The sequence below is a fragment of the Chinchilla lanigera genome, unplaced genomic scaffold, assembly GCF_000276665.1.
Source record: "Chinchilla lanigera isolate Chin_1 unplaced genomic scaffold, ChiLan1.0 scaffold00014, whole genome shotgun sequence".
Lineage (NCBI taxonomy): Eukaryota > Metazoa > Chordata > Mammalia > Rodentia > Chinchillidae > Chinchilla > Chinchilla lanigera.
This window is the reverse complement of record NW_004955415.1, coordinates 17,999,362-18,125,071: the sequence shown is the minus strand read 5'-3', so window position 1 is coordinate 18,125,071 and position 125,710 is coordinate 17,999,362. Positions and strand designations below refer to the sequence as shown.

The window sequence follows — 125,710 nt, the reverse complement described above, 5'->3', positions numbered from 1 at the left end:
TGCCTGGCAAGTGCAAGGTCGTGAGTTCAGTTCCCGGTACCGGAGAAAAACCAAAAAAAAAAAAATAAATAAATAACACTACCTTCAAAAATATGTGCAATTAGTCCTTCTTACTTATAAGGCAAAAGACATCTTGGTAAAAATTAATAGAAATTTAGAGGAAATTTAATACATAATTAGAAGATAAAATATAATTACCAGCAGAAATGACAAGCTAGGAATAAAAAAATAGAAAAATATTCCATTTTAGGGGGAAAATCTTTAAAATATTTGTGGATAATGTTGAAAAGAAAGGTAAATGACTTATGAGAAAAATTACAAAATCCTACTGAAAGACGTAAAAGTAGTTCATATGATGGAAGAAACATTAAAAGCAGGCAAAAAACTATGAAAGAAAAATAATAACTTCTCAAATACTGGAGCCTATTCTCTAAAGCCAATAATATGAAAATAATATATAGAATATGACATATCAGAAGACTCTCCAAAATATCAAACTGTGTGTAGGAATTTGATGAGCAAAAAGATTCAAAATAGTGGGAAAAGCAAGGGGTGTATGAAAAATGGCCACAGCATATTAATGTACACATCTGAAAGATTGTAAACTGGATACTAACTTCATAATAACCTAGTCAATTTCATTTGGATTAAATGCAGAAATATAAGAAGAAAACAAGAAACAATTAGCATCACAGAAAGTTTAGTAAACAATTTGAAGGAGGGAAGAGGAGGAGGAGCAAGTGGAAGAGGAAGAACAGGAGGTAGTTTTATGGAAATGTGTTTAACTGAGATAAGAATCCAAGAAGCTATACAAGAAAAGATAAACGTATTTGACTACAGACAAATGTAAAACATATGTAGTTAACTATATGATATTAAAAGAATTCTTACGTTAATAAAAATGCATAGGAAAAATAGACTGATGATGAAAGTAGGAAAAGGCAATCTATGTCCAACTAAAAATCAAACAATAAACCTATAGAAAACATGCTCAGTATCTCTAGTGATCAGACAATAGAAATGTAAGTATCAGTGGCAACTGATACTTTTTAACTTGCAGGGTAGAAAATTCATGAACATGTATAAACCTGCTGCTGGTAGGAATGGGGGAAAAAGTGTACCATTTCATTTGATTTAGATGCATATTCCTGGCTAACATCATTTTGGAATGCAATCTATCAAAATTTTAATGAAATTTTAGTAAAATTTTAAAAATACATACTTGTACTTCCTGGAACATTACTTCAAAAACACCTACCTCATTGAAATTAAAAGACCAGTACCTAAACACAAGTGTATTTACTACAAATGTGTTTTGGAGTGCAAAAAGAGTGGAAAAAATCTTATCAGAGGGAAACTAACACACTGAGGTACATTAATGCCATCCAGTGTCCCATGGCTATTAACTCCAACAGGGAACTTCAAGGCATTTTCACAGTATCTTGTTAAATGATCAAAAGCAAAATGAATATCATTGTGTGTATTATCACAGCTTTATAAGTAGTGCTAAACTGTCTGATGTGTACATTTGTACTGTGCATAAATTAGGTGACTTCAAGAAAGGCAAATTCTTTCATAGGGGCTTAAGAATGAAAGAGATTTTTCTAGGGGCTGAACCTGTGAGACCTAAAAAATGGAGGAAGGTGGACAGAATAAAAAAAAACTTTAGATTATAATGAATTTCTCAAGGCTTTGGGCCACTTAATGAGACACAGTAGATCAAAAGGTGCCCACTGCAGGCATCTCACATAGGGCACAAATAGCTCTGCTCAGTCAATAGTTATGGTACAGCATTAACAATCAACTGCATTACTAGCAGCTAAATGGTGAATTCTTTCTTGAAGGGAGATCCAAGCTACAATATATCCACATGGATGTCGCAGAATGGAAAGATGTGCCAGCCATGGTGACGCATACCTGTAATTCCAGTAGTTGAGGGGCTGAGCAGCAGGATCATTGTGAGTTAGAGGCTAGCCTAGGCTACAAAGTGAGCTCAAGGTCAGCCTGAACTGCAGAGCGAAAACTTGTCTCAAAAAGACAAAAAAAAAAAAAATGTATGCAAGGTTTTAGGAAGGAATGAAAATCTGAGCTCATAAAGAAGGGTTAAAAGAGGTAACAATAAAAGAGAAAATTATGGTGCCTTATCACTCTCTTGTTCATTAGTAGATTACTTACATAGCTCTAAACACAGACTAATTTATCTTCATAAAAAAAGGAATTCTATTAGAAATATATTTCACAACTGCTTTCTCTCCTTCAAAAATGTTTCTACGGATCATCTATACCACTGGGTAGTTTATTCATTTTTATCATGTAGAATCACCAACTTGTGACTACATTACAAATGATTTACCTCTGCTTTTGTTGCCAGACAAGTGTGATTTTTCTGTCCTTGGGGTTGTTAGGAACAGTGCTGTGTACATGTATTTATTTATTTATTTATTTATTTATTAGTCCTGTGTAATTCTGCTAGTGAATCTGGCAAGAGTTTCTCCATTGTGTATGTCTAAGATTTGGAATTGCTGGGTTGCTGGATACCTACAAGATCACCTTCACAAGATAATGGAAAATAGTTTTCAAAGTGGTGTTAAAAATTTCCATCATAAATTTTACAAAAAATCGTGTAAATTAATGTGTGTGTATCATGAGATACAGGAGTAAGATTTCAGGGAACTTTTGCTTTTCCCTGTATAACTTGATAAATCTTCTGAAGTTTTTAAAAAGGAAGTATTGCTTTTGTAATTTGTAAAACAACTCAGTTAAGGTAAGTGCATCATAAGAAAAAAATTGAACCTGCAGAGCTCTGATAGCCATGGTGACTATGTGTTATAATCAGAAAAGCAAGCTAGGACATCTCATTAAACACAGCAAAACAAACTAAAATTCTGCCATCTTCTGCCGTCCATTATTGTAGTCCCGAGAAATGTTACAGATAAACAAGAGCTACCAAAATAGATAAGTCGTAATCCTGGAATCTTAACTGCAGCTAATTTAATTTTCTTCTGGCAGAACTCCCGTCCAATTAAAACATGTGCTTTTTGAAAAAGGTGAGCAACTGAACAAGGGTGCAATATCCACAAGGTCTCCGTCATGATAGGCTGTTGTTAAATTGATGGACCTTATCAGAGTCAAATTTCCTTAAAACATCTAATTTTCTTTCACTTTTATGTAGAATACCAGTACATTCAGTTTCAGGGTCAAAGTATCCCGCCTTTTTTGAAATTTTTGAACTTCATTTTCCCAGTGAGTTCAAATAATGCTATTTATAAAAATGATTTTTTGTTCTATAATCAAAGTATATACTTTGAAAAAATTGGTGAAATGTTTGTTAGATCTCCCTTTGTGTTTTTCCTTTCCAGTCATTAGGAGACTCTCTTATTTTAATTTCCAAGTAAAGATACATATGAAGTATGGATTAGTCCACCTTTTGTCTTCTTCAATGAGAAGTTCACCACTATTTAATAGAAAAAATTGGAAGAGCACAACGGAGGAGTCTATTAGTCAGTGTCTCCTCAGGAGATAAAAACCATATCTGCTCAGTGGACAGTGAAGATTTCACATAAACCAGTGCTATACCAGCACTGAAGAGACAACGCACAAAATAAGGTATTTGCTGACTCTGGAACTATAGACAGTAACTATCTCTTCACAATCTGAGGAAACAAAGGCATAGAACTGGACTAATTAAAATGACATAAAGAAGAGAAGGATCTCCACAGAGGACATGTCAGGGTGAGGAGGAACCCAGTAGGGTTTGGAGCCAGACCTATAAGGAGAAGCATTAGCCATGGGATTCAGAGAAGCTCTCCAGAGAACAAGAAGAACTTGGACAAATGTTAAAGTTAATTCCAAAATTCAGGACAGGATTAGAAATGGACTACTCCTTGGAAATGAGAAGACTATACTGAAAATGCATAGTTCTTAACATACTTTACATATCCCTCCCATAGTTAAGCAGTCTTCTTGGTTATATAATAATTGAGTAATGTAAAAGAGGAACTAAGATGTATCATATACAGGCACAAATTCCCTATGATGAATGTGATCATTATGCATATCTAAATTGCACCAATAAACTTAATTATAAAGATTTTTTAAAAGAGAAAGGAAAAGGATTATTGAGTAATGTGACTTTTCCAAGTTAAATGCAAAGTTGCAAGTTCTAAGCAGATGCGAATTTGCTTTCTGTCTTATTCAGTAATCGCGTGATCCATTTCTGCTTCATCTGCTTAGAGGCACTTGAGGAAGTATTGCTTTTTCTCTTCTTTGTGCATTTGGTTACAATGAAGGGAAGTAGTAAAAGTAAGTGTACTAAAGAGGGATATTTTAAAGAAGATTATATCAGAGACTCAATTCAGTGTATTGATTGATTGCATTTGATGCCCTGCTTCAAGTGTCTGATTCAAAAGTCAATCAGCTATAATTTTAAAGAAATAAAGTATTTCTGTTCCCGGTACCGGAGAAAAACCAAAAAAAAAAAAAAAAAAAAAAAAAGAAAGAATTCATTCATTTGACAAGTATTTATTGAGCTCTTGCTGTTTGTTGGGCAAACAAAAAACTGCAAGTCAGAAAGTCATCAAGGTGTGGGATTACCCTTTATTTATACAACAGTGAACACAAGTAGGTATGTTATTGCTTAAAACTCTTTTTATATTACTTTACAGTTTTAAATTTAATGTTTGTATATAGTATATAATTTGTGTATACCTTGTATGTAGCATTTTATACATTGAGGAATTGACTATTAGACAAAAATAGAGAATGTCCATCTTTAGAAATTCATAGTACCTTGCAGTTATTGGAATCACAATTATATTTAAATAATACAGAATAATTTTAAATAAATTACATGCATAAATAATAGAGTACCAAAAACATCCCACAACCTACAAGATTTGATATAGTTGTGAATTCTATCACCATCTAGTGGCAAACACCTTACCAGCCTGAACCAGTGAGGAAGCAAAGCCCACCTGCCTGGGACCCTCTGGCCTCTTTTTAGGAATCAAATGCTATAGAATGGAGCCTCTGTCTTTGGTTTGGGTCAGTGTTCAGAAGACTGGATGGTCTATGGGGAATTAATATACTAGCTATAGGTTTAAGAGTATGGGAGGAAATCATGTCAATAAAACATAAAATATGATTTTTTTTCCTCCATTTCATTTTTCTGAGAAAGAGAACATGAGTATGTTTTATCTGAGAGACCGGAGCTATTTACAAATTTAACAAATTTTGCAACCAAATGACTCGGAGCAAAAATGATTAGCATTCTGATATTCACATTTTTGTGTTATTATAATACAAAGTATTAAATTTTAATATTATAAAGCACCCAAATGTGTATAATTCAAATGCAAATTACTGTTTGTTTTCCATCACTACCGCATTTTTCTCTCCCAGGTACTTTTAGTTATTGTGCCACAATGTCATTTACACACAGAAAAAGATCTTTCTGTCTGCTCTCCTGTAGTTTTTTTCCACTTCTCAAATTCACCATATTTCCTCTGTCATTTGCATTCTCTTTGGTATATTCCTTTCATATTATTCTCCCGCAACATACCAGCTCTCTTCTCTTTAGAGATTAAGTCTTATTTTCCTTTAGAATAATTACTTGGCTTTTGTATATCCTAGTCCTTTTTTATTAACTGCATGAAAATCCTTTTTATTCCCCACTTTAAAATGAGAAGAAAGAAAAGATTCATTTTAAAAATTCAAAACAAGCCTCAAAGCTCCTATGGTGCCAGACAGGAGGGAAATTTTACTCTGGGAAAGGGTGTAGGCATGTCCAAAGGACACGCACCATTGTGAAAAGGCTCCCACTGCTACAGCCAGGACACTTGGAGCAACTAAATAAATAATGATAGTAATGGATTATAACCCAGAGAATAAAAGAAATATCATGGACTCATGCTGAGAAAATAAATGGTTAAATAGTCAAATAAATAAATAAGTAGGGGAAGAAAGGAAAGCTCTACTGGGAGATTATAACTCATAACTGTAAAAGGAAGGAGAGGAATAGAAAATCACCACTAGGCAAACATCCAAGAGATCATTGCTGCAGAAAAGAAGTACTGATAGACGCTAAGGTTGTTAGGCAAAGTTTGAGATAGAAACTTTGTGTACAGTATAGTCTTACAGTGTCTTCCCCAAGAGACTAGTAAAATCCAAAAGGAAAAAGAGTAACTTTATAGTGCTGTAACCTGGAAGATACCTCTTGCCCCACAGGGACAAGAACAACATCCATCATTATAGTAGGACATTTTTCTTTGCAAAGGCTCCTGCAGGACGACTTGAGGAGAGCAGGGTATCACTTCTGTGTTCTTGCCAAGGTGCAGAACCACCGTTTAATCATCAGAACACAGCACATCAACCGAAATCGCCAAGGTCATGAGAAGAAAATAAAGACAAAGACCTGTTGCAGATTGGAAAAGACTAACATGACAACAGGAAGTAAACACTTGGACCATGTCTTGGAACAGGAAAACAAATGATAGCAGAAGGGTGAATTTCAAATGAGCAGGTCTTAAAACAAGTTTCTTATTCTGTATCCAAAATGCTTGGAACAGATATGTTTTGAATTCTGTATTTTATAAAATTTGCACATACATATAAGGATATTTTGGGGATGGAATCCAAATCTAAACATCATCATATAGATGAAATGCTTCATCTATACCTTCTGCACATAGCCTGAAGATGATTTGATACAGCATTTTGGTATTATTAGATGTGCTTGTATCTTACCTGCTATCTGTCAGGTGATGCAAGGAAATTTTCTACTTCTGGTGTCATGTTGATACTCACAGCTTCAGATTTTGGAGAATTTTTACTTTTGATTTAGGGGTGCTCAATTAGGAATATTGTACTAATGCTAATATTCTTGTTTTGGGAGCTTTCTGATTAATAGAACCTAGATTAGAGACATACATGAACTATATATATTATTTTTGCAGTATCTCTATAAATCTAAAATTACTTTTTAAAATGCCTTATATGTATATACATGCTTGAAAATGTATTAAAAATTTGCTCTTTTTTGGAGTTATGTTCTACACTAACAGTAGTTTTTATTATTTTAATTTACCAACAAAGTAAAAGGTGCACATTTTCATGCATGTGAAGCAGAACTCCACTTTAAAAACAAAAGCAGAAGCAGCAACAACCATAAAACACTGAGACATTCCAAGTATGTCTTATATCACCTGTAAATGTGGGGGAGCATAATTCCTCTCCCACACAAGAAAGCTAAGAAGGAGTTTATAAGGTAGGCTTTGTATGGTTGCCTTAATGTCTTATCAACACTTCAGCATTAAAAACAGTATCATAACAAATGTTACCATCTCTCTGAGTAGGACAAACCCCACCCTCCTTTTGACTATGAGTGACTTACTCTGGGTGGTGTCTTGTGTCAGAGGGTCCACTGGGAACATGTGGGGTTAAGGAAGTCAAGCATTAGGTGCACAGAAGACGGATCCCACAGTGTGGAAGAAATTCTTTACCTGGCCACCTCCATTTGGAGGACTAGTTGTCCCTGTGCTTTAGGTCTTCTGATCTCAACTGCTGCCCTTGGAGCAACTTTCTTGCTCTCTAGCACTTAGCATCTCTCACGAAGCATCCCTAGAGGGTGACAATCAAATCAGGTGACAAGGAGAATGGTGCTTATTCACTAACTCAGGTTTAATGTACCATCATCATCATCACCATCACAATAAATGCCCTTGACACGGACTTAAATTATATCAGCTTTTCACATCTATTCCCTCCTTTGAGCCATGGCTTGTGATGCTATTATGGTGAGGTCATTCCTGGTTACAGCACATGAATCCTGTCTGCGAGAAATATGCAAATTCATGTATTGACCAGGTCTTAGCAAAAATCCCAGCCTCCACAGAGGTACCAGAGCACTCATAAGTCAATTCTCACAATCCACCTTCAGATGTCCATTGTCCCCTGAAGAAAATAGATGAACTATTAACGGCCCTGGATTACATACATAATTAAATTTTTGGCAATAAACAAAAGGAAACCAAATTACACTTGGTTGCTACAAAGTGGCACAGCAATGTTCACTCCAAGTTTTCCATTTCAAGAAGTCAAGAATTATGACTGCTGTTTAAAAGGGAGCTATTTTCTGACTGATTTTTTTAGTATAATGTAGTCAAATTTACTAGCCTGGGAGAGGAGTTTAAATTTTCCTAAAACTGTCTCAACTTTTACCATGTTTTTCAGTTACCAGTAAATGCTGGTCTACAAAGCAACATTTTCATTGTTTGGAACTGTCTTACTGATAGCCTGTAACAAGCTCAAATTCAGTGTCATTGAAATCCAACAAATATCTCCCTTTCTCACACAATTCTTTCTCCTATGTGCTCCTCTGGACAGCACAAACAGGCTCAAGATTTATGACACCTGGAGTGCCCATCAATTCTTCCCTTTCATTCCCTTACTAAAATCAATCAAAACATCTCAGTAATTACTTTTTGTTATTTATAATAATTCTAATTTTTGCAAAATAAATATAAAATTTTCCCATCAAAGTTGTTTATTTTGTTGGATTTCTTTTCTGTGGCTCTAGAGATTGACCCACAGGCCTTGTACGTTCTTGGCAGACACTCTACTACTGAGCTATGCCCCTAGTTCAATATTTTCAGTTTTTAAACATATGGCTCAGCACCATGAATTAAATCCATACTGCTGTGCAACCATCACCATTATCTATTTCCAAAACTTTTGCAGCATCTTAAACAAAAACTTTTTACCCATTAAAGAGTAACCCTCCAATTTTATTCCCCAGTCTAGAAACCTCTGATCTTTGTGTCAATTTACCTACTGTAGCTCTTTCATAATCATAGAATCTGATGATAATTGTCCTTTTGAATCTGCTTTGTTTTACTTAGCATAATGTTTTAGAGGCATATCCATATGCTACCATGTATCAGATCCCTGTTGTACATATTCATGTACCTATTAGAATTACTAAAATGCTGAAATAATGCCCAAATACTGGTGAGGACATACAGTAGCTCTAATTCCCATACATTGTGAAGATTTAGGGGTTTTTTGGCAGGTTTTTTTGAAGCTGAACATGTTGACTATTTGATTGAGATCTCAAATAAAATGAAAACCTAAATTCACACCAAAACCAGTATGAAAATACCTGTAGGAACTTCTAAAACAGCTGAAAAACGGAAACAACACCAGTGTCTCTTAGCTGAGGAATACACATACAAACAATGGAATATGTTTAGCAATAGAAAGAAACATACTCAATACATCCAGCATCTTTAATCTCAAATGTATTATATTATGGGAAAGAAGTCAGATTTAAAGGACTATGAGGGGCTGGGGATTTACCTCAGTGGCAAAAGCGCCTGCCTGGCAAGCGCAAGGTCGTGAGTTCGGTTCCCAGTACCGGAGAAAAAAAACAAAAAAAACAAAAAACAAAAAGCAATTAAAGGACTATGAATGATGACTTCACATGTGTGACACCCTGGACAACTAAATTATATTGACCAAGAAAATATCAATAGTTTGCAGGATAACGATGAAGATGGATTTGATTATACCATCCTAATTAAAAATAGGAAACATTTCTTCAAACATAGATTTGATAGAGTACAGATAGTCCCCAACTAATAGTTTTTTGACTACAAGTTTTCCTCTTTATGAAGTAGGGAAGCAATAAAAATTTAATAGAAAGTGAACTTGGAATTTTGATCTTTTTGTGGACTAATGGTATGTACAAAGATAGCCTCTCTGATGATAAGTAGCTCTCAGCCATGTGATTACAAGGGTCAACAACTAATAATCCATAGTGTGCTGTGCTTCTAGGCTATGATGTTCAGCATGTCAGGTGTATTCAAGGCATTTTTTACTTATATCATGGTGCAAGGGAGTGAGTACTCACCTCATGGTGGCCAGGAGCAGAATGTGAGAGAGCCTGCACCCCTTAGGTCCTTCTTCCACTGTAACTATTGGGGGCTCCAGCTCACTGAACGATGCCACCACATTCAGGGTAGGTGTTCACCTTCAGCTTTCTGACCTGCATGCCCATTATCACAGGAGACACCCAAAAACACACTTAAAAGCATGCTTTTTCCCAGGCATTTCTCAGTCTATTCAACTTGTCAACCAAGATTAACCATCATAGTAACCTTTTCAGAAGTGGAGAAGCGTCTGTCATAGGGTAAAGAAGGGGAATCTGTCACTGATGAAAAGAAACATAGAGATGTATCAGCTAATGACCGTGTCTGTAACACCAGCATATCAACAGTCAGAAGACATATTGAAGAAATTAGGGCAATTTGAATATACTGGGTATCAGATAGTATTAAGCGTTCATGCATTCATGCCACATGCACTCTTGTTTCACGAGTGGTAGGAACTCCTTTGTGACCATAATAAAGCACTCAAAGAGATCCATCTGGAGTTCTGACTTCTCCAACCATTTGAAGGCTTCAAAAAGACATCAGACGATAGGACTTGGGATGTGGCATTACAAAAGGTGGCTCAAAAGGCCAAAGTATGCCAGTATGCAGAGTGCAGAGTTAAATTCCACTGAGACAGACTTAGGCCCATGAAAAAGAACAGATGAGGGAAGCTCAGCCAATATAGTCCTCCTTCCTCCCTTGATGTCCTAAGCTGCTGCATGGATTCTATTTAGCAGTTCAGGAAATCCTGAGCCAGTTGGGTAGATATGTGGATGATTATGGCTCTGTAGCTCCCTTTGCTTTCTGTCTTTTCTCTCTATTACTCCCAAAGCTCCAGATTGAGTATTGTGGGTTTCAACTTGGTCTTGGACTTTGTTTTCTTGGGAATCTAGGCTTGGCTAGCATTGATGTCTCCGTGTTACAGAAGAGGAGAGTATTAGTGAAACTTAGGGAACATTGAAATCACATAAATAGTAAATGACAGGCCAAATCCACTCCAAATCTTGAGTCTGTGTGGATCTCTTTATAAAACCACACTATGTCTTTATAAATAAATAAAATATAAAAGTTATGCCTTCCTTAAGGCAATAAAGTGACAAAGACAAGACTAGTTTGCTAATGTCCTCAAACCTAGCTATTAGTTCAGAAAGAACAACAACAACAAATCTAAAAGTGGTAAATCATCAATACATTTGGAAAGCACATAAAATCCACAACCATGTATCATGGGAGGGAGAAAGCTTCTATAAGGCAGGACTCCAAAATCAAATACAAGGATATCTACTGTTCTTAGCCAAAGGACTTTAACCTGGTCACATTCTTCAGTTTGATCACAATCTTTCCTATGCCAAATATTCCATTATAGAAATTAAATTGGCCATGTTTGAGTATTGCACAGGTATGTTTTCTATGAACACGGAATAAGAATCCAGAGATAGCATTTTGAGGTTATAAACCCAATGCTTCAACTTTGGGGTTATACATCTCATGCTTCAACACAAAATAGGAATCCAGAGATAGTGTTTTGGGGGTTATAAGTCCCATGCTTCAACTTTACTTTTGCTAATTGTATTTATTTAATCATTTAAAATTAGGTAATAAATTCACGTGGACTACAAATATATTCAGTTTAAAATTTCCATCTTACCCTGTTCCTAGTTATCTCAATTCTTTATGGTACTGTTGCATATCCTTTTAGAGGGAGGAGTTAGAAGTTGCTGCTCGAGATCTACTCACTTTCTGTATGAGGGATATGGCTGAGGGGAAAGCTCAGGATCTTGTCCAAGGGCCTTGCAGATGTTTGGTACTGTCCTTTAAAGGTCCTTGGGAAACAATCTCTGGCTAAACATAGCTTATAGTCAACAGAATCAGGAACGATGGAATGGGCTCCCCAGGGAACCTCAGGTAGGCTGTACCTGAGTACACAGTGAACATGCTCCACCGTCCTGTGAACCTCACGTATAGAATGCAGCTCGAGGTAGTGCTACCTGGGGAGTCTCCAGTACATCATAAGCTTTCCTCTGCTTCTTTGGAGCATTTTTATTTTTCTTCATAAAAGCTTAGTATGGTGAAATACCTCTCTGATTTATGACATGGGTATTATCTCAACTTCTATGCATATACATAAACACATTTTTTTTTACAACCATGACAGACTATATACAGTATTCTATAATTTGATTTTTGTCCAGTTAATTGGAAAATCTAAAAAAAGTAAAGCAAAGCAAAGCAAAAAAGAAAAAAAAAATCCAACAGCAACAAAAGCAATCAAAATGAAAGGGAATTACTTGTAATACCACCAAAATATTTTCATGTGATTTTTTACATTTTTTGCCTTAAGCACATTTTACAGAGAAAAAAATGAAGAAAATACAAACTATGTTTGCAGAGATATAAAAAGAGGCATTTTCACATGTTGCTTATGGGAGCATAAGATAAGAAAATCTATAGAGGATGATAACTAGAGGGCACCAAGGCTGTCACAATTACAAGTTTATGTTTCCTTCAAATCAGTCATTTGGATTCTAGAAAATTATTCTGCAAACATCTTTACACATATGCAATACAGTGTTATATACAGGATTATTTGTTGCAATATTGTTTATATGAGTAGAATTTTAGAAATAACCTAAATGCTATCAGTAGGAATCTTCATCAACACATTATATATAAAGTATTATACCTAAATACATAGAAGTCATTAAAATGAGGGTGCTCTTTATGTACTTATATAGCATTATCTACAAATTATATTACTTTCATCAAGACACTCATACTTTTTATTAACTACTAGGAAGTTGATGTATGCCCTTCAAGTGCTTTTTTCTTTGAGGTCAAACTCAGTTATATATTTTTCCAATATGTCATGTTAAATGTTGCTTTTATAATCTAACTTATTATGTTTTCCAAAATAATCAGCATTATATCATGTCAATAAACTTCAACAAGATGAAATTTTAAAATTCTTTATATCACATACATGAGAGAAAAGTGTACAAGGCATCTAAGAAATTAAAGTCATGACTTCCCAGTAGCTTTTATATGATTGACACTAGCTACAAATTTTATTACTCGGTTCAATTTCACTAAGAACATCTACATTCACCTTAAAGATGGTGTCTTGAAAAAACCATTTTAAAAAGATGTCTAAATACTAAACGATGCTTTAAAATTAGTAAATTTTGTGAAACTTGCATTTTCTTGGAGACAGTATTGCATAGACAATTGGTAGGTATCCCACTGCAGAAAAAATCAAATATGGGGAAAAATTTTCTTATTAGAAAGCTTTTCAAATATAACTAATGCACAAATATGTATATAGAAGTACTGATGCTGTCATGGTATAACTGCCTTTGTAAATGGAGTGATCAGTGTATGTTGCCCATGAAGGTCAGGGATTATCGACAAGATCCAACCTCTCCTTTGCTTGCTGTAGGGAAGTCAGCTTTGTCTCCTCCAATCTGCTTTCCTCTCCCATTCGTGAAAGAGTTCATCACATTAGGGACTCTCACTGCTGGAAGAGAGCTACTGGAGGCCAAGGCCTAGGAAAAGAGATTCGGGTTTTCAAGTGTGTGTGCGTGTGTGTGTGTGTGTGTGTGTGTTGAATGTGGGCACACATGTGTATGTGTACATATAAGGGGGGGGAGGAAGGGGGAGGGGAGAGGCTTGAGGACAGCTTTGATGCTTGAGATACTGAATGGGAGGAACACAATTTTATGTTTATTTTCTTTTTGTGTAAGATACATTATGTGACTTAAATGTCTCTTTCATGAGACTCGAGAAATACAAGTGGAGTTATATTTTTTCATTACCTTTGAGTGTGGCATTATATTCTTGTTCCATACCTGAACCTAATGGCTTATACTTTTCTAGGAACCATGAGTGAAAACAAATCCGAGATTTAATACCTAACTAGCATTTATTAACAAATAGAAGCATACAAGTTCAATATTTAAATTCAACATATATGTGTCCTTTCATTCAGGATTGATTTACTGTTTATGAAAAATTATACCCAAAGGAATTCCTTTGCATCTCTGAATGAAAGAAGGTTTCAGGTTAAGAAAGTATGCTGTTTCATAAATAAAACTTTTAAAAATGTCCAGTGCTCAGATAAGAGTATGAAGAACTGATTTAGAGTTTCAGTTGACCTCTGCAGCCAGGTTTCCACAATGACAGTCAACCCAGAAAACCAGTTTAGCGAGCTATGTGTGGGTGTTTCTAAGCCCTAGCGTACTCACCTCATTATCCTAACAACCTGTGGACACTATTTTCAAGTGTTCAGTTGTCCTTCCGTTTTAGATATTTTACCACTTATTTCTAACACATATGGGAGGAAAAAAAATCAATCTTACATACTTCTTTCAGAGAATTCATTGAGTGAGACTAGCCTATTATTGATATCAAAACACACACGGAAGAAAAATAAAAGAAAATTAAGTATTATTCCCAGTCATTGACATAGATGCTATAATCTTAGGTCACATATTGGTAAACTGAATCTGAAAATGTCCAATGAATAGAGAATGTCATAGCTAAACTGCTTCTTCCACTTCCCTCCCCCAAAATAAAGGATGGCTTTAATAGCTGAATGCTTCCACATATTGTTCATTTGAAGAAGAAAAAAGTCATAGTTTGGAAATACACAGAGAAGGTGTTTAATGAAAGTCAAGATCCATTCTTAGTAAAAAATTATGACCAAATTAAAGATAGAGAAGAATTGTTCAGTCTGGTTAAAGAGCATTACAGCTGGGCATGATGGCAGACACCCATAATCCCAGCTCTTGGGAGGCTGAGGCAAAAGGATCACCACAAGTTTGAGGCCAGCCTGGGCTACATAGTGATTTCAATGCCAGCCTAAACTACATGGTGAGAGGAGCTCCTGTCTAAAAAACCAAAAAGAAAAAAAGCATTTACAAAAATCCTATTAAAAATCATGCTAAACATGGAAACACTGAAAATTTTCCCTTTTCTTATAAAAATTTTTAAAAACCCAACCAGACAATAACGTCACTACTACCATGTTAAGTCAACTTTGTACTAAAGGTCTTAAATGGGGACAAGAAATAAATGGTATAAAGACAAGAAAGAGAGATATAATACTTTCATTATTCATGATCAATAAATTTGTGTATGTAAACTCTAAGGATAAAGTATGTGTAACAAATTAGCCCAAACTTGGTGGCTTAAAACTTACATTTATTATTCATAGTTTCCATGGGCTGCAACCCAAAGTTAGTAAGGGTCTCTGCTCTTGTTCTCAGTGGACCCAGCCTTCTGTGGAGCTCAGAGCCCTGGCCCAAGCTCATTCAGTTGTCTGAGGAAGTCAGTTTTTTGGGATTGAAGGGCTGAGGTGCTCAGCCGCTGGAATCCAGCCCCTTCTCTAGGACATACCTGTACATCTGCTTGCTTCCTAAGGGCTCTGTGAGTGTCTCCTCCTTCAGAAAGAGCCATATCTTGTCCTTGGTTTTCAAATAATTAGGTCAGGGCCACCTGGAATAAATTTCATTTTGATGGACTTAAAATCCATTAATTGGAGATCTTAAATGACCTCTGCAAAGTCCCTTAACCTTTACTGTGTAACTTCATGAATCTGGAGCAGTGGGGTATCATACTCACAGGCCCTGCCAGACTCCAGGGCAGGGCTCACAGCAAGGCAGGTGGCACAGGAACCAGCGAAGAGCAATTCCCTACACAAAATGCAATTAGTTTTTAGTTAATACATGTTTTGCTGGCTGGGTGTATACAAAATTTATAGACAAAGTCATTTATAATTTTAAGCATTGGAAACAGAAGAAAAATTAAAAGAGGTGATTTAAAATAGCATTTAAAACCAAGTCATTAGTAGTATGACAAAAATTAGATGACCTCTATAGAGAAAATTATAAAAATGTAATAAAAGGTATTAGTGTACCTTTAAATGTGTGCAGCATATCCTGCATAGATTGGAAAACTCTGGGACAGGGATATAGCTCAGCAGCATAAGTGTTGGCCTGGCAAGGGCAAGGTCCTGAGTTCGATTCCCAGTATCCGCCTCCAAAAAGAAGAATTAAGGTTGGAAAACTCTGTACTATAGTGTTAAAATGTCAGTTTTCATAAAATGATTTGTATAATCAGTGTAATACTAAAAAAGTTCCATTAGTGTTGGTTTGTTTTGTTGGTTTTAGGATTGGCTGATATCAGACAATTCTGGAATATGTATGGAAAAACAGAGAAACAAGAATACCTTAGGAATTCATTAAAAAAGATAGACAAAGGGGAGCATGTTATGGTTTGTGTCTAATGTCCCCTTATGCAGTTATAGGGCTTTTTCAGAGGTGGCTGGATCTACAGTATGTGACTCTCGGATTAAGGGTGTGTGCCAGTTCTCTGATTGGTTTGGCACCATCCTAATTTCAGCAGCCTGGGTGGAGTATAAAAGGGGCAGAAAGACACTGGTAAGGTCCCTGTGGCTTTTGCTGTCTTCTGCCTGCTATGAACTGTTCTGCTCTGCAAAGCAACCCTGACTAGGAGCCAGCTGATTATGGACTGAAACTTCTACAAACGGTGAACAAAATAAACCTTTCTTCCCTTAACTTTGAGAGTCGGGTATTTTGTCTCAGTAAAGAGAAAAGTAACTAAGACAGGACATTTTTTCTCCCTCAAATTCCAAAATACTGCAAAATATAGTAATTAAATAGTATGAGATAAATACAGTGAAGAAAAATAGTACAGTGAAACAAAATAGAGACCTCAGAAATCACCTTAAATGTACAAATACTCTGTGACAGACCAGGTAGTACAGCAGGTGACGGGAAAGTTAAGATAGCATCTGACATGTTTGTTGGACAACTGGAGACCTCTATGAGAAAAAAATAATTAAATTAAACACCCTTCACTATATTAAAAAAATTAAGGAGTATAAAGCCTTAAAAATTATAGGCAGAATTGGGTATCTTTTAGAGGATAATAGGAAAACTACATCATGCTCTTACATTAGCAAATTTCTTAAATAACATGATAAAAGTACTAACAAAACAGAAAATGTAAGTAAATATATAAAAATATTTTTTAAAATTTTACCAATTTATTGATAATTTATTAATCAAAATGACATCATGAGGTCAGTGAAGTAACTAACAAAATACTATTTTCAAAATGTACAGAGACACTTGTAATCAATAAGAACATATCATAGATGCCAGCAGAAAAAAATAAATGTGCAAAAGATATGAAATGGTCCTTCATTAAAGAGGAGAAATTGACAAATTAACATTCACAAATATTCTTAATCTTATTAGTGATCAGATGTATTTACATTAAAATCCCAGTAAGAGTCTATTATTCACAGATTAGTACATTTAAAATTCTTAATAGCGAATATTAGAGATGAAGTCATTCAGCATGGATTCTGATGCACTACTGAGACAAGTATAAATGGATACAATTATGTTGGAAAAGAATTTAGTGTTACTTGATAAGGTTGAAAATATACACTCCTTGTGATTTTGTGTTCCCACACCATGAGTGTAACATAAGGCAACTTGTATAAAGATGTCCTGAAGTTTATGGAAGAAAATAGTCATAGCAGCATTTTCTGTGGTTATCTCAACCTAGAAACAATCTAAACATCAATCTACATTAAATTTATATACGTATGTGGGTGTGTATATATATATAATATTTTTTATTCATACAATGCCATAATATGCAACAATTTAAATGAAGATACTACAGCTACATTCACCAAAACGCCCACATCTCATACACAATGTCAGAGAAATAATATGCTAAAGGACACCTGTTGGAAAAATATAACACTTATTTAAAACTCATAAACATAAAATTCAGGACCGGTAGAATTCTTTCCCAGTGTTTAGTGATGCATGCTCTAAACTCAGAAAGCAGGCAAGCAAATATTGTTATGTATACTGACATAGAGAATACCTCTAGTAGGGACAGAGCACCTTGGATTGCTGAGGGCCAGGTGAAGAGCTTCAGCAGTGCTGGTGGTGTTCTGTGTCTTCTTCCATGTGATTTACATGGGTGTAAATGCTTGAGTACAGGTCAAGGTTTCTTGCGACATTTTGGTTTTTTGGTGTGGAGTGCAGTTTGGTCATTGTAGAATATTTAGTAGTATCCTTGGCCTCTATTTGTTAGATAGCCATTATATCCTATACACCTCAAATTTTGACAGTCCAAATGGCTCCAGACATAGCCAAAAGTCCCCTGGCAGAGATGAAGTCACCTCCTACCCTCCATTAAGAACCACTGGTACAGTATTTTCTCATGAAAATCTCTATGAGCACAAGAACAGCTGTTAATCTTGCACAACCGCTAAGATGATTTTGATGTGAACCTCCTATCTTCTAACATAAGTAAAAAGTTTAGGGACATTTGCATACTTTCTCCCAGGAGTATTTTCTGCTGTTCTCTGAAATCTTGGGTGTGATATTACTTCTATTCCCTGTCCAGTGAGAATTTCTGAGGCTCCTGGTTTACAGAAGGAGAACTTTTAATCACCTTGAATGATTTGATGAAATGTCTCTATTTTGCATGGCATAAAATTAGATCAATAGAGAAGGTGTCTACATTTTTAAAGTAAACTTGTTAAAGTTAGCCTATAATTCTTGGCTCTTTGGTAAGAAAAAAGTGTCTTTAAGAGTTAGGTGGGCTGGGCATGGTGGCTCATGCCTGTAATTCCAACACTTGGGAGGCTGAGACAGGAGGATCGCTGTGAGTTCAAGGCCAGTTTTGGCTATCTAGTGAGTTCAAGGCCAGCCAGAACTACACAGTGAGATCCTGTCTCCAAAACAAAAACAAAACAAAACAAAACAAAACAACCAAGAGTTAGTTAAGCTTATTTTAAAGTTGTTAATGTTTTATGAGCTTATACATTTCAGACCATTTCACCCAGTTTAGCTTTGTTTAATAGTTTTGACATTGTGCTACAAATTTCGAGAATCTTTTTATGGCTTCATTATTTCATGTGTAATTGAGAAGTCCTTGCCCACTAGAAAAATATAAAATTAGTCTCCAAAAATTTTCAAAACCATTTTAATTTTGGTCATCAGTGGATCTAGAACTTCTAAAAATATTTTTTAGTGAATCTGGCAACGTACTTGAAGGTACAGAATATATATGTTTATATATTTGTGCTCAAGTGTGAGGATGTTTGTGTGAGTGTGAGTGTGTTTTCTTGGGTCTTTATACTGATCTATTTCTCTACTTGCTTTTTGTTGTAGTACTCTCTCTCTGTTTTATTGTAATTTTATACCTAAGAGATTTTAATACCTAAGAGAATCAAGACTTACAAGATTGCTCTTTTTCAAAATCTTATTGGGTAGTCATAAGCATTAAACTTTTAGATTTTTAGAAATAAAAAAGATCTTGGCTAAATTTTGCACAGCATTGGATTAGATTTATGATGGGAGGATTTCTCTCTCTGACAAAGTCTTATACCTTTTATCCTATGTCTTTCATATATTTTGAAATTTTTAAAGAAATATTTTTTTCCATTGGATGGAATCTTTGTCTATGTTACATGCTAAAATTATTTCCTCTTGGTGGAAGGAAAAATGATTTGTATATCTTTCACTTATATGCAGCTGTTACTTCCCTGGGCACTCTTATTAGTTCCTTAAAAATTAGTCAGTTTTCTTTCATCAAGATGTGGTTCTATGGTTATTTCTTGGAGTTTTGTGAGGCTCTTTTTGGATTTGTTTTCCAATAACAACTCTGGGTACACTTCATTTTATTTCCCTCTGTCATGGCTTTTTCTACCATCTGTTCTAGGACATATTACTGTGTCTTATTTAAATTCTCCCTTCTACCTCTTGTTCCTGTAAGGCATTTAGCAAATCTGTTTGTGTACTTAAATTCCTTCACTATTATTACTTTACAGACTAATTTTACAGCATTTCTTAGCTTACTTAATATGTTCATACCGGTTTAACTATCCTCAACAGGGAAATTGCTATATACTATTATTTCTATATCCTATTATTATAGAAATTTTGTTATCTGAATGCAATCTGCTTATCTCGCCTTCATTAGCCTCTTAACATTGAGTTTTAAATTGCCAATTATATCAAAGTCTTTGGCTGGTAATTATGGATTAAAAGTTTATACCATCAGGATTGGCTCCCCAAGGGCTTAATAACAATTCTCCCCAGTGTCTTTTGCCAAAACAAGCATCTCAGAGGCTAATTGCAAAAGGTGAAAGGGAAGTGGTAGGTGGAAATATCACCTCCTTCATCCTAAGCTACTATTGATTAAGTCATCAGAAAAAGACGGTGTGAGTCAGTCACAACAGGCTGGGCGATGCTTCAGTGACAATTCCAAATTTCAGTGGCTTTGTGTTAGATTGAAGAGGACCTCCATTAGTTTTGCTGCTTGTTAGTCTAGGCTGGGCTTTAAAGATGAGAGATGAGCTCTGGGACAGTAGTACAATAGGGTTTCATAAAAACTTATATTGTTCTTATTTGAAGTCCATTGAGAATACAGGGAACCATCCAGACCACCTGTTTGTAAATTTATTGTAGAACACTCCACCACTTTTGTCATATTCTATTAGTTAGAAGTGAGTCACTGGGCCCAGCCCACACTAAAGAGGAAATAATTCCACGGGGGCTCGAGCACCAGCAGATGGGGATCTTGGAGAATGTTCCAAAAGCTGCCTACCCTACGTTCTGCTATTTGGTGGGTATTCTGTTATGCAAGAGATATAATGATATATAAGGTAAAGATCTTAACCTTGAAGCGTTTCTAGTAAGGGTTGGAGAATTGGAGAGAGAAGGTGATCACTAATGACTTGTGTTAAATATGAAAGGGGTGTGGTAGGGTTATAGAGAGGAGTTATTGGACCTGAGAAGACACAGCAGTAAATTCTGCATGGGCGACTGGAGGTATAGTGAGCTACGTAGTAGAGGTTGCCTAATGACTCACTAGGTAACTATTATAAACAGAATGAAGAAACAAAAAGGCATGCAAGTACACAGTGTGCCTGGGGAATGGGAGTAGCTCTGTGTTACTGGATCGTAGGGAATTGTGGGAAAGGGGGGAAGGCAAAGTGGGTGAAACTGAAGCTGGATTGTGAAGAATATTGTGTGTGATGCTAAGCGAACTTGGCTTTAGGGAAAACAGTTCTGTAAAAGCCTCACAGGATATTGTTGTCTCCAAATAGTAATGACATTTTGAGTCATGGCATTAAACTTGTATCATCTTCACTGCTACTTTTTGCAGCAGGTCCTACCATTTCTTGCATTTAAGCAGAAGCTTGGTGGAAACTAGTATTAGCCCCAGATCACATGGCCCCAAAGTGTCAGGGCCAAGATGACATCGTGATCTGATCTGCTCCCTTTCTCTGTGGTGAACCTTTCCCTGTTCCAATGGCAAAGTGTCTCTCATGTACGCTGCTGCATTGTTTCCCATTATCCTCTGTCCTCCTCCATCTAAAGGCCAAGATGGGCAATCCTTGAACACAATTATGTTAGAGGTGGTAAGTGCTTCAGTGATGATGAGTTTCTTTTGTGACTCAGAGGCTTTCACTCGGTTTTCCTCGTTTTGAAATATTCCAGCACGTAGAAAAGTAGGTAACATAGGAACATGAAGTTAAGTTTAACACTGACCCTTTGTATTTGTGGTGGTCATCTTGTAACCCCCAGCTGAACTGAGTGAGCCTGGTGCTGAATGTGGGAGGCCCACCTGGGGACTGTTGCCAGCAGCATAAGTGGCAGAACTGGAGGAGATGAGGATAGGCTGTTGGGAGCTGGTAGAAGCTCTTGGGAGCCTGTTGGAAGCAGAGAGAAGCTGTAAGGAGCTGCTGGTTTTCTTGGAGGAGCTTGTCATGCTGGCTTTCCTGATGAATTTGGCTGTTTTCATTCTCCAAGGAGTTTGGGACTTTGTTGTCTCTGAGACTGGCTTTGATTCACTTTGGGGGAACTCTGGTCCTCACTCTGAGCATGGCTTCCTGGCTCCAGAGGGGAAGATGGTACCCTACTCAGTCTCCTGGGAAAGCTTGCCATGTTGACTTTCCTGATGGGAATTCAGCTGTCCTCATCATTGGAGGAGCTCAGGACCTCATTGTTGCTGAGGATGACCATAGTACTTTTTGGGGGAGCTCTGGTTCTTACTTTGAGTGTCGCTTCCTGGCTCCAGTTCAGATCCCTCAGCCTGCTAGCACAGATCCTTCATCCCGCTGGCACAGACTTTCTAGATTCCACCACTGACCTTTGGGCCTTCCTAGTGCAGATCCGTGAAACAGGACTGTATTAGATGTTGTTGTGGGCTCTGGGCCTCCAGTTGGACTCATGGGAGGCCTTGTTATGGGCTTTAGGTCTTCAGCTGGACTCATGCAGGACATTATTGCCGGATTCAGGCCCTCAGGTGGATTCATTGGTCCTTAATGTGTAGACAAATTTCCTGCATTCTCCTGTATATGATTCTTTGGGTTTCTATTACAAATAATCTTATAGGGGCTGGGGATTTAGCTCAGCGGCAAAAGTGCCTGCCTGGCAAGCGCAAGGTCGTGAGTTTGGTTCCCAGTAACGGAGAAATAACCAAAAAAAACCAAAAAACGAATAATCTTATAAATAGATATCCTGTATTACATTGTTCACCTTGCAAAAAACCCCAAACCAACAGAGTATCACTTGATGTTTCCTACAGAAACAGATATAAGATATACAAATGTATAACAACTTATAGACTGGCTTATGACGGCCAGCCACAGAGTCAGGTGTGGAAGAGTGCAAAAGGTCTGTTTGTGCACTGGGGACCTGAAAAATCCAGTCAAAGCCCTGGAGCCCCGTGTAGTGTTCTGTGGGAGTGGGGTGGGTGGGCACCAGAAGGCTGAAGGTCGATGCTGGAGGCTGAAGGGTCTGCACTGAAAGGCAGGAGACAATATCCAAGGTGAAAGCAAAGACTGGAGCTCCTGCAAAGCAAACAGAAGCAGTCCTTCCTCATTTCCCTTTTATAACATTCTGGCGATAATCCTCTCCCTACGGCGGGTCTTCCATGCCCAGAACTATGCTGAGCCAATTCAGATGGGTATTTCTTACTCAAGGTGACTCAATAAGTTAATTATCACAACCTTGTATCACTCTTGTTTCATCCATTTTCCCTCTACTCTCCATATTTTATTTCTGGAGCAGTTTAAAGCAAATTCTAAACATCATATTATTTCACCCATAAATATCTTATGATAACCAATGATGACTTAAAATAGGGTCATAACATCATTATCATATTTAACAAAACTGGTAGCAATTATTAATAGCAGATGCTAAGATTATTTGTTTTACTCATCACATACCCTGTACAAAAAAGCTACACTGAAAAGAATGACAGATTTCCTGTTTGTGATTGATTTCTTTTTATAAGCACAGTAAAGTGTTTTCCATTGAATGTGTAGGATTGATGTATAACCATAATAGTCTTCGTGACACTCAAAGACATTTTTCTAATTTACAATAGTTCATAAATTCTTCAGGGCTATATTTCGATGAGAAGAGCTAGGTCTACATAGCTTTTATCTAATACTAATTAGCAGCTAATTGAAGCACGATCTGTTCATGCAAAATTAATCTTTCCTATTTTACTGATTGGAGATTAATCTCACGTACCCTTGGTGTTATCAGTTGTAAAGCTGTCTGTTTCAAGTGCAGGCCAGAAACTACATATTTCCCAGGCTATATTAACCACACAACTGAATTTCAGCTCTGAGCATCTAATAAGTCGTATTAAAGCACACGCTGAAAAAACTTACACACTCTCTCCCGTACATTCAAAATGCGGTGGTCCAAAGCTACAGATTCATCTAATATTCACGTGGAAAGAGATATGGAAGTTATTTAGGGCCACTTTCATTTTAGATCCGACAAAACTCCAGCTGAAAGAAACACGCGGTGGTAATACTATTATTAGCTGGTAATGGTTAATATTATTAACAGTTGGTAATAATATTATTAGCTGCCTCATTTTACCTGTTGTGCTCATGTTTTAAAAATTTCTGTAACATTGACATGTTCTTGTAAGAACATGAGTTGTATGATCGAGTTGTATCATTATGACCGACGAGGTGGGGACGCTTTCTTTGAGGTACACGTTCAATGAACTCTTAAATCTACACATTCACTGCACCCCTCCTCCGCAGTCTCCGGAGTGGTTTGTGACAGCACTGAAGAGGGGATGCATTTTTAAATTACGGGCCACATTTCTTAGGTTAGGCACAAGGGACAGGTTTCATAGCCCACCCCTCTGCCTAGGGCTGAGCGCCTGCAGCGCAGCTCTAATTTAAACCTTGGGTCATCTGTTTATTTTCAGCTTGGCTGTCAGAGGAAAGGGCGGCCGTTGCCGTAGCAACCGGCAGCCCGGGCAACGGCGCAGCGCGAAGGGGCGTGGCCTCGCGGCCCCGGCCGATAAGAGGCTGCGCCGGCCGCCCGCCCTCCCTCCTCACGGCGGGTCGCTGTGCTCGGACAGGCTGGGCTCGGGCGGAGGCGGGGCGGCTCGCCTTCTCGACCGCCTCAGGAGGCCGCGGCTCGGCGTCCGCCCCAGGGCCCTCAGCCGCGGAGCAGCGTCTCCCGCGCCAACAGCATGGCGGGCGGGCGCTGCGGCCCGCTGTGGACGGCGCTCCTGGTCGCCTGGGTCGCGGCGTTGGCGGCCGCTGAGGGCCCCGAGCAGGCCCTGGTGCCGGCGGAGCCCAGCCGGGTGCAGCCCATGACCGCTTCCAACTGGACGCTGGTGATGGAGGGCGAGTGGATGCTGAAATTGTGAGTGTGCCCGTCAGCCCCGCTCGCCGCAGCGCCCTGTTAGACCTCGGGCCCCGGGCCGCCCTAGCCAAAGACCTGCGGCGCCGGGCCCGGCCCGGAACTGCGCATGCGTGCGCGCCCTCTGCAGAGGGAGCTTTAGCATCCTGCACCGCTCGCCCCTTTGCAGTAGGAAGAGCTTTTGGGGGAGGGAGCAGGCAGCTTTACAAGGGGAAGCTGGAGGAGAGGGGAAATCCGCAGTGAAACCCCGTGTGCTGTTCAGGTAGAGGTGTGCGGGAGCTGAAGGCGGTCACTCAGTGACGTGTGCAGTACGCACAGGCTGGGTGAGGGGCCCGCGAGTGAAAAAATGATTGCAGTAGGTGAAGCAGGCCACTTGTCCAAAATACTGTAGTCTTCCTTTTAAAGACCTTGAGATGCCCTTGTGAAAATAAAATAAGCATGGATACCTTTCAGTTTTTAAAACAAGATCACGAATAATGCTTATGTGTGGTACAGTTTTTGGAGGTAGGCCCTTGAGTAGGTGTGATTTGTGCTGATGTCAAAAAGAAAACGTCATTAACAAATTTCCCCTTTGAACAACAGAAGGTAAAAGGTGATTAGTGTCTTTGCGTAAAGGGGAAGGGCTTTTTTATTTTTTAGAGCAAGGTGAGGGATTTGTTGATTGTTGCTGAACATAAACTTAGCATGTGATCATTTGAAAGAAAATTTGAGGTTGACAGGGAACAGTGCCTGAAGAGGCTTTAGGTGTCATAATGGCCTTTTAGGAAAAATGAATTATGCCTTCAAAAATAGTTGCCGAGACCACAAGTTTGTGACCTGTGATTTCAGGCAATCTTATCTATCCACCCATCCATCCATCCATGTTCGATAGTTAATTTTACATTGACATTGTCAAAATTGTATCTTTTTCCAAAACCAAAGATTGCAAGATACCTGTGGAATAAAAACCTAATGTAAGATTAGATCAGAAGATAACAAATTGTATTGCTTAAAAAACATAATACATATTATTCCCTCAAGTATATATTTAGCTTTTGGTTAACAAAGAAGGGGATATTTAGACTTCCACATGGAATGTCCTTGTTATAATAAATCAGTAAAAGTGTTAAAGCCACAGATACAAACGATGCAGTAAAATAAACCATTTAAGTACTTTGGATGGAAATGAGGAATTCCATTTATGGAGAAACTTTTACAGTAAGTGGAGCTTTATACCAGGGCTGCTGTGTTTGTAATAAATTGTGAGAACTTTAGGAGAACTTTGCATTTTATCAAGTGGTACTACACAAAGTCGTTTTATTCAGTAGATCCTTATACAATGTAGTTTTTCTGGACATCAAGTTTCTGGTTAAAACTGGGTTTGTCATGGACTAAAAAAATTGAAAAGGGGTTGGGGAAGGAAAGGGGATTAAAAAAATTAATAGATTAGGTACATGTACTTACTCCATAAGTGAATGTAAACATTATGTACTGCAAACATTTACTAATTAAAAAAAAGTTGAATTTGATTACAGAGCAGAAAGGCCCCCTTAATATTTAATGACATCAACTCCTTATGGTACCTTTTGGAATTGCTTTTTCTTTCATTTCTTTCTCCCTTCCTCCCTCCCTTTTTTCTTTCCTTCCTTCTTTCCTTCTTTCCCTCCTTCCTTCTTTCCTTCTTTCCTTTATTTCTCTTTAGGTTAAAGAACTAAATACTAAAGCTGTGGAGAGTGTGAGCCTTCATAAGCATCTAAATGAGTGGCAGGTAACATCTATGATTGGTTATTCCCATGGTTCAGATGTTACCTTTCTGTAAATGTACAGGCCTAGATAGTAGCAGTCAGTTGCTGTAACCTTGCTGTATTTCCAGTTGTATGGCCTGTGCTGGGCTATAACGCAAGAAGAGGTAGTAACCCGGAAGTAAGCTGTGTAGACAACGGAGATCATTTTCCTAGTTCTCTTTTCACTTCAGAATGGGTGAATAGATGTAAGGCCGCAAAGGAATGGCCTTAACCATTACATCCAATTTCTTTCATCCAGGACCTCCCCTCAAAGGTACTTCTGAAAGAATTGTTTTGTCTCTTGCCCATTATTGATCCATTCTTTGTATTGTTGGAAGATACACTCTTCCCTTCACAAAACATGCAACATTTAAAAAATGAATATTCTTAGTACTACTGTAGTCCTACTGTACTTTTATAATAGTTCAAACAGTTTTTTCTGATGTATATGAGAAAAAGTGTTTGTACTACCTCCTCAGTCAACCCTTTGTTCAGATAAACCAGTCTTATCCTGGGAGATTATCAGGAGTTTGCTAAAGATGTATTTAACTTCTCTAAAGAAGCAAGTTAGAAACATTCTGATAGTAGTAAAATTTTGACATCACTGTGGATGACTGTTATTTGTCCATTTGCTTATATGTTGCCTTTCTCTCTGTTCTTTTATATCATTTGTACAGAGCCCCTGTAATGAAATTCATAGTTATATTGATATTGGTAGTTTATTTTGAACAACCTAGCAGTGTTTGACTGCTCTGAGGTACGGAAAGATCCTATTACAAAATTTAATTTTATTTCATTGTTTTTCAGAGAGTCAAGTTTTGAGATCCTTGCCATTCATTTTTCAATTTGAGAAAACACTTCCTTGTTAGAGAAGTATCAATTAAAAATGTAAAAGATATGAATATGAAATATATTTGCTGTAATTCACTTTTTATTTCCAAACCTTTTAACAAAGCTGCTAAATTATTCCATTGTATTTTCTTTAATGTTATATGCTTATTGCATACTGTTTTGCTCTTGTTTTCGTGTAGTGTTTTATGTTTTCTCTTTTCTGCCATATCACCATAATTGGCTTGCTGTAATTTAAAAAAAAAAATCTTTGGATACTTTTTCTTTTTCCATTGTTTGATATTATCCTTTATTCCATTGCTTTGCAACTTTTTGCTGTTTTAAATACTTGCATAGTTCTCGTTATATCAGTCTTTGAGAATACTACTTTTGTTCATTGGAAACACAAAGTGTACAATATGAAACAATCTTTGTACTGTTCTGATGGCTTTTTTCTTCCATAAGAAAGTTTAATTTACCTTTAAACTAATGTGTAGAGAAAAAGTATATCTTTAATTTTTTACTATAGAACAGATCATCCTTATAAAGCATTACCTTTTCTGACTTTGTTCTTGGGCTGCTCAAATTTTAGAGTTGAGATTAGATATCAGGTGAGGGAGCAAAGCCTATGGCCTCTTGGTTTTGGTATTGTGTTCCAGTATCTTACACCTGGAGGGAATGTGTCGAATGCTATCATCTTAACTTGCCCATGTCAAATAGCTATGCTTTCTTGCAGTTTAATAGATTGCATTGATTTTTTGATTGAATGTTTAGGAGAGAGTCACTAAATGCTTATTTTGTGTCAGGTTCAGGGTTGGGGAATTGGAGAAGATAAACGGGCTGCTTGAAGATAAACTTGATCTAAAGGAACTGGCAGTTTACTCTGCCCTGAAGGAAATAAATAGCACAAGTATCATCCATTTTTTTAGCAAATGTTTTCTAAACACTGCCTCTGTGACACCTTTATCAGTGGTTCTCCATAGGACACTATTGGCATTTTGGGCTGACTGGCTCTTTGATGTATGGGGATGAGCCACGTGTTGCAAACCTGTGGTGTCCTTGGTCCCTGACCATTATATTCTAGTAGTATTCTTAGTTTATGAGGCATCAAAAAAGTATGGTGCCCATCTCCTGTGGATGCTGCCAAGTGAAAACCATTCACTGCCAACTGAAAACCATTGCCCTAGGTATTGTTATGGGTATGTAAACACATGCAGAAGGGGATCTCCTAAGCTAGGATAGAAGTATTGGATTACAGATTGTTTCCACAGAGGGTTTAAAGCTTCATTAGGAGGTGTCATTGGTATCCCCTCCACCCTCCTGCTCTTCTTCATGGTTACAGTCACAGGAAACAGTTACAGTGCTTATATCATGTGTTTCAAATGCTGTCTTATTTGATCCTTCTACCACTCCACTGCAGTGTGGCTATTCTTATTCTTATTGACTACAAAAACTTGAAAAAGTTAAAGCCTTGGCCAAACCTAGGTGTTTAGTAAGTGGTAGGATGCAAGACTCCAGTTTTGCAATCTCAGACACAAGGCCCACAGGGCATTTGGGGAGCCTGGAGGAACCCAGAACCTGGTTCATTTGCTCATGCTCTCAGCTATCCAGTGCCCTGACCCACTCAAGGAGTCCCTGTTCTCTGTGATTCAGAAGCTCATCCATGTTTTACCCTCTGTAGTTTCTGGTCATTCCTAACTCTCTCTGTTTACATAGGTGCCCTGCCTTCCTTATTTCTCAACACCGCCCTCTCACGAAAGTTGCTTCTCATTGTGACTTGTACTTTATATGGTCTTTATCACAACTAGTAATTATATTTGTATGCTTTTGTGCTAGGTTTTTGTCTTTTCACAAGACTGTAAGCTTTTAAGTAGAAGAATGATTTTTCCTCTCCGTTTAGCTCCAGTGCCTGTTAATAGGTGTTCAATAAATACTTTTCTATCCACTGAATGAATAATAGACTTTGTTCCTTTAATCAAGTGCTTTTCAAGTATATTGCCAATGGAAGCATCTTTATATATTTTCTTAGGTATTACAGGTTATCCCCATTGTCCACCATTTCCTCATTGCTGTAGTGGCCTAGGACTAACCTGTGGCACGTGTGTAACAGTGTGCTGTTTGTATCATTGAAAGCCCTTTTATTTTGTTTTTTTGGGACAAGGTCTCACCGTGCAGTTCTTAAAGGTTCGCCATCACTGGCCTATGGCCTGCCAGGCTGTTTGAGGTACAAGGGATGCAGTAGTCTCTGCCTTCAGGGAGTGCTTACACTAGGGAGAGCAATGAATTACACTCTCTCTAGCAAGTGTCCTGATTTTGTATAGCTGTCAGTTTTTATTTTTCCTCTAAATATTGTGATTAAAATGTTTGAAAAATAGATCTCAGCGTAAAGCTTTCAATTCTTGGATCATATAGAAATGTTTCCAGACTTTTCAGAAAGGAAAACACTTGATAATAGTTATGGCCCCATTCATTGATATTTTTTATTTTAAAAATTAGAAAAACTGACAACAACAATGAAGACAAAATCAGAACAACACAAAAACAACAAAAATGATATATGACCTCAAAACAAAATGATAGGAATTTACAATGGTTGCTGTGTTACATACTGTTATCTTCAACAAAGTTGCTCGGTCCACTAGACATAAGAATGTAAGATTGATCAAACAAAGACAGTAACAAGTAAAAATAAATAAATAAATTAATAAATAATTAAACATTGGAAATGATGCAGAGCTTCACCATAAAAGATGGTAGGAGTTCAACAATGGTTCTTATACTGTATATGGTTTTCAGGTCAGTCATTTTGATTACCAAATTCAAGCCTGCAAAATTGGTCAAGAAAAAGGAAAATTTTAAGCATTGACTATTCCTCTCAGTAAACCACAGACATCAGCAATGCATCTATTCCAGCTCTCCTTATATATACATATAAATTTTGTTTTTCATTAAAAAAATCAAAATAACAAAAACCAATACATAAACTAAACAGCATAGAGAACAATAAAAATGATACAAAATTTCAAAACATGGTGATAGGATATTAACAATGGTTGCTATATTACATAATGTCATCTTCAAAATGGTTGCACATATAACCACATGTAGGCATGCAAGATTGATCAAACAATTACACATTAACAGCTCCTTTCAGTAAACCAACAGATATTAGTAGTACAGTTATCCTAGCTATCCTGTGTGTGTATATATATATATATATGTATTTTTTCCTTCTTCTTTCTTTCTTTTTCTTCTCCCATCCTTCATCCCAGTTGCTCCTTCTTATTTGAGCAGTTTCTTTTCCCTTTTATAATATCTGTTGTACCTTTCAGATTTTATTTACTCTTTCAGGTTCTTATAGTAGGGAGGAAATATGTTTACACATGTGAATCTGATTTATTTCACTAATGAGTATGGTCTCTAGTTGCATCTATTTACCTATAAAAGCCTCTAGTTTATCTTTTTTTTATAGCTGAGTAACACTCCATAGTATAAAAATACCACATCTTTTTTATCCATTCCTCAGCCTATGGACATTTGGGTTGTTTCCAAGATTTAGCTCTTATAAATTGCACTGCTGATTGGTTGATATTTTGATTTAGTGCATTTATTAAGTCTTAGAAAAATGAACCTCATATTCCTCTTTCCTTTTCATTTTCATTGGTTCTGCTGAGTGTTTTGATTACAGTAAATTCTAAGTAAAAGTAAGCAGTTAATTTTCCATCTCATTTCTTGAAGGATAAGAAAAAGTCAGAATTAGTAGGAAACACTGATGAGGTTAGAGCCAAGAGGGGGGAATTGTACATTTTTGGTGAATTAAAAAAAAGAATCAAGGTTCTTCAACCACAATACATAGTGGAACACCACTGTACTTTGCACATGAATACCATCACCAGTAGTAGAAGCTTTCTGTTGAGTTTGGTTTCCCAGAAATGGTGAACAATATTAGGCTCATATCTAATGCAACAGAGTGTTTTAGCTATCTGGAATATATTTCAAATGTCTTTGTACCAATTTTATATATCACAATCATCTGCAAAAAGTTTAAATAGAAAAGATGTGGCTTACAGCTCCAGGATTGTAGTGATGCTAATTCCACATGAAGGCTCTTAAGTCAAAGGATTATTTTGTGTGTAAGAGAAGGTTACTGAGGGTCAGATCTGTTAGAGTTCTTAAGAAAAGACTGGCACTATGAATTAATTTTAAATTTAATTTTAATATAAATGAAAAGTGTATTCAATCCTGATGAGTTTTATTAATGTTATGCATATATACATAAGTAAATTATATAGTCATATGTATATGTGGGAGGTGAAGAAGCAGTAGGCCTATCCTTTGTATTCCTTTACCCTGCAACAGAGTGAACCAGTTTGCATACTGAACTGAGAGCTGTCTTTTCTCCACCACGGAAGGAACATGTTGGTGCATTTCAAGCCAGATACCTGGGATGAAATCTTAGAAATAATGGCATTAACAGTGGCAGACCTATGTGTAGCAGCATAGTAGAAAATAGAATAGCTTATTATTTCAATGGCTTATCTGAGGATGTTTCATCATTGTGTATCTGAAAGCCAGTGTCACCAAAATCCTATATAGTAACCTAGCTAGAAATTAGGGAATGGTTTTTTTAAAATTATGAAATTTGGATAATTTAATAATTACTAATGTAGCACATGTATGGAAAGGCAGCATCCTAGGAACTTAAAACAAAAGGCATCAAAAATTAAATTCTTCAAGATTTTCTTCTTATTTTTGGCACATTCTCTTTATACCTTCTCTCTCTTTCCCTGGAAGTGCTGGGGTTGAAGTTAAGTCTTTTTTTTCCCCCGCTCTTAGTCTTTTTATCACATAAATACCTCCATCTGGGTTCTTTGACCTTAAACAAATCTCTAAATCTGCTTTAGCTCCTTGCAGTTAGTTACCTTGTATGTTTCACAGGGAACATAGGTATCACAAAAGTGTCTTGGAAACCAAACAGAATGTTACAAATGTAATTTGCATGAATAATTGTGCTTACTGTGTATTTACTTGGCATGTCAGTCATCCTTCTTGGGCAGTGAGCATTACCATCCCATTTTACATTTAAGGAAGCTGGGGCGTGGAGGTATTATTAACCTGCTGAAAATCATATGGTTAATTTGTGGGTGGTCTTTTTGATTCCTGTGGCAGAAATCTTAGCCAATATCCTGAAATGTCAAAATTTACAGAATAACTTAATTTTTTTTTCTAGTGTTTGTGAATTGCCTAAGTCTCATCTATCATTTGGACATTTAGAAAACGTGTAGAAAAGATGAAATATATTTCTCAACGAAATACATAATTTTCACTAAAGTTTGTGTATTTATCCAGTATATATTTATGGAATACCTACTGTGTAGCAGAAATGTATTTTTCCCTGGAAATATGTAGATATAAGTGTTCAAAAAAATCAAGATTCAAATACATCAGTAAATTGTTCTCTGGACTATGTGTCTCTGATCTCAGGGCATGGACAGTGACTGTTATGGGAAGATTTAACCTAATTTTAGAATGACCCATTGGCTATGGGTGTCTTTTCTAGAAGTGGAGTTAGAGAAATTGAGCGCCTGAGTCTTGCTCTTTTTGTTTCTGGGACCTGGCTAGAGAGAAAACATATGTGTCTTGGCTTTGGGCAGCCCTTTCTATTGTAGGCTCTCCCTAATTATCAGTATTTTTTCCTAAAATATATCCATCTTTTCCTCTGCTTTTGGCTTTTTAACATCTTTTTCCTGTTTCTCTATAATGTGAAAGTTCAAAATCTTGCCTGATTTTAGTTATTTGTGGTGTTTTTCTGTTTTATTCAGCCATGTTAGTTTGTATGCATCATTGCCTTGATTTTTTTTTTTTTTTTTTGGATGATACTTCTATCCATGATTGCACAGTTCACGATCTTCAAAGAACTTGAAAATGGTAATCTGACATTCCCTTTGAGCCTAAACCTTGCTATAGAATTCGATCAGTTCACCACTTTCCTCCCTTATTCTATTTAATTTTTCTTTTCTTTCTTTCTTTCTTTATTTTGAGACAGTATCTTGCTGTGTAGTTCAGGCTGTCCTTGAACTTGTGATCCTGCTGCTTCAGCCTCCAAAATGCTGAGATTAAAGCCATGTACCTGATTATTCTGTTCCCTTTTTAAAGCATGATAAGTGGGTGCCTGTGTGTTTTGGTTTTTTGCTAGGGCTTCTTGCCTTCCTCTCATTCTTCCACACCCCTTTCTTAGAAGTTACAGGGAGCACTTTACAGAAACAATTCAGGAATGAAAATATACATTGAAGGGAATTGACATTTTTATAACGTTCAGCCTTCCCATCTACACCTTGATACACCTCTTTTTTTAATCGCCTCATTTAAAAATATATTTTGGAAACTTTAAATAGGTATAAAAATAGAAGGCATATAGTGGACCCTTGCTATCCATCACTTAGATTCAATAGTTATCAATATATTGCCGATGTTGTTTCATCTGTACACCTACCTTCTACCTTTTTGTGCTGTAATTTATGTAACAGTCACTCATTGTATGTGAACAATTTAGTGATGCCAAGTCTGTGTGTCATTTATTTCCTCAACGTTTTGACTTGTGTTAAAGATTAAAAATATGTGTAATTTTGACAGCATCTTTAAATACTATTCAAAGTGTGCTTGATGTCTTATTTTCCCTGGAGTATCCTATTTTATTTTGTGCACATGGATTTATTGATTTTATTTATTTTTTCTATCTCCTGGGTACTGTTGAGCAAAACCAAATGTTTCTCTGTTTGTACCAATACATTTTTGTGACATTATTCTGTAAATGTTAACTTTCCTTTTAATTGTGCCATATTCATATTTTGAAATGGATTTTCAGCATATGGTATTGTTTGTTCACAATATTTTGTATTAAGCACAGCCCTGCTGGCTCTCTTAAGTCTCTGTAAGACTTATCTGGTCTCCTTCTAATTTCAAATGGTGTCTTCTTTTCTGTAGTAGTTTCCTTGGGCTGCTGTAACAACTACCATAGGGTAGCTTTAAATAACAGAAATTTTAATTCATAATTTTGGGAGTGCCAGAGTTCAAGGTTGGCATGTGGCAGGGCTGGTACCTTCTGGACACCTCATGGGAGTGTGTTCTGTATCTCTCTCCTGCCTTCTTTTGGCTGCTGGCATCTCTTGGTGTCCCTGGCCTGAACTAGTATGACCCAGTGGGCTCCATCTTCACATGGCTTTTGCCATTTGTCTGTGTCAGAGCTCTCTCTTTAGAGGAACTGTTTTTTTTTTTTTTTTTTAAAGATAAAAGGAGGGAAACATTAACAGACATACAACATTGTACAACATATCACAAGCACAATACAGACAATACAGAGTTACAAACAAAGTGGTAGGGAATTAACAATGGTGGTTGTACTACATATTGATATCTTCAAAGTGGCTTCTCATGAAAACAGATATAGACATGCAATACTGGTCAACCAAAGACTCATTGACAGTTTCTTTCAGCATAGAAACAGCAGATAGAACAACCATGTTATCTATCCTGTATATACATACATACAAAATTTCTCCTTCTTTCCCTTCTCTTTTCCCACATCCCAGAAGCCCTTTACTCTTCGGTGGTTTCCTATCATTTCACAGTGTCTATCATACCTCTGAGTTTAAATTAACTCTTTCAAGTTTTACACTAGTGACACAATGCGATGCTTGCACATGTATGTTTGATTTATTTCACTTATGAGTATGGTCTCTAGTTGTGACCATTTAAATATAAAGGCCTCGAGTTTATCTTTCTTTACAGCTGAGTAATATTCCATTATATAAAAGTACCATAATTTTCTTATCCAATCCTCGGTGGATGGACATTTGGGTTGCTTCCACATTTTAGCAATTACAAATTGTGCTGCTATGAACATAGGTGCACATATATCACTGTGATATGATGTTTTTAGATCTTCTGGGAAAATACCCAGCAGGGGGATAGCTGGGTTGAATGGGACCTCTAAACCTAGTTTTCGGAGGAATCTCCAAACTGATTTCCACAGTGGTTTCACCAGTCTGCATTCCCACCAGCAGTGGAGGAACTGTTTTTGGATTTAGGGCCCATCCTAAATCAGGATGGTCTCCTGCCAAGATCCTTGGTTTAATTATCTGTGTAAAGACGTGGTCCTCCACATAAAATCATATTCATAAGGATCATGGCTAGGACTTGGGCCTGTGTTTTTAGGGAGTATCAATCCACTATACTTCCTAAGCAGCAGACTTCTCTGTATTCCCATTTTAACATCTGAAGATTTAGCCCTGAGAAAAGATCAAAGCTTTATGGTCTGACTGAATGAAGTTTTTTCAGGACATGGGATGGCAACATAGGGCCATTAACATACTGCCAGGCTGACTACGTATCCTTCTGGTTGTTCCCTATGATTGTGTATTGCTCTTCATTGATCCACTGTCCACAGAGCTGCCACTTCAGATTTTTAAGAAGTGTAAGCCTGGCCATAATTCTCTTTTCATTTTAGGGCTTGCCATGGAGCCTCAAATAAAGTCCTTATGTAACTTTGAAAAGGTGGCAGGTAATGTCTTCAGTCTTCCCTCTCATCCCCTGAGCCATCACATACACTGTTCGCTCTACATAAGTTGGAGTACTCCATGGCCTTTCCTTGCTGTTATTCTGACTTTAGACCTTAGCGTAGATGTGTCTCTGGAGGCACATATCTCAGCTCCTTGATGTCTCCACAGCAGTGCTACACACTGGGTCACAGCATTTTTCACTTGAATTGTGTTTACTCCTCTGCTTATCTCAGTTCCTTTCTGGCACCAAGCCAGCCCCATTCACTGCTGCTTCAGTTTCAGGCATAGTACTTACTGTTTACTGAATGAAAAATAAATATAAAAAGCAGGGGTCTATGTTGAAATCCTAGGTATTTTTACCTCTTTTATTTAAGAAGGTAATGGGTAGAACTAGTTTAGCCTGTAGCGTCTGCTTTCTTTCTTGGAATGACTCAACTATCACAGATATGCAGGTATTTGAACATGTTTCAGGAACCAATAGAAACAGATCTTTTGGTGTCTGTTCTCAGACTGTAGCGCTGATAGATCTGAAACTGGTTTGGCTATTATAATGGCATCCTAGCGAAAATTGCCCCCCTGTATCAGGGTACTCAAAACATTATTTAACCTCAGAAATGAAAAACTATTTAGAAAATGACAGAATTGATTTAGTGGTAAGCATAACACCAAAAAATGTTGTATATCTGACGATAATGACTAAAACTGTTGTCATACTTAAGGTGATTTTTTTCCCCTTGTGGAGTACATATTCATATAGTAAATCCTAGGGGAGAATTGTACTTGTGTTTCTGTCAAGGACTTTGGAAGGACTTGCTTTTATTATTAGTTTGTGAAAAATGAAAAGGACTTGCTTTTATTATTGCTTTGTGAAAATTATTGCTGTGTGAAAAATATACTTTTTAATTTACATACTCTGTTTCTCTGCTTTGTTTTCCCATGTTTGTGCTGATGAGGTATTTTTCTCTCATAGTTATGCCCCATGGTGTCCATCATGCCAGCAGACTGATTCCGAATGGGAAACTTTCGCAAAGAATGGTGAAACCCTTCAGATCAGTGTGGGGAAGGTGGACGTCATTCAGGAACCAGGTATTGCAAATGGTGAAGGTTGAATGAAAAAGTTTAACAACTTTTTATTTTGAATATTTATTTATTTTAAAATTTTTTTTAAGCATATAGAAAAGTTGGAAGACCAACATGATGATTACACACGAACTAACCACTTGGAATCAACAGGTTATATTTTAGCTTATCTGGGTCTGCCTATGTATGCATGTGGTTACACATATATTTATATGAAAATATATTTGTTTTTATTTTTTTTCCTGAGATATTGGCAATTGGTTACAGACATTGTGATTGTTTACCTTTAGTTCTTTAGTATGGTAAAATCTTCCTGATGATTTTTTTGTAGGTCTTTTCATAGCTGTTGAACCAAGATCCAGTCAAGTTTTACAAGTTATATTTGGCTGTTAGATGTTCTTACTCCATCTTAATCTAGAATTATCCCCCATTTTTTTCATAACATTAATATGTGGAAGGGAATAGGCCAAGATTTTGCTAGGTTTTCCTTTGTTTCCTGATACTTGTGTGAGATAGTACCATGGCTCTAGCCCTCCAGCTGAACCCATGAGGGACATTGCTGTAGGCTCTAGGCCTTTGGCTGTACTTGTGTGGACATTGCTTGGGATCCAGACCTTTAATGCTCTTTTTTCTTCATTTTCTGTAAACTGGAAGTTAGATGTGTATACATGATTTGATTTAGGTTCAAAGTTTATGGCAAGAGTACTTCATAGATGGTGCTGGGACTTCATGTTGCATTGGGCACATATTGACAGTATTAGTAAAGTTAAGTAGGAACAGTTGGTTGATGTGGTAACACTAAATTTCTCAATTAAGAAAATCTCCACTTTTGCATTATCATTTAATCTGTGGGAGGATACATTTGAGTTTTAAGATGAATAATGATCTTGCCTGAACCATATCTCATTGTGCATTTCAGAATGGTGAATTTCTAATTCTGTGATTTAGAGTAAAAGAGAAAAGAACTTAAATTTTGAAAAAGTACACACAGTAAATTTGTATTTGTAATTTAAAAACAGCTGTATTATATGTGAGTTGGGGAAAAAAGCTGGACTTCTGTTATCTAAATTTCTAAAATGTAGCTTTTTTCAAATTTTATTGTTCTTCTATTAAAATTGAATTCCTAGCTTCCTCATATCTGTATTAGGGAAAAAGGCAGTAGGCCTGGAAGAGTACCCATTTACCTTTTGTAATAACTGTGAGTCCATAAACCACGAAGCAGTCAAGTACCAGTTACTTAGACAGCAGAGTGCATGGGATACATTAAAACCCACATATGGACAAGCTCAGGAGAGAGATTTCCATTAGAAGCCAGAGTCTTTGAGACTCAATCTTTTAAGAATCTAAAACAAGTCTTTCTTTGGCCATCCTGTACTTAGAGGCAGAAAGTTATAGTAAGTTCATGGTTTGGGTTGTTCATTATAATGGGTTGTTCTATTTGGAGAGCAAATCATTGTAATTACATTTTTTGCTGAACACTTACTTTTATCTTTTAATAGTTTGAGTCCAAGGAAAACTGGTGTAAGACTTGTTAATCAGTGGGGACTAGCACGTTTCATGATGGCTTTCTTAAAAATATAGCTTCACACTTAAGTCATTTGTTATCCTGCTGTATATTCGTGGCATTATTTAAATTAGAAGAGTTAAAACAGGCTTATGATCAATTCATAAACCTAATGTTTAACCTAATGTAGTCTTTCTCTCTTAGAATGTAGACTACAGCTACTTTTCCATTGTGACTGGATCGAGACTAAAGAAAGAGAAAGATTGATTAATGGTGTAGTCAGGGTTTGTAAGGGAATAGATTTAACACGGGACACATACCTTTATAGGATTATCTTTCATATTCACCCAACAAGTCAAATGCAGACTAGTGCAGGAGATCTGTCCATGCGCGAGAGACCCAAAGAATCTAGTCAAGGGCCTGGATCCCACGGCAGTGTCCCCATGAGTAAGGCCAAAGGCCTAGAGCCCACGGCAGTGTTCCCTGGGAGTCCAGCTGGAGGCCTAGAGCCCTGGCATTGGCTCATACAAGTTTAATCAGGAAGCCTAGGAATCCATGACAGAAGATAGAGTCTATACTGGAAAGCCCAGGGGCCAGTGCTACGGCCTGGGGAATCTGCGCCAACAGCCTTAGGGGTCTGTATGGGATGCTGAGAGATGTGCACTGGAGCCAGGAACCTACGCCCAAGACAAGGGCAGAGGACCAGAGCTCCCCAAAGAGAGCAGCAACTATCACCCGTGACAGTGAGAGTTTTTGTCCAGAAAGTCAGCGCAACAGAGCTTCTGCTGGGAAATCAGCAGCATGCAATCTTCCCCTCCTGATCTCATTCTATGCCGTTCTGGCAGCAATCCTCAGGGGGCTCTTCCATGCCCAGAACCACACTCAGTTCAGCTGGCTGCCCTACGCAAGTTGCCCATTAATTAATCCACCACAGTTAATGAATATCTTAGAAGCATTTATTGTTGATTCATAGTTTTATGTAAATATAACCTAAGTGTGCTCATCAAAGAGAAAAAAGAACCCTCTGTCTCATAGTCTATTGAAATAGTGAAGAAGAAAGGTCTAATACAATTATTATATTATGTATTAGGGAAAATTTTAAGGCAGAAGCTCTAAAATTCTTTTTAAATGATAAAAACTTTAAAATTGCAGCTCATAAATAAATATTAGGAGGCACAATTCTACCTACATGATTATTTTAATAGCCTAGAGAATGTTGTTATGGGCCATATACCAACATTTTGGTTAAGGTCAAATATATGATGGTGAACCATCTTAGTTGGTTGTATAAGTACACCTTGTGGTGTTCACACAACATACCAAACAAGGCAAGTGCAGAACATGTTCCTATCTTTAAGCAGTGCATGACTATATGCTCTTGACTATGCTATTTTTTGTTTAATGAAAATAAAACAAAATTTCATAACAAAATGATAAGAGAATGACAATACTAAATGTAATGGTTTCACTGATCTTTAAGTAGGGCTTAAATAACGTATTTACTCAATGAATTTGTGTTCTACCATGTGCCAGTCCTGTTCAGATACAAATGATGCATAGGTGAATAATGAAATCAGAAGCTTGGCTCATCATTTATATTCTAGTGAAAGAGATGAGTAGTAACAAAAATAAGATGGAAAATAATGCCAGATGGTGGGAGGAACCACTATTTTTATTTTCATAAACAAAAATGTGGAACATAATGGGAGCCTCCTTTTTTTAGACAGGGTGGCCAGGGAAGGACTGTTTAACCAGAGATCTTGATAAATTGAGTCAGTGAACTTCAGCAGGCTTTGAGGGAGGAAATATTTTAGAAGAGGAAAAACCATGTGTAGGTGGGTGTATATTTGGCTGAGTTGAGAAGAAATACTGACAAGTCAGTATGGTATTTGAGATGAAGAGGGACAGGGAGGTAACTGGGGTCTTATTGGTTATGGCAGGGAGTTTACATTTTATAAGAACTGTGATAGGAAGAAAACTGCTGGAAAGATTGAACAGGGGAGTGACATGATTTAAAAGTTTTCCTTGAGTAGGGTGCAAAACATTGACCACAGGGGGTCAGAAATGGAAAGTAGGAGAATGGTTGGGAGGTTAGTGCAGTAACCAGAAGCAGAAGATGGTGCCTTGGGGTAGTAGTCATAGTGCTTAAGTGGTTGGATTTGAGACAGGGATTTCTTTTTTATTTCTTTCTATTTCTTTTTTATTTTTTAAAGAGAATAAAAAATAATAAAATACATTAGAAATGATAAGAATTTCACTAAACAAAATGATAGGAATTCAACAGTGGTTGTTATATTGCATATTGTTGTCTTCAAATTAGTTACTCATATTACCAGATAGGAGCATGTAAAATTGGTAAAAAAAATGAAAAAGAAAAAAATTAAACATTAACTATTCCTTTCAATAAACCGATAGAAATCAGCAGTACAATTATCCCAGCTATTCTTGTATATTTTTTTTTCCCTTCCTTCTTTCTTTTCTCCTTTCGATCATCCCAGTTGTCCCTTCCTTTTGAGCAGTTTGTTTCCCTTTCACAATATCTATTGTAACTTTGGGATTTCATTTACTCAAGACAAGGATTTCTGATGGATCAGTTGGTTGTAGGATGTGGTGGGAAGAGAGGAGATGGAGAGGACTGAAGAGGCGCAAGTTTGAGACAACAGTATTAAATTCAGAAAGTCAACTAGACATCCACATAGAGGTGAACTAGACAGATAAATTTGAAGACTATCAATGTAGATGGTTCAGGCTAGGGGAAGAATTGAGATTACCTAGGGCGGTAGCGGTGAACCTATGGCACTCAGCCAAGTTACCCCAGCCAAGGTTTGATAAATAATCAGCATGCATACACATAATTGTGCAAAAGCATGTCAAATAAAAACTTTTACCTTTCAATACAGAGCTGTTTGTATCATTGAAAGCTCTGTTACTGTGTTTTTCTTTTAAGACAAAAGATGTTAATGTATGAGTTGTTTTTTCAGAACTAAAACCTCAGTATTTGGGTTTAATTATAGTGTTGGCACTTTACCATGGATAAGTGGGTTTGGGTCTCTAAAAAGCTTGCCACCACTGACCTGGGGGGTGGTGCTAGAGAAGCCAGAACAGGGACAGTTGAACATTTGAAGCAAAATGAGCTGCAGCAGTAGAGAAGTAGCCAGTGAGAAAAGACAGAGAAGGGAGCGGGAGGGAGACTCGAAGCTGAGTAAAGAGACAAGGCCTCTCCTGGGCCTTGTCTCTATTCTTAGAAACAATTTAAGTATTTACGTTTACAAAACCTAACATTCTCAGTGAGCAATGGAAACCATCAATAACGTTATTTCCCCCCAAGTTGAGCACTTCCCTGGGTACTTTTGTATATACCTTTCTTTTTGGTTATAGCTCTCTACTGGTACATTCTTTGATCCAGGCTGCCTTGCCGCAAGAGTGCTAGACAGGGAAATTTCTTTTTTTTTTCTCTGTAAGACCGTTTAAAATGAGGGGAGAGCAAGCACTTATCAATTATTGACACATACTTTTTAGTTATGCCTGTAGTACTTCCATCAGCACATCTCATTATAGATTGTTTTATATATTTTAAATACATGTATTTCACAGTGATCAAAACTAGGGGTTTTAGACATGGTGAGTTTTTGTAGCTGAGATGTAGAAGTCAAGGAAAAGACAGACCTTGGTTACATTACACTGCCTGTTTAGTACTCAGTAGATGGCTCAGTTGAGCTGTCTTTACAAAATTAAATTTAATGGGTATATATTTGAACCTTGTGTTCCATGCAGATAAGCTTTGTTGTCAAGGATGGGAAAACAGCAGCTGCTCATATGTCATCACCTGTGGGTGATGGCTCTGCCACTACATTAGAGGAAAGCCAGGCCCCTTCCATTGCCAAGAGTAAATATTGTGCTAAAATACAATTTAATATTGAGCGTGGTGGCACATGCCTGTAATACCAGCACTCAGGAGGCTGAGGCTGGATGACCACTGCAAGTTTGTGGCCAGCCTGAACTACATAGTGAGACCTTGTCTCAAAAAACAACAACAACAACAACAACAACAACAAACAAAGCCAGTTTCATATAGTCCATATATAGTTTAGTACACTTTAGTCAGTGTTACATTTTTAATTTTATAATTATAAAAGCTAATCTGTTTTTTCCCCCAGTACTGGGGACTGAACCCTAGGGTGCTCTATCTTGGGGCTGTATTCTCAGCCTTTTTTATATTTTGAGGACCTAAACTTGTGATTTTCTTGCCTCAGCCCTCTCAGTGGCAGGACTGCAGGTGTGCACTGCTGTGCCCAGCCACTTTCTCTGCTTTCTTAGGAGTGAACTTAATATCTGCTGCATATCAAAATGTAATTTCCTAACATAATTTTTTTTCTCTAAGATTTCTTGATTTTCTTTTTTGTATGTGTATCTTTAAGGTTTATGAGAAATAAAAATATTTTATATATTCTGAATTTATGACTCTTTTACATTACACTGCAGTGTTCATTTTTAAATGGAAGTTACATGCCAGGTGTGGTGGCCCATGACTGTAATACTGGCACTTGGGAAGCTGAGGCAGGAGGATCACTGTGAGTTCATGGCCAGCCTGGTCTACACAGTGAGTTCAAGGTCAGCCTGTGAACTACATGTAACGACCCTGTCTCAAAAAAATAAACAGAAATCAAAAGAACAAAGAAAAGGGAAAAGGAGCTTACCGGAAAGTGAAAAGGAAATTTTGGGAGACTGTGGACGCTCAGGAGTGCACTTGCTACCGTAATTTCTGAAGCTTGCTGTGGTACATCATTTCATTCTGGAACTGGCTGCTGCCATGCTCTTTGCAAAGTCTAAGTCTTGCAAAATCCACACTATACTCTTTCTTAAACCCTCAGGCCATAGCCTCAGGTGCTTGGCTCTTCTGAGGTGGCCCCTTTTTAAAACCTTGTAGCAGCATGCAAGCTACAGCAATACTGGAGCACTAAGAGTGACACCTACGGCTTTTTGATGGCTTTAAGTCTCTCAGAAGTGACATTTACTTGAGGTGAATTTCCTGTGATGTCAGATATACAAGGGCTTAAGGAATGTGTCACAATACTCGGATGATGTCCTCTGTTTAAGATTTTGTTGGTTTTACTGAATATATCATTGATGATGTATTGTTCTCAACAGGAAACTGAGTTCATCTGAGTCAGATGCTGCAACCTTATTAATATTCCATGTGGGTTGTCGTTCAAGGACATACTGGCAAACATAAATGAAAGCAATTTTGAGATAGAATGAACAGTGTTCTTTGTTTTAGATGTATCTTAATTGGTGGCCTTGTAAATTGGTACAGTGGTTACAGAAAACAACACAGGAATTCATATCAGGAGCTATAAAATTCTTGTAGCCTTAATATAGCAATTTTGGAACTAGATGTCCTATTATTATTCTTTCAGCCTGAACTGGAAAGATGTAGAGAAAATTTAAGAGGCCATCTGTCACTTTTTCTCCTTATTTTCTTTTTATTTGTTAATTTTCACCAGTACATTATTTGTGTGTATATAATTTGTTTCCTTAAATAGTATGCAGTTTTTCAAGGACTTGGTTTCTGTCTCCTACATTCTTTTATTTAATCAGAGATTTAAATATAGAAAATTATATCTAGAATGTATTTAGTAATCATCATATGTCAGGCACCGAATTCTGTATGCTTCTTTTAAATATAAATCGTTTAATGCTAAAATACTGTGAGATAGAAAATATGACACCATATATAATAAGAAAACTGAAGCCCAGAGAAATTAACTATTCCAGATTAAAAACTACTACAAGGTAGAAGTAGGGTTTTACTGTAGACCTGCTGCTCCCTGAATCTAGAAATATTCTTTTGTGTATTGTGTGAAAAACATGTCCTATGAAATAATTTTGTACTTTATGTATTTACTTTATATTATCGCTATAGCCAGTGAAGGTTAAGACCATATACAGAATTTTATAGAATAAGTTAAGAAAGTTTCTCTGAGTATAGCTAACATTTATTAGAACTCCTGTTTTATTTTGATAAAAATAAAATCTAAGTAAAAAGCTTTTAAAAATGAGACACATTGTTTTGTTCATTCCATAAATGGTCATATAAAGAAAGCACACTTGCCCAGCTCCGTTACTCTCTTTTGATAAAATTTTAGGTGAGTGTAAATAACCATACCTAGGAAAAAAAATGACATATGGCATTACTTGTAAACCAGAGGCACTTAGTAATTTGTAAGCATTTAGAAATACCTTACTTCTCCTGGCATTTGAAATTGGAATCTCTTCAGAGTGCACTGGTTCCCCATGGTGGAGTTCTAGGCAGGGCTGGATGTGAAGATGCCCTCAGAGAGAGGCGCTTGCTAAAATCTTCAGCTTACCTCTCTTCAGGTCACAAAGGTCCCTTGTGTTTTTGTCACTGATCATGCAACTGTAAAAAAAAGTATACAGTAACAGATATAAATAGTAAATGTTTGTGTGTTTGTCTATTTATGACATTGACCTACTGCTCATAGCACTGTTTCCTCTTAAGTACCTTAGGGATGCTTTAGAGGCCATTTGGTCTGATAGTAGGAAAAAAGAGTCTTTGTTTACAAAGACTCATCATTAATCAAAAACTACTCCACTGAATATGGATTAATTGATAAAATGGGTAAAAGCAAATTTTCCATATTAGTAAAACTGAAGTATTTAAATTTCAGATGACCACAGAGATGTGCAGTTTGAGTAACTTGATTTGAATAGCCATTTGATTTTGTCCATCTTCTTCAGTGGGAAAGGTAAAAATGGTCAGAAATGTTAAAATAATAGCTCCTAGTTTTCTGTGCTGGGTTTTTTCACTTTCTCCTCACTTAATTCTTGGTGCCCTCCAAGATAGATTTTATTAGTGAGTATTGCTTATTTGTAAGCATGTAAAGGGCAGGGATCTGTTCTGTACTTGCAATCTCATTAGGTTTTTTTCCTTTTTTTTTTTTTTTTTTTTGGTTTTTCTCCGGTACCGAGAACCGAACTCAGGACCTTGCGCTTACCAGGCAGGCGCTTTTGCCGCTGAGCTAAATCCCCAGCCCCCTCATTAGGTTTTTGTTGTGTGCCCCTTTGTCTTGTTATCTTTTCTCAGTATAGAGTTGCAATTATGATTATTGGGTGCAACCCTTTTTCTCTGCCACTAGACTTTAATACGAGCACTGAGAACCAAAACTATGCCTGCTTTGTTCATCTAAGTGTCTTGAGCAGTTGCTGAAACAAAAAAGTTCTTAGTAAATATTTGCTGAGTGACTAAGGGATTTATTTTCTTTGCCTTTCCATATACGTAGTATAGCATTTGATACTGTATATACTTAGTGTTCAGTATAGGTTTGCTAAGACAAATTGAAAAAAAATGTGATTCCTGTGTCTATATATTCCCTTTACAGTAATTGTGAATTTTATAAGTGAGCAAAGATTATATGCAACCTTAGATGTGTCTTTTTTTCTACTGTTCTTCAATTGACACTAATAATATCTATGATTTTTTGAGAACATTATTTTTTAGAACATTATTATGTGCCAGGTATCATGCTAACCTCTCAGTGTGCTTAATCTTATCTAACTTCAGAACAATTTAGTTTATTTGAATATACCCATTTTACAGAGGATGTGATTGAGACTCAGAAAGGTCAAATAATTTATCCAAAACCATTAAGTGAGTACAGAGGGAAGTTAGTATTTAACCCAGACTGTATATTTTTATATCCTATCTTTTATCCTTCATACAATCCAAAGTGATACACAAACCAGCAAACTCCAGGGTAACTCATGGAAGGTAAGTTGTATGTCATTGACTGCAAAGTGTTGGGTAAGTAAATAAAAAAAAACAATAGGTGTGATCCAGTAATTGCAGTGATTTTGATAATATGGTTATGAAAGTAGCCTGAGGATGCTTTTTCTTGGAACTTAGGTTATGGGCTTGGTTTACTCTGAATTTTTATTAACTTTTTTTTTTAATACTTCTTTTAGGTTTGAGCGGCCGTTTCTTTGTCACCACCCTCCCAGCCTTTTTTCAGTAAGTTTAAATAATTTTTTGGTCTTGTAAAGATTAAAAATCAGTATATATATATATATATATATATATATGTCCCAGGAATTCTGAAATGTTTTCTGTGACACTCATTTAGCACAGTAGGAGGAGAGAAAAACTGCGCCACTCTGAATGGTACTGGCAAAAGAGGAAATGCCTGGAGTGCTATGGAGAAAGAGGACCTTCATTTCAGGCAGGGAAAATGGGGAGGAGGACCCAGAGACTTTTCTCATGATTTAAAAGGTGGGGAATTATTAATAGGTAAATAGAGATGGATTAAGCTGACAAGGCAGAGACCTTCCTAGATAAAGGAAGTGGCACATTCAAGCACAGGAGAAAAGGACACCTGAGAATTGTAACTTTCTTTATGGCTGGCCTGTAGTGTGTGGTTGGATCGTGCTGGGTGATAAGGCTGCCTGAGTGATAAGGCTAGTGAGGCCCAGATAGTGTTAGTGGGAAGAAAAAGGAAGGGGTGGATTTCCAAAATACTTAGGAGGTAGGATTATTGGGGTTTGGTGACTGATTACCCATGAGAAGGAAGAGTTTTATGATGATTATGAACAAGCCATGTTAGTAATTGCTGTTGTTGGCCTACACGATAAGGAAGCCTTAGGATAAGATGAGGTTTGGGAGGTAAAGCCAGAATGGAGAAGAAGCGTGAAGTGCCTATGTCAATTCCAGATAGAGAAATTTAGGTTACAGTTTGATGTCATAATCTGAAACTCAGAAGAGATATCTAGCCTGGAGATGGATATAGGGAATTTCTCAGCATTAAGGTACAGAGCATTTGAAATATTCCTGTATTTACAGAGAGCACATACAGTGGAGGAGAAACAGGTAAAGGATAGAACCTGGAATTGACCACATTAGAACGTCTATCTTCAGTGAGTGAAGGAACTGGGAAAGGATTGTCAGAGTAGTAGGAAGAAGTACAGAAGACTCAGGACTTAAAAGTCAAACTAATGACTTTTAGTCTCTCAGTGGTGGAGCACTTGCCTAACATGTTCAAGGCCCTGGGGTCTGTCCCCTACATCTGGGAGGAAGGGTCAGGCTAAAAGAAAAAGGCGGCAATGTTCAGTAGTGGACACTGGCCATGAACAGGTGAATGGAAAACACCCCCTAAGTGCTCCATGGATATGGCACTTAGGAATCACTGGAGACCCTCACTCTGAGCAGGTTCACTGGTGTCCTGGGGGCAGAACCCCCAGGCTCACTGAGTAGTGAACAAATGCTGAAGAAGAGAAAGTGGGTGATGCAATCCTTTCCCCTGGGACGCTTTACTGTGGAGATGAGGACAGGGCGGGAGGGGTAAGGGGGATGTGAGATGGAGCAGAATTGGTGTTGATTTTGAGCTGAGGGACTTGAACAATATCAATTTGGAAATGTGGATACAATTTTTAACTTGAAAACAATGGCTATTTTATTATGATACAAAAGTAAAAGTAATTGGTAGCAAATAATAAAAAACAACTTGATAGATTAAGGATCATCGTGAACTTATGTTTACAAATTCTGTAATGATAAAGTGGAATGTTTAATACTTTTCAGCTTTCAAATTTCTTATTTGTAACTAAAATTTCTGCATGCCTTCTGATTTATGCTGAACTATAATTTTCTTCATTTTATCCAATTGAAAATTTTCGTGCCATTCACATATGTGGCCAATAGTTACTTTACTATTTGTCATCTGCAACACCTGTTATTTCAGCTCATTTATTTTCTGCTTTTTGTTTTAATCTGTAGTGCAAAAGATGGAATATTCCGCCGCTACCGAGGCCCAGGAATCTTTGAAGATCTACAGAATTACATCTTAGAGAAGAAATGGCAATCAGTTGAGCCTCTGACTGGTTGGAAGTCCCCAGCTTCTCTAACGTAACTCATTAATTTTTTGACAATACAGTACTATAAATAAAACAGTGGTATCAAGTTAGTCTGTAGAACTTAAGAATCTGCATTTTCTTCTATAATCACTGCTGGTTACCGAACTGGCCCATGTCCATGCTTGGCCTGAGTAGTATTTCTGGTTTTGTGGACTCATGTATGTTTCAGGTAGTTTTTAATCAGCTGAGAGTTAAGTTGCCGGATTTGTGTGGGTAACAAAAAGCTTTTCTTTCAGCGTTTGCTCAAAGTTATAACAAGTTTACAAAACTTGGTATTGAACATCAGTTGCTATTTTCCTTGTGAATGGCTCTTTCTTGAATTATAATCTGTGAGGGAATTGCTATTGTATCTTACATGGAAAATAAAACCTATGATGTTTTTGGCCACCTTGCACAGTATTGTTGGGGTTAGTTTTGGCTATGGTGATAAACTGTAATACCTGGTGTAGTAGATAAAGCTGAACCATAACTTTTTTCTCAGTTGGTTTTAATTTTGAATGGTCATATTTGTAATGAATTTTATTTTAGCCTATTTAGGTGTAAGAACTATCCCTACTAGCATAGGAGCAGCTGGTATGTTTCAGGAATAAATAATCTAATGGCATGTATATTAATACTCAGGAAGCATAGAGTTTACTCTAAAAGCAGCTCACTTCTAGCATTTCATTCCTTAAATAGGTGCACACTGGGGGCTGGGGATTTAGCTCAGCGGCAAAAGCATCTGCCTGGCAAGCACAAGGTCATGAGTTCGGTTCCTGGTACCGGAGAAAAACCAAAAAAAAAAAACAAAACAAAACAAAACAAAAAAAATAGGTGCACACTGATTTTACATCAGATATTTTAGGTGCTAGGCATTTATCAGTGAACAAGACAGTCATGGCCCTTCAACTCCCCTCAGATAAATTTGAGTAAATAAATAATTTGAGTAGCACAGATTAAGAAAAAGTCAAGGACACAAAGAATAATAATCTAGATGGCGCAGTTAAAGATCAATGTACTTTACTAAAAAAGGGAGAAACTGGAGTCTGAGGCCCACCTTAGGTAGGGTTGTAAGGAGAAGTTGCTCTGAGGGGAAGATCAGAAGTGAGACCTGAAGGATAGAAAGAACTGGCCTGGGTAAGGAGTAGGGAGAGAGATGTTTTCCGGAAGAATACGGCATACACGTAAGCCTTAGCTTGGGAAAGAAACAGGTGTGCCTGTGGAGGCCAGTGCCAAGCACAGGGAGTCCAGCGACAGGGAGGAGCAGTGGCACGAATTGCGTGAGAGCCAGATAATATGGACTGTGGCCACAGTGAGGGACTTGACAGTTACCAGCACATGCAGTGAGAAGCTGACTCTTGAGAGAAGCGAGTCAAGAGGGGGAGAATGAATGAGGAGGGAGAGAGGCTTGTGTGGTGTCCCGCTTCCCCATGCTAGAGGAGGGTGGCAGCAGCAGAGGTGGAGAATGAGTGCATTTAAAATACGTTTTACACACCTGCCCGGGATGAAGAGCAGGAGGATGCTCAAGTAAAAACTCTGGGTTTTCATGTTTGAGTACTTGGTGCATCTGCTACTGATTTGGGCAAGAGCAAGTCAGGGATTCTGTTTGGATTTGAGAAGTTTGAGATGCAGACTTTGTAAAGCTATGGAACATGAAGAGTGTGGGTCTTCATGGAGAATTCAGGAGCATTAGGTGGTGCTCAGAGCCTTAGGAGGGAAGGAGGGGAACGCAGAGAAAAAGAGGCATGCTTGGGATTGATCCATGAGCCGCTCCCAGATGACGAAGTTGGGTAGAGAATGAGTCAGCACAAGGAAACCAAAAACAATTACTAATGAGACAGGCAGAAAAGAAGAATGCACCATTTCCTAGAAGCCAGATAAAGGGTGCTCAAGAAAGAAAAAGTAACTACCTGTACCCAGTGTTAACCTGGAGGGGAAAGACCAGGTCTGGACCTGGACATAGGATAAAGCAAGGTGAGGTCATCCTGGCCTTGACTAGCAGTCATAGTGCAGCGGTGAGGGTTGAAGTCAAGTTTGAATGGGTTAAAGATGTGATGCAGAAGAAGAAATGGCAAGTTAGGACCCCTCTTGGGAGAAGTTTGTGCATTGCTCTTTTTAAAAGGTGGAAACCAGCAGAGCATGTTTGCCTGCTGAGGAGACTTAATGCAGCAGAGACAGAGAAATTGCTAATGTAGAGGGAACAAATGACATAAAGAAGCAAGTCATTAACAGAGCAGGAGGATAGGATTCAAGTACGAGTGGAAGAATTGGACTATGGTAGGGCAGATGGACTTTCCTGCTGAAACGAGAAGGTGCATGCGAGTGTGCATGAGGCTTAGATTTGGTGGTGGGATGGCTTCTGATTTCACAGTGATACGTGAAGAGTGTTTGTTGGCTGAGAGTCCTTGGGAAGGAAGGGGTGTATAACATTTAAAGAGAGGGAAAAGGAAATGAACTATATCTCAGAGCCTAAATATGCAAGACTGGGCAATATTGAGCCTTCCCTTGTACTTGGGAGTCAGCTAGGTATGAGATCTTTCCCTAGAGATGTTCAGCTGCTTGGCATTGGGGTTTTGCCCAGTATGGAAAATGAAGGGATAAAGAGCCAACGAATGAGAATGTATTTTCAGCAAAGTGAGTCATGTGATGACCTCAGAATCTAAACTCTGTAAAAGCAGAGATGAGTCTAGGAGAGAACAGTAAACAGCGACAAATAGGAGGATCAGTGGAGGGGAAGTACCACCAACCCAAGTTTTGTTTTGCTTTGTTTTTCATAGCACATATAGCCAGTATTTCCCTTCTTTCTCTGTTTTTTTTAGGATGTCTGGAATGGCTGGCCTTTTTAGCATCTCTGGCAAGATTTGGGTAAGTAATCTTAAATAAAGTCATTATAATTCTATTTGCAGAGGGATCTTTAAGGACAGAAGTATAGCTTTTAGTTATTTATTTATTTATTATTTTTTAATTATTTAAATTTTTTTTTTGTACCAAGAATTGAACTTACAACCTTGCATTTGCCAGGCAGGTATTTGTGCTGCTGAGCTATATATCCCCAGCCCCCAGAAATGTAGCTTTTAAAGAAAAGGAAAATGCACATTTATAAATACTGTCATAATTCCACTTTGATCTTAGGATACACAACTACTCTCAGGCACGGTGAACCACTGGTAATGTGTCTGTGTACAGAAGGGCATAATTTGAGCAGTGCCCTATAGCAAGTATGTTGAAGTCATACTTTGTTACATCAGTACTGGAGTCCTTATCAAAGGAGAAGGGCTTATGTTCCAATGGTAACATAAGATCAAAGATCACCTAAGCCTAAAAGTAGTTCTGTATGTCAGCAGTCAATGAACTACAGCCTGTGGCTGGGCTTCCTATTTTTGTAAACAAAGCTTTATTTGAACACTTCTGTTGCCTATGACTACTTTTGTACTATAGTTGTGTTGAGTAAGTTGTTACAGAGGCACAGAGAGCTGTGACTTGCTAGTTTAGTTAGTTACTATCTAACCTTTAGGAGAAAGTTTGCTGACCCTTGCTATCTGTGACTAGTCATTTTAATATGCTGTTCAAATTAAATGGTGGAGCTATTATATAATCTTGAGTATGTTCTGTGACTTTTTGTTTCTCTTCTCTGTAGAGGGGGTTGAATCCAACAGATTTAGTAAAAGTGCCCTAGAATTAAATACAGCTGAAAACATTTTTAAATAACTCTTTAGACATGAAATCCTGTATATGTCTTTTCTAAGATATCATTATAGGTTATTGTGTCATATTTGGAAATTAAGATTCATGGAGCTCATGAAGAATCTGTTTCTTATGCACGTTGATATAAGGGAAAGTATAAGATCAATCTTTATGTTCCAGGTTCTTAGTTACATGTTCTATCTTGTGACATAGGTATTTTTTTATTTGTGTGTTTGTTTGTTTGTTTTACAACTGATACTAAGTAGAAACTTGGATTCAGTCTTTCATGGTTAAAATTTAACTGGTTTTATTTTTTTTAGCATTTGTTTGTCATATTAAATACTGTAGTAACTCTTATTCCCCTCTCCAGATAGTTTGCTTCATGTGGTTTCATTCTGTCCTTTTATTAGCACTAGTAAGTTGTTTAATCAAGGACTGACAATTAAGATCGAAACTGGGAGTTGAGTGTAGGAGAGTCTGTCTTTTGCAGTGTGTTGACATTAAATGCTAATGAAGTTATATAGTCTGATAACTGTCTGGGCCTTGAAGCACTCTGTTGTCTAATTCTGTATGACAGTTGAAATAGATGGATCTCAGCACTGGCAGCAAGCTCTTAGCCTAGAACCAATGGTAAAAGCAGATGGGAAGGAAAGTTTATCCTGTGGGTTCAGAAAAGCTTAGGTGGAAGTTATCATAGGCATCACAGGTGGTTAAAGGGAAGTTGTACTGTCAAAGACTCTACAGGGAAGAAATATAGCTGATCCATTCTGGAACCTAGTGCTTGACTTCTTATGCAGAGATCCAGTCCTGCTGTCTCATCAGGTCCCTGATTCTTGCTTCTACCTCAAGTATGGGCCTTGCTGCTCATACTCAACACGGCCCAGGTGACTGTCCCAGCTGCTGGGTGAGCTCATTTAACTGGCTCTTCTTTTCCCTCAGAAATCTCATATCAAGATTTAATACATAATTTTGTTGAGTGCAATTTGTTTTTAACTCATGTAAAACTGCAGTGCAACCATATTAGGTAATGAATAGAAGAAATATGGGCCATGGGGAGAGAGCCTGAGACAGTGAGAGACCATAGAGAAGGCTACAACCAGAGAGCGTAGTCTCAGAAAAAGAAGATAAAGCCATGCAAGTGGGAAGGAAGTAGCGTGGCTAGTGCCAGTGAGGTCAGGTTGTTGAAGCGTACTTATAATCTCTGTTATCCTGTTGGGATTTTGTGGGCACAGAGGACACAGAAATTCAACTTTCCTCAGCCATCAACTCTCCCACATGGGTAGCAGATTAGATATAAACAGTTCCTAAGAGAAAGATGCAGGTTATTAATGGGGAGGGGGTAACCAAACAATACAATCGTGTATATAGAAAAATAACTACAGAGAGATCAAGTAGGTATCAACAGTGTTTTTCCTTAATATTGGAATTAGGGCCAGTTTTTACAACCCATCATCCTTTTCTGTAGTTGCTAATGTTTCTGTTGTGAGAAAGAAACAATGAAAGGAACAGCGATATCTAGAAGATCAGAAGCTGCTGCTAGTGATTCCTTAAAGGCCTCAAGTTTCTGCCACAGGAGCGAAGCCAACTCACTCCTCTGGTCTTGGAGGTGTGTGTGGGTTTACCCCCATGGCTGAATTCCTGTGATTTCAGGGCTTTCATTTGGGTTGTATTTTGCCTTTATAACCTTATGCCAGCCTTCTATATTTTCCTGCTTGAATTAACTTTTGAGTGAGGACATCCTATGAAATAGCCTGATCAGACAGTTCCTGTGAACTTCCTGCAGTTACCATGGCTCCCAGGATTTGTTGATAGGTAATTTGTACCACTGTATGAGGAAGAGATAATCTTCAGTGTCCTTTCCATCAGCAAATTCAAATTGTCCTTCTAATCTGACCACGATGGCATTCACATGTGTGCTTTAATCTTTACAGAAACTCACAGAAATAATCGGCAGTCAGCTGCAGTTCTGTCCTCGTGGTTAGTCTTCACACTGTACCTCTTCCCTCACAAAAAGTCACTGAAGCCTAGGAACTGTGTGTCTTGGGTAGTGTCAAAGTACAAACTGATTGATTTTCTATTGTAGTAATACAAAATTTCTTTAAAAATTCTTAGAGATTAAAAACAGTGACTCAAAAAGTTATTACAAAACAGTGACTTACTGGAATGTTAATACTCTAAAGAACAGCACAGGGTAAAGTGAGTGTCATAGACATGATGTGGAGAAGGCTGGATTTCCGGATGCACCACCGCTCTGGTGCATAGAATCAGGTGTCCTGGAGGGCTGAGATTTTGTCCGTGGCTCATGTGTGCAGAGAGACTGCAGTCTTCCTGTCTTCTCATCTCTTCACGGTTAGCTACAGTGCTGCGGCGGGACCTGTCCTCCATTGCAGGAACACAAGCTGTTCCTCCCTACTCTGTGTGCATGGCTGGGAACCCATTTGTTTTCCTGTCACAGACAGTTGTTACCAAAACTGTGCGTGCTTGGTGTGGGACCTGGCACCTGCGATGTACTTGATAACTGCTTTTTGTTATAGTTATTAATCATTGTCTTCGCTGTCTTATGTTTCTCTTCTGACTATAGGTAACACCAAAAACTTGCTATTTTTTAACCAAGGCAAATAATAGGCTCAAGGTATAATTTGATGGCACTTGCATTTTGCTAACTAGATTTAGTACTTAAATATTTATAAAGCATTATTATATCAGCTTTGGTGACTGTCTACTGCTTGCCAAGGTAATATAGGATATAACTTACCTGTCCTATATGTTACTGTTGTTAGGAAAAGATGTGGGTGTAAGTGTGCTGCACCCTTGGGAGGACAGTCTGTGTGATGGATATGGTGTCCTCCTCATTAGAGTGATGTGTAATGGAAGAGTTAAGACTTTCTAAACACCAGATGATAAGTAAAAGCCATGAGTGTTTAGCCTGGAGAATAACACTGTATTTTGAAACTTGAAAATATTTACCAGTAGTTTAGATAACAACATCACTTCTTTTACTGTTTTCCCCCTTATAAAAATGTCTAGGCTGTTTTGTCAAATGTCACAGTGGGGCGGTGCCCATCCACGAGGTAGCTCTCTGAGCCTACAAGCAGCTGTAGGGATGGGTCTTACAGGAGGTGTGGAGGGAGAAGTGCTTCCCGGCTCACCACAGAGGAGTCCTTCCTGGCTGCTCCCAGGCAGGGTGGTATTTGGGGGGATTCTGATTTGTGTATGAAAAGGACCAAGGGCTTGTACTCAGGATACATATCCTATGAAACAGGCAAGCTGTAAATTCAAAGGCTTTCTGCCCTTCAGGGCCAAAGCAACTTTGAATCAGACAGACCATACAACACTGGGGTGCATTCCTGGGTGTGCCAGGATGCCTTCAGTCCACCCTGTAATACTTTAGCCAGAGTGAGTGCTGGCTGTTCTGGGCAAAAGAAGTTTTCCCTCTGGCCGTGGAGGCCTTGGCCTACTCTGTTTCTTATCCACCCAGCCACTGGAACATTCCATTTATTCTGTTAACATGATGTTTTCATTTAGACTTCTCACTTGAGTGTGTGTAGCGAAAAATTAGCTTAGACTTAGTCATCTGCTAAAATATATGGTACAGGGGGTGTCATGTGTCATGCCAATCAGGTGGCATTTTAGTGCGTTTTCAGTAAACAAAGTAGAGCACTTCCTTGTAATGAGCATATGTAATATTGAACAAGAATCAATATTTTGCACAAGTGAAAACTGAAACTGAACAAATTGAACGGAGACATAAATCTAAAACTGACTTAGACCAGATCAATCAGTTATCACCTTGGAAACAGTTATATATGTACAGCAGAATTTTAAGTACATAACACCATGAATCCTGATATTTGTAAGGGTTCTAAGCCATTGTGAGCACAAAGTAAATAAATAAAAGATTTATGTCTGTGGTTTAGAAACCTGTGTTTAATAATAATTACCTAATAGACCACCAGATGGCAGAATTTCATAAGAAGCGCAAATCCTTTCAGGAGTTATTTGATACAAGAAACTAAAGTAGAGCTTATTAAAGTAAGATGTTTTGAAAATACTAAGAAGTGTTGAACTCAAAATACAATAATTAAAAGGCAAATAATTTACTGATACTTAAAAACCCAATTAAGAAAGTTTCCTGAGGAGTTTTTTCATTATTTTTCGGTAAAGGAGTAAAACAGTATCCCAAGACACTCAGAACTGCACAGTATTTATCCCAAACCTTCACTTTATTCATTCCAGCCACATGAGTGAAATAAATCAGTAGGTATTCAGAGAGCAAGTACCAGAATGTGCGCCTGAGTCAGCAGGGAGAGCAGTGCCACTAAACACCTTCTGATTCTTCAGCATTTTTCAGGTTTTACCCTGAGGGTGGCACTGAGTCATCAAGAAAAGTGTAAGTGTTCAATACACAATATTTTCCAAAGTTGAGAACTGTGCAGTTCCTCTTAGAACTTGGAGTGAAAAGAACTTCAAGCTATTCCTTGATATCTCAGATACCTCTTTTGCCTGATGGATTACAGAATGTGGGGCTGCTCTTAATAAACACTTGTCTTGGCTGGACACAAGCTGTTGACCAGTGCCATCAGCAGAGGAGAGATAATGGCTTTACAAATCGAGAGCTTATTTGTATTTCCTGTGAATGGTTCAGGCATTTGATAGACCTTTTCCTTACTCAACAAATGTTGATTGAATACTTTTACTACATGTGTTATTATTTAGAATACTTGCCGTGTCTTTAAATCTATCAGATTATTTTAGATCACTTATTAAACTTTTTGTTTGCTTATCTGTCATTTAGAATTAAGACAGAGTAAAATGTTTTATTGTTTGACATAAGGTAAGAAACCAGTGGAAGTGATTGAGATTTTGAGGAATACGAAACTAAAATAGAAAGTTGGACTCACTGTCAAAAATTCATCTGTGCTTGCAGGTGATACATACACTTAGAGCTATTTAATCCTGTGTCTAGTAATTGTTTAAATTATAGTTAATGACAGTTTTACAAGCTTTATAGGTCAGGACAGATGACTAAATCATCACGGGGAAGCATCTCCCCAGCAAGTGCACATTTAAATGAACTTTGACATTAATGAGCAGGTTCATCTCTATAATTTGTACATAATTTAGCATGTAAACCATTCCTAGTTAAGATTATGTCTCTTCATTCATTTTTAAGTTTATCATCAAGTAGAGCCCCAGAGAACAGTAAGCATGAAAGGATGGACACTGTGCTTGGAGACAAATGAACTTCCACTTGTTCATAATGAATTAACCTGGCTGGAGATAAAGCTCAGAGGCCCAAGTGCCTGCCTGGCAAGCGCAGGGTCCTCAATTAGATTCCTGGTACCAAAAAAACAAAACAACATAATGAATTAACCAGGAAAACCTGTCTACATTTGGTGTTTGGGGTGGGTAGGAGTAGAGGAGTAAGAACTTGCCTACAAAAAATATCGACACATTTGAAATGGTTGGTATTCATTAAGTCTTCATTTGGGCTTATCAAAAGATGATAAAGGCCCATGCATTTCATTTTAATGCACGCCATATTATGATTAAATATTGAAGTGTATATACTTAATAGTTGGGCACTAAAATGGAAGAAAGAACTAGCAAAACAGTTTCACCAGACTCCTATCTCAATCCTAAACTCTAAGGAAGTGTAACTCATATTAGATATAACCTGGAATATTACTCATTATTTCCCGGTGCTGTAAAATTTGTATTATTTGTTAAGAATCGTTCAGGCACTTAAACCTCTGTGGGAACTTATGTAGAAAAGATAGCTGGAAGACTGGAGTTCTAGCTAATGAAAGGGATTCAAGTATCTTTGGTCCTCATTACAACTAAGATTTTATTCTTTCCCTTTTCATTACAGCATCTTCACAACTACTTCACAGTGACCCTCGGAATTCCTGCTTGGTGTTCTTATGTATTTTTCATCATTGCCACTTTGGTTTTTGGCCTTTTAATGGGTCTGGTAAGAAATAATCCTGCTCTTTTCTCTTATTTATAATGCTCTTCTTTTTTAAAGCAAAGTGGTTTTCACATTAAGTTAAAATGTAGCCAAGAAAGAAAAAAACTCTTAAACATTCTTTGTGTATAATCTAAGCATTTATATAGTGTGTGCTTGTTTGATACTGCTTGGGAAATGGTAATGTGAAATAAAATGGAAAATTGATTTATTATTCTCTAATCCTGTTTCTTAAATATATTCAGAGTTGTGTGCTGCCTGGAATATAGACAGTGGTGTAAGAAGAAATAGAGAGCTTTCTTGAATTGATAGTTTCCAAGACAGCCCAGTCAGCTGTGAGTTTGTTCCCTGCCTACCTGATTAGAACATGGTGGTGATAAGGCCAGAGCTGTGACTTTGTTCCTTGGGTAGATGAAAGATTTTTTTTTCTTGTTTCTGTCTATCAGTTGAACCTCTAATCCTGACCAGCTAACTGGTTTTCTTGAGGTAGATTTTGTAAGATAATGTAAATAAGACAGCCATGGCTGTGGAAAAATATGGTTTGAAGCAAAACACCATATCTTTTTTGAGCATGAAAATCAGTATCTAGTAGGTATCTGTGCATTTTATCCCTAGATGTTTCAGATAAGAATTTGTATAATAAATTTATTTACTTAACTATATATGCAGCTTAGAGACAATGGTTTAGTAGCTAGTAGCTCAGGGATGGATGAGAAACTTAGCTGTCTGTATTAATTAGGTCCTTTCTATTGAACACCTATAGTCCTAGAACTCTGGTAGGATGAGGTAGGAGGATTTTGAGTTTAAGCCCAGCCTGGGCAACTTAGTTGGATCCTATCTTAATTTTAAAAAATGAGTTGGGGATACAGATTGAATCCCAGTACTGGGGAAAAAATTTTTGGTACGTTTTATTTTTTGATAGAATTTTGTATCTCTCTCTTAACATACACTTAATAAATTTGATTGTATATTAAACTCTAATTAAGAGTTGTTTAAAAAGTCGTTATATTATATAGTAATTAATTATATAACTCCTAAATAGTCTGTACTGGGAATAATTAGTGATTATAAAAATTCATGTAAAAGAATAAACTTTTATGTAACGGTATTTATATCGTGTAATGAAATTTAGTTTCCTGGCAAGATCTTTGTTAAAAGAAGCTTAAAATGTTAGCAGTTCACTTCATAAGAACTTGTAACTTGGTATGACAAAGAACTCCAAGGAGCCAAGGAGGTTTGATTTTCTTTTGCTGTGAAGATGCTTTATTCTTGTCATGGCTTGTCTTTGAGATACGGCTGCTGATGTTAATTTCAGGGATGGAGATGAAGCTTAGCTGTCTATATTAATTAGGTTTCAGGTATGTCCTGTCCTATTGTACTAATCATATTGCTAATTAACATGTTCCCACTGTCCTAATTTAAAGGGATTTGATTTAACTTTGGATATAAATAGAGAGCAGTCATCAGTATTTCTCCCCTCCACTGTTTAGTGCCAGCTTTTTCTAGCAATGTGTTCTGTGGCCACATGAATGTGAAGATTTTGCAGAGGGAACTTACTAGGTTCTTATATGAACCAAGCTCCAAGTTCATCCCTGCCCAGGGCTTAAATAAGGATGAAAAACAAAAAGATACAATTAATTTAAAAAGAGAGGCCAGCAGTCTCTGGCCTCTAGTGAACAAAGAGTCCTGAGCATTTGTCTCACCTTACTTTTATTCACTTCGGCATGGGAGCAAACAATTAGAGTGGCACAAGATTCATCTGCTCCCTATTATCTATAGTATTTGACCAGATAAATAACCAGATCTCAGCTGTGTTGACTCTTCCCTGGAACTCGCAGCATGCTAGCACGCCCCCTCATCTGCCAAAGGGGAGCAGCTTGCCATTTCCTCCTTTGCATCTGCAGGAAAGGTCAGTTAGGCCTCAATCCTCTTTACCTGGTCTCCTTCAGGTCCTTGGTGAGTCAGAGATAGAGACATGTTATATAGGGTGAAAGGGAATGTGTTCAAAATCTGGGGAAAGCTCCTCTCAGCCTAAAAGTTACAGAACTTAATTTTTCAAGCTGACTTTAAGAAATTGAGTCAGGCCTACCTATGCACCCAGTTCATTTGGAATGTGAGATTAAAATATAGCAGTGCAGAATGCTTATTAGAAGCGTGGCTTAAAGAGAGAAGAAAGTTGATTCTAGACTGTTGAAGTGATTGAGTGGGATGCAGTATTATTCTCTTATAAGAAATTGAGAAAATAACGTTGTTTTACAAAATAATCTATTAATGTATTTCCAAAAAATAATGAATACTTATCTATATTCAAAATGCCTTTTTTGGGCCAGGGATATAGCTCAGTGGCACAGGGCCTGCTTGACAAGCACAAGGTCCTGAGTTGAATTCCTGGTACCAAAAAAAAAAAAAAAAAAAAAAAAAAAAAACAAAGCCTTTTTCTACAAAGTATGTAGTTTTAACCTTAAGTAGTCTTTAACTTCTTAGGTACTTTTATTACGCTTACTTTTGTGAATTAGTTAATGTATTCTAGTTAGAAACAGTGCAGTAGTACCTTCTTTTAAACCATCTATTCCAGAATGGTATTATTATTAACTTGAATGATTTTAGAAGTGTTTGTTAATTGTTTTCACATCTTAGTTGCACAGAGAATGATGTTGGGGTAGTTCGCTAGAGTAAAGGACTTTGCTGGATAAAGCTGCTTGAGGCAGGCTCTGAATGGCCCAGAGACACAGCTGCCCCATGTCCTGCCTACACTCCCTGAGGGATGACACGTCTTTAGGGAAGCTAGGATCAAACAGTTTTTTTCTTTTATTATTATTTTTTTAGTAGTCTTATCAACTGAAGTCAAAAATTAACTGGGTAGTTCACTTAGAGTAAATGTGAAATGAAATTGCTGAGCATGGGATTTCCAGAAATGGAAGAGCAGGAGCTGGCCTAATGCTTACATGAAAGTGCCTTTGGGTTGCTGTTTTTCTCCCCTGGAGACCTTGCAGCCCACAGACATTTTATAATTGCTTGTGCTTCTGTGTCACAGAGTCAGAAGTAGATGTGAGACCTTGATATGTGGAGCTTGGTGGTCTGTTACACCTTTGCCATCGAAAGCGAGGCCCAGGCTCGCAAATATATGAAGCTTGGTCCCAGTGGCCTTTGGATTCTCCTTCCTCCTTTGAGTCTTCATGGAATTTAACTTACATAGGGACCAGGCGGGCAGGATGTTTCTTCTAAGACATATTCTTAATTAAATCATTGCTTTGCATAAGCTTGACTATTATGTCAGATTTTTTTTGCTGAATTTTGAAAAATGAGAATCTAGAAAAAGTCTGCTACTTTAATTTTTGTTTTCGTGACTGAGCCTGGTATTGTTAAAACATTTTACCAGATTTTCTTTGCATATAAGCAAAAGTGCTCAGTTTTAGAATCAAGTATATGTTTTGCATTTTCAGCCAACATAGAGGAGATCCTTAGTGATAGTCTAGAGATCACCCAGGCAGCAACACTTCCAGCTGTCAGTGACTGTGCCCTGGAGGCGGGAAGACAGCAGAGTTACAGATAAGTGAAGGCAGTGATCCAGTGGCTTAGGTCTAATGGCTTTTGAGCTCAAATGGCTCAGTCACACGAAAATGAAAGGCCAAGCTTGCTTTTGCCTCTTTATCTGGTCTCTGTTCTGTTGATATGTGTAGAGGCACTATCCAAATTTTGGTGTTTAAGTATATTCTTTTTCTAGATTGTACTGAACAGTGCCTGTCTCCTCTGGCTTTAGAGATATGGATGCCACTCTGTGAAACTCACCTGCTTTCCTTGTGCACCCGTGTGGGTAGAAACAGAACGGAATGTTATTGTTGATGAGAGGAAGACAGCATTCCCCCTATAAGCCCTAATTCTAAACAGTGCCATGTTGAGGTAGTTTAGTTTTCCATTCCAAGGGAGTGGTGCTTTAGACAAGAAAATAAATCTTGAATGAAAAGATGAGAGGGCTTCCCTCCTAGTTTCCAAGAAGGAAGACATATATAGGATAGTACGCTGTTATACATAAAAAGACTGCGGCCTTAGTGTGGTCCAGTCTCATCCTTTTGAGTGACACAGCAAGCAAGAAGGCGGTTGACTTGTGTGAGGTCATACCGCTAATGCAAGACAAGAGTGACTCGGTGTCCTGTGAACTATTTGGGGGGCCCTGGCCCCAGCCAACCTCTTGAGGCCTCATGTATATCACAGGTGCAGCTTATTCACTCCTAGGCTTTATGGGAAAATACTGTACTTCTTGTTGCTAGAAGGTGTTTCTTCTGCCCTTGTAATGTATCAAGACCAAAACTTGCCCTTCCCTGGTGAAATTAGGACAAGAAAAAAGAACAAATAAAAAAAAAATTTAAAAAATTATGCTAGAGAATACATGGCTATCACATTAGAAATGTTTTCTTTGCTGTTCAAATCCATTTAATGGTGTCTTACTTACTTTTCTCATTACTGAGAAAAATACCCAGCACCCACAAGTTAAAGGAGAAAAGGTGTTATTTTTGCTCGCTGTTTGTAGAGGATTCAGTCCATGGTCAGCTGGCTCCAATGCAGGCTGGCCTGGCAGAGGAGAAACAGTCCATCGCAAGGTAGGCAGGATTTAGCCCGCTTTCCCTTTTAGTTCACAAGCCTGTTGATTGGTGCAACCCACACCCAGGTTGGGTCTTTCCGTCATGTACACCCAGAACTATTGTAAACCAATCAGCGGACTAATCTAAATATCACACACCCTTAATCCAGTATAACACAGCCGTGATCTAGCCACCTTCCCAAAAATCCCACCTGTGAGCGCATGAGGCTTTGAGGGGACATCTAGATATAAGCCATAGCAAATAGCTTGGAGCTTGTTATTCCTGAACACACAGCACCTTCCTATCTCACCACCTCACCTGTGAGTCTCCTCAGCCTGGCCTTTGTGGCCTTGTCTAGATACCAGAATTTCAGTGATCCCACCTGGGGCAGCTTATTGTGGGCAGGTAGTGGGAGGGAGTATTGCACAGCTTCTCCTGACAGGTCCATGGCCTTCATGCCTTCTCTTTCAGGGGAATTCTTGATCTTTTGTTACCCCATAATGGGCTATAATCTCTTATTCTCTTAAGCATCAAAGTGCTTTATTCATTGTGTGAGACTCGTGTTCTGTGTTGCTTTATAATTAAACTGGCATTTTTTTCAACACTTCCTCAGATGTTAACATGGTAGCTTGAATCTACCAGATATTATTTAATGAACCAGATATTAATAAGTAAAGTAATAAGTGACTATGTACATAATAATAATCCTGAATACAAAGTAGGGTATTCATTTGATGTTTATAAAATTTAATCAAATGGATTATGATTTTGATTTAAAGTTTCAGAGTACCTGTAAAACATAGTATATTTAGTAGTATTCTTATCTTTACAGACAGGGCAATTATTCAAAGAGAAGTTTATAGTCCAAGTATTAGCTAGGCACCAGAAATTTTTTGTTTGTTTGTTTGTTTTAAGACAGTGTCCCTCCATGTAGTTCAGGCTGACCTCAAACTTTCAACAATCCTTCAGCCTCAGCCTCCCCAAGTGCTGGGGTTACAGGTGTGCACCACTGTGTTAGGCAGTACAAGAAGAAATGTATCACTTTCTAAACAAGCTGTTTCTTCTGGTGTTGGCTGGCTGGCTGTGTGGTGCTCAATCACAGATGGAGAGAGTGGCTGCAAGTGTCTCTGCCCTGTTGGACCCAAGCCTTCAGTTTCATCGATGTGGTGCTGGCTGGTACCCAGTATGGGGGAGGGACTGGGCTGATCCTGCCCATAAGTGGCTCTATAAAGACATGTTTTTATAGTAAAAAAGGGTTCATGTTCAATGATGATTGGAGGTGAAGCCTAGGATATAGGTGCTGTCATTGATTGTTCCAACAGTTGGTCTGTGGAGAAGTTTCTTATGGTACTCTCTTAAGGCTTCCAGACTCTGACTTGTTCTTCCCCTCACTTGAGGGTTACCTGTTGATGTGGGGCAGTTCCAAAGTAGCTTTATCTGTTTAAAACAGTGTCCTTAAGGAGACAGTTTTAGATTGGGCTGCTCATGCCCGTTTCTTACATTTGTTTGATGCACTTACTTATCGTGGGCTCTCTGTAGACTGTTGACTTTGTGGCCCTTCTTTTAAATTAATGATACTTTCCTGTATTATGGTGCATATAAAATACAAAATTCTCAATTATAACCATGCCATTTTGAAGACTTTTACCAGCTGCTAATTGTTTTGCTAAGAATATCTGATTATAGAAGGAAAGCCTAATTTTGAGGCCCTTTAGAAATAACTGTAACAATCATTTTTCTTACCTCCAGGTCTTGGTGGTAATATCAGAATGCTTCTATGTACCACTTCCACGGAATTCATCTGAACATTCTGGTAAGTATAATAAACTCATGTAGCATAGTAGTTTTGTAATTTTGTGGTGTGCTGTGGTTTGAAGTTCCTTGTTGTGCTTTTAGAGATACTGAATTTTCTTCTTGACTTGCTGGGTGACCAAACCATTACCACTAGCAGATTCCTTAAAATACATTCTTCAGGTAGATTAGGACAAAAATTCTCTTCTTCTTCTTGTCTTAAAATATATTTCTTATTGGTCATTATTTTTTTTCTTTTCAGTTTATACCCTTTATTAACTAATGGGCAGTTTTTCGTCATTCAAATTGGAACAAGAAGGAAGGAAGGGAACTTACATGTATTGAGTCTCCGCTGTGTGTCATGTTCTACCCTAAGTCCTTTTAGAAGCAGGGTTCCCACATCTTTCCTCTGCTCCATCCTGACCTGGGACTGAATATCCCTGGATTTGAGTGTCTTTATTCCTATTTGTGAGACTTTGCATAATGTAGTTTGGTGGTTTTATTAGGAGTTTAAATAAGCTCATTTTATTTTTGTTTTTGAAATTTTCAAGGCTTGGAGATTTCCATAGATGTATGATCCTTAGAATTCTTAATTGAGACATAAACCTAATATAAAAAATCTTGAGGAAAAAAATGAGATTTATTAGGCCATAATCAAAAATCCAGGGTGTTCTAGCTTCAAGCTCAGCCCAAGTGATGTTAGGTTTCTGTTTCCGTGGGCTCACTCAGTGGCTGCTACCAGTCCTAACTCACATCTTAGTGTAACAAATCCTGAAGAAGAAGAAGTCCTTTCTTGCAGACTCTGGCTCTAAGCCTCGGGAAAGTACTCTGATTGGCTCAGCGCTCATCACTTTCCTGTGCCGATTCCTCTGACCAGTGCGTCTTTGAGCCTTCTCTAGAGCACAGAATGCAGCGTGTGAGGGAGACTTTGCCCTCCATGCCTACATGCTCTGCCGAAGTCAGCATAGGCAGTGAGGTCCCCAGAGTGGTTTGGAGAAGCCCTGAATGGGGCTTGGGTGCCAACTAGAGACTCTGTCCTGGGCCGTATCAGGACTTCAAGGTGGAGAAAACTGTCACTTCCACTATTTTTTTCATTTTACAGCTAAGCACAATTCATTACTGAATTTCCATTGTTTAATCAGAGAGTTTCTCTCTTTTCTCTCTGCAGAGCAAAACCAGAGGTCAGAGGAGGCTCAGGGAGCTGAACAGTTGCAGGACGCAGAAGAGGAAAAGGATGATTCCAATGAAGAAGAAAATAAGGACAGCCTCTTAGATGATGAAGAGGAGAAAGAAGACCTTGGCGATGAGGATGAAGCGGAGGAGGAAGAGGAAGTAGACAGTGTGGCTGGTGGTGTGGAAGAGGAGAGGAGCGACGCCAACGATCAGGGTTCCCTGACAGAAGCCAGTGTGGCCCAGGAGGAAGTGGAACCTGAGGAGGCTAACGGCGACACCCTCGAGCAGCCCTCCTCAGCCGGCACAGAGGCAGCAGAAGACTCACTGAGGCAGCGCAAGAGTCAGCATGCCAATAAGGCACTGTAGATTTCACAACACTTCCCTCTGGCCTGCAGTTTAAACCAAATCCTTAACTTTTCCCCGAACGAGCAAGCTTCTCTTAAAAAATGGCCAGTGATCATATGGTCTCACGGCAGTAAGCCTCATAGGTCCTGTCTGAGGAGAATTTTTCAGGTGTGACAATCAGGAGACAGAAAACCAGTGGAGTTAGGATCTGTTTGGGGACTTGGGGAGGAGCAAGTTCATTTACCTGGCTAGAGTCTTAACCAGAAGGGCAACCCCCTCCCTCATTAGCACCTTCTAGAGACAAGGAGGCCCCCAAAATGAAAGCAAAGCAGCTTCACCCTGAGCATCCTCGAAGTGCAGCGGAGGTCCTGCTTCCTTTCCATGTCATGCGGATTTGTTTTTGTCAAATTACAAAACATCAGGCACCACCGTGTGCGGGCACTTTTAACTGAGAGGGCTCTGGGTACAATTTTGGGAAGGAGCTTGGAAGTAACCCAAGCTCTTGAGATCTCCTTTGTGATGTTTTATTTCTTACCTACATTTCTCCAAGTGTTTTACAGTGGCCCACAGAGTCCCACAGTCTTCACAGTTACCCCTTAGTGAGAGGACTCAGACAGCAGTTGGGTCGACAGCCACCATGTTTGTTTTGGCTAACAGGTTTAGATGAGCCGTAACCAAAGTCCATGCAGCTGACTGCCAGGCATCTCGAATGAAATGGTGGACCCTTTGGAGATTTAGGAGGAAGTAGGGATTTTACAGAACAGATTAAAAAGTTTTTTGGCCAACATGAAGTTTTGTTTTTTTGTTTTTTTTTTTTTTCAATAAATTTCTTTAGCAAATTTTTTTTTTAAAGGCAAAAGGGCTCTAAGTCTTGCTTAGGTGATGACCTTCACAAGGTCATCTTGTGAAGAAAACTTGAATGATCTGTTGTTTTGTTTCTATCTCAAGGATTTCCCTGGCTCTTGAATCAGTTTAATAATAACTGAAAAACCATGTCTGTTTTTCAGTAATCACCTTCAGTGATGTGCTTTTGGTAAAAAAATTAATCCAAGTCAATACTGGGAAGTGAGAGACTTGATTTTGTTTCCATCGCCCTTAATCTTCTAGAGAATTGTATCTTTGTAAGTCTCTCACTACTGAATCTACCATAAGTGCCCAAGGAGCCCAATTTCTTTTACAAATCTGTCTTACCTGTTTCTCATACCTGATTTATGTCTTAGAATATATTCATAAAACTAGATTCCAAGCATATGAAAGATGCCTGAAGTCAATTGTATGCCCCTTGGGTCCAGACAGAAAAATGAGTACAGGTTTATAAAATTCAGAAAGTTTCCATCCTTAAAAAGGAACATGCAGTGCGTTTCTGTCTGGACATCCTGTGACTGTGGGGCTCATCATAAGGGAGGTTGTGAAGCTCTGCCCTTTGCTAAGGCTGCTACAAGGCTTGCACAATGGAGCTTCTTATCTGACAATCAAAGTTTAGAGCCTATGGTTATTTTTCATCTTTCCAACTCAGTTCTCAACCTCCTCTTCCAGCATGGTGAAGGTGAAGCTTAGGAACTGCCAGGAATGTGCTCACAGATGGCATTGTGATCTAAAAGTGAGGCCATCACAGCACTCGGGGACCAGGAGAGCCTTGACATCTACCCATTTCCTGCTCCTCCTCCTGCCCCCATGTGCTCACCCAGAGTGCTGTGCGTGCAGGCTTTTCGCGGTCAGAGCTGAGCTGTCCTTGTCTCCCATCCCTGCATTTCTTTCTCTTACAATCAACAGAAAGTTTTCAAACAATAGTGAGTTCAAGTTCAGGGTTAGAGAATATAGAAAGATTTCATAGTTTGGCTTTTTTATATAATGGCCCATCCCCAAATTTGAGTTTTTTAATGGGATGTTCGACTATAGAGGAAGGCATGCAGAAACAGAGTCTACCCTCCTGCTTAAACAGATAAGGCCAGTTTCCAGTTGTCCCCTACATAGGACCTCGTTCTATAACAAGACCAACAACAAATAAGGATTTGCAGTACTTCCCGAAGTTGGAAAGTGGGGAGAAGATTATCTTGGAGAAGAGATTCAGTAAAAGTTGAAGTATCTGTTCATGGGAATATTTTTTCCTGATTTTTCCTTTATTAACATCTTGGCAGAATTTAGATTTTTGTAGCAAGTGGCCAAAGTACACATCTAATTTAATTTCTCTCCAAGTGAAGCCTTTACGTTTGTTTTTAATTTTTAAGGAATGTCAAACTAAATGAAAAAAGTCAACCCAAAATAATTTAAATTTAAAATGAGCTCCACATTTCAATAGGATATTGGGATTTTTCCTGTTGATAATAAAGTTATTGCTTCAAAAATAAAAACATGCTTCCTTACGTTGCATCATCAGTCATTTAATTATAGAATAGCATTTCGTGTAAATTAAAAGTGGTTGGATGGAATAAAAATAATGACAAGTGGGAGTGCCCAACGCTTTATGTGTGGGTAGTTGGGGCAGGCTGACTTGTCAGTGACAAAAAATACCAGAAATTACCTTTTTGTTGATGTCTTCTGTGATTGCTCTCTGGAGAGATCTGTAGCCGAGCCAGTTTGCTTGGAGAGCTCATACTCCAGCAAGGCACAGACAGCTCCTCCTCTCCCTTAGAGGTGTAACCCTGGAATGGCTAAGGACAGGGCCTGTTCAGGTCGCAGGTTGTGTCCTGCGTGGCTGCACTGACAGCCTCATCTTGTGAATACGACATCTTGTGAATATGACAGAAATAACCACTGGAGTAAATATAAGCAAGGGTAGCCGGATTTGACTTTTGACAGTTGAAAAAGCCACAGTTTGACTTTTTATGGCCAAAACTCCTTGTTGTTACCTCTGATGTTGCAGTATGACTTGAGTGTAAGGTAGTGTTCAGAAGTGATCCTGTAACACCTTTGGGGTAGATGATTAAAAACTGCTATTTAAAGGAAGACTTACATAATACTTTTTATTAGTACGTCCTTCGGGTATGAAGCTGGTACAGTATTTTGCTTTACAGGATGGGAAGCATTCAAGAGATGAAAAGTTTGAAAGAGGGTAAACTTGAGATTTCAGCATGTGATCTCTGGAGTGAAGTGACAGGGCCTTGTGCTTTTGCTGGTATATATCAGTAGATAGTCTGTGTCCTTCATCTCTGTGTTATAGTGTTTCTCCTGCCAGTATTATAGATGTATGGTAGACCCATCCTCAGAAATACCAACATTTTGAAGATGTAAATCCTTTGTGCCAACAGAAAGTTCCTCCATGCGTAGTACCTTTAACTCAGTCCTACAGTGTGACCCTCTTGGGAAGCTTACAGCTTGTCTTGCAAAAGCCAAATAATAGAGTCATCACGTCTGAGGAAACCTGATGGGGCAGTTTTTTGAACAGCTGTTCTGAAGTAGGAGGTTCCCTTGGAAGCCTTTGATAGCTTCAGCAGGGAATATGGCCTTCAGATGACTTGTTCTTAGCCGAGTTTTCTGTAGACTGTGACATTGTATATATGTGACTTGTACAACTTTGACATGTTTTTGTGTAATCGTTTGTTACCAGACTGCTTCTTCCTGGAAATGCAATTTTTATACTAAAGACATTGCTTATTTGTACTGTAATACATTGTTATTTATATTCCTTGTAATCGTCTAGTTTATTTAGCCCAGTGCATTTAATTATTTTTCTCTCTATCCATGTACTCTTTGCTTCCTCAAATAGCATCTGCAGCACCTGAAATGAGCAATCAAGATACTGTTTGCAGCAGGACATTGCCTGAATCGCAGATCATCTGATCACAGAATTGTACATAATTCTTGATCGCATAAGATTTCATTTTATTGTAAATTTCCATTTTCATCAAAACATAATGATAGTAATGACTAAGTGAAATCAAAATGACGTATTGCTTTTCATATAAGTATTTTCACAAAAACCATTTGCCTAGGCAGTTAAAATATTACTTTGTTAAAAAATATCTTTTCTCTGTGTTTATTCTCCATCTGTGTGTTCATTCCCTTCTTCCCGCATCTCTGGGCTTCGTGAAATGAAAACCAGATACACTTTATCTGCTCAAGGCCAAGTCCAGAAATCCACCGACTCCCCTCATTGGGGCCTATTACGTTACCCATAGAAGCTCGCTGGATGGACCTCTTGGTTCTCACTCTCTCTGGAGGCCTGGAGGGAGGCCAAGAGTGGAGCAGATGACAAATGACGCTGCCTTTTCTGCAAGACACTGAACTGACCTGGTCCAGAACTTTCAGAAAACCTCATTCTACATCTAATTCCTCCCTCCCACTCACCACCGCTATCACTGTAGCCATGGAAAAGCACACAGGAGTTTGGACAAGTCTTCACATGCTTAGACACTAATGTAAGGGGATTTAATTTTTCTATGGGAAGATGGTAGTGCAAGGAGTAGAGAAGGAAAGTTATTAAATTTGCACACCATGAAAGCCCCCCAAAGCAACTCATTCAGAGTGCTTATTTGTCCATGCAGAGAAATACGTCTGCTGTCAGCATCTTGGTTTAGATGAACTGGGTTATCCATTCTTGGTGGAGATTCTTTGCTAAACCAGCAGGGTAAATTCTGGTTTTCAGTGGTGTTATTTTTTTGTTTTTGTTTTTTAGAATGATGCATGCACAGTTTCTAATTAAGGAACTTTTTCTCCCATTCTTCAATTTCACTATCTGTGGTAGGCAATCAGTAGTTTGTAGGCTTTATAAATATTCCTAAATGAATTCTGATCAATATACATATCATATTAAACATTATCTTTTGGAAAGTTTTATGTCATCTGAATGCACTGTGTGTTCTGACATAGCAGTGACCTGTTCTTAAAATAAATTTAGTTACTTGATTAGACACCATAGAATAGAGCCAGAGAGTATTTGTTCTCCACAAGGACAACCTGCTATGTTTACAAAATCACAGGTCTTTTACCCTGTGGGATGCCTTTCAAACTCTAGCTTTCTGTTGGAATTCCAGGCAGAAATTGTACTCTAACAAGTGGCATTAGAAATTAACAGATTGTAGGTTGACCATCCACTTGTGGTTCTTTTGACTAATAATAGCATATTCTAGTATTTTTCATATCTTTGCCCACTCCATAGATAAGAGCCAGCTGTGGGCAAGGCCATATGATTATGTTCGTGGCACCAAGTCATTTGGCCCTTCTCCAGACTCTTCATCCTACTGACTGGAAAAGTAAGGATTACCTTCTAATAGAGCTAATTGTCTTTGAAACAGTATTTCATATAAGATTATGGACATTTGTTTTAAAACTGCAGGTCTGCTCTTACACTGTAGCAGAAAGATAAGCCCTCTGTCCTGTGATCCAAACACAGACCTAGTGGTAGTTTCAAGTAATGACCTCAAGAAGTCAGGCTGACTCTTCTTGAGCTAGAAAAACTGTCTTATTCATAAAGTGCAAACTAAATGGTGATTTAAGGTCCAACCCAAATCAGGAGAGATCTTTGTCTACATTAGATCAAAATGAGGTTTTTTGATCAAAGGAATTTTTAAATTGGTGGTTTTTAGTGAGCTAATGATGTGAATTGTTATTACTTGATAAGCAATATGGTTTAAGGGAAAATTTGAAACTACCCACTACAAAAACCAGAAACCTGGCTAAAATACAACATCTTATAAAAGGCAGAGATGAGCTCAAATAACTTTAAGAAAAATTCATAGGGTGTAAAGTCTATGAGGTAAATAAACACAAGCTGGTTCTAGGGTTCAGACTGGTGGTGAGGGTAGAAAGTTACTGTTTCAGAAAAGCACAGGGTTTATATCATGCTGTCTGGGAATAGGACAGCAAGTGAAGTTTTAAGGTGGGAAACTGAAACTCACATGACATAAAATTTCCATCTACATCCTTGGTAAACCAAAAACTACAAGAAAGCCTATTAATCTATGTGTTGAAAAACTACAGTAGACTTCTCTAAGAAACCAGTCACGAGTCAGAATTTATAAAATCGGGGGTTTAAATTGTTTCTATTTTCATTGCCTCAGACCCACAAAATTAAAAAATTCTTATAAAACTAGTCCAGGTGACAGGTGAGGGGTATACTGGTAAAAGCAAGAACAAAACATGTTGAAAACATTCCAAGTTATGCTTAAGGGTTCCCACAGATAAAGCTCCATTTAAGACAAGCTCACAATCCAAACTTGCAAATTGTACAAGGAAGCTATTCATCAAACCAGTAGGATTAGACTTGCCTAAACCCTTTAGGTCAAATTGTTAAATAGAAACTTTAACAATTTTTAAACATTAAAAACTTCAATGTAAAACTAGTCATTTTCCCCTAAAAATAATATATTTGAGGTTCATCCATCCTGCATATATTATTCTATCGTTTGTCAAGTGTGCTATACTTGTGTTCTTTTTCACTGTATGAATATACCACACTTTCCTTATCTCTTCCACTATTGTCAAGCACATAGATAATTTCTGCTTAGCTGGCCCTCTGAATATTTTGATTGTGAGACATTCCCTGGATAATTTTATGAGCAGTCTTTAGAGAAATAGAAACATTCCTCAGGATTTGCCAGAAAGCAGTGTATATTAGATGCTTGGGAAGACATTCTTTGGGTAGGTCTTCCAGCTGAATCCCAGCTCACATCACTTGCTAATGATACGAACTTGAGCAAGATTCCTAAGTTGTCTTCACCTCGTGTTTACAGTGAGGATATAGAGATTTCCACATCCATTAATAAAGAGCTCAACAACTGTAACCAATACTTTCAATGAGGACAACCAGAACAGCTACTTTAAAAGGTAGATTATATACCATGACATCACAATTTATACGAAACTGTGTCAGGCCAACATCTAAGAGTAAGCCTGGTGTTTGGGCTGTTTTTCTAGGAGGGATGAGTGTTTGTTGAGAGGCTAAGTGATGCTCTTGAGAACCTTTTCTGGCTAAGGAGACAGGGCTTAACTTAAAGGTGAGTTTGTGAAGTTCCTTGTTCCGGTCTCAGAAGTAACTGACACTCAGGAATAATGGTGAACCAGAAGTAAACAGACCCACATAGCCACATAGAGATCAAAGCTCAACCTTTAACTTGAAAACAAATGATTGTGTAAGTGCAGAAAAGATGATTGTGTGAGGTTGCCTGGAGGCCGCCCCTCTCTGCTATGACATGAGCTAATAAAATCATGAGGTTAATATAGCCCTATATTTGTATATTGTTACTTTCAAAGGACCATAGTCTAGCAATCAGAAGTAAAATAGTTTTCACAGATTCCTTTCAATCTGTCTCTTTTAGTCCCCCAAGCTATCCCCTCCATTTTTTACTCTCCCTAAAACTTCTCTATAGTGTCCACAAGGTGTGAGCTCTACTTGTTTTCTTTTTCCCAAGCATTTTCCTCTTGCCTACTACTTCTTCATCTTCACTCTTTCTGGAGAAAGGTCCTATCTCCACAGCCCCTTTCTTACGTAGTTACACCACCTCTGCTTATGAGGTTGTTTTCACTGAACAATTAAACAGCAGAGCTCCAGGAAAGTAGTAAGTACCAAATATCACAGTTAGTTTGTTTTGATCGAGAGAGGAGGTGAACGGGGCCACGATTATCCACTTGTTCAAAGGAATTGTGCCTGTGTACCAATTACAATTTCATCTGCAGATCCCCAGCTTTTTTAGTTTATCCTGAGTGGATGAGAATTGCTGCCAGCTTGCTGTCACAGAAGGAACTGTCAGGCTCAGCTGCCTCTGCCGAATGTATCATTGTCCTCTTCACAAATGTTGAGGCCAGAGAATACAGATTTAGGACTTGAATACATCCTCCTTCTCCTGTCCCTGTATGGAGAAACTGTGTCCTCCTTCAGGGTCTGCATTCCCCATGTAAGCAAAGATGTTGCAGCTGTTAAACACCCTTATGGAGAAGGCTACCACTAGAAACTCCTCCAAAACATAAAAATCTATTGGTGACTTTCAGCCTTCCAAGTTTGGCTGGCAGGCTAGAGGTGATTCTCAGATGGGCACACCCCTGCTTAGTCTCCCCTAATCTCTCATCGCAGGAGACTCCTGGAACCTTACTGGCCCCCATTCCCCAGGAAGAACTGCGTGTAGGGTGCCTTTACTCGGATTAAAATGCAGCCAGTGTTGGCTTGCTCCCTCACCTGCTTCACTCAGATTTGCCAAGCTTCATTCCGTCACTCCCGGCAGCCTTTCTACCTTAGAAATTCTTCTAGCCACTCATACACACATCCTCTCTAAACCATGCATAACATTAAGGTCAACTTCTCTAGCTTTTACTTCATTAGTCTCCCATGGTGTGGGGTATTAGGTGCTGTCCAGCATCATCTCAGTGAGATGCTCAAGTCACAACTCAATGGTTTTTGATTTGGCCCTTCATTGGCATATTTTCCACAATTCTCAGGTTTCTGGAAGCCATTATTGTGCTTTGTTTCAAAATCTGCTTGAATTTGACTTCCACAGTACCAGCCAGATCTCTCTGCAACAAATCTGTTCACCAGTGGAGCAGGACAGCCACTTCTGACTGTTCCAAGTGCCTTTCTCTACCATCAACAACAGAGTGTGATTTCTTAAGAAACTGAAGCCATCTCACAGATACCCAGTTTGCAGTTTCACAACGGAAATTCCTTCAAAGACAATCTCATTTTTGATAAATCCTCTTTGCTCCTTAAGCCTAATTTTCAAATTAGAACTATGATTCTCTGTCCCTCAGCACCACCATCAAATCAGTTTTCATGTTGTCACAGTCTCAGCCATGCTGCCGTGGCTTTCTAGAGTTATTTCCAGAGCCCACTCCTCAGTTCCCCCTTCTCTGCTCCATGTTCCAAGAGTCTGGCTTTTATACCAAATACTCAATATGGACATAATAATTTAACCCATGTTGCAGCAGGATATATCACATCACTAATCTGCAGACATGGAGCATGGAGACTCACTGCCAAAATCTTTATTTATTTATTTATTCATTTATTATTATTTTTTTTTCCCAGTACCGCGAATCTAACTCATGACCTTGCACTTGCCAGGCAGGTGCTGTGCCACTGAGCTAAATCTCCAGCCCCAAAATCTTTAGTGACTCTGCAAAACTCAGAGACATAATTTTATCTCTGGGAAAAGAGTAGAGTTCTCCTATTCTTTATCCAGATTAAGATTTCTTAGACGTTTAACAGATTTATTTGTGACCAATTATTGTGACTGTCAATTTGACTGCATTAAAGATGCCTCAAAGATTAGTTGAATACATTTCTGGGAGTGTCTGGGTGGATCTCAGGGGCAGAACTTTGGGGACTGTTTCTGGCCTCTGGACTCTTCCTCGATGGCTGTCTTTCCCTGTGCTCTGCTTCCCAGCTGTCAGGAACTGAGTAGCTCCTGAGCAACCTTCTGCCATAGAGCCACGGACTGACACCGTGAGATAAACCTTTGATGCGGATGCCAGTATTTCATTCCAGCCATGGGAAAGCTGACCACCACACTCTTCCAGACAGGCATGAGGGGCTGCTCTTCAACTCTTATGCTCCCCTCTCTTCTCTTCCAGACTTTCCCTGCATTCTTTTGGCATTAGGTCATGCTTTCTTCTCCTCCTTTTGTCCTTCCATGTCTCAATTTTTCTCCTTTCATATATCTCAATCCTTCCAATTGTGCATCTTTTTTATTTTTCATTTTCTTTGTTGTTTGACCTCCCTTCCGCACTTGACTGCTCTGAATTTGAATAAATAGGTTCAGGGGGAGAGGCAAAGGACAAAGGAAAAAATTGGACGAAGTTATTTTATCCCTCGCTGGACAAGAGTATTATGAAATACCCACAGATTAAGATTCTATGTTTGTCACATTGGCTGATGTGGTTTGTCGCCTGTATGGATTATATTTCTGCCTGCTACCTTCTCATTCTCCCTTTCTTTCTTCCTTCCTTTCTTCCTTCCTCTCTTCTTTCTCTCTCTCTGATTCTTTGGATCTTTAACTGAAAACCAGAAAACAACTGTTCTTTCTTCTTTCTTCAGTATTTACTTACAGGATGTGTTATATTTGAATGAAAAATGTTATAATGAGTTCCCAAGTCACCGGTATTGACTTCATTAAGTTCTTCCAGTCTGCTTGGAAGTGAGTTATCCTTAAAGGTATAGACAGAGAAAATTTCTTAATTGCAGCTCTCAAATGAGAAAGAATTTTCCTTCTGCCTCTGTCCCTTCCATCAAGATTTTCTAAAAGAATGTGTACTACTTAAAGTATTCTTTTCTGAATGCAATTTAATGTAGAAAAATCTTAATGGTCCACTTTCTCTGGATACCCTTGTCTACTCAAGGAAACAGTCCCTCCAATCAAAGAAAGCATTATTAATTTGTTTTAGAAAATGACCAGAAGTTTTGTCAGGGATGGTGGTGCAAGCCTCTAATTCCCTCTCTTGGGAGGCTGAGGGAGGAGGATCACTGAGAGTTTGAGACCAGCCTGGGTTACAAAGTGAGCTCAAGTCCAGCCTGAACTGCAGATCGAGACCCTGTCTCAAAAAAAGAAAATGGCAACAAGCCAAAGCAAAACTAGAGAGAATTTAATCTCATTGGGAATGTCTGCAAAAATATAGGCTGATTTTTTTTTAGCTATAACTTTTCTAATTTAGTTAAAATTCTACGAAGACCTATTCCTGATGTAACTTGGTGAACCCTGGTGGGGTTCTCTTGTAAAAACTTCAAAAGCATACATGGCTGCATCAGTTGACAAAGGAGAGAGTAGTCAGACTAAAAATCTCGTATAGATTTCAAGTTACAGTAAAAACCATGAAATAATGATTTGGAAGCCACTTTATTTTTTTGTTTTTTTGGTTTTTTTTTGGTTTTTCTCCGGTACCGGGAACCGAACTCACGACCTTGCGCTTGCCAGGCAGGCACTTTGCCGCTGAGCTAAATCCCCCGCCCTGGAAGCCACTTTAATTCTGATTCTTGTACCAACTGTCTTCTCTGCTTCAAATGCAGCTATGAGATTTATGAATGTTATCATATATGAGGCACATCATTTTAAAACCCACAAAACCTTCTCCTAAATTACTTTTAGTCAGATCTTATTTTATGATGCAAAATTAACACTTGGAGCTATTCAATTGTAATTACCCAAATGGAAGATAGTATTTAACAGCTTTCCTGGAAGTGTAATACCTATGAAGGATACTGTTTTTTGAGATATGTTTTGTGAAAATTCTAACTGTAATTTGAGGTTTTATTTAGATCCTTGCATTCTGTAGGAGCAACCAGAGGTTGTATGAGCATCACCTTTGAGTTAGAACTTTTAGGCCCAGATCCATTCACCCACTAAGACTCCAGATTCCCTGCACAGCTTACTCTCTAGATTGGACTGGCTATTATTTCACTGTCTTCCTCATCACTACTTTCTTTTTTTTGGTACCAGGAGTTGAACTCAGGACCTTGTGCTTGCCAGGCAGGCACTTGTGCCACTGAGCTGTATCCTCAGCCCCCTCATCACTACTTTGTAGGAAACGCTTACTCACTCCTAACAAAGCCCCCTGCCACTCTCAAAAACAAACACTCTGAAGGAGACTTCCACATTTCAGTGAATCTCTCCCTTTTGCCCTTGTCCATCTGAGGTGCAATTAACATTCTATTGAGGTAGAGCTCTATGCTGCTGTAGTAAATGAGGAGTTCGATCTTGTCTTATCAGCAAGTTGCTTTAGAGATATTCTGCGGAGCCAGCATTGCTTGGTGGAAAGGTCTCAGAGTTTTGGTTTATTAAATGCTACTGTTGGAATATATCTGTTGCTTTCAACTGTGGTTTTATACCAGAAAAACTTAGCTTTTATTTATTTATTTATTTTTTACTTTTTATTAGCACATGTTTCCAGGAGATAATGATTACATTTATTGCAGGAGGTTGTTCATTTACACATACATCTTATTTCTTTTTAACACTCTTTCTTTCTTTCTTTCTTCTTTCTTTTTTGTCTTTTTGAGACAGGGTTGTGCTATGAAGATCAGGCTGGGGTTGAACTCACTTGGTAGCCCAGGATGGCCTTCAAATCATTGTGAACCTCTTGCCTTGGCCTCTTGAGAGCTGAGATTACAGGCAAGTGCCAGCATGCCTTGGCTTTGAACTTCTTTAAAAGCTATTGCCTTTCTATAAGTGTGCCAATTGAGAAAAATGGAAAAAGGCAACATAACTATTACATGACTCTCTGACTAAACTTTAATTCTACATACTGTTAATTTTATACATATCCAAATATTGTGAGAAACTGTATATCTTCTATGTATAGAAATTATTTAACATTATTAAATTTTGATTTTTTTGCAGCAGTAGGTGCTAACTGTAGACTGGAAGAATCATAAAAACACATTTTATTACTGCTTAGAAATATGGGTGAAAATAAATAATCTGCCCATATGACCATCACCTTTCGGTCTATCATTTTATATTTCCTGTGCCATGGTGAACCTGACGATCCATCAAAAAATTGCTTCCTGCACATTGAAAATGATACCATCTTCTTTCTGGAAAATGCTGATGTCTATCAATACTGAAATCTCATTAGCAGACACTTTCTTGTTACTGAGAACTGAAAGAACAAAATAATTTGATCCTTATCCGCCTGATTTCTGGAAAGTCCTATTAAGATAAAAGGGCTGAGAGCTGGGAGCTGGCCTGTTTCCCAATGTTTGTCTCACCACTGTCTCACAGAGCGGATGAACATGGTGACTAGAAGAAGAGAAAAGAAGGAGGGCTGCTGGGGACGTCGGATGACACACCTGAGACAATGCACATTTATTATTTACAGAAGTAACCTAAGCGGGGATAATGGCCTCAGGCAATAATTTGAAAGCCATTTTATCTAGAGAATGTTAAGATGGATTTTTTTCTAATTGTCTTTCTGCAGCAAATTCACTGCATTCTTCTTCTTTTTTTTTTTCCAAGTACCGGGAATCAAACTCATGACCTCGCGCTTGCCAGGCAGGCACTGTGCCACTGAGCTAAATCCCCAGCCCCTTCACTGCATTCTTTTCAACACTTGAGACTCTCTTTTTGTGTTTTTCTTTTTCCTAGGCAAGGGGTACAACAGGAATTCACATGTGTGTTGAATTCCCAGGAGTTATTCCACAGTTGGTAAAGCCAAGTTTGGAAGCCTTTATTATTGCCTTGTCTTCTTCTAACCTGGACAGAAAGCCAGCCACGACAAGCTATAATTCGTCTTTCCACAGAAGGGTTGCCCACCAGTGGGACTTCACATGGGTAAAAAGAATTGAACATTTAAAATATTAACTGCTTTTGTATTCTATAATGAGCTTACTGATAGACTTCAATGGTGCACTGAAGTTGAAAAGCAGCCTTTATATTTTTTATTTAATGAGGCTGTTAACTTAAGGTAAATTTATAATACCCTGCAGGAACTTGGTAAGATTTTTAAAAAAAAAAAAAACAAGGAGAAGGCTGGAATGGCCATAGTCTCACTTAACAGACTAAAAATCTTTCCTTGAACTTGACAGCTGTTAGATAGTTTCATTGAGAAAAAAAGACCTATTATTCAGGACAGAAGCACATCAGCTCCGCGCTGCCAGTCTTGAGGGTTAATGTCCACCCAGGCATGAGAGACTCCGGGTTAGAATATATGTCCTCCTGCTCGCTTTAGCAGCACCTTTATTAAAATTGGGATGATACAGAGAAGATTAGCATGGCCCTTGCACGAGAATATATGTCCTTTGTCTGTCTACTTGAACAGAGCAGAAAATTTCTTCTGTTGGGTTTCAAAAAGCAAAGTGACCTAGCTTAGTGGTCAGTTAGGTATTTTATCTATTTCCAGTCTAAAAAGCTTTGAGGTATGAAGCCCTACTTTTTGTGGTATGGTAGGTAAGTGCTCTACCAAAGCCTATAGTCCTTGGCATATGATTTTGAGACGGAATTTATGAGAAAACTTGAGAGGGGCCCACCCCACTCCTGCTACATCAGAAGGTATGGTTAAGCTCTGTTAAAGTTCTCATGGCTTCTACCCTGTGCTGGTGGATGGTGTTTGCCTACATTAGGAAATTTTAAGTGCTAAAAGGTAACACAGAATCTTCAAATTATGATTTTTTTCCCTTAATGTTGAGTATCAAAATCACAGAACAAAGCCGGGGATTTAGCTCAGTGGCATAGCGCCTGCCTGGCAAGCGTGAGGTTATGAGTTTGATTCCCGGTACTAAAAACAAAAAATCACAGAACACACACACACTCTTATAAATGCATGGAAGAGAAAACAAAACAACAGCAGTCATTTTAAGGAGGGTTTCTAGTATTTTCCTCAGTGAGAACTGGAATGACTTCTACTATCTCTGCCCCTACCAGACACTATATCATGATAACATATATATAACTCTTAGCCATAAATTATGGCATATCCTATGTATAAGGTAAATTGCCATTTCATATAGACTGGGACCAGAGGTCCCATGTGGCACCGCTGAAGAAAGGAGACCTCATTTCTTATTCTCACCACCCTTCGTGTCGCTGGGACTTAATAATTCTGAAGTGACCACCATAGAAATCAACTTTCATAAGTAATAATTAATGTTCTCCAATATTTCTTTAGATTAAGGTTTATATAACTTTTGTTTATTGAGCTTTCATATTAATTATATGTTATCATTATATATTATGGGTAGCAATATATAATATATAACATCAATATATTATAATGATTGGCTATATATTAAAGAAAAGCAAAGTAATATATTATTGTAGGTTATGAAGTCTAAAGTTGGGGCTAACCCACTCGGACCCCCTTCTGTCCCTCTCTTGGACAGAAGCTTTCTTTCCCTCAATAAATATATTCTGCTAGGGGGCTGGGGATTTAGCTCAGCAGCAAAAGTGCCTGCCTGGCAAGCACAAGGTCTTGAGTTCGGTTCCTGGTACTGGAGAAAAACAAAACAAACAAACAAACAACAACAACAACAACAACAAAAATATATATATATATATATTCTGCTCTTTAAAAAAAAGAAAAGAAAAAGAAACCTAAAGTTGGGTAAATGCATGAGTCCTATCAAGATTTTGAAAAAGGAAGAATCAATTTTCACATAACTATTTTGGTCAGAAATCTCACACTAAACAATTCACTATCAGTGGTCAAAAAACAGATAAAGATTCTATTCCTGCCAAACAATTCTTTTAGGGGCAATCAGTTTAAGAAAAAACTTTTTTTCCCCTCTTCTGTTTTCCTTTGTGGATTGGTTTTTCGGTTTTTCTCCGGTACCAGGAACCGAACTCACGACCTTGCACTTGCCAGGCAGGCGCTTTTGCCGCTGAGCTAAATCCCCAGCCCCAAAGAATATTTTCAACAGTCAAGTTGAAGTACTAGAACAATGATGATAGACCTATGGCACAGGTGTTGTTTTTCTTTTAAGACAAAAGATGTCAATGTAAACCTCAGTATTCAGGTTTAATTGCAGTGTTGACTATTTGGGATAAATAAGTGGGTTCTGGGTACAGTTTGGGCACTCAACAGTTTGCCAGTGCTATGTTAGAATTTAAAAACACATTTTATATGTGTTTAAAAAAAAACTGGTAGCCACTGTGTTTTTCCTTGCATGGTGGCTGCCCTCACACTGTAGGGCGTGCTTCTTTCCCTACTTTGACTTGGCCCAGTCTCCCTCTGCAGAGCCTGTTTCTTTTGCTAAATTTAATAAAACTTTGCTTTGTTATAAAGCAAAAACAAAGCAACAACAAAACCAAGTTATTATTATTACTATCATTTTTATATCTATTGATAAAAGGAGGTGAGGCAAGATAGAGTATATTCTGTCTTCGCTATTTCCTAAATTCATTTGCTTTTAATAGATTTTCCTGATTCCTATTCATGCTTGACATTGATAAACTCTTCTCTCATGTTTCTTCAGTAACTTCCAAAAGATGCTGGTCACAACAACGTGCTCGATAAATTCCTATCAGAGGACCACACATCCCGTCATGTGCGAGGGTGAGGTGATTGCAGAAGCTTTTTTGGGATGTGCAGCCATGTGTGTGATCCCTGCAGCCTTGCCTTTCAGTAGAGCTATCTTTCCTGTCCAAATTCAAACCCACTTGAAGAAGTTGGACTCCTTTGAATATAGGGAGATTTTCCTCCTAAAGGATGCCCATCGTTTACAGGAAACCACACTGCGGAAGGTCATTTCCATTCTTACTCCTCTAACACTGGCCGAGAGTGTGACATCTCATTTTCACTGGTCTGTACCTGCTCCCTGGTCTCCAGTGCAACTATGTTTTAAGAAGAGCTTCCTCTGGAGATTGCTTGTTAACCTTTCTCCACAGTACTTACAGAGAGTCTATGTTAAATATCTGTTACACACCTTCTTTCATTATTAACCTTGGGAATATCCTTACATCTGTATTGGAAACACTGTCACCTAAACTTAGCTTAATTAAAAGGAGAGGGTTGAGGTTCACTGGTTAAATTCATAGTATGAAACGTTTGATTTTAATAAATATTATTAAATAAGCGAGGAAAGAGGCCTATTTAGTGAGTGATGTTGAAACAATTCATTATTTATTTAGAAAATTAAATTAATTCCTATTTTAGGTCTTCCACATATCAATAATATTGGGATACATTATGTGACCTAGAATGACAATGATGTCATTGAGATCACACTACATGCCAGTTGTACGTTGCCTTGGACTCTTCATATCACCCAGTCTGACAAAGAAGCACCACTGGGACAGAGAGGGAATTCTACCAAGAAAAAGAGAGGCAAAAAAGATCTTTCCCTGGACATTTATGTCCCAACCAGAACTTGAGAGTCACAGACACTAATCTTCACTGAATGACAAAAACTTTGAACCAGTTTGGCTCCATCCACATAAGAACTAGGACATAAAATTCTCACTGTATATCTTACAGGGAGGATCTGAATATATTTGCTGAAGCAAATATTGGGCTTGGTTTGTACATGAAAGCAAAACAGTGTACAAAGATCAGTTCCAGATGAAAGAAAACAGGAAAATGTCTTTAAGACCTCTGGGAGATGATTTTTTGAAATAGCACTAGAAAGCCCACACCATAAGGAACACAACTGATATATGTGACTATATTAGACATTTAAATTTCTGTAAATAAAATGCCCATACTTAAAGACCCATAACTGGAGATCCATTGACTAGCTTAACCAAAAGTCTTCTCCAAAACACCTCCTGATGTGAGATAAAATACTATATGTTTTGCTGAGATGGCAAGAAATTAATGAGTATTCTCAAGGAGCCCAAAACTAAATTAGACTAGAAAAATAACAAAAGCAAATTAAAACTCACCCAGCAGAGAAATGACACTATACATGAGGTTCCCCAGTGGTCACCTACTATGCCTTGTTCAAACAGAGTGCCACTGTCCTTAACCTCACAGAGAGGAGGAGCGGCATCCTGGAGAATCCCACGGAAGGCAGGCAAGCTGAAGGACCATATCATCAGTGAAAGGACAGCGCAAGGAGGGGGAGAACCCTTTCCTCTAAGGGAAGATCCAGGAGAAAATTCCTTGTGTCCACATATCAGGTGCAGGATCATCGGAAAAAAGCAGAAGAAAGTTAATAACTCCTGACCAGCAGTTAGCAATCAAATAATCTACTGTCCCTATTCATATGAATGGAGTAAATCTATACTGTGCTAGTTTAACCATTCTGTTGAAAATAATTGAAAGTTATTTTAAATATAACAAACTATTTCTAAAGGCATTGGAGACCTCATAAGATAATAAGGAATAAATAGACTAAAACGTGTGAGGTCAAGAGCCCCCAAAAGTGAGTAAAACTCTAAAGCTGCTTTTACTCTGACAGCTTACTGTGCCAACTCAATACAGTATCGGAGCTCTGTTTTGATTTGTTTTGTTTTGGTGCTGGGGATTGAACCCTGAGCCATTGCAATGAGCTATCTCCCCAGCCCTATCTTTATTCTTTATTTTGCTACAGCTTCTCACTAAGGTCACTAAGTGGCCCAGGCTGGGCTTAAACTTGACAACAACTTGCGTCAGCCTTCCAGAGTGCTGAGATTACAGGCACACGGGTGCTCTGGTTTTAATGTTTTCACCAGTGCTGGGGTATCTGCAGTCAGATCATATTGCTTTAAAGATGAAGATTGAAGCATTGCCTAATTTGTAGTAGTGGAAAACCAAGTCAGCCCCTCCCACCCCCCATCTTGAATTTCATATCACTTGCAGGTGACTGCTGGCTGATTTATGTTATTGTTGTAGGGCAGAAAAGACAGAACCTCTCCCAGAAGTTTATAAACACTTGAGTGCACTTTAATACCAGCACAAAGCCAGGACCTCAGAGGGCAATGCTTTTAAATGAGAAAAAAAATACACCTAGCTAGAAGCAAGGTGCTCTTCTGGGACTTTAGGGTTTTATATACCTCTTGTATTTGAATCCTTTCCTAGATATGGAATTTGTTCTGCTATGGCTTCAGTGGCTACATTTTAAAATAATTTCTGAGTCATCTTGTTATTTTTCTTTTATTGTTATGATTCTGAGGCTGAGGCTTTCTTTGTCGTTTAGCTTGCATGGTATTTTGTCATTTTACAATAACATTGAGTGTGTGATCTATTATATTCAACTTCTTTTCCAAATCTAGGGAAAGAATTCAATAGCCATGACCAGAAAAGAGCCTCTCCATGACACATCATGATCAAAATTTCAGACATTCAGCCAAAGGAAAGAATACTAAAAGCTTTTAGGAAAAATATCAAGCAACCTCTACAGGCAAGCCTAGGAAAATAATAGTGGATTTCTCAGCACAGTCCTCAAAGGCAAGAGAGCCTGGGCTGAAAACTTCTAAACCCTAAAACATCATCAACTTACACTTCTATCTCCTTGAAAATTGATGGAGAAATAAAGGCTTTTCATGACAGATATATCCTAAAGAAATATATGATCACTAAACCAACATCAGAAAAATGTGTAAAGGAATTCTAAACAGACATAGGAAGGGCAAGAGCACTAAAGGGTCAAAAGAAAAATGCATGTCTAACTGGGAGAGTAGTGAACCAAAAAAGAAAGAAACAAAGGAATTAGCCCTGGAAAATTAATGCAATGTCATGTTTGGGGAAATACCTTTCAATAATATCTCCAAAAGCTAATGGTTTAAGTTTCCCAATCAAAAGACACAGAACAGCAGGTTTTACCAAAAGATAAAGTGCAACCATACATTGCCCACAGGAGACACACCTCACACAAAAGTAAGAACATGAAAAACAATCCCAGCGACAATAGGCTCACAAAGTTAAATAGCTAGGAATTAACCTTACCGAGGAAGTGAAAGAATTCTGCAACAGAAACTATAGTACTCTGCAAAAAGAGACTGAAAGGATAATGGAAGATGGAAAGCCAATGTCTGTTTTCCTTGATAGGCAGAGTTAATATTTTCAAAATGGCTATATTACCAAAAATGATATATAGATTTAATTCAATCCCAACCAAAATACCAACAGTAGTCTTCACAGAACTAGGAAAAATACCTTAAAATTTACATAGAACCAGCAGAGACCCAGAATTAAAAAAGCAATCTTGGGCAACAAGAGCAAAGTGTGAAGCATCACAGTCCTGAATTTCAAGCTATATTACAAAGCTACAATGATGAAAACAGTATTTTACTGACATACAAACAGATTTATGGATCAATGGATAGATATGAAAATGCAGAAACAATCCCAAGCACATTCAGCCATCTGATCTTCAACACAGAGTTCAACAATATATATTAGAGTAAAGTTAGATTTTCTTTTTAAAGGCTGCTAAGAAATCTGGCTATCCACACACAGAACAGTGAATACAGACCCATAGCTCTCATTCTGTACTAAAATCAAATAAAAACCTGTCAAAGATCTGGATGTACAAATAGAAACATTTTCTTTACTGAGAGACAAAATAAGCAAAATTCTTGAAGACATAGGCACAAAATCTTTCAGAACCCCTACTACACAAGAAGTGAACCAACAATCAACAAATGGAGTCATATCAAACTAAAAAGCTTCTGCATTGCAAAGGAAATAAGCAATAGAGTGAAGAGACAATCTATAGAGTAGAAAACTACTTTACCAGCTACTCCACAGAGGGCTAATATCTAAAACATATATTTTACATTGTCATTTCTTCTTTTTTATTTTAAAGAGAGGAAAAACTGATAAAAATGACACAGAATTTCAGAATAAGATGATAGGAAATTAACAATGGTTATTATGTTGTATATTATTATCTTCAAAGTAGTTGCTCAGATTATAAGATATAAGCAGGTAAAATTGATCAAACAATATAAGCACTGTTACTTTCAATGAACTAATAGAAATTAGTAGTACAACTATCTTAGCCATCTTGTGTGTGTGTGTGTGTATATATATATACATGCATATATATATATATATATATATATATATATATATATATATATATATATATATATATATATATATATATATAAAATTTTCCCTTCCTTCTTTCTCCTTTCCCCCATCTCAGTTGTTCTTTCTTTTTGTGCAATTTCTTTCCCTTTCACAATATCTATTGTATCTTTTGGATCTTATTTACTCTTTCAGTTTTTTACACTAGGGAGACAATATGCTCTTAACATATGCCAGTCTGATTTATTTCACTAGTGAGTATGGTCTCTAGTTGCATCCCCTTACCTGTAAAAGCTTTGAGTTTATCTTTCTTTATAGCTGAGTAATACTCCCTTGTATAAAAATACCACCTCTTTTTTATCCATTCTTTATTTGATGGGCCTTTGGGTTGTTTCCAAGGTTTAGCTATGACAAATTGTGCTGCTATGAACATGGGGGCACATATATCGCCATAGTATGAGAACAGACAAAGAATGTTAAGTATCACATGTTTTCTCTTATATGAGAAAACCAAAGTGTAAGTAATTTAAAATGCAGACTAAAAGAAAGATAATAGAAAGAGGAAAGCAATCTTTGTATAGATGGGAAGAGATTTGGGGTTAGGAGGGAATAAGATGAAGGGGAAAGGAAGTAAAAGGATCAAGATGTGACATGTCTCCATACCAAAACCCCATGGTGAATATGCTCATTATATATTACAAACATCTCCTAATAAACACACTACTGTATAAGGGTTAAAAAAGATTTTATTGGGGCCAGGGATATAGCTCAGTGGAACAAATGCCTGTCTGGCAAGCACAAGGTCCTGAGTTTGATTCCTGGTACTGCAAAAAAAAAAAAAAGATTTATTAAGTCTAACATACAAGCAAACCAAAACCCAAACAATTCCCCTGCAGTGATTTGGCCCCCAAGAAGCAGGAGGCTTGACCCCAGCAGGTGCTTATGCATTCACATTTCACCCTGATTTTCACATATAGGAGTGGAGGATGGTGTAACGCAGGCTTCAGAGGCTCAAAGAAGCCTCTTCAGCCTCTTACACTGAAGAGGGCCCAGAGGAATATTACAGTTTGTGTCACCTCTCAAAGAAGGTGAGATCATTTAGACCATGGAATCATCATGCATTAACAAAAGCTATTTTACATTCAGATTGCTTCTTTTAGTCCTATGCAAGATGTTAATTCCACAACATGAGGATCACCTCTCAAAGTTTACTCACTACAGTGGTACTCAAAATCAGCTCTTGAGCTGCAACAGTACCCTCAAGAGTGCATGCTGTGTTTGTTTTTTAAGTTCAAGTATATTTTTAAATCCTCCTTTCTTCTCCATTTACAGGATGATGAATCTTAAATATTGGCATCAGAATCACACTGCCATCTCCCAACAGCACAAGAGGCTGTAGTTGCCGGTTGGGGGTGGAACTAGCAGACTTGCACCCTGACAAGAGTCTAGGAGGCACTATGCTTCTGACCACGATCCCACTTTAGCAAACCCTGGCCATTACTTCTCTCTTTTTTGTTTCACCAGGACTTAACCTGCCTAAGGTTGATTGTACAATGTTACATTGCCTCTTCATCACAGTTCTATTAATTGTATGGTGCACTTAGCAGCAATTAAGGTCCCTTAGATCAACCTTCATAATGATTTTGCTGTGAAATTGAGCTATTTAGAATTCCCTGAGCATATCAACAGATTTTTCACACTTTAAACTGAAGCTTTTTTGATGTAGAGAACTGAGCCCTCCTAAAGCAATTTTAATCAGTCATTTTTATCTGTCACTATACTGATGCAAGAAATAAGCATTTATATGGGGGATAGAGCTCAGCGGCACAGCACTTGTGAGCATTAGAATAATTCGGTATGAATCCTAATTAAAAAGATAGCCAATAATCGCACCAAAACTCTTCCTGTTATTTAGTATTTATCGTTATTTCTAGGAAAGGCCAATCAAGAGATATTTTTGGTGCTGGTTTCGCTTACAGCAGAAGAAATGGAGTTGATCTGCAACCTGTCTCCTGCTCTTTTTTTTTTTTTTTTTCTCCGGTACCGGGAACCGAACTCACGACCTTGCGCTTGCCAGGCAGGCGCTTTTGCCGCTGAGCTAAATCCCCAGCCCCTTCCTGCTCTTTTGATTAACCTCAGCCTGGGACTAGAGCTGACTGGGCTCTGTGACTATTCTGTGGCCACAGGTCAACATTAGTCACAGATGATCTAGTGAGCCCTAGTAAACTTTACCTTGGATGCTTTTCCTCCTCCAAAATAAACTTAGAGGAATCCTATCTAGTAGAAGATACTATGATGCTATGCCCTACCCTGTTTACTCTGTGGAGCTTTGCAAATGTAAGGCAGTTGTCCAAAATATCTGGATGTATTAATAACTATTACTGCAGGAAGGTATTTCAGTGGAGGATGCACTGTGTACATTGAATTGATTGGAAATCTAGTGATGAAATATTCAGAAAATTCAACATACAGAACAGCAGTGGCCTTCTGGAAGTCCGTGAATCTCTTCATTTTCTTGTACCTTAAGGATTATGCTTTGACAGCCTTCTAGAAAAGGTTATTAGTAAAATATATTGAGAAGGTGAGAGTCGGGGATCTTCATGACATACCTACTGTGTGCAGGGTGTTTCCCTGGTGATGTGCCCCTCCCTCCTCACAGTCACCCCTCTGGGTGTGTATTAATATTTCTCCTTGGCTCGGCTTGGGTTTCACCAAAAGGGACTGTGAGATGAGTATCTGAACATAAGGGATTTTATTTGAGAGGGAGAAGCGTGCCGCCAAGGGGTGGGGACATGGGATTGGAGGGAAAGCAGTGTAGACTGTCAACCAGCTCACACTGTGGTCCTCTGAAACCTGCAAAGTTGGACATGAGGAATCCCACCAGAGAAAAGGGATTCCAAGGATTTATGCAACATTTCTTACAAGTTGAGAGCTGCTCCTCCACGGGGCGTTGATTCCATAATACTTAGTGTGCCTTGTGAAGGGAAATAAATGCATGCCCCACACTGAAGAGCAAGTTCTCACCCATGTGCAGGCAGTAGGGGAACAGCTCAAAGTGGAGCCTCCCAGACTGAAACCCAGGCCTGACTGGTGACACAGCCATTGCTCTCAGTCATGTCTGAACAATTCAAATCTTCCCTAAGATTTCCAGGTTTGAGTGAATTTTAGGTTGACAGCATGCATTGCATTTTGGAATGGAACTCCTTTAGATCTTCCGTAGAGCCAGTGAAGACTCCTTAACAATGAGCAGTAAAAGTGGCCTTCATGTCTGTGTGAAAGCCAAATGCTTATCCCTAGCCGAATTTCATATTGTGTAGCAGCTCTGTGTTTACTGGATACTTCACTGACTTTGGAAGCTCTTTTTCACTTGATAATCTAAATGTGGAGGGCAAAGGAGAGGTTAGCTCATTCCAGGTACCAGGCAAAGAGCAAAGGCATCTCTATGTGGAAGAATGAGACTTCGGTAGAACTGAACCAAGAGCGATTTCATGTAAGTACTGCTTAAGTCTTTATGTTTGCCTCATCCCTCTACTTTTTCAATGTGACAGACACTTGACCGCCTCCAGCTCTTTCCCTAACCCCCATTTGTTGTGATTAGGTGGCCTTTGGCAGAAAGCCTTCAAATGAAGTCTCAAAGTCTCAGCATATAATGTTTACTCACTTTATGCAAGCGACAGGGAACTAAATATGAACTTTGGTAAAAGCCTATTAATAATTGATGAATAACGGGATTATCAGGGAGCAGAAGGCAGCATGTAAAACAAAAACCCACAACACTTAAGGTCTCAATAATCTATGAAAATGTTTCCGCGGCTAGTTTGTGTCAATGACTATGAACAGCATGCTAAATCAGTCCTTCAAAAGTCTGTCTATGACTATTACAGGTCTGGGGCAAATGATCAGGAAACCTTGGCCGATAATATTGCAGCATTTTCCAGGTAAGCAAAGATATTATTAAAATTTGTATTTAATATTATACAAAGTCATTGCATCAAAATAAGAGCCAGGTTTGTGCTGATGGTGTGGAATTATTTTCTTCCAGATCTGTGTTTAACCAAGAGAGGAAAATTCCTAAAAGATGCGAGAAGCCTTAGGTTCTTACATTGTTCAAAAATATTCCAAGCCTTGGACAAGCATGAAATATTGACCATAAAATGAACTTGAAATTTCATCATCATATTTAGCTTACACATAAAAATAGCTATAAATTCTAATGACTCTTCTTTTTCTCTGACAGTGGGTGCTCCTGCTCCGGGTGCAGGAAACTGTTAGTGCAAGATAGCCATCTTATCTGATTGAACTACATAGACCGATTGCCTCAAACACTCCCATCCTGTTGGCTTCCTGTGTTGTCATTCATATTAATTACTGTTGTCTAAACTTTCCCTTTAGATTTCAATTTGTCTATGGAGCATTAATCTTTCAATGTAGCTGTTTCATCTTTCCTCCAAAGCGCTTCATCTCTTGTCCAAATTAGTTTTCCCTTGACTTTCATATTTCAAGGCACAAGATGGTGGGTGTCATGGGTTTATGTTTTCTGTTTGTAATAAAAAACAAGAAATAAACTTGAAAGGGCATTCTTCTCCCAGCAGATAGAAAAATGGTTATTTGTCGTAGTATGGGAGGAGAGTGTTCTATACACTGCACCCTTTTCGGCTCTATCCATTTTCCATTATGTCCTTTGATAAAGGCAGCAAGCATTGTAGCTACTCTTTGATGACGACAAGTTAAAAAAAAAAGCACAGAATATCTAGAGAGAAAGAATTTCCTTTTCTTTTGATTTTTTCCTTTAATCTGGAGCAAAATTACCACAGTCACTTTTCTATATACAAATGAGGAGAAATGAAATCACTGTAACAAAGGTGGTCCATGGTTCACTCCTCAGTCAGTGCAGGAGCTGGAGAAGGCTGACAGGTAGAGGTCGGGCTCTCTCTCCAACCCTTGTCACCATTGACTCAGGAGCTCCCTGAAACCCACATGAACTCAACAAATGCCAGAAGTCATGGGAGGGGAATCTGATTAAGAATGGAGAGTTCTGAAATTATGCAGGTTCTTTTCCCATTATTGTTTAGTATGTTGGGCCCCGTCCAAGGTTTTGCTCTTGGGAGATGCCCTTTCTCAGGCCTACGTCAGTTCTGTGCACTGGGTAATGTGATGTGTGTCTGAGTGATCTCCTGAAAACTATCCTTTCATCCAAATCATCCACTATAACCAAAGAAATTGCAAGTTCTTTACAGGTATGGGGCTGGTAACTCAGCATTGCTCCTGGTGACAGCCTATTCCATTTTTATTCAGCCTTCAGCCCCTCCATCGGGTTCTGGATATTCAGTAATTAACTTATGCTTATTGCAGTCTCCACAGGTGAGACTCTGGGCTTCCAACAAGCTTAGGACCAAGCAGTGAGCCACAGGGAAAGTTCTTGCCCTCAGGAGTTTACATTCCAGTGGATCTTTGGTGTCCTTAATGCTGGTGGGCTGAATTGATGCTCCCAGAGGAGCACTCAGAGAAAGAGCAAAGAGGAACAGAAGAGCAGATGGGCCACCTTTGTAACCTAGAAATTCTGCAAACTTACTGAAGCACGGAAGGCTGGTGGCATCCAAGTCGTGACCCTGGAAAGTGTTGGTGGCTAATGTGAATTAGACCGCATTGTGGTGAATACCATATTACCATTCTACATATGACAGAGTAATGTAGGGGCAGAACACGGATAATGGCAATTAGTTTGCAATGCCCTCTTTCCCATGAAAGCTTATCATCCTTGTTTTTTCAGTTTTAAGGAAAAATAAGTTATTTATCAACTACAGAGGACTGTTGGTGTTCTTTTTATTATCAAGTACTTGAGTTTGATTGATCAAATAGGACTGGTTATCTATCTAGAATCTCGGTTCCTTTTTTTGCTGTGTGACTTGCTGGGGGGCTTGATGCCTTGCCTTGTATCATCTAGCTGGTCTCATGGGATAAGAATAGATTTTTCTATCCGGAGTGTGGCTTTGGGTGGATAGCATGAGGGAGATCATCCTGAACTTTTTTCATTCCAATTCACATAAAGACAGCAAAACAACCAAGCTTCACATAACTCACTGTGACATGAGGTCAGGGCATTTCAAAGACACTGATGAAATTTATACACCTCCCCCCACCACAAGTACAACAAAAGGTCATTCTCAGTGACAGCTTTTATCTCTCTGTACTCTGATCTGAGGACCACATTCTAGAGTTCTGGAGATATGGGCCACTCATGTGACCCAGCATTTGCTTGAAGATCTTTCTGGGTAAGACTTGAGATTCTAATATTATTATGACAAAAAATTATACAAAGACAAACAAATGGAACCACCCAGGAGAATGCAGTTTCCTACTGCAAATATGACAAGGACAGGGCAGATGTTAGCTTGTCACCGTTTTCAGGGCCTGACCTGATCGGGATTAATTCAAAAAAGACCAAACAAAACAGTATATCGATTCTTTTACACATTAATTTAGAGTAGCCTTCTTACCCATGCTCCGTATGTATTTTATAGGTTTTGGGGAAATTATAATGGATATGAAATAATTCTACAATTTGGGTACTTAGAAGCCCTCATAACTTCAGAAATGGAGCCTCTTCTTTTTCTTATTGTGGTATTTACTGACCCTGAAAATTGTGTGATTCTCTTTTCAATAACTAATGGGTAAAAGTGATATCACCTCCACTTCAATATTTGGGAAGCAATATAAACTTATTGCATTTCTAGTATTCTTCTGCTATGCATAAGTGTTACAAAATCTATCAGATAGTATCATAAATTATTTTTTGCAGGATGTTTTAAATTTTTAAAATAGAGAAGTAAGGTGAAGAATTTGGGATGCAGTGTGGCATGACAGTATTTTAGGACTTATGAAACTTGAATTCACTGTGGACAGTTGATGTGATCTGTAACCATGCAGCCTTAAAGAGGTGACTCCTAAGTACCTTTAAAGAACAGCCACTTCTTGGGGAGCTTGTATATCTCTTGATTTTTTGATAAGTTAAATTGGAGGCCCTTATTGGATGTAAAGTGGGGTCCTAAAGTCTTATTAAAGCTTTGTTATCTTTACCCTGTTTCCTTCACTCAGACATCTAATTTTCTTTTTTTAATTGTTTTTAAATTTGAAAGCAAAAGAACAAAAAACAGAAATGATATAAAATTCCAAACAAGATGATAGGAAATTAATAATCTTTATTATGTTGCATATTGCTATCTTCAGAGTAGTTGCTCAGATTACCAGCTATAGGCATGCAAAATTGATGAAACGACATAAACACTAACTGTTTCTTTCAATGAACTAATAGAAATTAGTACTACAATTATCTTAGCTATTTTGAGAAAACTTATTTTCTATCCTTTGCACAAGGGTTGATTATTCAGTTGGTCCATCTGTTTTGTCCATCTTTACAGCCTTTTTCTAAAGTGGGGGCCCTATTAGAGCACAGTGTAAGTTTGTAGTGAAACACTATTTGGTGTATGCTTGTGGGAACAGTCATTTAACTTCAAGGTACACTAGGGTGGGATTTGGAAAGCTTTTGGAACTGACAAGCAGAGTTTTATTATGCTATTTGGAAAATTTTAAAAAGTGGAAGACTCTTTAGAGGCCATACATTCCCCCACTCCATTGGCTTTATCTAATTTTGCCCAGGAATTGCATTTTTGCGTTGGTGGAATAGTCTCTGTAAATATACTCAAGATCAGAAAATAGTCTTCATGGAGAAGCAAGAGCCTACCGTTATTAAGGTCACTGCGCCACCAAGTGGGCAAGTATAAAGCTGTGTGGAGATCGGAGGATGGAGTCTTGCTTTATAAATGGGGACATGTCCTTTAAAAAGGTCGCTTTTGCCAAACTCTCTCTCTCTCTCTCTCTCTCTCTCTCTCTCTCACACACACACACACACACACACACACACACACACTCACACAGCTGATGCCCTGAAGCGCTGAGCGTTCCCTCTGTAAAAGCTTTCATTGTTCCTCCAGCTCCAAGTAAATATTAATGCCTTCCAAGGCTGCCATGCCAATGGCTGCTATTAAAACCTTTCTCTCTCATTCTGAGAACACACTTAGAGATTATGCATCATAAAAAATACCCTCCCTTCAAGGATTCTGCCTCTCCCCCTCCAAAGCGGAGATCAAAGGATCATGCTGTGAGGGTTAGTGAAGAAGAAAAGGCTCCCTGCAACAGAGCGTGTGGTGCGATGTAAAATAATGACAATCATGATGTTCAAAGGAATGGCATAGAATCACACAGTAAAACTCCTTTATTATGCTTTCCAGGGACTGGATGTTTTTATTTTATTATGTGAGGAAGGGTTAGATGCAGACTCTTAACTAATTCACAAAGCAACATTTAATGCAGAGTTTCTTCTGCTACAGGGAGTATGTTTCCACTAGGAACCCTTTGCTTGGATACCCCATGACTAAATCTCACTTCACCATATTTACTTTAAAATCTAAAGCTCTCTGGAAGCAGAGTTGAATCTAGGAAGTGGCCAGTGAGTGCTGGTCGGGTGTGTATGTGTCTATTCAATGCACTTATTATACAATGGTCATTAAAAGGAAGGCTATATTTTCTTCAGTTTTAATCAGTTACTAAGGAGGAGAGTAATGAACCCAAACAAGTAGAAGATATACACGTTGCTGAGAGGAAAGAGAACCAACTCTCCTGTAAATTTTACTGCTGAACTTTTGATTGTTGGGTTGTTAGTCATTTTCATTACAGTGCAGAAGAATCATAGAGAAAGCCTTTGAAAATAATTTTCAGGAGGGAAAACTCTTTAAGCCAATGCTTTTTCTCTTAAATAACATATTTGATGAAAATATTCAAACAGCTCTGAGATTTTGAAGAAAGTAAATTATAATTTTGAAAACAATTACCTGAAGCTACCATCACAGAAAAGAAGATGAAGTAGATGTAGCATATCTTCCAAAACTCTAACCTCTGTGTCTTTGGATACCATCTTCAAGATGGTCTTGGGGAAGTGAGGATCACGCAAAATCCTGCCTGTGAAAGTTTGCAGTGGCTTTGTTTAGGTCAACTCCAAATTGGAAACAGTTAAAAGATGGCTTTGCTTGGGAATGAATAAACAATCTGTGGTGCCCTATAAGGTGGAATGCAGCTTACAAACCAGGAGGCACAGATTCTTCATATATGCAGCCACATGGCCAGATCTCAAGTGCAATGTAAGAGATGGGTGAAGCCAGATGATCAAGCTTATTTACTGTGTGATTCTATTTATATCATGCTGCAAAGTAAAACTACAAGGTCAAAACACAGATTAGTGATTGTCAGAGGATAGAGGTATGGAGTTTCATTATTAGAAGACATAAGGAAATTTTTTTTTGGGGGGGTGAATGAACTATTCTAGATCTTGATTGTCCTGGCATTTATGCCACCGTGTGCATTTGTGACAATTCACAAAACTACACTCACATGGGTGAATTCTACTGTATATTAATTATAATTTAATAAAAATATTGCCTGGGAAATTCACTATCTTTTTTAGCTTTTAGCTAAGACACACAAAACATTGTATATGTCAATGAGGTACCATGCAATATGCAATATAGATTTATATTGTATAATGTTCATTGTCATCTGATTGTTAATTTTCCATCTTAACAAGCATTAAAATACCTCTCTAACCTTTAAAGTAACTTTCCTGATGAATACTATATTTTCTCTTTAATTAAAATGTAATGCCAGACTTTTCGTTATGCTTTTGAAATTATAAAACTTTTTTTGCAATTCCAGGTGGAAGCTGTATCCGCGGATACTCCGGAATGTTGCTGAGGTCGACCTCTCCACTTCTGTTTTAGGACAGAGGGTCAGCATGCCTATCTGTGCTGGAGCGACTGCCATGCAGTGCATGGCTCATGTGGATGGGGAGCTTGCAACCGTGCGAGGTAGGAGGAGGGCTCTTGCACAGGGAAAGAAGAGAACAGCAGCTCCCTCTCTGTGTGCATCAAGCAAATATCTCCTTGATGTATCTACACTCAGAAAAGTTCAACTCATTGGTTCTTCCATCCAAATGCCTGTTCTTGCACATCCTGCTCTTTTGTGGTCTAGTTGTGTGGAGCTCTGGGCAAGACACTCTCTCTGTGCCTTGGTTCCTTGACTGCCAAATGGGGATAAAAGTAATATCAGCCTCATTAGCTTATTGTAAGGATTGTGTAAGTCCATGCATGTACAGAGACTGGCACAGAGTCGTGGCTCAATTAATGTTAGTTGTACTACTGATATTAAAGTCAATACATCTCAGGAAACGGAGGTGAGAGAAATGACTCACCCAAGGTACCTAGTTAGCGACAGAAGTGAGATTCAGCCACATTTTACTACACTATTTCAAATCCCTCCTGCTCCCCAAACTAAAGGGGTTGGCACAAGGAAAAAGCAAATTCAGTGACCCATGGTTTTGGATCATGCTTCTTTTTTATGTAAGGGTTACATTCCTGAAAGAGCATTTCCAACTGCTTTAGAAGGGAGTGAAGAGAAAATCAATATGATGTAAAGAAATCTCTTACCATAGCTAATTTATTAACTTTTTAGTTACCTAGCAACAATGAACTCTTGAAAGCCTGTGCACTGATCTCCACAAGTTCTGCTTTAGGAACTCTTTACATATATGTCGGTGATGGATTCTACTTGATGTTTGATGCTAAGCAGGGCAGGAAATGAGGGCCAAAAGGGCATGAACTAAATCTAATGCTAAAGATTGATTTTTATTTTTTATCTTAAAAATTCAAAAAACTAGCAAAACAACAATGAAGACAAAATCAAAACAACAAAAACAATACATGACCTTAAAACAAAATGGTAGGAATTAACAATGGTTGCCACATTACCTACTGTTGTCTTCATTGAAGTTGTTCAGTCCACTTGACATAAGAATGTAAGATTGCACAGTCAAAGACAGTAACAAGTAATAAAAAAACACAACATTGGAAATGATGCAGAGCTTCAACATACAAGGTGGTAGGAGTTCAAGCTAAAGACGTTTGTGAATTCACCTTTCTTCTTGAAATGCAAGCTGCTAGGCAGATCAGAATGGCACAGTGAGGTTACACATGATATACTAAGGCCAGAGTCTGGCGGCATCTTTAAATCTTAGTGGGTGAGGAAGTGGCCTTGGGACTTGGGACATTTGTTCATGATCATCATGAAATACAGGCAGAGAGAACAGTGGGAGGTGCGGAGTGGGTGAGTGTCTACCTAAAGTCAGGATATGATGTCATAACCAACAACCAAGGAAACCAAAGCAACCAAGTGAACATAAAATAGCCAACACTTTGGTGAGCTAAAATTTTCATTAAATCAAAAGCAAATGACAACTTTTTTGAAAGATGGAATTGCAAGAGATTAATGCCCATTCTACTTAAAGGGCCCTTTATGTTTGAGCAAGAAATAACATCATTCCCAGGGAATAAAAAGATATAGAATGAACAAAAGCTATCAATAGGAAATTTAAAAATGGAGACACTAAATTTTAAACAGATGAAAAACTATCTCACTAAGAGCAAAGAAATATAAATCATAATTATATACTTCAATTTTTAAATGTTCATTTGTTATTTTAAGATTATACAGTATGTTGAGTTTAGGGAGAAAATCCCTTTTTAAACATTGATGGAAGGAGTGTAGAGTGGAATAACTGTTGTAAAATTAACTTTCCACTGTATCTCAAAGCTTGAAAAATGTGAACTCCATGTGATTCTGTAAATTGTCTTCTAGGAATTTCAAGGAAATAATTACTGTTTTGAGGTAAAACATTTTTACAAGGATCTTTATTTCTGTTATTTTTTATTTTTTAATTTGTACTTTTTTTATTTTAAAGAGAGTAGTAAATGAGAAACAAAGAAATAGAACAGTAGCAGCATACCAGTATCACAAACATAAACAAATCAAAGCAAGAACATTCAAAGTGATACAGTCTCAAGACAAAATAATACAAATCAGCAGTGGTTGTTACATTTCATATAGGCAGAAAATTTGAAAATAATAGCATCATAACTGGAGGTAGATTTTGCAAAAAAAAAAGGAGTTCTGAAAATGCAGGTAAAGCTTTTAAAAAAAAGAGTGTGATGGAATAGAACATGATTACTATTCAATATTTTTTAAAAGCAGGTACAAACAACAGTTAGGGACTAAAATATATTTAAAGCTAAAGATGCTTACTACAGTTTGCAATTGTTTATGCATGATGAGATTACTTTTGAATTTTGTTTCACATTTCAGAATTTTTTTGATTATTTTGTAAAAAGGAAATAATAAAAATTTGATTTTTAAGGAAAGAAAAATGAAAAACTACAAAGAGAATGGAAATAAAGGGAAGTAGAGAAGGCAATAAATGGAGCTTACTTGTAAGACACCCTGGAGCCAGAAAATTATTTTTACCTGTATATATTCTTGTATGTGGTATTTGACAGGTGTCATTGTTCCATTCTGTGGCCAAATAGCTAGAGTTCCAGAGAAAGCAGATTTTCATAGCTAATTACTAACGGGTTTATTCTACAACTTACTTCTAGTGGTTCCAGGTCCCTTGCTCCTTATTCTTGGTAAAGAAACACTGGGAAGAGGAAGAAAACTTACTTGGAAACTGTGACTTGATAACCCAGGCAAGACTTCAATGCAACATTATTTCCTCCCAGTACTGACCAAGAGGGGATACTAAATACTCACTAGAGTCTGTTCCTTTAGGTTTAGTGATCAATCCCTTATGTAGTAATTACCAAGTCCTAGGCACTGTTCTAAGTACAACTTGAGGATTAAAGCAATGAATCCTCATAGCAGCCCAGAGAAGTAGGCTGTATAACTGTGCCCGTTTTACACATGAGAAACAGAGGAAAAGACTAGCAACTGAGACTTGCCCAGGGTTACATAATTCATAAGTGACAAACGTAGGATTCAGATCCAGGCATTCTACCTCCAGAACGGGGGCTTCTAATCAATCATTGGTGTGCTGCTCTGAATGTTTAGAAAACCCTCGGAAGTGTCATGAGGAGAAGACCATTCATTTGTCAGTTACAATCCTCTGGAAACAGTTAGGCAATGTAAGGCAGCCCCTGCCTAAGAGGACAAAATACACAAAAGAGGACAATTTGAATTAGATGGAAGAGGCAGGATGATGAAAGCATAGAGATACTGAGGTTAGAGAGAACTTCAAAATGGCAATGGAAGATCATATACACTACACCCAAGATCTAAGTCCTCCATCAAGTCCCTATCAAACAGTGATGTCACAGTTTTTTTTTTTTTTTCTACTCCGGTACCGGGAACCGAACTCATGACCTTGCGCTTGCCAGGCAGGTGCTTTTGCTGCTGAGCTAAATCCCCAGCCCCAGATGTCACAGTTTATCTTAGAGATTTATGGTAAAAATCCCCTGCAAAGACTTCAGTATTCTCAGTTTTTATCTATGTTCCAATGAGCCCATATGGGTTATTGATCTGTTTAATATTTAAATGAATTATAGTGGGGCACCATGGTGAACACTCATAATCCCAGCATGCTGGAAAGCTGAGACAGGAGGATCACAAGTTTATATCCAGCCTGGGCAACTTAGCAACTTGGCAAGACACTGTTTCAAAAAAAAAATTTGGCTGTGAGATAATGGCTTAGTTGAAAGGAAGGCTACGTCCCTGAAGTAGATGCTGTTGATGCACTAGATGTACTCCCTTTGTTACTTTTTATTTCTTGTAGACTTGCAACTTTCTGCATGACATTTTCTCTAGCAGGATGAGCCCATGGATGGGTGAGTTGGAGGGAGTAAAAGAGAGGAAGTTCTTCAGCCAATGAGGCATAGCAGTTGATGGAGGAACACCTCAGTTGTCTTTGGCCAGGGTAACTACAGCAGTTTCTGATATTGTCACCTAGTGGGACTGAGTCCCAGTTGTCCACAGAAGTTACCTGCCATTAACAGCCTCTCCTGTATTGACCGCTTCTCCCACTTTCCTCCGCTTTCAACTCACTTTGGGATCATTCCTAGTGCACACGACTTGCTGTAGACTTTCTGTCACCCGTTGGCTTTTAGAGGAATTAAAACCAAGATGTAGCTAACCAAAGCCCACACATGTAAGTAGAAGTGTAGAACATCGCATATGGAGTAGAGTTCACTTAACTTTCTGAAACTAAAAAGATCTCCATGGAATCAAGACGCTCTCTATTGATTTGTACTCTATCATTCCCAGAAAGAATGAAATCTTTCAAAGTAAGCCTGAACCCAGGAAACATTGTGAAATGTATGGAAGTTATTAGGGAGAGAGAGTTTTTTTGTCACCCTCTTAAACTTTCTAGCCCTCCAATTTTCTAGTTTCCAGAGATGTGATTCCTAAGGAGGAAGAGAAGTGGAGGCTGGTTCATGGGACCAAGGCTACTTAGCAACCACTCTGGAGAAAGTGTTTGCATTGGCAAGGTCAATGAGATTAAGTGAGGGCCACTGGAATCCATAATGAGTGGTCTGGCCTGAGTATTTAGGCTGTGGTTCCAGAACTTTCTGGATGTTTCCATAGGATCATTGCTTTATATTCCCAGTGAGCTCCCCAGGCTTCTTCACCAAATTCAGCTTTAAGGACCCTTTTACATTTCTTTTCATCACTGTGGGGTCAGGCGCAACCCCAGAAAGAACTGGGCCAAAGGACAGCACCATAGTCTCTTACTGCTTTGTGGTTGTAGAATAACCAACAGAGTTACACTCTGTTATGTTCAAAATGGCGATGGACAGAAAATTACCAGATAAAGTACAACCAGGTGGGCTGTCAATTTAAGTTTTAGATACACAAGAAATCATCCAAAGGGTGTCCTATATGTTTACTAAATCTGGCACTCCTACAGAAATAGAAGCTTTCACACTCAGGAGCTCTCGTGGAGATTCATAAAATAAACGCTGGAAAAACTTGCTGAAATGGGCCACACTGTTTATTTTCCCCTCAGAGCCTAAAATCTCCCAGTCTTTCTCTTCCCACACATAAAAACTCACTTTCAGAAAAGTACACTCCATTTACACCTTCGTGGGAATGAACATTACTCTTTTTCTTTGCTAAAAATGGTTTGTCTTAAGCTTGATGCAGGGACCTCAAAAAATGAGGGCCGGAGTTCAGAGGACAAGAATACAAGTTCAGAGAATGAGGGCGGAGAATGCACTAAATCTCAGAGTGCCTGTTCCCTCAGGTTCATCCTGAGATTGTCTGTTGTATCCCAAAGGGGGCAGCCACATCTTAGCGCTGGCTGCTCCCCCAAGGGAGAGAGGATATGGGTTGCTAAATCTTTAAATATTTTAAGAGAAGCCAGAAATCTTGACTTTTATGCACAGGCTCCTGGTTTTTATATGTTGGCAAATAAATCAAAATTCTCTAAAATGCTATTTGGGGCAACTATGAATGGGCCAAAGCAAATACTTTTGTGGGCTACAACTGTCCCCTGGGCTGTTCAGCTGGGGCATCTGATTTATGTGGAAATTCACCACTAACTAGTTTCGCTTCTTGTGGCAGGTCATTTTCACTCTCTAGGATTACACTTCCTCACTGATAGAGTGAGCTGCTTAAGCTAGGCTAGTGGTTTGCAAAGCGAGTCCTGAGGGGCAGGAGTTGTTCTAAGGGATCTTAGTGAACTTCATTGTATCACTGAGGAGGCAGCTTAGTGTTGGGGTTTAGAGGAAATGTCTTTAAAGCAATGGTTCTGCTGCTAAGATAAAAACAAAAAATTTTATCATGAGAAAACTCTAAAAAAGTAAAAACAGTAACTTCTCAATGAGAGTGGATGATCTTTATACCTAGCCTTCATTTTCCCCCCAGTAATAAATACATTTGTTCCCTTTTAAATTATATTACATACAAAGAGACAACTTGAGGTACAGGTCTGCCCTTCCTTATTATTGTGAAATTCTATCCCTCTTCACTACATTTTGGGACAGCCCTTGGGAAGTTTAAGTAGGGAGTGAGACTTTGATTTTAATTTCTCATACTGCATTCTTGGATTTCAAGAAAGGAAGCAGATACATAGATGTCTTTGCATGCAGCTGAACATATAGATATTTAATAAATATAACATAAATTCTGAAAGCAATAACTCAAAATTGTGTGGAAAATCATGATAGCCAACCTTTACGGAGTAATTAACATGCTGGTTAATTTGAATTTATGACCTCATCTATTCCTTATCACTGTCTTAAAATGTGTGCATCCCAAGCACTAAGAATCACTCTTTCATGCCTACAGATTTGGAAACAGGGAAGGCTAATGACTTTGTTCATGTTTGTTGGTAATTTAGGCAACTGTCTATAATATCCTGGTGAGTTACTATATTTTAAAATATTATTGCAATGAGAAGACTAAGGCAAGCCCTATGCTATAGTCGTGAAATATTACTTGAAAACATGGTATGTATTTATAGTGTAACTTTTTGACTTTAAGAAGATGGAATACTCACAGAAAATGAAACTCCCTAGACAATGTGAGCCTTTTGCAAAATTTGAAAGCCTGTGCAAAGGGCCTTGAGTTATAAACAAATGAAAATTAAAATTCTTCATATTCTTTTGAAGTCAACAGAGAATACCTGGAGAACCTTGCATAATGTTTATTATGGATTATGCACTAAATGAAAGATTTGTTGCAATAGATTATTTAATGAACATTTAATAATTGGCAACTGTTATAAAGTTTAACCAGTCTCATAAATACCTGTTAATAATGGCACATCCATCTGAGGTTAGTAGATTATTTTTAGCTACTGATTTTTAAAGTTTTGTCTTTATGTTTTTTTAGGGAAGAATCATATTTTAACATATGGAAGGAAATAGCAATAATAAATATAAAACATAACATATTGAAAATAGGTGTGCTAGTAGGGTAAATTTCAGTTTTGCAAGATTAGTAGAACATCTCTGATTGCTCAAAGAACCAATTAATAAGATGCTTTTTACACCGCAGTGCTTCCAAGTACCACCATGGGAATCTCTCTGGTTTTATTCACAGTGGCTATAATAAAATTTTAGTTCGTATTCCATAGAGCTACATGAAGTCTTCTTCTCTCCTTTTAAATATCAGGAATCAAAAAAAGGAAAAAAAAATCACTTGTCCTTATATTTCTGACTTGTTATATAGACAAGTGCCACATGGGGGAGTGCTGGGACCTCATATAAAGAAAAATTAAAACCTACTTAATGCGTTCCAGGAATGCTCAGCATATTAGCAAACTCTTATTAAACTGTCAAAAAAAAAAAGTTTTAAAAGAAATTCCAGCCCCTGGATGCAATTAGAGGCTACCACACAGGATTTGATGGGCCATAAAACCATTAAATCTAAACACTTTCTTTTTGAGCCTAAAAGGCTGGAACATTCCAAAGTGAAGTTTTGGGGCCCAGCTCTGAGTTGACCACCTATTGAGGTGCAGGTGGAAGAGACTGCAGAACAACACAAAGAGCCATACAGACCCCAAAGAACTGAATGAAGGTGGAGGTGAGAGCTTTAGCTGTCGAATTTTCTGGATTTTCTGAGATTAAGTGATCAACCTTAACATTGAGTGAAAAACCATTCAACAGGAAAAACTGTCATTTCCTTTGCTGCAAACTCAAAGGATGCATTTGTGAAAATTTTATTGATTTATATATTTATGTGTTGTCCTAGGTGACCAAGTAGATATAAATTTTGGCATACTTACTCAGAAAATACGCCCGTTATCCTCAATTTTCCCTAATCCAGGGAAAATACTGGGCTCGCTTTGAAGGAAACCTTTACTCTTTATTAAGTGGAGTTGCCTTTTTGCACCAGGTGTGATGTGTGGACTTTTCATCTCTGTCTTCACCCGTCACGACCGACCTGCAAGGCGATTTCCACTGGCATTTGACAGGGGCGGAGATGGAAACCCTGGAGCGAGCTCTAACGCCGTTCGATGGCGAAGGTGGGGCTTGATCCCCGACTGCTTCACTCTAAAGCCTGATCTGTTTGTCTTTTCCAGTGTTTTGTCTGTCTTTACTAAGAAGAAACAAAATTACAGAGGAATAGAGGACTAAAGGGTCCCTAACGCTTTGCTGAAATCACAGTGACAAAACATTTAGAAGGGAATATCTGTGTCCTAGTCGTTAAAAAAAAAAAAAAAAAAAAAACCCAAAATTGAAAATTCCTTCCAAATGAGTCCACATGTTTTTCACACTTATTTCAACCTATTTCATTTTTGAGACCTACTTTTCCAACGATCAAAAGTGGTGGGTGGGACACACACTGTATATACATATGCATATTCATACATTCTGCATACATATATACACACATGTGCATACTTATATGCATATACAGACGTGTATTAGAAGATTATGGGCCATATATGTACATGTATACATATTTATAATGCATGTTTACTATACTATATTATATACAGATGTTGCTTGGCTTACCAGTGGGGTTATGTCCTGATAAACCTATTGAAGGCTGAAAATGTCATTAAGTTGAAAATGCGCTTAATGCATCTCACCTGCTGATCACTGTGGTCTGATCACATGGCACAATGTAGATTTCTGGCTGTTTATGCTCGTGGTCCATGGCAGGCTGAGAGCTGGAGCCATGGAAAGACAGTATCAGATGGCATGTTACTAGACTGGGAAAAATTCACATTGTGAAGTATAGTTCTTACTCAATGTATATGCCTTTTGTACCATCCAAAAGTAAAAACCACAAGTAAAACTATTATACTTTGGGGACCATCTATATCTATGAAATGTGCAGCTCAGCTTTAGAACTATTCATACAAATTAAATTTTCATTTTTGAATCAAGGTGGAAATCATTTGCAATGAGACCCAATTTGTTAACCAAAAACCCCCATTAAAAATTAGAATCTAGCTAATTTATAAAATGAAAGACCAGCATCAAGTGGGATGGAATCAATGATTTTGCAAGCTACTGGTTAGCTCATTTAAGAACATGAGATTGCTTCTTCTCTGAATTCTTAGTGTGCCTGAGGACATTAAGATGTGACAGTGAGAATTCAATGTGTGTCCCAACACTGAGGCTGTTAAACCATGGGAAGCTGATTGAAGTTGTCAGGTGCAAACTTGATCCTCTCAAGACCATCAGTAAAAGGTCTCTCACTGTGGTATGGTTTCCTTGTGATCTGTGAGTTATGCTGGTACCTGACAACTCAATCAGATGATGGAATAATAGCCTGGGAGTCATAGCAGTAGAGCTAATGTTTTAGTCCACTGCAGACTGCTGCCCCAGGGATCAAGTGGAAACAAGACAGGGAGGTCTAAGATGTCACTGGGACTAATCATTCCTTGCAAAAGATTTCCGTGTAGTGAAAAAGAGGTCTAGCTGTGTGGTGGCAGGGTGATCATTCAAGACTATACTGCTCCAGAATCAGACAATGAACCAGCATACAAATGCTGGAAATAGTGAGTCTGATTTCCTCACCTTTCTTAAAAGTGTTTAAATTGATTAAATTCCCTAACTGGTAAATTAAGATTTGTTTGACCACTTTGAAGTGTTTCAAGAATAATTATAGTGGAAGTTTTTTTCTGAGATCACAGACTTCAGAACTTTATTTTTCTAAGTAGTCTTCATTGTAATTTTACACATTCAAGGAATGATATTAATTGTGTCTTTAGCAAACCTGTATAAGGACAGTTCCTGTGTGATGAAAGGCTGATACATGCAATGGGAGTTATGGTGTACATTTATGCAAACACTTCAGTATGTCAGGTCTCGAGTTCAGAACCACACACTGCTTGGTACTTTGTCATTGCATATTTTCCCCATTACAAAATGACTTCCTGTGCAGATGACAAAATTCGTTTTCTCAACAAAATTATTTTCAGTGCAGCTGTTTTGGTGACTAAGTTTTGCAGAAGCTTTTTAATCAAATGCACCTTACAAAAATAAAAACCTTAGGCTTTTTGAACAAATTACTCCTTTCTTTTGCCTCCTTTTCCCTTTCCCTTTAAAAACATAATTTTGGAAACTCAATTCTGCTTTCCCATAAAACAGACCAAATTTCAAAGGAATAATTTGAACCCAAACTAGCACATTGCTTAATTATTCTGTTTCAGTCTGGATACATAACTTGTACCACATGAAGTAATGTGCCAAGTAACAGGTATTTATTCCCATTGATAAATAACTCTTCTCTGTTGCTGTTGGTGGTGGGGGTTCTGTGTATGGATATTGTTCTAAAATAAATTATAACCCTTCCATGTCAAGACTTGCCTAATGAGCTTGAGTTTTACCTGATGACTCACCCTCCTTTTGTAAGACTGTTGGCCGTGACATTAAACATTTGGAAGTTGTTTTGTAATTGGTAAATTGTGCCTTCTGAGCTTTGAGTAACTTTTCTCTTTTTTCTCATCTTCCGCCATTTTATTTTATCTTTCTTGTTTATTTTTCCTTATAATCTGAAATTCAGGTAGCTGAGTAAATCTGGAAGAGGCAAACGTGTACAATATACCTGAGGATCATTAAGTGTGCTTAGAGATTATAATTTAGTGCAGTTTAATTTCTTGTCTTTAAAACTAGTAAAACATTAATACATGAGCAAATGTGGCCAGGGAATCTGGCCTTCTCTGGAAGGGTAGGAACAGTGAAGAAAGACAGTTATTAGGAAGATACAGCTGGAAATGGACGAGTCATATGATAGCCATTGCCCACCCTGATGGTGTTCACCATTGGTCAGTTTCTCCCTCTCATTTTCTATAAGTTCCTATCTTTGGAGGACTCTCACACATAGCCTATTACCTTAGATAGTCCTTGTGAAAGGAAATAGCTATTTCAATGCATCCAAATTCCAGTTTAAGTATCAACAGCCTGAGTATTACTCAGGAGCTTTAAGAAATGCAGACTATCAGATCCTATTATAGACCAAATGTGTCAGAATCTGAATTTTGTCAACATATCCATTTGATTCCTATGTACATCAAAGCTTGAGAAGAACTGGATGGAGGCTGGTACAAAAGTTCCTGGTGATTCCTAGTGAGAAGCATAGTTTCAAACTTCAAGCATGAAGCATGGGTCTCATTATTTTCTGAAGACCCTCTAAGGTTTTCTGAGAACCTTAGAATGACCGATTTCAGGATGACTGCATGAAATGAGGAGGAGGAAGCAGACCCTGGATGACTGTCAGACAGACATGTGTTTAGCATAATTTTTAGTTGTAGATTTGGAATGGACAGGTTTAGTGTTCAGGACCCTAAAACTTGAGAATATAAATGATTTCCTATTATTGCTCCTTCAGATGCAGATTAGTTGGCTCAGGAAGAAAAGTTTTCATTACGCTTGATACATAAAGAAACCCTGTCAAACTCTAGAAGCACAACTGCATTTCTCAGTCAAAGGGAGGATACTGACAGTTCATGTTGTTTTACAAAACTATTGACCTGTTCCCATCAATTTAAATCAGTATACACTGGCGTGTAGGCTTTGTATCAACGTCAGAGGCGGCCGCATTCCTCACTGATATGAGCTGTTGTAAACATCAGCAGTCAATCACAGTATGCCTCTTAAGTATACACAATTATTATTTGCCAATTAAAATACATAAAAACAATTACCTTGAAACACAGAAGAAAATCACGGCAAAGGAAAGCTGACTGGAAAAAACAAGTGAATAATGTTAAGAAACTCAGGTCTTTGAGGAGAAATTATGGAAACCTAAACACTACTTTGGATTTCTTTTTGTAAGTCGTGTTGGTCATTTTCTTACAAAACCCTGTACAGGTGTTTGGCTTCATGGTTTACCGATCAAGGCTTCACAAAGCCCGGCTTAGTGGACTATCTGGCAGTACTGTGAGGTGGGCAGGTGGTGACGCCACTAGCCATTTTGCAGATAGAATGTGCCTTGTGAATGGCAAGACTGGGACGGTACTCTGAGTCCTCTGCCCCAATCCCAACATATTCTGAGGTGTCAGTTATACATCTTTAATGCTTTAGTGCCTGCAACCTTCCTGTAGTAGGGATCGCATGTATATCTCCTATGCATTTTCCTTATAGCAATGCATAATGTATTAGTATACCTCTAAACAAAGAAGAGAAAGAAATACCAAATATATTAAGAAAGTCTGAATCAGTCTTAAAGCATCTTTAGGTTAGGTGCCAAATCTTGAAGATATATTTTAGGGGTGATTTTAAAAAAAAGGTTTAAAAGTTAGAAAACTGAGACCTGGGATGTCACATGGGCTAATGTTTACTTGGTATTTTAGGCTCCTGTGTATGTTTTCTCTATGTTGTGCTGACTACTACAAAAGTCAAGATTTTTAGGTTTGGAACAGCATTAGCAATGTTCATTATGAGCAGGAGCAAGGCTTTGCCTTTATAGTAAGAGCAATACTAGTAATTAGCTGTGAACTAATAGTTATTAGCTGTGAGGTCCATTTGCCAGGAGCTGTGAAAAAGTAGCACAGTTGGAATCTTCTGTTACTCTGAGAAGTAGCTACAATTTGGGAATAGAAATGGAAGCTGATACCTGCTGTTTCTATAATGAAATCTGACTGTTCTTGCTTTTGAGAGCAGGAGGCCAGAATTTCATACACACAAAGGGACATGTAAAATGAATAGGGAGACTAAATGGACTAAACACATATGTACTGTCAAGCACGAGGCTAGGATAGTTCTAATTGGAACTTTTTAACAAAGTCTGGTGATGGGAATATTAATAAAACAATAAAGGTTAAACCTGTATCCCTTAAGAGCAATGTCAATTAGACACTTTCTCTCTTAGGCTAAGATGATGTTTGAAAGACTTAATAATCAGTACAGCAAAGGACTTTCACCAGCTAGTGGTGATGCTCATGGCTAGAGTTTTAGCTCTTGGTTTTAGACTGTTCATGGCATTGGTTCACGGCATTGGTTGCTCGGAGGTCTGCCAGGCATTCATGTGTAAATTGATGAGCCGTGGAAGGTCCAAGGATTCCTTGGGGAGGGAAGGGATTGATGCTGTATTGAAGCAACCTGGGGAGGGGCATGTTTACTCCAGAACCATAGTTATTTTATTTTAACTAGCAAAATTAATTGGGTATCAACTTGCATTTGTTAGAATTCTTTAGAGTAACGTAATTGATAGAAAAAAATATGTAATTATGCAAAAGCATTTATTAAAAAGATTTACAGGATCAGAAGCCGAATAGTCCACACTGGTCAACTGTACCTTAATGAGTGTGAAGATCCAATAGTTGCTCAGTCTAAAATGCTGGAAGCTTTACAGCAAGGATCAAAGTTTCAACACCAACCCAAGGCAGGGAAGCTCTCTGGAGTCTACAGTGTGAGTTCACATGGAAAGACTGAAGAAGCTGGAGTCTGAAGTTCCCAGGCTCTCACAGTAGCAAAAGAAAAGTGAAGCTTTTCACATGCAGGCTGACTTTCTCCTCTTTCCCTTCTCATTCTATTTGGGTTGCAAGCTTATAGGATGGTGCCACCCCTAATTAGGATGGATCTCTCCCTCCACACACACACTTTTTGCTGGCCTCCATGCCAGTCATCTTTGGAACTACCTCCACAGACACACCCAGACTGTGCTTTACTGATCTTCTTGGCATCTCCTATGCTAGTAAAGCTGACAATCAAGATTAACCATCAATCTAATCTGAAATTTATCCTTAGTTAAGGAGGCAACTTTTTAATTGTCTCTTTGAATGGCAAAATCCCAGCCTCCCTGAACTCATTATAGTACCAAATTTTATTGAAATAATGTTACAGTTCATCAATAATTTCCCTTTTTTACAGTAGATAATCACAAGTAGGTAGAATCCACAGTGAACAGTAATAGTTTTCTCCAGGAAGCATGAAGCCTTCTAAAGTTTTCTGTTTTCTTTTGGGAGTAATAATTTAGCCTCAACAGATGATATGTCAGCATAGGCCTTGATATGCTCCCTGCATCCAGAAGATGCTCTCGGAATAAATCCATTAAACCACCAATTTACAGAGTGCCCACAGCTGGAAACAATGGTAGCTTAGAATTTTGGGGACACTGACCCCAAATTTCAGCCACTTAGGATTCAATTGTTGAAAAACAAGCATAGGAGAATGAAAACTTCTGGATCCATTTGTATCAGAACAGGGAGCCATAAGAAATAGATGGTATACACTGTCCTGCCTTCTCTCTGGATGTACACACATGAGTGGTTTGGGTGAAACTCTTGTGAAGGCTGACACTTTGTGAATGTGATTTGGTTTGGGTGATGTAGGCATTATTTGTGCACTGTCTCAAGGTATTTTGATGATCTATGTGTAAGGACTGTAGATATTTTGCATGAAGCCAAGGAAATCTTTTTGCAGATTTTGATGTTTTTAGTGGCAGAGCTGCTGCTAAGCCTCAGTGATACGTCTGTATTAACTGTAGAATGATGGTCTAATATCTCAGTGGTCATCCTTGCTGGGACTTTCTGTGTGTGATCACCTTGGTCTCCCAGTATGTGGTGGATCTTGGCACTGGATTCCAAAATTCCATACCATTCCAGAGCTGAGGTATGTTAGCATCCCTTGGGCACCTGACAGATCTACTCTTTAGAATGTCATGGCTGTGAAATACTGAGGAATTACTTTTGTCTGTGCTTGATACCAAACAGTGTTTTGAACATCTGGGACTTCTAGAAAGATCATTGCCCTGAAGGAAAAGTCAGACATGCTGTGCTTTGTCCCACTTTACTGCCCAAATCTGCATGGCCTTAGTTATGTCACATCCTCTCCAGGACATAATTTCATTGTGGTAAACTGATGGTTAGAAGATTCTGACACAAGCAATCAGTATCCCCGGGTGTTATTTCCATATTTCCAAATCTTAATGAAAATCAGACAATGATCCAGATGTTCATATGTGTTATTACTTAGTAAAATGTGGTTTTTGGGGGACAATATTTTGCAAGTCATGAGATCCTATGATAGAAACTTTCAAAGCAATGCCTGGGGGAAACAAATTAGTGACACACAGACATGATGATCTTCAGCTCCCATCTTTTGTATGTGGCCAGGGACCTGAGAACAGGGATGCAAGCACTTCAAAGTCATGGCAAAGGAAACATTTTTCAAAAACCAAGTCTATCTTATTCCTGCCTAAGCTTAACTTTTACTGTTAAGTATTAAAGGTTGAAATGTGGTCTAGCACTGGCAGCACCAACTGTGCCTGGAGATTGGTTAGAAAGGGAGATTCTTGGGCCTCATCTTGTGCCTCAGGAATCAGAAACTGAGGTGGGACCCAGAAACCTGATTTTGTAAATCCTCTACGGGAACTGGCTGTTGACAAAGTTTGAGAAGCACAGAAGGTTTCTAAGTATCTCATTGAAGCTACCCAAAAAGCTTTGCTTGGTTCTCAATATCATCCCACGACAGTCACTTGGACAACTACATTTACTCTCTTTTGATACATAGTGGACACTGAGGGAGACTGAGTCATAGATATTTATAGTTTATTTATCAACATTCTCCACACAGCATGCAAACATTGTATGAGTTTCTCTGCCACTAAGCTGACTTCAATTTTGGAGGGAAAACTATCCCTCATGTTCTTTTAAGTCTTTTAAGGTATTGGTTATGTGACTTTAATTTTTTCATTTATTTGCTTGTTCCTTGCTACCTTGCTCAAAAGGGTGTGGCTCTATTTAAGATATATACCATAAACATTTTAGAAAAATTTAAAAAGTAACATAAGTGATAGAATACATATTACTGAAAAAGAATCCCTTGTTTTGGTTTGTTTTCAGTACTGGGGATTGAATTAGGGCCTTCATACTGAGCTACATCCCAATCCCTTTCTAAAATTTCTTATTTTGAGACATGGTCTCACCAAGTCACTAAGTTTCCCAGGCTGGGCTTCAACTTTCAGTCACCCTGTCTTGGCTTCCTGACTCCTACGATGATAGGTGTGCACCCCAACACCTACCATAGCTCTTAGAGGAAAAACTTTATAAGTGAAATTTAAATATTAAAAAGGCAAAGAAAATAAAACAGAATCACACTTCTTCTGCCCATCCTCCACAGTTTGTTTGGGTTCACCTACCGATAATTGTAATTTGTAGAAATGTGGAATTTGTTATACATGTTTAGCAAACTTTTTTTCCTTAGCATATCTATGTATCTAAACGTATTAGTATAGCTTTAGATATTCTTTTATAATTGTAACAGGCAAAGTTTTCCATAGAAACAGAAGCAATAGGATCTCCTGTTGTCAATATAGGATAGATACATATCCATGGCAATATCCATATTATGTTTTAATCTATCATGCTCTATCTACAGGTAGATAGAAATGTATTTTAAGAATTGGCTCACATGACTATCATATTTTTCAATCTAAAATGTTCCTCAAAGTCTTGTATATTCAGAGGTGGGGCTTTTGGAAGGTGACTAGATCGTGAGGGCTCTAACTTCATCATTGGATTAATCCACAAAAGAGATTGTAATTTGATGGCATTGTTGGGAGGCCACGGAAATTTCAAGGGAGGCCTAGCTGAAGGGAGTGGGTCATGGGGAGGTGACCTTAGGGGCTTTATCTTCTCACTAGATGCAAATCAATGGAGCTGGTCAACCATGGACTGAAACCCTTGAAACCATGAGCCAAAAGAAATCTTCCCTCCTATAAGTTGCTTTCCTGAGACATTTTGATCACAGCAGTAAAGCCCTCCCTGGCACAACTGTGGAAGTTGATAAACCCAAAATTTTGCAGGTAGACAGCCAGCTGGAACACTGGTGAAAAGCTGATGTTGCAATTCAAGTCTAAAGGCAGTTTACTGACAAAATTCCCTCTTCCTCTTGCTTGGGAGAAGTTGTTCTGTTTTTTGTTTTGTTCTGTTTTATTTTGGTCTTCCATCGCTTAGAGCAGGCCCATCTACATTATTGTGGGTAGTCTGTTTTATTCAAAGTCTACTAATTGAAATGCAAAACTTCTCAAGAAATACCTTCACAGTAATACTCAGGTGTATTGACCAAATACCTGGGCACCATGGCCTAGCTAAGCTGATGTATAAAATTAATCATCACATTCACAGTTTTCACAGTTGTGTGCATTTCATTTAATATGTGAACTACAGTTTACTCAGTTCCCTGAGGCTGGACATGTTCTCAATGTTTCTGCCCTTGTATAGAACACCTCTTTGTATATCTACTCATTTTTCAGGAACAAGACACACACAGTGTAAAAAGGAATACATGTTTCCAACTTTTTAAAGATTTGACTTTATATTGCCAAGTTGGCCTTACCGAGATCTTTAGCCCTTGAACAACAACTGGAAGGCTTGGGAAGGGGAGCTGTACGAGACCTGTCTTGATGCTTTTCTTTCTTTCTCAGCTTGTCAGACTCTGGGCACTGGCATGATGCTGAGCTCCTGGGCCACCTCCTCAATTGAAGAAGTCGCAGAGGCTCGTCCTGATGCCCTTCGCTGGCTGCAGCTGTACATCTACAAGGACCGTGAGGTCACCAAACAGCTAGTGAAGCGAGCTGAGAAGATGGGTTACAAGGCCATATTTCTGACTGTAGACACTCCTTACTTGGGCACCCGCTTTGATGATGTGCGTAACAGGTTTAAACTGCCACCACAGCTCAGGTAATCATGATCATGCAGAGCCTTACCTGGACTGCTGATACTCTTTGGTGTTTCACAAGCCAAAGGCTTTCTCTAGTTCCTAAATGGGTGCCCTTGGGAAATTAGTTTACCACAAAAACATTAGCCTCACAGTGTGGTTCCAAAGAATTGTGTCTAGGATTGATTGGCTCTGGGTTCTAGAGATAGTCTTGTTGCTAAATAGCCACATAATCACTAGAGAATAACACTTCTGTAGTGGGTATCACATACTTGACATAAAAATCAGAAAAAGGAATCATTATGTGCTTGCGAAAATCTAATAAAGTCTGTACCAAAATACATTAGGACTTCTGAAAGTGTGAAATATCAGAGAGATGGATGATGTGTAAGTTAGCCTAGGCAGTAGGTTGTTATTATTATCCTGATACCCTTTCTTTGGTTTGTTGAAATAAAAAAACCACCTGTAGATTTTATTTTTAATTCTATTAGGGAGAACGAGGACTAGAAACATTGACGAAAGAGAAAAGAGTAGAGGCGAAAGAAGTCACAACTGTTTTTGGTTTTATTTTGATTTGTTTTGTTATCTGAAATAAGGTCTCCCTATGTAGTTTGTGCTGACCTTGAACTGGTGACAATCCCCCTGCCTCAGCCTCCTGAATACTAGGATTATAGGTGTGCCACCACACCCAACTCAAAAGCCACGGTTTTGATCCTTATCTTCTATTTCATTTGGCAATATTCCTCTTTCAAGAACTTCATCCATGAATCATGATTCAGGGATTGTGGATTTATTCATTCTCTTACTTGTTAGTGAAAATACGGTATCAAATAATCTAAAATTGAACTACAATGTTTTTGTCAGATTACTCAGTCTTTCCACTAACTTTGAATCATTGTCCCTTTCTTTGCAGTATTTAAGGACTAGAATCAACTCCATGGAGCTTACTGAGAAAGAGTCTAACTTCCCTAATCTATTTGCCTCTTTAACCCACTGTCTTTTCCTCCTTAAATTTCCCACCAAAATCAACTTTTGGGTGTCTCATGACAGTGTATGTCATGATGTGTGATAGTCCTGAGAGCTGTCACTATCTGAATGCAGATCAAACTCTCAGTGGAGGGTATCTTGGTGATGAATTCCCAGAAACCATTAGAGTATGTGAGATAACAAGAGATGCCTTCCTGGGAGCCCAGATCTCATACCACAGGGTGCATTGCTCAGTCTGAATACATTGTAATTATATTTAGAACAAGTAGGACTAGCCTACTCTGCTCAGCCTTCTAAAAAGAGTCCAAAACTAAAAGATTAAAAGATCAAACCAATGTTTTGCATAAGGACAAAAAGACTGTTGAAATCTAGGGCTTTTTGTATGTATTATTATCAGAGTAGGGTGCAACTCTTTCACCCTGTAAGTCATAACTATAGTTTTGCATAAGAGCCACATAACTGTCATTCACCTCTGTAAACATCTATGTGAGTATAAACTATTATGCATAGACTCTTGTTGTTGAGCCATGTGTAAATTAGCAGTGCAATATCGATTCTTCTGTACAGAGTTAGGATATTATCTCTGTATGTAGCACCTACGTGAGCCAATGACAGAAAGAAAAACTATTTTCCCTGGCAGAGTTGCCAATAAACTGTTCTACATAGCTCAAATACAGCGTTACCCAAACACCCCAACTTTAAAGGAAACAAACAAAAAGGAAAGCCCCTGACAAAATCCTCTACCTCGCCAAGTTAATCAGTAGGCAGATGACCTCAAATTTCCTTAATATGTAACCTGTACTTAGATTATCTCTGTATTTTGACTACCTAATTTCTTTCTTTCTTTTTTTTTTTTTTTAAGTTTCCCACTGTCTTGGCTTCTGACAGGAAACATTCCTCATTATTTCCATCTGGTCATTTGATAAACAATTTCCCACTTCTTGTCCTCTTCCTCCACTAAATGCAGCAATAATAAATGATAGGGCAGGGTTTTTTGTTTGCTAGTGTTTTGGTCTTGTTTGTTGTTTGCAGCTTAAGAAACACTCTCTTGCTTGGGTAGTGAAGCTCGTTTTGCACATGTACCTGATTAGGTGTATGAGATGACAGAATCCTTTATGTTGGCTGGTGCTCCCACTCCCTCAGCACTGGGCTGCTCGCTGAGGAGCGGGAAGCCTGATTTGCTTTCTCCCTTTCCTCTGCTCCTGGGCTTCTGCCCAGATGACGTGAAGGACCAAGAAACAAAGACCCCTTTCAGCTGCCGGTGTGCACAGGAGTGGCCGTAGCTCCCCAGCCTGGCACATGTCTGGTCTGAAGATGATCAAATAATGAGCAACACATCCAGGTTACGGGGAACATGGGAAACACCCTGCAGCTGGTGCACCCTGGCCCCTGTCATGCCCACTGGCCCTGTTTGTCCTGATGGACTTCAGGGAAAGCCAGTACCTTCAGGTCAGCTCCTTACTGGCTCATATTCGACTCCTGAAGGCAGCTCACTAATGGGACTTCCAGGCTTCCGCTGGAGGTCACACACACCCCAAGAGCCCATCTGTCACAGCCTGATATGAAATCAGTTTCTGTCCGCGACTGACCTGACTCATAGAAGGTGAAGCCTGGCTTTTCAGAAGTGAGGTTTGGCAGGCGACAGAGGCAGGAAATCCAGAGGAGAATGAGTCGGTAAAGCAGCGGCTCCTTCCAGCCCTTGCTACTTCCTCTGCCTGGGTAGGGGGAGGGCCCCCACTGTTGGCATCTGGGAGCAGAGAGAGTTCACGCATTGGGTAATCTCCGCTTGGTCTCTACTCGAAACACATGTATGCATGTATATCATACGGAGGTTCCTGAAACTGAGGGCCCTGTGAGGAGAGTTCTGTGCTCTGGAAGCAGCTAGGAATGAGGAATGAAGCTAGTTCTCTGCAGTGATGCTTGTGGAGGCTTTGGGGAAGGGTCCGCTTGCTTTCAAAGTATTCTATTCTTGGTTAAGATTGGGCTTCACAGGGCAGAGCCAAAGCAGTGTAAAGAGAAGAGAAGTCACTTTTGATTACTAAGATCACGGTAAAGCATGGTTAGGTCAATAATCTCACTGATGAGTGTGGGGGGCTGAAGTTGTCCACGTCCTAGTCCCATGAACCTGACCCATTATGTGGCCAAATGGACTTTGCAAATGTGATAATTAACAATCATGGAATGTGGAAATGATCTTGTTTTGTCCTAGGCATCTTAATATATTGAAAAGAAAGATTTTTTTTAATTTTAAAAATAAAAGGAGGAAAACATTAACAGACAGACAACCTTTTACAAAATAGCAAAAGAACAGTACAGACAAAACAGAGTTACAGACAAAGTGGTAGGAAATTAACAGTGCTTGTGGTATTACATACTGATATTTTCAAAGTGGTTTCTCATGAAAACAGATAGAGACATGCAATATTGATCAATCAAGGACTCACTGACAGTTTCTTTCAGCAAAGAAATAGAAGACAAAGAAAGATCTTTATAAGAGGGATGCATGAGTCTTGGGGTCAAGATAGGAGAGGAGATGGTAAAATCAGAAGTTGGAGGGACAAGGCCAGGAGCAGGGTGGGGAAAGCAGGCGACCTGGAAAGCTGGGAAACATGAAGGGCTGTGTCCTTCCTTCCCTCCAACAGAACAAATAGTGCACAGGCGACACCATGAATTCCACCAAGGAAGACCTGTTTCAGACTTCTGATCTTCAGAACTGCAAAATAGTAGATCTGTGGCATTGTAACCATTTGTTACAGCAACAGTTAAAAAATAAATATGTATCACTACAAGTCTTCTTCTCAAAGTAGCTTCTCAGTGAGGTCAGCCCTGATTACCATCTTTCAAAATTTCTAGTTGAGTCCCTGCCAGCTCACCTCCCTCTTATTCTACCCCACGGCTCTCTTTATTTTGCATACCGCTTATATTCCAACATGCTCTGTACTTTACCTATTGATTGAGTTTATCACGGGTAGGACTTTTGGTTGTCTTATTTACTGTTGTATCCTAGATAGCTAAAACAATACTCTGGTTTCTCTTCAGATCGTATAAAACTTCTGCCTTTTACTAGATAACTAAAACATTGGCACATAGTAGGTACTCAAAAAGTAACTGTTGGGTCAAAAAATAAAAATGCACTGCAACAAGAGAGATTTCCCCAATATATTATAACTAAGAAGGCATCAAGCTCAAAGTGTATGTCCTGTGCTTGTCTTCCAATTGCTTGGTCACATTGAGGCAGAAATCATCCAGGCCGAGTCCTAAACATCAATGTTTTCCTAACCACAGAATTAAAAGACTGGTGGCTCATGCGCCCATCCTGTACAGGTTGGGAATTTCTCCCTCAAGCTCTGTCTTCCTACTTTGATGACAGTGTAAGTTCTACTTTTTTTGTTTTGTTTTCCACATATAGAAATGTGACTTTATCTTTAATGTCAAAGAGCCAATATTTATAATAAATAATACATATATTATGTATCACTCAGTAACATTATTATTTGTGTTACTGGTTATTTAATATTATTTAATGTTCTTTAATTTTTTTTACTACTGCTATGATGCTAATATAACAAAAATTAAAACTATTCCTATATTAGATTAAAAGGTGGTTGTTCAGGGCCACTCAAGATGAGTATCTTACGAGGATGAAATCCTATCTTTTCCTTTCATATCATTAAATGGATCAAGATTGGAAAAACTAAGCCCTAAGAAATACAATGTTTTTTCCTTTTGAAATGTAATGCCTTATCAGAAGCAGCATATATATCTATATATATTCTGAATAAAAATAGCATTCATAATGATTGCGTTTGGAGCCATTGGTAAAACACTCCATTGTGGGTCTCTGTCAAGATATCTGAAAACTTTTTCTTGGCTTCTGGCTTTGAACAAAGTTTTAGAGTAACAACAAGGCTTCATTGTGCACTGAAATTTCTGTAAGGCAACATTCATTCAAGTGTTGATCTGCATTTCACCATCCAAGAATAACAACAGTTATTTATATAATTTTATCCATGTTTCTGTTTTTTCCTACCCATTTCATCCTTTCACCCACCTCTCCTGAAACTCGGCCGCTTGTTTGGGATGGGGGTGGGGCACCACGCAGAGTATATACACACTCAGATGTTTTTCTTTTTTTACTCCAGGTCTTGCTATGTGGTAGACAAATTGGATTTTTTTTCTCATTAACAGCGTTATTTAAAAATTTGGAATTTAATATTTCAAAGAAATGAAATAGGTGTCCATAAAATAAACGTGTTTGTTGATCTCAAGGCTTAATTCAATCAAGTTTGGGTGACCACAGAATACCAAGGACTCTGATAAAATGTACAACTGTAAGTGCTTTGATTAAAAAAAGATGTCCAGGAATTTCAGCTAAAGTCCATACCAAAGCTCAAAAAATAGATGGGCATTTGTATGACTCTTAAATTGAAATTTTCAGTGACATTTACTAGTCATCTAAATTCATGAAACTCTATGACAAATTATTCAGTCCCTGTTGGTAGAATTTTGACAGTGGTTTTAATTGAGCTATATGGGATTGAATGTTCATATCCTTTTGATAATGAAAGTCACTCTTCTACTGTAGCTACTTCAGCCAAAATACATTGAAATAAAAGAGCATCCAATATAGTTTCTATTAAAGGACTGTTTAAGAAGTAGCTTAAAGATAATGTGCCTGGACACTCATAGCTTTATATGAAAGTTTTTATAGTGGCTCTGTGTGGCAGAGCTGGTGGAGGGAGCTAATGAGCTAGGACTAAACCAGAGATTGATATACAGCTTTACTTTTACCCAAAAAGCAGATTGGCCTGGGGGTAATTTATAATTTGCAGAAGAACAAGGAGGTATTCAGGTCATTCTTATCACTTAAAAGTAGTCTTTCAGGGAATGAAGTTTGCAACAGGATTTGACGGTGGTGGGGAGCGAAGCCACAGGGGCGGTCCGTTGTGTGTCCAGAAAATTGTGCATCCACCTAGTGGTCAGAACTAGGGGCAGAAAAGGCTTAATCCCTCGTTTGAGGAACTGTCCAAATCTCATCAGGCTCTGAGGATATTAGGCCAAGAGAAAGGACTGCATGCTCAGGGTGAGACAGCAGCAGTCTTAGAGATGAGTTAGACAAACTCCACACCAAATCAGCTCAACCAAGACGCAGAGGCAGCCCCACAGAGCTGATGTGTCACAGTTTGGGTTCCCAAGAAGCAGACTGTGAGTCAGTGGTTTAAGTGCGAGTAGCTCACTGGGAAGGTGAAGGGAATATTGTTAGAGGAGTGGGGAAGTGGAGCTAGGAAGGGAAGGCAGTGAACAAAGTGCCACAATTGTGAGCAACTGCAGCTTATTCCTGCTGGGAAATTCTGTGAGTCAATCTGAGCTCCATCTCAGAGTCAGTCAACCTGGGGACGGGTAGCTGGCATACTGATAGCTCTACATCACTGAGCCTTGTAATCTTCTGGCTGGACGGTGGTGGGGCGGGGTGTCCTTTAGGCCCAGGAGAAAAAAGGAAACAGGCAAAGAAATGAAGGTGTTGATAACTGGAAAGCACACGCCCTTGTCAAAGTTATCTAGAAAATCAGGAAAGACTGAGTCAGCAGGCAGACAGCTTCCGAGGGAACAGGTAAATGGAGGAAGGATGGAGGGCGAGACTGACAGCTCATCTGCTGAGAGACATTCTCTAATCCCCGTGCCCACCACTCCATCACAGCAGGGCAGGTAAAAGGGCCTCCAGGGACAGCAGATGGGGAGGCCGATAACACATTTTATTGCAGTTCCAATCTCCACTAGGAGGGCATTGGAAGTTTTTCCTGTGCAATAGCCAGGATTCAACTCGTCTAAATGTAGGCACAAGTGTCTGTAGACAAGAAAATAAAATCGGGGCTTTCACAGGTCTTTTAGCTAACCCTGACTAGAAGGAGTTAAAAATAAACTATGAGAAAGATTCCCCTGGGAAGTAAGAAAAAAAAAAAAAAAACAGGTAAAGAAAGGAACTGAATGACCTTAGGAACTGCACCAAGAGCCCAGAGAAGGAGCTGACAGGCAGGACACAGAGAAAAAGCCAGGTGTAGCTGGGCGTGGTGGCGCATGCCTATAATCCCAGCACTCGGGAGGCTGAGGCAGGCGGATCATTGTGAGTTCAAGGCCAGCCTGGGCTACAAAGTGAGTTTAAGGCCAGCCTGAACTGCATAACAAGACCCTCTCTCAAAAAGACCAAAAAAAAAAAAAAAAAAAAAAAAAAAAGAAAAAGAAAAAGCCAGGTGTACAAATGATAAGCTGCCCCCACCTCCAATAAAATATAGGGGAAACAAAGGTGGGGCTGACTAACTTTAAGGCAGTGTGTATGTCCTCACACCTATGCACATGTGTGTGTGTATTCATTCTGGAGTCACTATACTATTCACTCTAGAGTCATTATACAGTACAATAGATATCCACATACCTCCTTACTAACTCTAAGCTAGCCATAAATAAGACATTCCTTTGCCACGTAGCCATCCAGCCCAAAGGTAAGGCCTTAAAAGGTAGGTAAGGCCTTAAAAGGTAGGTAAGGGAGAAGTAACCAAAAAGACAGAAAGAAGTTGCCCACAGATCCCCAGAAGAAATGAGGTTAGGCAAAGATGTCTGGAGGAAGCCAAGCCGTGTATGGCAAATTTTAGGTAGAGGGGAACAAGTCACCTCCCCTGCTACAAAAACAGTGGAGGACAAAGGGCCCATGTGTCCTCCATCTTTCTGGAGCCCACTGCCCTGATTCTTTCTTATCAGGGTAGCTATTTTCTCCTTTCTCCCCTGTTTTCTTTATGAAATGTCTTTTCCTTAAGCTTTGTCCCTCTAATTTACTACTGGGGCTGAAGTATGATCCTGGTGGGCTGCTTGAACAGCAGAGTAGTGATTTCTGTCCACAAATGCAACATAAGCAAAGAGAATATAATTAGGAGTCCAATCAAGAGACCCAGGTTGACATCCAACTTCTGTCACTTACTAATTTTATTCTTGGGGCATCTCATTCTACACTTCCAGGTTTATTTTCTATGTAAAGTAGAAACCATGGAGAATCAACTTTACTACCTAAAAGCCTTCTGAAAATATGACAGTATGGGTACAAAAAGCCTTTTGTGAATTATAAATCACCATACAGGTGTTTTTCACTATGATTAACTTATACTACTGGGTGAAAATAGCATCTAGTCTATTGTCTATATTCACTAACCAGCTTAAACAGGAAATATTTGAACAGGGCTATGTATTTTTCCTTGAAATTGATTTGTTTGTAGAAACACGTGTGTTTGAAGTAAACTTTAGGTGACCAATTAACAGCACAGGATTGTCACACTTAGCCTAGAGTCCTACATGAAAATATGGAAAATATGCATCCAACACACGCGTATGTCATTGAAATGAGATGAGTCAGTTGATTTGAGAAGGGTCACTTATCTGTTATTCATTGAATCAATTGCTGTGCAGATGTCTTTGACTTGGGGAATTTTCTCATTTTATGTATCTTGTTATTTCAGGATGAAAAATTTCGAAAGCAATGATTTAGCATTTTCTCCTAAGGAAAATTTTGGTGACAACAGTGGACTTGCTGAGTATGTGGCAAAAGCTATAGACCCATCTATTAGCTGGGAGGACATCACATGGCTGAGGGGACTGACGTCACTGCCCCTTGTGGCCAAGGGCATTTTGAGAGGTGTGTTCATTTGTATCTACCAGCCCATCCTGATTTTATGGTCCCTTATGGATAGGGTCATGATATTTTTGAGGGGAATAAATCAGGAAAAATTATCACAGAAATCAAAAGAGACATTCTGACTTCCATCCTCTCTTTTTGTTGTTAGCAAACAAGTATCTCTCCCTCCTTAGGTAAGATTTTGAAACAGAGTGAACTCTTACTCAGTAAAACATTATCTTTTTCAAAGCGTGGGGATATCATTGTCTTATTTGGGAGCTGTTAGTCATGGAAGTTGGCAAATCTTGGTAGAACATTATGAGTTCATTACTTTATCCAAAGGCTTCCATAATTACTTTCAGACCAAAGAAATCCCAGGGATATTGTTTCAATAGTCAGACCTGTTTTAAAAAACTTTCCTCTTTTTCTTGTGCTACCTCCAAGTACCAGGAGTCATTTTTGAATGTGATAAAATCTATACCATCTCTCTGTGGAGAATGTTGGACTAGGACAGTAGAATCCACAATTGTCAGGTCATAGATATTGAGACATTGGCTGTTACTCTAGCATTCACCTTTGTTCAGATTCCACAGGGAGTAACAGTGATCATCATAACTTTGAATTACAAATATGTTTGCCCACAAAAGTGATTTTCTTTGCCTTTGGAAACATTTTTAAGTATAGTTAAAGAGATAATAATGAAAGCACTTTAAAAAACTAGAATGTTTGAGTATGTGATTCTGGGAAGAATTTATTAATTTTTCCCAGGATTTAATAATATAGACTCAAATATTCTTCATAGATTTTGCTTCAACATGTGTAAGTCACATGGTTTCCATGCATAAAACTTTAAGGATGGCACCTATTTTGAATATTTAATCTTGTGGATGCAAAAATCAAGCTCAGAAAATGTGGGGCCAATGCACCTCTTCAGTAATGGGGTAATAAAACAGATCTATCTTAACTTCCACAAAAAACATTGTTATACTGTTTCCTATCATCATGGTCCTGATTTACATTTTCTGTGGCTTTCATACTTCAGTGAATATATCCTAGTTTATATAACCTTTGCACTACTGTTGTCACTCATAAATTAATGCTACTTCCTGTGACATACTCCATTGTAGGGACTAAAGGACATTTACCCAAAGGTTCTGTGCCATTCATTCATTCTCATTCGCTTACTCAATCTTTCATTCTCTAAACATTTATTATGCTTAGTTTATACTCAATTAAAAAAATAAGGGGCTGGGGATTTAGCTCAGTAGCACAGTGCTTGTCTGGCAAGCACAAGGTCATGAGTTCGATTCCTGGTACCGGGAAAAAAACAATTAATAATCTGAGGTCCTTGGCCAAAAGTAGATCCTATTTTTGTAGAAGATAGACTCACAAACAAGCACTTTTGGTACAAAAAAGTAGCATAGATGTTGAGACAGAATTCTTTGCAGTATGAGGCAGTGACTTTAAAATGGGTATGGACAATTATAAGCCTGGGTAAGGAAAGGCTTCCTTTAAGAATGAAACGTGGTGCTTTTGTTTTGACAGGATACTAGGTCAACAGACTATTTTAGAATGGAATAGTAGCAGAGTAAAGCAGATACTGGTAACAATTTATGCAACATGTAAGCTGTGTGTATTAGTCACTGTGATAAAATACTTCACATGCACAATTTGTGGGAAGAGAGGGTTAATTTGGCTCACAGTTTCAGTGGGTTCAGTCACTGGTAGACTGGCTCCAAGGCAGAAACCTCATGGTGGAAGGAATGGTACAAGAAAGCTGCTCACTCCATGGAAGCTAGGAAGCTGACAGAGAAAGGAGAAACTGAGGACAGGAATACATCCTGCTAATTCACACTCTCAGTGGCCTGCCCTTTCCAACTAGGCCCTGCCTCTGAGACTTTTGGAAGCTATTTTAGAGGTAAACCATAATACCATAATAGAGAATGCAGACATAAGGTGGTCAAGAACCGTTTCAGAGTCTCAGTCAGAGAAACCACTTCATCAGAGTAACATCTTAGAAAATTTTTGCCTTGTACAATGAACCAAATGGATGGAGGTAGACAAATTGAAGTCAGGCAAGGATATTTAGGAACTGTTGTTGCCCAAGCATGAGATGATTATGGACTGACCTAGAATAATGTCAGGGAAGGGACTGACAAACTGTCATTGAATTACAAGATTAATACAGTCAATTACAGATCTGGCCCAAAAGAACTGGCTTGAAAACACTATGGAAAAATACAATTTTATTCCAGGCTCCAAATTTAATCCTGGTTAAACAGAGAACAAAATCTTATAAATATAAGTGTTATCCATTTTCTTTTTAACCAACTTTTCAATTTTGGATTCTCAATATATATAATTTTTTACAACTTCACTCTTTATGATATGATGCAAATCCATTAAATTAGATTTACTATTGTGTTACACTGAAAAATACTTTGGCATCTAGAACTTTAGTCTGTTATCATCTTATCTCAAATTATCACAAGTATTACCATGATCACCTCTCTTTTCTCCTCACTCATATGGACCCTCTGGCTTAATCTACCCATTGTCACACTTTACACACACTAAATAGCTCAGCTATTTTTTCTTTTTTTTAGATGAAATCCTCAGCAGAAACTATGAGTTGAAATAATTAGAAAAAAATGTAAAATGCAAGATATAAGATACAGAGAATGGAAATTTAGTATTTGAAAGAAAATTATTTATTTATACATGCAAAGTTTACATTGCCAGATTATTCTGTAATTATTTATTTCACTTATTTAACAAACAAAAATCATCTCCATGATAACAACTGCATGAAGTAACACATATGCCCAATCTGGATATGCAGGAGGTCAGTCTTGGGAAATCTAATTTTCTCCATTTCAAGGTCTTCATCAGAAGTCACATGGGGTTAACTGAGAGATACCCACTTCTTTCATTTTCTTTTTACTAGAAATATGCAAGTTATGTTTGCAGGGATGCGAAATCATGAGCAGCTGGAAAGATCTAGATGAAACAATTCACTCTTACTACCAGTTTTAGAGTTGCATTTGAATGAATACATGTTGGAATGCAAGATGTAATCTTTTGCTGTGGTTAAACTCTGCCCTTGGAGAGTATCAACACAAGTTCCAAACATACACTTCAGACAGGATTTGGCCTTCACCAGAACACACACTAATGAACAAATGGCTTTTATGAGCAAAGACATGATGCTTTTCAAAATTCCTTTTCTCTGCTCTTTGACATGGCTCTGTCTTCCTTCCATTATAATTTTTTGTTTTTGAGAAACCATTCTCTTATAAACTCTTTTCAGATAGATGGATAGATAGATAGTATTCAAGATATTCTCATAGAATATTCACTTAGAATCCCTGGAGTATGTTAAAAACTGTGCCATGTATCTAGGATT

General features: G+C 38.3%; 2 protein-coding genes across 3 annotated transcripts in view; both read left to right on the top strand.

Annotated features, from left to right (window-relative positions):
* The first annotated feature begins 24,366 nt into the window (after nt 1-24,366).
* On the top strand, nt 24,367-69,815 carry Tmx4 (thioredoxin-related transmembrane protein 4). Its single transcript, XM_005380861.2, has 8 exons — nt 24,367-24,679; nt 36,796-36,911; nt 46,393-46,438; nt 48,197-48,325; nt 51,132-51,177; nt 57,869-57,970; nt 64,294-64,357; nt 65,504-69,815. The coding sequence occupies exons 1-8, from the start codon at nt 24,504-24,506 to the stop codon at nt 65,872-65,874; spliced, it is 1,050 nt and encodes a 349-aa protein (XP_005380918.1). The 5' UTR covers nt 24,367-24,503; the 3' UTR covers nt 65,875-69,815.
* Nucleotides 69,816-89,920: 20,105 nt separating this feature from the next.
* The window catches only part of Hao1 (hydroxyacid oxidase (glycolate oxidase) 1), a 53,361-nt gene continuing 17,571 nt past the window's right edge, over nt 89,921-125,710 (top strand). For both annotated transcript variants that reach the window (XM_005380860.1, XM_005380859.1), the window contains exons 1-4: nt 89,921-90,104; nt 95,932-96,083; nt 113,428-113,683; nt 122,150-122,325. In XM_005380860.1, the coding sequence (XP_005380917.1) occupies nt 89,962-90,104; nt 95,932-96,083; nt 113,428-113,683; nt 122,150-122,325 (727 nt within the window). In that variant the 5' untranslated portion in view covers nt 89,921-89,961. The remainder of the gene's footprint in view (nt 90,105-95,931; nt 96,084-113,427; nt 113,684-122,149; nt 122,326-125,710) is intronic.

Coding starts and splice junctions, on each gene's coding strand:
- Tmx4 (XM_005380861.2), top strand. CDS start 24,504: ATGGCGGGCGGGCGCTGCGGCCCGCTGTGGACGGCGCTCCTGGTCGCC. Junction 36,912..46,392: donor GGACGTCATTCAGGAACCAG/GTATTGCAAATG, acceptor TACTTCTTTTAG/GTTTGAGCGGCCGTTTCTTT. Junction 48,326..51,131: donor AAGTCCCCAGCTTCTCTAAC/GTAACTCATTAA, acceptor TGTTTTTTTTAG/GATGTCTGGAATGGCTGGCC.